The 142,685-nt window shown below is 36.4% G+C and overlaps 12 protein-coding genes and 1 long non-coding RNA gene across 16 annotated transcripts; 7 read left to right on the top strand and 6 right to left on the bottom strand.

Annotated features, from left to right (window-relative positions):
• The first annotated feature begins 11,120 nt into the window (after positions 1–11,120).
• LOC148584448 (uncharacterized) lies at positions 11,121–12,808 on the top strand. Its single transcript, XM_088518454.1, has 4 exons — positions 11,121–11,924; positions 12,189–12,251; positions 12,358–12,432; positions 12,572–12,808. The coding sequence occupies exons 1-4, from the start codon at positions 11,121–11,123 to the stop codon at positions 12,806–12,808; spliced, it is 1,179 nt and encodes a 392-aa protein (XP_088374580.1).
• Positions 12,809–30,541: 17,733 nt separating this feature from the next.
• On the top strand, positions 30,542–35,117 carry MEF9 (mitochondrial editing factor 9). Its single transcript, XM_059596905.2, has 2 exons — positions 30,542–30,822; positions 32,235–35,117. Exon 2 carries the CDS (start codon positions 32,385–32,387, stop codon positions 34,422–34,424), a length of 2,040 nt encoding a protein of 679 aa, XP_059452888.1. The 5' UTR covers positions 30,542–30,822; positions 32,235–32,384; the 3' UTR covers positions 34,425–35,117.
• Positions 35,118–42,810: 7,693 nt separating this feature from the next.
• Positions 42,811–44,692, bottom strand: LOC132185758 (uncharacterized). The gene is made up of 4 exons (XM_059599535.2): positions 44,559–44,692; positions 44,111–44,287; positions 43,921–43,984; positions 42,811–43,458 (listed from the first exon to the last, which is right to left on the bottom strand). The coding sequence occupies exons 2-4, from the start codon at positions 44,254–44,256 to the stop codon at positions 43,165–43,167; spliced, it is 504 nt and encodes a 167-aa protein (XP_059455518.2). The 5' UTR covers positions 44,257–44,287; positions 44,559–44,692; the 3' UTR covers positions 42,811–43,164.
• Positions 44,693–50,455: 5,763 nt separating this feature from the next.
• LOC132184691 (DNA ligase (DUF1666)) lies at positions 50,456–53,583 on the bottom strand. The gene is made up of 6 exons (XM_059598417.2): positions 53,371–53,583; positions 52,879–53,279; positions 52,423–52,767; positions 51,796–52,173; positions 51,353–51,567; positions 50,456–51,251 (listed from the first exon to the last, which is right to left on the bottom strand). Exons 1-6 carry the CDS (start codon positions 53,514–53,516, stop codon positions 51,006–51,008), a joined length of 1,731 nt encoding a protein of 576 aa, XP_059454400.2. The 5' UTR covers positions 53,517–53,583; the 3' UTR covers positions 50,456–51,005.
• A 2,463-nt stretch (positions 53,584–56,046) lies between these two features.
• LOC132175844 (uncharacterized) lies at positions 56,047–60,926 on the top strand. The gene is made up of 6 exons (XM_088517992.1): positions 56,047–56,729; positions 59,432–59,772; positions 59,889–60,002; positions 60,080–60,163; positions 60,350–60,650; positions 60,771–60,926. Exons 1-5 carry the CDS (start codon positions 56,510–56,512, stop codon positions 60,374–60,376), a joined length of 786 nt encoding a protein of 261 aa, XP_088374118.1. The 5' UTR covers positions 56,047–56,509; the 3' UTR covers positions 60,377–60,650; positions 60,771–60,926.
• A 413-nt stretch (positions 60,927–61,339) lies between these two features.
• On the top strand, positions 61,340–66,488 carry LOC132172898 (uncharacterized). Of its 3 annotated transcripts, none has more exons than XR_015912786.1 (3): positions 61,340–61,408; positions 63,161–63,291; positions 66,089–66,488. It is a non-coding gene; the product is annotated as an uncharacterized LOC132172898 (long non-coding RNA). The 3 variants fall into 3 exon arrangements; XR_015912785.1 differs by lacking the exon at positions 61,340–61,408 and adding an exon at positions 61,721–61,795; XR_015912784.1 differs by lacking the exon at positions 61,340–61,408 and having other exon boundaries at positions 62,551–63,291.
• On the top strand, positions 63,498–65,606 carry LOC148584447 (threonine dehydratase biosynthetic, chloroplastic-like). Its single transcript, XM_088518112.1, has 4 exons — positions 63,498–63,503; positions 63,554–63,760; positions 64,085–64,333; positions 65,511–65,606. The coding sequence occupies exons 1-4, from the start codon at positions 63,498–63,500 to the stop codon at positions 65,604–65,606; spliced, it is 558 nt and encodes a 185-aa protein (XP_088374238.1).
• Positions 66,489–68,100: 1,612 nt separating the features above from the next.
• LOC132166072 (26S proteasome non-ATPase regulatory subunit 13 homolog B-like) lies at positions 68,101–69,452 on the bottom strand. Its single transcript, XM_088518648.1, has 3 exons — positions 69,115–69,452; positions 68,888–68,987; positions 68,101–68,597 (listed from the first exon to the last, which is right to left on the bottom strand). The coding sequence occupies exons 1-3, from the start codon at positions 69,330–69,332 to the stop codon at positions 68,412–68,414; spliced, it is 504 nt and encodes a 167-aa protein (XP_088374774.1). The 5' UTR covers positions 69,333–69,452; the 3' UTR covers positions 68,101–68,411.
• A 401-nt stretch (positions 69,453–69,853) lies between these two features.
• Positions 69,854–74,114, bottom strand: LOC132176132 (protein TIC 62, chloroplastic-like). The gene is made up of 8 exons (XM_088518453.1): positions 74,040–74,114; positions 73,898–73,949; positions 73,509–73,590; positions 73,301–73,373; positions 73,103–73,213; positions 71,944–72,096; positions 70,936–71,069; positions 69,854–70,058 (listed from the first exon to the last, which is right to left on the bottom strand). The coding sequence occupies exons 1-8, from the start codon at positions 74,112–74,114 to the stop codon at positions 69,854–69,856; spliced, it is 885 nt and encodes a 294-aa protein (XP_088374579.1).
• A 161-nt stretch (positions 74,115–74,275) lies between these two features.
• Positions 74,276–78,894, bottom strand: LOC132173408 (protein FAR1-RELATED SEQUENCE 6-like). The gene is made up of 10 exons (XM_059584901.2): positions 78,686–78,894; positions 78,544–78,588; positions 78,333–78,395; positions 78,154–78,243; positions 77,753–77,959; positions 77,531–77,579; positions 77,312–77,424; positions 76,922–76,967; positions 74,588–76,761; positions 74,276–74,473 (listed from the first exon to the last, which is right to left on the bottom strand). The coding sequence occupies exons 1-10, from the start codon at positions 78,743–78,745 to the stop codon at positions 74,276–74,278; spliced, it is 3,045 nt and encodes a 1,014-aa protein (XP_059440884.2). The 5' UTR covers positions 78,746–78,894.
• A 34,430-nt stretch (positions 78,895–113,324) lies between these two features.
• NAC058 (NAC domain containing protein 58) lies at positions 113,325–115,947 on the top strand. The gene is made up of 3 exons (XM_059598702.1): positions 113,325–113,487; positions 114,271–114,536; positions 115,156–115,947. The coding sequence occupies exons 1-3, from the start codon at positions 113,334–113,336 to the stop codon at positions 115,708–115,710; spliced, it is 975 nt and encodes a 324-aa protein (XP_059454685.1). The 5' UTR covers positions 113,325–113,333; the 3' UTR covers positions 115,711–115,947.
• A 7,125-nt stretch (positions 115,948–123,072) lies between these two features.
• ESP1 (hydroxyproline-rich glycoprotein family protein) lies at positions 123,073–128,458 on the top strand. The gene is made up of 7 exons (XM_059599746.2): positions 123,073–123,198; positions 123,383–123,460; positions 125,747–125,785; positions 125,865–126,443; positions 126,537–126,629; positions 127,716–127,907; positions 127,999–128,458. The coding sequence occupies exons 1-7, from the start codon at positions 123,106–123,108 to the stop codon at positions 128,122–128,124; spliced, it is 1,200 nt and encodes a 399-aa protein (XP_059455729.1). The 5' UTR covers positions 123,073–123,105; the 3' UTR covers positions 128,125–128,458.
• Positions 128,459–129,900: 1,442 nt separating this feature from the next.
• EMB1865 (CRS1 / YhbY (CRM) domain-containing protein) lies at positions 129,901–137,571 on the bottom strand. 2 transcript variants are annotated; one of them, XM_059597448.2, is made up of 10 exons: positions 136,537–137,571; positions 135,240–135,705; positions 135,008–135,138; positions 134,386–134,913; positions 133,826–133,982; positions 133,457–133,749; positions 133,291–133,350; positions 131,530–131,613; positions 131,104–131,329; positions 129,901–130,381 (listed from the first exon to the last, which is right to left on the bottom strand). In XM_059597448.2, exons 1-9 carry the CDS (start codon positions 137,392–137,394, stop codon positions 131,168–131,170), a joined length of 2,739 nt encoding a protein of 912 aa, XP_059453431.1. In that variant the 5' UTR covers positions 137,395–137,571; the 3' UTR covers positions 129,901–130,381; positions 131,104–131,167. The 2 variants fall into 2 exon arrangements, with proteins under 2 accessions (XP_059453431.1, XP_059453430.1); XM_059597447.2 differs by having other exon boundaries at positions 129,901–130,378; positions 136,537–137,570.
• Between the last annotated feature and the right edge of the window lie 5,114 nt (positions 137,572–142,685).

The following is a 142,685-nucleotide window of genomic DNA, read 5'->3' as shown; positions in this document are numbered from 1 at the left end:
TTCCTCTCCTTCCCAAAACTGATTGTATCTCTTCCTCTTGCGCGTCCTTGGCCGTCGACGCCCCTGCCTGAGTACGTCCTCCTCCTGTCCCACCTCCGTAGGACCTCTTTGGCACCTCCGCCCTCAGCCCAACACCCCAACCTTTCTCTTTCTCCTATGATCTTCTTCCCATTCTCACCGAGCATCCTTCCACATCATGTAAAATTCTACCACAGTAGAAGCAGAATAATGGTAGCTTCTCGTATTTGAATGTCACCCAGTGAGATTTGCCAAGGAGGTTTAGTGCTCTTCCTCGTTCCAAAGGCAACCTCAGATCAATTCTGACCTGGATCCGTAAACACCTTCCCCATCCAACACCATCTTCTGCTATATCCACGTCCTCGACTTCCCCCATCGACTCTTCAATTTTTAAAGCCACCCCTTTGTCATGCACAACAGAGGCATATCATGAACTTGGTCCCAAAAAGGGGAATGGGTGAACTGTATTTGGGATGGCAGAGTATTACCATCGAATTCTTTGAGTATCAAAATCTGTCTGTCAAAAAACCATGGGCAACCTTCCAATATACACCTTTTGTCCCTCCCATCAATGAATTCAAACAGCCAGACATTGTCCTGTACTTCCTTGAAAAACACTAACCCCCCAATTCTCCACAGCCGAGTTAGCATGGTTTTGAAAGCATCTTTGTTGATATTCCTTTCTGTTCCAATTTTTCCCACTAGGCTTCGTTCTCCTATATCCTGTCCTTCAGCAATCTCTTCCTTTGTAATCGATATGCCTTTAGCTTCTCCCCCAACAAGAGATATCTTTCCACGCAGCTCTTTCGAACCTTCCGTCATGTCTACCCTTCCTGCCGCCGCAAACCATCTCACATATAAGGAAAATTATTGAAAGTAATAAATTCTGCGAAAATAATAACGTACATTAAATTTTTGAACTTAATGAAATCACATATAAGGAAAATTATTGAAATATAATTAAATGCTCTTAATTAAACTAATTTAATTACCAGTTCACTCTTAAAAAACTGGTTAGAAAATTATGGCTTAAAAAATAGGTTTAGCCTTTAAAAAAAATGGGTTCATGCCACATGTCACAATTCTAGACTACGCAATTCTAGACTACTTCTAAAGAGTGATTCGTCTATAATATATATATATATATATATATATACATATATATATATATATATATATATATATATATATATAAGATTATTAGTATTATTGTTATTAGGGTTTAGTCCACATACCCTTCAAACTATCATCCAATTGATAATGTCCCCCCAAACTATCAAAACAATATCAATGTCCTCCTCAAGGCTAGTAAAAATATAAAATGTTCCTATATATTTTTCAATAAGATAAAAATACCCCTATCAATTTGAAAAAAAAATTAAAAAAATAATAATTTTTTATTTTCAAAAAGAAAATTTTAATTAAAAAAAGGATTTTTTTTTTAAATTGATTTAATTTTTATTTAAAGAAAAATGGTATTTTTTTTTTTAAGAAATTGAAAAAAAAAAAACTATTTCTTATAAAAATGAATTTTTTATATTTTTAAATTTGGGCACCCCTTGAATTTTATTATTATTATTTTTTAAAATTTTTTTTTTATTATTATCCGTTTTAGGTTTTTTTTTTTTTTTTTTTTAGGGGTAGTTTCTTCATTGGGAGGACATTGACAATATTTTGGTAGTTTAAAGCGAAAAGTTTGGGAAGACATAAATGTCAATTAAGTGGTAGTTTATAGCACCCAAACTTTACAAGAATTGGGGAAAAAGCTGAAATGTTATTCATTTTAACATAACACCGTGGTTCTCTCTAGCATAACCTAGTGGAGGAGGATTTGTTTTTCAAGGCGGTTAGCCTGTGAAAGAATTGTGCAAGAGATTTTGATCTCTCAGGATGGCAGAAGATTTACCATGGGATCAGCTCTCTTTAATGGAAGGAGAAGATGCAGAAGTGAACATCCAAAGAGAGAAATTGTAGGGAGTAGTTTCTTGTGGCCAAGCCTATGTTATTGGCAAATTGTTTGCAGATAGATGGGTGAGCAAAGAGACAATCAAAACGCCTCTCATGAAATGGTGAGAACCTTTGGATAATTTGTCCTTTAAGGTGCTCGGAGAGAATATGTTCATGATTGACTTTACGAACCCTAGAGACAAGGAGCATGATTTAGTGGGGCGACCATGGGTTTTTGAAGATAGCCTTTTTCTTGTTGAGGATTTTGATGGCACTTCGCCGTCGTCAAAATACACCTTCGAGAATGCGGCTTTTTGGGTAAGAATAATAAACCTACCACTGGGCTGCATGGGGCATGACATAGGTCGAAAAATTGGTGGAAGTAGTGGACACAGATGATGAGGAGATTGGGTGGGGCGAATTTCTTTGGGTTAAGATTGCTCTTGACCTGACAAAACCTCTCTCACACAGACGGAAACTGAACATACAGGGTGAACAATTTTGGATCACGTTTCAGTACGAACGTCTTTCAAAATTCTGTTTCTTCTGTGGGGTCATCAGGCATGGAAAAGGGGGGTGTCCATAGAGAAGCATGCTTCATAATCAAGATAAACCCTAGTACGGGCAATGGCTCAAGGCGGCTTCACCAACACGACGAACGGAGAAAAACCATAATAGGTTTGGCGGGAAGCGAGGACCTACTTCACCGAGTAGGGGTGACCAGAAACGGAGGTGGGACTGGGATGGCCAGGCAGGGGTTAATCGCAATACGGCCGGAACTAATGCTGAGGAGAGGATAGGTGGCATTGAGGATCACCAGAGGAGACGAAACCCTAAATCCCGAAATGGACAGAGCAGGAATCCTGGTGGAGATCAGGGAACTGATGAGCATAAAGGAGATTCGAGCGAGTCTAATTCTGGGAAGAGGAGGAATGGAGAGAACGGAAATCATGGGCACAGCCGCACAGTGAATCCCCTTGCAATGAAAAAGGGAGTGATCCTCGGCAGGATAGTTTTGGAAAGTTTTCAAATGAAGATGTTCGGCCAGTTTTTAATCATTCAGAAACGGCATTGGCTTCCCTTGGGGCTGGACTCTACAACTCAAGGAATGGGCCGACTTCAGTGGGCTTGGAGGGTACGAATGGAAGTCTAAATTTCTTATTCACTGGCCCCCTTTTTTCTGATGTGGAAAAAAAGATGCAGGCGAGCAAATAGGCAAGTGGGTCGATACAATCAGGGAAAGAAAGTTACTACATGGAAGCGGAAGGCCCAGGGAGATGTTGGAGCTGATGGCCCACGTAACAAAAGGGACATTCTGGGAGAAGCACATATCTTTGGTCTTGCTACCAAGAGGCAGAAAGTGAGTGGGCAGGCAATAACTCAAAACGGATAGGGAGTGGCGGCAACTGTGTTACAGCCCCACCGACCACAATGAAGATATTGAGCTGGAACTGGCGAGGGCTTGGGAACCCTCGGACAGTTCGGGAGCTTCATCGGTTGGTGAAGCAAAAGAAACCCTTCTTGGTCTTTCTTATGGAGACCAAGTTACATAGGGGTCGTATGGAACCCATTAGGAGAAAAGTTAGAGTTCACTAACATGCTCGCAGTGGATAGTGTGGGAAATAGTGGAGGCTTGGCTTTGCTATGGAGGCATGAAGCTTTGGTGGAAATACAAAATTATAGTCAACAGCATATAAATGGATTGATTAGATGTTCGAAGAGAGAAGAGCCGTGGAAGTTTATCAAGTTAAGTTCTATGGTCCAACCGGATGCCTCTAAACGACACGAAGCCTGGGCCTATTGAAGTATTTAGCTCGCCTCGCTCCTTTTCCGTGGGTATGCATTGGAGACTTCAACGAAATAGCGGTACAATTGGAAAAATGGGTGGTAGGGGACATCCTAGCAACCAAATGCTAGCTTTCAACAAACTTTGGAATTCTATGACTTGTTAGGCTTGGGCTTTAATGGTCCAAAATTTACTTGGACAAATTGTTGGGAAGGTTCCAATTTCACGAAGTGCGCCTGGATATAGGAGTCGCTAATGCAGCATGGCAGGGATTATTCCCGTTTGGTGAAGTCGTAGTGGAGGTGGTGCCATGTTCGGACCATACCCCATTAGTTTTGAAGCTGACGGAAGAGCATGGAGGCAGGCAGGGAGGTGCACGGTGTAAATATGAGGAGAGGTGGAAATTAGATGCGGGCTATCATGATGTTTTTCAGGAACACTAGGCATTGCCTTTTGGTGAGAGGAGCAAATGGGAGATGATTAATGCCAAGCTCAACTATTGTCGGAAAGGCCTAGTGAGGTGGTAGAGAGTTATGAGTGAACCTATGAGGAATTCCATCACCGAACTACAAAAGAGACTTGAAGATCTCCAGAAGAGTGAAGGTGATGAGAATGGGATGGAGATACAAGCTGTTCGAAAGGAGTTACAAAGTTTGCTTGATAAAGAGGATATCCAATGGAGGCAGAGAGCGAAATTTGACTGGCTGAGGGAGGGAAGGACCGTAACACGCGGTTCTTTCACACTTGTGCAAATGCTCGTAGAAAATCAAATCGCATTTCCATTATCACGGATGCAGTTGGTGTTCAATATACATCAATGGAGGAGGTACAAATGGCATTTGTTAATTATTTTTTAGACTTGTTTACCTCTGATGATGTAGGTGATATGGAACCTTGCCTACAAAATTTGGATATCTGGGTGTCGAATGAGATGAATGGTGCTACATTAAAACCATTTGTGATGGAGGAGATTCTGATGGCTTTAACTCAGATGGCTCATTTAAAAGCACCAAGACTTGATGGGTTTCCTGCGGGGTTTTATCAATCAAATTGGAGTACAGTGGGAGACGATATTTGTTAAGCAATTCTTGAAACTCTTAACTCGGGTATATTGCCTTCTTTTTTGAATTAAAAAATATTGCTCTTATTTTTATCTCAAGTCGGTAAGGAAATCCTACTCAAGGCAGAAATTCAGGCTATTCCGTCCTATTGTATGAGCATTTTTCTATTGCCAAAAGGCCTTTGTTTAGATATCAATTCCCATATGCGAAAATTTTGGTGGGGTCATCAAGATAATGAGACCCATATTAATTGGATGAGTTGGGAAAAGATGGGTATGGCCAAAGCTTCGGGTGGGATGGGTTTTTGAGATATCACCTTTGTTAATAAGGCCCTATTGGTGAAACAAAGCTGGCGATTATGGAAGGAACTGGAGAGTCTAGTTGCAAAGATTATGAAAGCGAAATATTATCCAGATGGGTCTATTTTAGATGCCAAGGTGGGTGCTAGGCCTTCGTTTGCGTGGAGGAGCATTCATAGCTCTTGTGAAGTGTTGAAGGAAGGACTACTATGGCGTATTGGGAATGGAGCTACTGTTCGAATATGGAAGGATAGGTGGATTCCTAATTCGTTTACGTTCCGAGTGGTTTCTCCAACAACTATCCTCAATTTGGATGCCACTGTGGGGGAATTAATTGATGAAGATTTGAAGGGGTGGAATGTCCAATTTCTCGACCATATTTTTTCCAAGAAGGACGTCCAGTTGATCCAAGCCATTCCCATTAGCCGCACCAACTAGCCGGATACATTGATTTGGAGAGGCACTGCAAACGAAACTTTTTCCGTCAAGAGTGCTTACCATATGAAATTGGAAACTGTAGCCCAGGAATTAGGTGCGGGCTCCTCTAGTTGGGGGGTCAATGAAGTTTGGTAAAAGCTGTGGGATTTGGAAATACCGAACGTTGAAAAAAAATTTCTTTGGTGAGCTTGTCATGACATCCTTCCAACTCAGGAAAATCTGCTCAAACGGATGGTAATTCAAGATCAGGAGTGTCCAATTTGTGGCTTCTCGGTGAAACGGGTTTCCATATTTTATGGCAATGCCCGACAACTTCGGATGTTTAGGGTATGGGTCCTATAAAATTCCAAAAGAGTTTTTTTTATGACTCTAGTTTCTTGGAGGTAGTAGAAGGGAGGAGATGTAATCAAGAAGAGATGGCTTTATTCACTGGGCTAGCACGACGGATTTGGCTGAGACATAATGATATTTTGCATGGTGGAGTTTTCTCTCACCCGGACATCATACTAAAACAAGCTACAAGGGCTCTGGCAGAATTTATGGAAGCACAGGACGTGAAGAAAGTAAACATGGAAAGCAGCGTAACAAATGGCATGCAAAAGTAGGAGGCTCCAAGCCCGGGATGGTTTAAGGCAAACTGGGATGCCTCTTTGAATAGCAAGGAGGGGCACATGGGAGGTGGCGTGGTGATACGGGATTTCTGTGGGCAAGTGGTAGCAACGAGGTGTTTCTCTCATGGGGGGAACCTTTCAACGACAGCGGCTGAATCAATGGCGGCTTTAGCGGCTATAGACTTGTGCCGGGACCTAGGGTTCACTCATGTTCACCTGGAAGGGGATGCAAAGATTATCATAGATGTTGTGAACCGCGAAGAAGCTAGCTGGAGTCAACTGGGCCATGTTGTGGAAGACATAAAGATGGAACTCCATTTGTTTACTCAATGGAGAATGAGCTTTGTTAAGAGGGAAGGAAACCAGGCTACACATTCTCTTTCTAAGTTTGCTGCCATCAATGGTGTAGATTATGTATAAATTGAATCTCCAGATTGTATTCGCGATACCATTTTGCTAAAGCAATTAGCACTAGCACAATGATTCTAATAAAATATCATCTTTTTCCAAAAAAAAAAAAAAAAAAAGTTGTAGTTTGATTGGGTATGTGGAATTTCCCATTATTATTATGGGAAAATTAACGTTTCCCCCCCCAAAGTTGTCAGGGATTTGCAATTCCGCCTCCAAAGTTTCAATTTTTACAATCCACCCCCTAAAGTTTCAATTTTTTGCAATTCAGGCATTCCGTCAGTCAAAGCCGCTTTGACTGACGGAACAGTGATCACGTGCGACACACGTGATCACTTTATGCAGTTTTGTGCCCAAAATACCCCCATCAAGTAGTTACACCCTGACCCACGCCCAAACCCAGCTGACCCACGCCCCAACCCTGCTGACCCAACCCCTAACCCAACCCAACCCAACCCAGACTTAAACTTAGTTAAAACAACAAATAAATAAAACTGAAAACGTGTGGAAAAACCCGGCACGCACGAGGGAGGGGAGGACGTTGCTGACTCACGAGCGAAAGGGACCTGAGAGAGGTAGAACCCACCTCCGACAGCCACTCGACAATCTACCCGACACCCACTCGAGATCAACCTAAAGTTTGGAGCTTTGCGCATTTGTGTACGACAAGGTAAGTTTTTGCCCTTATTTGATTCGTAAATTTACACCGAAATGTGTAGTATCGTTCTAGGGTTTTTCGTAAATTGGGGTTTTCTTGAGGGGGTTTTTAATTTGGTTATCCCTAACTCTGTGATGTTGATTTATTGTTAACAAATTTTTGTTTTCTATTGTATATTGATTTATTGCAACATTGGGTGAGCATGGTTGTTTGTGTTGGAACAAAAGTGGTCCCCAAAGTGGATAATGTTGTCGTGTGAACAAAAGTGGTCCCCAAAGTGCATAATCTTGTCCTGTGAACAAAAGTGGTCCCCAAAGTGTATAATCTTGTTGGATATAGAATTTTAACTGACTTACCATGAAAGTAGGGTTTTTGGTAAATTGGGGTTTTTGTGAGATGATAAATGAGTTATTAATTTCATAATAATTGGGTAATTTTGTTCATCTTTTTCCCAATAAACCATTAGAGTTTGGCATGGGGTTTGGTGGTTATGGATGAAGGTTGTCTCTTTCCTTTTTCTTTTTATTAATCAAGTGAGATATTTGGAGTTGAAAGTAAAAGGAAATAATAACATGTTTGAAAAAAAATTAAAAAATGGTTTGGTTTGATTACAATGACCCTATGCAAATAATCCCTCATCAATTTCTCTTTCTTCGCACTTCACTCTTAGGACTTTTTATTTCATGGTTTCTTGTTTGTATTAATATCACATGTACTTCTATATCCTTTTCACATGTGCATTTTTAATGGTTCTTATAAGAACAGCAAGCTCAATAATAGTCCACATAGAATGGATAAATTATAAAGGTAGTCATAGATGTTAAATTTCACATTAATTATTTTCTTGTATGTGTGTATGTAGTTGCAGTGACCCACGCAGGAGCATGTGAATGCATCCGCCCATGTTCTTTAAGAGACTATTTATTGGCTTGATTGATTAACATGCCGACATGAAACCTTCCAGCCAACTGTCTAAACTTTTTGGGTGGAATTTATTTTATTACTTTCTCTACAAGTGGTATTAACATACGGCTGGCTTAAAAAATTATATAGACCTTCTTAGTTCTTAACTTCTTTTCTTATGTTCGTAGAATGTGGTGCCTAGTAATACGTCCCCCAATTTAACTTATGCTCTAGAATATGAGTAATTAATATTATACATTTATCTTACTATGCCGACATGGCAGGGCCTAGTAGTCATTATATATGTATATGTATGTCCATAGAAATACTACTTGAAAATTATGTAGTTTGAGGTAATTAAGAGTTTTGAGACCCTCTATTAGAAGAACCATTTAAAAGGAAATAATAACATGTTTGAAAAAAAATTAAAAAATGGTTTGGTTTGTTCAGGTTTAGTTGGAGCTTAGTGTGTTGGTTGATCAAATTGGGGGACGATTAGCATCAACTTAGCATAAATCGGTTTCTAGTGACGGTTTTATTTATGTAGCTTATAGTCTATTGAATAAGACATTTTGTTAATGTTTCCTACATGTATCATGCTGACCACTTGAATTCTCTATAAATAATAAGGTAAAATCTATACCATTTAGGTCTTTTGAGCTAGAGGTTTCAATAAGTGCGATTTAGGGGTATTGGTTAAAATCATTTAATTAGGTAAGTTTCCTCCTTTTTTTTTTCTCTCCTTTTCTTTCTAATGTAATTGACTAAGCTTGACTATTCTATTATGCATGTCTATATTTTTACAGATTTCACTTTAATTAGTAATCAGCTACATAATCAAATCAGATTCCATGCAATGTTGAAAATCGTTTACTCTAACATTCAATGTAGTATTATAACTCATATTATTGATGGGACACTCCAACTTACGTCATGTGCACACAAGACACCACGCTACACAATCCTAACCCTAACAAATATTTGAATTATCACCTGGTTGTATTGCTTCCAAAATATTTGCATGTATTTTTAGGGTTTGAGCTTAGATTTGCATAGCTTCATTCTTAAGCAATAATTATATTTGTAAACTTATTTAAAGCTGCTTCTCATACATTTTATTCATTAATTTTGTAGGATGTCTTTGAATCTAGTGTTTGAGGTTAGGTATGGCGGTAGCTTCCACAGAAGTTGTGGTTGCAATTACGTGGGGGGAGAAGTTACTGTTCATGGTGAAGGGTATGATCCTGACACCTTGTCTTTTTTTGAGCTTGAAGATATTTGTAAAGACTACGGTTACAAGCCAGGGGATCTAATAAGACGTTAATGGGTGGTTTACATTTAATCAGCTCTGATGCCGACATATTGTTCATGGTTGGCTGCCATAAAGGGCAATATATTGTGCATTTGTATGTTGTGTGTTTTGGGGAGGGTCAGGGTGATGTTCAGGATTACGAAGGAGAAGATGATGATGAAGAGGAGGGAAGGGTTGATTACAATGACCCTTGGTGGAAAGGCAAACTCAGTGATGATGAGGATTTATTTGATGTAGATGTTGACATAGGCGATACTGGAACTGGAGCAATCGGAGCAGGAACTAGTGAAGCTGGAACCGTTGGTGATGGTGATGGTGGTTATGACAATGAGGGTGAGGAGGAAGAAATAGGTGATGAAGAAGATGGGAACCATGGTGAGGCCCACGGAACTGATGCTTCTATTAGGTCCGAAAGTGGGCGTAAGAAAAATAAAAAATTTGAAGAAGTAGATGATGATGACACAAACTCTGAAATGGCTAGAAGTGACAGATTGGAGTCACCACCCAGGAGTGATGAGGAAGCTGAAGGGACATCTACAAAAACGCCCGAATTTCAGCGAATGCACCTAGTTAACCCAGAGCTGCATCTCTACATGACTTTCCTAGACAGACAAACATTTAGAGAAGCTGTTAAAGAATACAATCTTTTGAGGGGCAAGGCAATTAGGTTCAAAAAGAATGAAAGAAGAAAGTCTATTTTTGTGTGTAGGGATGACAAGTGTCAGTACCGAGTATATGCAAGGCAGGTTTCTGATGAACAAACATTTCAGATATGATCTATGCAGCCTAAACATGTGTGTGGTAGGCAATACAAGAACTCCATTGTAAACTCAACTTGGATATCGAACATGTTGATTGAGAAGTTCCGAATTCAGCCGAATATGCCCTTGAATGTCATACAACATGAAGTGAAGGAGAAGTGGAAAGTGGAAAGTGGATGTGAGTCCAAGTATGATGTACAGGGCTAGGGCCAAGGCATGTCAAAAAATATACGGGAAGCTTGAAGACCAATATGGTCACCTGTGGGATTATTGTGAGACATTGAGACAAATGAACAGGGGAAGCTGTATGACGATGGAGGTTGACAGGCCAAACCCAAATGTGCTTCCAAAGTTTGGAAGACTGTATTTTTCTCTTGCTGCAATGAAGAAGGGGTTTCTGGATGGTTGTAGGCCTGTCATAGGGGTGGATGGATGCTTCTTGAAAGGGCCATTCAAGGGACAACTATTAGCTGCAGTTGGAAGGGATGGGAATAATAATATGTACCCAATCGCATTTGATGTTGTCAAAGCTGAGACCAAGGACTCTTGGACATGGTTTTTGGAAACCCTAGTGTCCGATCTTGGAGTGCATGAAAGGGGCTGCAGACCAACATTTATTTCAGATAGACAAAAGGTAAGTTATGTTACATTTAATTTTTGCTCATAATTTTCAAATCACACTTAAACAAATTTGTTAAATAATTTTATTATTTTGGTCATTTTTTCATGCATTATGAATTTGTTGTGCAGGGTCTCATGCTAGCTTTAGAGTCTATGCTTCCAACAGCGGATCATCGAATTTGTGTTAAGTATTTGTATGCCAACTTCAGAGACTTGGAGGGCCATAAAGGATTGGCATTGAAAGAGCAGTTGTAGGCTGCAGCAACCGCATACACTGAACATGAGTTTACAACTCATATGGAAGAATTGAAGAAACTTAGTAAGGATGCATATGATTACTTGAACAAGCTTGACCCCAATGGATGGTCTCGGGCTTGGTTTAATGAATTTCCAAGGTGTGAGTTGCTGGTGAACAATATCTGTGAGTGTTTCAACTCATACATCCTCAAGGCTTGTGACAAGCCTATTTTGACAATGTTGGAAATGATAAGAAAAAATTTGTTGAGGAGATATCAGGCTAAGAGGGAAGGGATTGCGAAGTTGACAGGGAGGTTGTGCCCTAGGATTGTGCAAAAATTGGAGCCAATTGGGTTGGACGCAATGGACTGCATTGCAACCTATGCTGGTGATGCAATGTTTGAGGTTTCTGCTCCCAGCAACAAACAGTATGTGGTAGACCTACGTAGAAGACGATGTGGTTGCAGGCAGTGGGAAATCACTGGAATCCCCTGTCCCCATGCATTTACTGCTGTACTCTATGATTGTGGGAATCCGGAGGACTATGTTGATGAATGCTACACAATCGAGACGTACAAGAAGGCATATGCACCAATAATTTACCCAATGCCTAGTGAGGAACAATGGATTAAGACCAGACATGATCATTTGGAACCACCTACAATTAGAGTGGCCCTCGAGAGACCAAATAGGTTAAGAAAGAGGGCTCCTAATGAGAGTAGGGACCCCAAAAATCCTAACCGAATTAGGAAATTTGGAGCAAGGATGAGATGTGCGAAGTGTACTGGTTTGGGTCACAATAAGAGGAGCTGTCCACTTAATCAATCTTCAGGAAGTCAGCTTAATACCCACCCTACAGCAAGTGTAAGTGTTATTCAACCCTATTAAATCGTCCTTAATATATAACCTGGTTTTAACTGGCTTGTTTTAGACTTTATATGACATGCTAATATTTGTTTCCAATTTTTTATGTTGTCACAAAGTGTTGGGTCCAATACTCGAACAACTGGTAAAACCAAGGCACGTGTTGTGGGCAAGGTAGACATTTTTAGGCGCTTGTATTGCCATATTTTTACGGTTTGTAGGCAAATGTAGTCACCTGACAATTGTTACATTTGATGTTAGCAGAAAGCTAAGGCGGTGAAAGGTAGTGGCAGTGGTGGTCCCAGCCAGTCATCAAATGCAGTAAAAGTACTTAGAAATTATGTTGTTTTAGTAGTAGGTTTTCTCATACCCAATGCATTTGCTAATTTTTATTAGTTCATAATTTGTTCTTACTTTCTATGGTCTTGTTTAGAATAAAGAGGACTTGAACAAGAACAATACAGCATCTGGGTCAACCACTAGTCCACAAGCATCCACCATACTCAAGGTACTTAACTATATGATAGCCGTCTTTACTTTGTACATTTATTCACCTAAACCCTAATATGACATATAACATCTTTGCTACCATCTAGTACTTATTTATTTTGTATTATATATATATATTTCCATTTGTTGTTTTGCAGAAGGGTAAGGTGAAAGTTCAGCCTACACATGCTCCATGTGGATTTGTAATCCCCAGACTTGTTGATGAAAGAGAGCACACACCTCCCCCTGGATTTGGAGCTGAAAGAGGAGCAACACCTCCACCTGTTGAAGACCAATATACCGATCTCGCCCCCTTTGAACCTAGGGCAGGAATTACCTTACCTCAGCATGGGGCAGGGTGGAAGGTACAGAAGATGCCCTTGAAATTCCTGTAATGGTCACAGGAGGTCCTGCATCAAGGACTCGTACATCTGATAAGATTAGAGGTATTTTCCGTAGTACACCGACCAGGGCTCCTGTACATATTGACCTCACTGAAGAGGTCCCCGCTGGAACCCAACCTTCACGTACAGGGCCTAGAACTAGAGGTGGTGGAACTGGATGGAAAACTATGGGTGGTGGACCTAGAATGGCTAAAATGGGGAGGGGATTTGCAATTCGAGGTGGTGGAGGTAGAGGTGGTGTAGGCATTGATGTTGCAGGCAGAGGTGGTGCAGGCAGAGGTGGGGTAGGCATAAGTGTTGCAGGCAGAAGTGGTGCAGGCAGAGGTGGTATAGCTGCACCTACTACTGCTGCACCTCCTCATGCTGATGGTACTGTAGCAAAGTCTGATAATATCGCAAAGTTGAAAGGAAAACGCATTGCAACAACAGTAGAAAAGGGTATTGAAATTATGGAAGCCAAGAGGAAACGGCTCAATCCACAATGGAAGCCGTAAAGTCATGGACAATTGATGTAGATGTGTTTTTTGTGGTTTTGATATGTTTCATTTTTTGGTAATGTGTATGGATAACAATATATGTGATTTTCATTTGTAATGTGTATGGATAACAATATATGTGGTTGGTTGTTGGATATATGTATGGATAACAGCATATGTGGTAGGAAGTTGGTAATGTGTTGCAGATAAGTTATGACTTGGTTGGAAGTAGGTCGGAAATATGTGGACATTTTTTGTATGGAAATTGTGAATGTGTTGCTTGGTTACTTGCTGCAGTTTTTTTTTGTTTAATATGTGGAGGTACATACTTTTTACTTGGTTGGAAGTATGATACAAATATTGAGATATTTGCATGGAAATTATTCATGTATTGCAGGCTTACTTACTTGTTGGAGATTGATTTTGGTTTAAGATGTGAACGTACATAGTTTTGACTTGGTTGGAAGTAGATGAAAGAAGAAATGTGGACATTTGTTTTATGGAAATTGTGAATGTGTTGTATGCATGTAATTACTTGTTGTAGATTTATTTTTGTTTAAGATGTGGAAGTACATAGTTTTTACTTGATTGGAAGTAGGTTGGAAATGTGGACATTTTTTATGGAAATTCTGGATGTATTGTAGGCTTAATTATTTATTGAAGATTATTTTATGTTTACAATGTTTTCCTTTTCCGTTTCCATGATTTATAGTGTTATTGGGACTCGTTTTAAGTCATTAGCTTTAGATTTGCGTATTTGAAATGATTATTTGTAAGGTTATGCACAAGGTTGGGATTGGGGTTGGGGTTGGTTGATGATCTATCTCACGCTAAGTCATAACAATCTTGGCTTTGCATTTGGTGGTTTTAAATGATTGTATTATTGAATTTTCATAATATATGCTTGCAAGATCCGTTTGTGTGCTTGTGTGATTATGTTGGCCCATGGACCAGAATATCTTAAAAGACTACAAAATTACTGATTGGTTACCAAATTGTGCACTGATAAACTAAGATAAATTATCGAAGGCTTTTTTTGGTTGCTGTTTTTGTACCTATGCCACAAATCTAAGATGTGGTGAAGTCGATTTGTATCTCATGTCTTTCATAATGAGTATAGATTTTCATAATTCTCAACTCGGTTGTGGAATTAAAGGTTTTCCTTTTCAATAATTTGCAAGTCGGTAGTGGAATTGTCAAGCACGTACATTATAATTTTCTAGTAAATCGTCATTATAACACCCATTTAAATTATAAAGGCCGAGGGGAATTTTTTTAATAAGGTGCTCCACTTGTAATGATAAATGTTATTTTTAAAAGGTAAAAAATAAAACTCAAAATACCCAAGTGACTTTATGGTCAAATGCATGCCATACACGCAATTCATGTATACGTAAAACAGGAAATTACAGTCATAGCAACTAATAAATTCATTAAAAAGTACATTACATTTCAAATAAGCTTCTACAATTACACGGCTCTAAAACGTACGGCATTGTGCTCCACAATTACTTATGTTACAAAATACCACATTGTGCTCCCAAAATAACACAAACATAAAAAAACACATTGTCATCTCAAAATTACATAGACCTCAGTTCAACTTCAAACGGCCAAGCTTGCATTCATACGAACCACTTGAAGTGTATCCAAACAACAAAACGAAAATGACACTTAAACAAATTACCCAGGAACACGCAAGAATTGTTTGGTAATTCTTCTTAACTACATGGAGTTTGATCTCCCTAATCTCTACTTCCTTTTGATACCAGACAATTTCTTTATCCATTTCTACCTTCAAACACAGATTTTCTCTCTCCATTTCTACCTTCACGTTATTGACTTCAACTTGAACCATGTCTTCACACCGCTTTGCTTCTGACAATAATTTTTGGTGCTTTCGCCAGAACCAAGTTCCAACCCTTTTACATTTCGCACACAGCTCAGGATCAACCCATTCAAAGTAATCACAATCTCGGTTGATCTATAAAATAGTAAACAAATATTAATCACCAATCTAAACACATTTATAATGACAAAATATTAATCACCGATCTAAACACATACAATATTACACATACCCATTTTTTTATAGTTAGATATAAAATAGGTAAATGGTGAAGTTTTTTTCACAATCATTTTTTTTTTTTTTCTGTTACACTATCGAATATGATAGTGTAGTTGAAAAACCAAAATCCATAAAATTCGATACCTAAACCCTAAACCCTAAACCATTACACAAGCATCACGCCTAACCATTACACATAAAATTTTAAAATGCATAAACCTTATGGATGCTCTTATATATTGACAATAGAAGTAATGCGCGAGAAGTATGGCATGTTCAAACCCTAAACCCTAAACAAATTATAACAAATAACTAAACCCTAAAATAACCCAACAAAGAACCCACAACCATCACTACTCAACTTAAACACACATAACCAACAACGAAAATTAAAACCATAAACAAGAAATTATCAATACTTACCCTAAACCCTAAAGAACACCCTACAAAAATTACAACCATAAACAAGAAATGGATAAAGAGTTTGAAGAACTTGCCCAAATTTTGGTTTTCAATCATTACACAAGCATCACACCTAAACAAATTATAACAAATAACTAAACCTTAAAATAACCTAACAAAGAACCCACAACCATCACTACTCAACTTAAACACACATAACCAACAACGAAAATTAAAACCATAAACAAGAAATTATCAATACTTACCCTAAACCCTAAAGAACACCCTACAAAAATTACTACCATAAACAAGAATTGGATAAAGAGTTTGAAGAATTTGCCCAAATTTTGGTTTTCAACAATTACACAAGCATCACACCTAAACAAATTATAACTAATAACTAAACCCTAAAATAACCCAACAAATTCAAACAAGAAATTATCAATACTTACCCTAAACCCTAAAGAACCCACTACGAAAATTACAACCATAAACAAGAAATTACGTGTTTGAAGAACTTGCCCAAATTTTCGCAACACTCATCATAAACATAAAACGTGCCTTGTAATTTTTGCAACCCATAAACCTCCTCCCGAAATTGTGCAATGTTTGAGCTGTTTTTACAACCATCGGCCGCTCACAGTAATAAAGCCTCTGTGGTGAAGATGAAGCTCTAGAACTTGAGGTATACTCCATCATTTCTCTCTCTCTTCGCAATAAATCAATATACAATAGAAAACAAAAATTTGTTAACAATAAATCAACATCACAGAGTTAGGGATAACCAAATTAAAAATCCCCTTAAGAAAACCTCAATTTACGAAAAACCCTAGAACAATACTACACATTTCGGTGTAAATTTACGAATCAAATAAGGGCAAAAACTTACCTCGTCATACACAAATGCGCAAAGCTCCAAACTTTGGGTTGATCTCGAATGGGTGTCGGGTAGATTGTCGAGTGGCTGTTGGACGTGGGTTCTACCTTTCTCTAGTCCCTTTCGCTGGTGAGTTAGCAACATCCTCCCCTCCCTCGTGTGTGCTGGGTTTTTCCACACCTTTTCAGTTTTGTTTATTTGTTGTTTTAACTAAGTTTAAGTCTGGGTTGGGTTGGTGGTTGGGTCAACAGGGTTGGGGCGTGGGTCAACTGGGTTTGGGCGTGGGTTAGGGTGTAACCACTTGATGGGGGTATTTTGGGCACAAAACCGCATAAAGTGATCACGTGCGTCGCACGTGATCACTGTTCCGTCAGTCAAAGCGGCTTTGACTGACGGAATGCCTGAATTGCAAAAAATTGAAACTTTAGGAGGGTGGATTACAAAAATTGAAACTTTGGAGGCGGAATTGCAAATCGCTGACAACTTTGGGAGGGTAAACTGTAATTTTCCCTATTATTATTATTATTATTATTTCAAGATCTCAGTATCTCGGGATCTAACAATAATAATAATAATAATAACAACAATAACAACAACAACAACAATAATAATAATATATTTATTGCCAAGAAATATAGTTATTTTCCAAATAAAGATTAAAGCATGGTTGAAAGATAGTTAGGAGAAGGAAGAATAGTTGTGTTGTCAAGCTATTTACCAAGAACTTGTACGTCCATTGTGATTAAGCTCTTTTCATCAAAAAAAATCTTCATACGATAAAGAATTTTTGTACGTCCTTTGTGATTAAGCTCTATTCATCAAAAAATCTTCGTACAATAAAGAATTTTTGTACGTCCTATGTGATTAAGCTTTTTTCATCAAAAAAATCTTCGTACACAGAGTAGTATTTGCTACTTTTAGTATCTACAAAATATTAAAGTAATTAGTAAAAACATAGAGTTAAACATAAGAAACCATTTCTCTACCGCTTTTACCACCATTGTGCTCATCTTTATGCTAGTATTACGCTAACTTCAATTTTTTTTACCTAGCTGTACGTGATCCCAAAATAACAAATGCTCAGTTATATTTCAATTTCAATAACTAATACAAATATTTTTTAAAAATGAATGATCAATTATCCCAAAATAACAAATGCTCAATTATAAAAATGAATTTTTTTAGGGAGACCCTACTATGCGGTCGATCTGCAAACAATGCCTTTTGCAGCATCCAATATTTGACTAACACATCACCTTTTTACACAAGTACACAATAAAACTAAAACACCTAATAAATTCCTCTTCTCTTTAATAAATCAAATGGGTTTCGATTTTTCCTCTTCTTCTTCTCTGAAACACGCTTCTCCTCTTCTTTTTCCATGTTCGTCGATTTTTTCATGTACTGAAAAGGTTGCAGCGCACACGATGGGGTCTTGCCAAACCCATCGTGAACGCCCAGCAGCGTTCTAGGTTGGCTTTTGGCGTTTGGGTTGGCGTTCTGGGCGGTCAGGCGTTTAGCCAAACCCATGCCAGAATGCTGGTCGGTAGCATTCTAGGCGTTCTGGGTTGGGTAGCTGGGCGTTCTGTCAAACCTATGCCGGTTGTCTAGGTTGGGCGATTGGGCATTCCGGGCGGCAGCAGAAACGCCCCCCTCCCTCGCTCCTGTCTCTCTCTCTCACTCCGGCTCAAGCGTCCACAGCCTCCACCTTTCACCGAAAGAGAAACCTGAGTCACCAAGCCACCATCTGGCGCCACACGTTTGCTGGTTTGCCGAGAAGAGCTTGGGTTGGGTTTTTTATAAATCGAAAGAAATAAAAATTTATAATACCCACTAAATTTAATCTCTCAATATCAAATAGAGGCAAGTCCAAGTAATAATCATTCAACAAAATTGAAAAAACAGAGCTCGAGCAGTGGAAAAAAAAAAATAAAAAAATTGCAACAAACTCACCTTGCTAAAAGGAACAAACCAACAAAAAAAATATGCCGAATACGATTGAGCGTTGGGCAGGGGCGGTAGCGATTGGGCGAGGCTTTGAGCAGGGGTGTGTCTTAGTTTGTTAGGGATGAATAAGATAAACAATGGGTATATTAGTGTTTTTATTCCAGTGTTGGAGGTCTCATTCTATTAATTGTATCTAGCTTAGGTGTACATCTTCTATTGGTTGCTGCAATACTTAGCTTTTGCAGGTGGACCGCATAGCAGGTTTTCCCATTTTTTTATATTTTTAAATTTGGGCACCCTTTAAAATTTTTGTTTAATTTTTTTTTTATTTTTTTTTATTTTTTTCAGTTTTAGGTTTTTTCTGGAAGTTTTATTATTATTACTATTATTATTTTTTATTTTACTAAGGGTAGTTTCGTCATTGATGGGACATTGACAATATTTGGTAATTTTGGAGGAACATTGTCGCAATTGAAAGTTTGGGGGACATTGTTAATTAGGTAGTAGTTTGAAGGGTATGTGGACTTTCCCCTTGTTATTATTATTATTATTATTATTATTAGATCTCGAGATCTTAGTATCTCGAGATCTAATAATAATAATAATATATTTATTGCCATGAAATATAGTTATTTTTAAAGTAAAGATTAAAGCATGGTTAAAAGATGGTTAGGAGAAAGAAGAATAGTTGTGATGTCAAGCTGTTTACCTAGAACTTGTATGTCCTTTGTGATTAAGCTCTTTTCATAAAAAAAAATATTTGTGCAATAAAGAATTTTTGTACGTCCTTTGTGATAATTTCAATAACTAATACAAATATTTTTTAATCAATAATAATAATAATAATAATAATAATATTTTTTGGGAAATTCATATTTCATTACAATTAATATATTATAATAACAAAACAATAATTACCTCTAGATAATGAGGTTAAACTGTAGCTTTTTTTTTTTTTTTTTTAAATGAGATTCGAATATATTATTAACCAAAGAACGTGAAGTTCGGCCATAACAATTTCATGAATATATAGTGGAATAAAATCTCTCCACAAATGCTCTCCATTCAAGTCCAGGGCCAACTTACCAACCCTATGTGCCACCTCGTTGCAGATCGTCTTACGTGTTGGACGCACCATGCATTGCAGCTCCAAAGTGCCATCTTCACATCCTCCAGAAGATGTCCAAATTGTGCCCAGCTTCTTTCCTTGCACTGGAGAGCTTGAACCACCATTAGGGAATCCCCTTCCAGTATTAAATCCATTACTCCCAACAGTCGAAAAAGGTGTCCTGCTTCCCAAACCGCCATTGCTTCAGCGATGAGGGGATCAGTTATATGAGGCCTGGTCGAACATCTTGTTGCTATGACCATTCCTTCATGGTTGCGAACGACTATACCCACCCCCATCTGTTTACTCTCAAGGTCAAGAGCCGCATCCCAGTTGCATTTCATCATCTCCGAAGGTGGCCTTCGCAAGACTTCCTTAACTTGGTGGCCAGCCTTCTTAGTCTCAAGTCGTGCACTTTGCTCAGCCTTATTAGCAACTTCCAGTTGGTCTGTACCGTATTGAATCAAAAGTGATGGAGTGCCAAACACCCCTTCAAATACCAACTTATTCCTCCGCAACCAAATTTGCCTAGCACTACATGCTACCAAATTGATTTCTTCCTCGTCTAGCCGTCCCACGAGTTTCTCAAAGATGTTCAAGAAGTCTTCCTCATTGCTGGTGCTTTTTTGTATCTTCATCGGGCAACCAAACCATACATCCTTTGCTATGGGACAGCTCCAATGTGCATGCCCAACAGTTTCCACTTCCGTCCTGCATACAGGACATAGGGGATCCGTTAACACCTTCTGCTTAACCAAATTTTCATTGGTAGTTAAGATGTTACTACATGCCTGCTAGATGAATGTTCTAACCACCCTTGGCCCACCTAGTTTCCAAATTTTCTTCCACACCTGGTGCCTGGATTTTCCTTCAGAACTGCCCCCCTCACCCTGGATCCCAACATCCTTGGCTTGTGTTAAGCACTCTAAACCGTAAAATTGCCATGCTTATTGACTTCCCACATAACCTAGTTTCTTTGTGAATTTGGGCATATGGCCAACCCGCATATAATTTGAGCTTCCTCTGGAAGAAAAATCTCCTCCACCAATGGGATGTTCCACAAATTTGTGTCAAAATCAATCAGCTCACTAACTTTTGCCTTTCCTTCAAGTAGCCGAACTAGTGATTGAATTGCATGAGTTGTCTTCGTTGGTATCCATCGGTCCTTCCAAATAGAAATAGACCGCCCATCTCCAACTCTACACACCAAACCTTCTTGCAATAGTGACTTCGCATTCCAGATGCTCCGCCACGCATAGGACAGTTTTTTCCCTAAGGAGGTCTCCATGAAAGAGTCACCAAAGAGTTAAGATGTTGAAACAACCTTCACCCTTGTTTGGTCAATAGTGCCATGTTAAAACATTCCAAGTCTCGAAATCCCATACCCTCTAACTCCTTAGTTCTTTCCATCTGCTCCCAACTCATCCATGCAATTTTATTCCCGTTCTCCTTGTGTCCCCACCAAAATTTAGACATCATAGAATTTATGTCTCAGCATAAAGTTTTGGGCAGCAGGAAAACACTCATAGTGTACGTCAGAATTGCTTGTACCACGACCTTAAACAGCACCTCATTTCCAGCTTGAGACAAGAACTTCTCTTTCCAGCCATATATTTTTTCCCAGATCCGCTCCTTTATCCCCTCAAAAGATTTAGTGCTATACCTCCCAACAAGCGCTGGCAGCCCTAGATATTTTTCATACCGTTGGGTAGAAGCCACCCCTGCAATCTGAGATAAGACCCCTCGAGCTTCGGTACTAGTGTTACGGCTAAAAAATATGGAAGTCTTCTCTTTGTTAAGTTTTTGACCCGAAGCATTCTCATACCTTTCTAGTACCTGAAGTAAGCATGACAGTTCAGCCTCCTTAGATCTGCAAAATAAAAGACTGTCATCCGCGAAGGAAAGATGATTCAACCGCATACCACCTCGAGTGATAGGCAAACCCATTATACCTCCTTCCCTCTCCACCCTGTTAAGGGCTATACTGAGCCCTTTAGCACATAGTATGAAAAGGTATGGTGATAGAGGGTCTCCTTGCCTCAGGCCACGCGTAGGGGTGATCATCCCATATGCTTGCCCATTAATGAGGACCGAGTATTTGACCGTGCACACACAAGTCATAACTAGATGAACCAATCTATCCGCAAATCCAATCCTCTTCATCACCGATTCCAGAAAATCCCATTCAACCCTATCGCAGGCCTTGCTCATGTCTAATTTTAAAGCCATGTACCCTTCCTTTCCCATCAACCTTGTGTCCATGGTATGCAAGGCCTCAAAAGCAATGAGCACATCATAAGTGATGAGTCTTCCAGGGATAAAAGCACTTTGATTAGAGGATATGATAGCTGCCAAAATCATATTTAGTCTATTTGCCAACACCTTGGCAATGAGCTTGTAGATGACATTACATAGGCTTATTGGGCGATATTCCGTAATACGGGATGGGTTTTTGATCTTAGGTATCAGGGCAATATTGGTTACATTTATTGCTGCATCAGAAACATCATCATTCAAAAATTCAAGAACTGCTTTACAAACATCACTACGTACCGTACTCCAAGATCGTTGATAGAAACAGGCTGAGAAGCCATCCGAACCTAGAGATTTGAGAGGATGCATCTGTACAAGCGCCTTATCTACTTCCACCATCTCGAATATGCTGAACAACCTAGAGTTCATACCTTCCGTCACCCTTGCCTGCATGCCTCCTAAAAACTCCTCCATTCCTTTGGTGTCACTGATTTTGAATAGCTTTTCATAGAAAGAAACAAATGCTAGGCTGATTTCTTCAATCTTTGACCATTCTTGCCCTTCATCGTTAATAATCCATTTGATAGTGTTGACTCTTCTACGGTGGCTAGCCCATGCATGGAAGAATGGTGTGTTTCAATCCCCATTGTTGTACCAACTTTGTTTGGCTCTTTGTTTCCACCTTGTATCTTCATGAACCAACAAAGAATAAATGTCTTCTTGAAGCTTCTTAATGGCCGTATGCTGCTCGAGTCCCTCCAATTTTTGCAGTTCGGCTAGCTCCTTAGTTTTTTCCTTTACTACAGACTCGTTTTTCCCAAATTTGGATTAGCTCCACCACTGGAGCTTGGTCTGGCAGCTTTCTAATTTCCTTCTCACCGTCTTCATAGCTCCACCGCCCACACCTTCCTCTTCCCAAACCCCCTAGATAATCTCCCCACACTCCTTATCAGGTAACCAACTGGCTTCAAGTTTAAACCTCCTCCTTCCGCCTCTTTCCCTTTTCAATTTGTATTAAAAGAGACAAGCAACGGATTGTGGTCCGAAGACCTGGTTGCCAAAACAAAGACACTTGCTGATTTATGCATACCACACCAACCACTATTTCCAACCACTTTGTCCAACCGTTCTTGGGTGAAGCTCCCATCTTGACGTTTGTTAGTCCAAGTAAACCTAGGGCCCGAGAACCCCAGGTAACCCAACAAACAATCCTCAAGAACTGTTCTAAACGAAGCCATCAGCCCCTCTTGCATCCTGTTTGTGCCTAATTTTTTGGATTGGTGCATTATTTCATTAAAATCCTCAACACAAAGCTATGGTATAGGGGAGAAAACCTTTTGGTGTGAAAGAAGGTCCCATGACTCCTTTCGTTTTGCTGGATCAGGGTTGCCATAAAAGCCCGTAAGCTTCCACGATAACGCATCCTCGCGTAACGTCATAATAGCATTTATGTGTCTCCGAGAGTAATTTTGAATTTCAAGTTCCTCCACAACCTTCCACATGAGTTCTAACCCTCTACTTCTTCCCATAGGTTCTACTACAAACAAACCTGCAAAACCAAGCTTAATTCTCAAACTTTCCATTCATTTTTTATTACTGATAGTTTCCACCATAAATAAAAAACTAGGCTGCTTTTCCATCACCAATTGGCAAAGATTACAAATTGTCTGGGGGTTTCCAGGCCCTCGGCAGTTCCAACTTATGAGACTCATTGGGTCTGGCGAGGCTGCGCCGCAGCCTCCACCAATACATTGTTGTCCATTCCCTACTTTCTCAGTCCCCTGCAACTCTTGTTTTTTTTTGTCCCCAAGCTCTCAATTTCCTGCACGCCTGCCTTCCGTTTCTGTGCACCCCCCTCCCCCCATACATTGCTAAACCCCGCCCCTCCCCATATTCCTCCCCGAGCCTTTCGTTTCCACATTCTGACATTTTTTCCTTTTTCCTTTGCCGTCGTATCCTCCTCTCCCTGATCAATCTCCATTATTTCCTGCTCTCCTATATTTTCCACGATCCTTGATGTCATCATCTCCCCACTATTTTCCCCTCCACCTGTGACTACTCTAATCTTTTTTGGGCCTTCCATAATAGTCGTTGTCCCCTTCCCTTTCCCCCTTACTCCAGTGGGACCCTCTGAAGAAGCCTTGACACTTTCCTAGTTCGTACCTTGCTTAGCATACTCACTCCCTGCATGGCACTATCCCGCAATTACGTGTTCCCTCCTCTTTGCTGTGTCCCCGTTTCATGTGGGCATTCTTTCCAAACAAAGTTGTTTTGCCTGCGACTGAATCTCCATCGATCTCAAGGGTTGAGTATTTTCAGCCAGGTCCGTGATTTCCTGAGGGAAAGAATCTACACCTTTACTGCTCCCCTCCTCCTTGTTATGGCTATATTGACAAGGGTTTCCGAAGCTAGCAGAAGATGCCTTGTGTGGACACCCTCGTCGAGTTGGCTCGCCGTCACTATATCGCTCCTTCTCTTAAGTAAAGCCACCGCCCCCATCACCACCAGATTTCCACCATGGATCTTTTGCCCTAAGCCACACACCCCATTTTTTCTCTCCTTCTTCTGCATTCCTCTGTTGGTTAGGCTTCACCGTACACCCTTTTTCCCCATGGAGAACTCTCCCACAGTTGAAACAAAACAACTATAGCTAAACCCTTAGAAACTACAATCTCTAACTCCGGCAAAACAGGCTTCTCATATAAATATGAGTTAGTATGAATAGAAAGACATAATACATTACAATCATTATCTATTATAAACTTACATTTTGAGGGCTTGGTGGTGGTACTACTGTGCCGTAATATTGTAATTGATAGGCTAACGGCTTCAACCTTATGATAAATATTAAATTGTCAAACTATCAGTGTTTAGAAAAAAAAAAAAAAAATCTTTATGTTTGAAAAGTAATTGCTATACTCACTTTTCTTTAACATTGTCCTTGTAAGGCCACACCTTCTCTGAAGCAAAAACAGTAACTGTCAATAACAAACAACCTTGTTAAAAATATTTGTACATTGCTGACTATCGTCTAGTTATACTTAATTAAATTTTACATGTGATTTCTATTATCATAGCTTCTGACATGCATCTCAATACAATCATCTTGATATTTTCCTCATATATTTGTTTTACAAGTCCTGAAATAAGGAAAATCAACGTTAGGATACTCATTCAAAATATTGAAAGAAATATTTCAATTAGATCTCGAGATACTGAGATCTAATTATTATTATTATTATTATAAAGAATATGAATCTAATGATCAACCATCTAAGGTGGTAGTTTAATGAGAATCTTCATACTTGATTAATATACGCACTAGGACATTGGTTCGAATCCAACAATGAGAATCAAACCGAATTGTTAAAACATGACATGTTTCGCTAACACATATAGTCCTAATTGTAGCATCTCACATCTTGTTTTAGGTTGACATGGGACTTTACACTATCCTATTCAACTGGCTAAAAGCCTCGCCTGTTTGGAGTAAGGAGGATAAAAGGAAAGTATGACTAAAAAAGTTTTAATCTCAAAATTCATGTTCTACTAACACTTAATATGAAAATAATTTGCTTGGATTTTGTAGGTAACAAATGGATTGGTCGGCATGAATTACATATATTGCTCTCATAGCGGAATACCTCGACAATTATACAATGCATACGAGAGTAAATTCAAAGGTATGACTTCAAAATTTAGTTATTTTACTTAAATATTTTTGGCATAGGATGAATCATTCATTAACGTAATGTTACAGAAGAGCAAATATAAGTCGAATGAAGTGGTCATCCACTGGTGACACGACATTTACCGCGGATACTACAATGACTCAAAATAGTAGCATGAGCTTTAATGGCATTCATTGGTAGAAATGCATGCTTCCAGTTAATCAGTATTGGGCTGGGCTGGACATCAAAACCATTTGATAACGTCTCAGAAGTCATAGGCGTCTCTTGGTCCCTTAGAAGAACAGTTGAAAATCATAAAGCTGCAAAGAACATCACTATCCAACCGGACAACAATAATTTTGTTGACCAAAATTTTAAGGAGCTAAAGAGAAAAATGACAAAGAAAAATGATAAAAATAAATAAAAATAAAAATCCAAAGACTACCCCATTGAGATGGCCTTAAAGGTGATGGTGGATTCCCTTGAAGCTCATTCTGAGGTTGTGGTGACGTATATTCCTCGGGTTCAGAACACTGCAACAAATTTTTGGCATCGTTGGCAAGAAAATTGTCATGTGAAGTAATGAAATATGGCTTTGCCAAAAATAAGTCTCCTAAATACAAGAAATTCTCAGATGGCCAGTAAAAAGAGGATCTTGACATGGTTAACTTGCTGCAAAAATCTATAATATGGGAAAATAGTATTCCGAGGGTTTTGAAGAAAATGCTCCTAGAATATCTACTTTTGACTATACTCGAAGAAAAAGAAGAAAAAGACTATGAAGTGATTAGGGTGATGTGTGCAACAATTATTCAACCTTAACCAAAATCCATAAAAGATTTAGAAAAGTTGATGAAAAGTATCACTTTTTATTTAAAAATTTTCTTTAAATATTTTTCATGAGTATTTTCTAATGTTGATTTTCCTTCCTTCAAGACTTGTTGAACAACTAGAAATGGGAAATGTAGAGAATATTATTTGGAGATGCAAGTCAAACACAATGATTAAAGAAGAAAGACGAGGAAAAATGCTAAAAAAGAATCCGAAGACAACTCCATTGACAATGCCTTAAAGGTAGTAGTGGATTCACTTGAAGCTCATCGTGGGGTTGAGGTGATGTATATTTCTTGGGTTCATAACACGGCAGCCAATTTTTTGGCATTGTTGACAAGAAAAATGTCATGTGAATTAATGAAATATGACTTTTCCAAAAACAAGCCTTCTGAATACAACACATTCTGGGATGGCGAGCAAAAAGAGGATCCTGACAATGTTTGCTGCAAAACTCCATGATATGGGAAAATAGTATTTCGAGCGTTTTGAAGAAATTGCTCATAAAAGATCTACTTCTGACTACTTTTGAAGTAAAAGAAGAAAAAGACTATAAAGTGATTAGCGAGATGTGTGCGTAAATTATTCAACCGACATCGAAATTCAAAGAAGATTTAGAAAATTTGATGAAATGTAGAACTTTTGTTTGAAATATTTCTTTAAATTTTTAAAATGAGTATTTTCAAATGTTGATTTTCCTTCCTTCAGGACTTGTGGAACAACTAGAAATGGGAAATGTAGAGCAGATTATTTGGAGATACAAGTCAAACACGATGATTAAAGAAGAAAGACGAGGAAAAATGATTAAAAAAAAATTTAAAATTTAAAATTTAAAATTTAAAAAAAAAAATTAAAAATTTAAAAATTTTAAAAAAAGAATCCAAATACAACCCTATTGACAAGGCCTTAAAGGTGATGGTCGATTCACTTGAAGCTCATCTTGAGGTTCTAGTGACCTATATTCCTCGGGTTCATAACACCGCAACCGATTTTTTGGCATTCTTGGCAAGGAAATTGTCATGTGAAGTAATGAAATATGACTTTGCCAAAAACAAGTCTATTACAAGACATTTTGGAATGGCAAGCAAAAATAGGATCCTGACATGATTAACTTGCTGCAAAAATCCTTGATATGGGAAAATAGTATACTAAAGGTTTTTTTTTAAAAAATTGCTCCTAGAAAATCTACTTCTAACTACTCTTGAAGTAAAAGATGTAAAAGACTATGAAGTGATTAGCGTGATGCGTGCAACAATTATTCAACCAGCACCAAAATCGAGAGAAGATTTAGAAAAGTTGATGATCACTTTTTATTTGAAATATTTCTTTAAATATTTTGAAAAATGTCATGTGAAGTGATTAACTTGTTGCAAAAATTCATGATATTGGAAAAATACTATTCTGAGCATTTTGAAGAAATTGCTCCTAAAAGATCTACTTCTGACTACTTTCGAAGTAAAAGAAGAAAAAGACTATGAAGTGATTAGTGTGATGCATGCATAAATTATTCAACAAGCACCAAAATACAAATGAGATTTTGAAAAGTTGATGAAAGGTATTATTTTTTATTTGAAATATTTTTATTGAGTATTTTATAATGTTGATTTTCTTTCCTTCAGGACTTGAGGAACATCTAGAAATGGGAAATGTACAGCAGATTATTTGAAGATGCAAGTCAAACACGATGATTAAAGAAGAAAGACGAGAAAAAAAGGCTAAAAAAGAATCCGAAGAAAACCCCATTGACGCGACCTTAAAGGTGGCGTTGGATTCACATAAAGCTCATCCCGAGGTGGTTGTATTGTATATTCCTCGGGTTTAGAACACCGCAGCCAATTTTTTGGCATTGTTGCCAAGAAAATTTTCATGTGAAGTAATTAAATATGATTTTTCCAAAAACAAGTCTACTGAATACAAGGCATTCTAGGATGGCCAGCAAAAAGAGGATCCTGACATGGTCAACTTGCTGCAAAAATCCTTGATATGGGAAAATAGTATGATGAGGGTGTTCAAGAAATTGCTCTTAGAAGATCTACTTCTTACTACTCTCGAAGTAAAAGAGGCAAAAGACTATGAAGTGATTAGTGTGATACGTGCAACAATTATTCAACTAGCACCAAAATTGAGAGAAGATTTAGAAAATATGATGAAAGCTATCACTTTTTATTTGAAATATTTGTTTAAATATTTTGAAAATGTCATGTGAAGTAGTTAATTTGCTGCAAAAATCCATGATATGGGAAAATTGTATTCCGAGCATTTTAAAGAAATTGCTCATTGAAGATCTACTTCTGACTACTTTCAAAGTAGAATAAGAAAAAGATTATGAAGTGATTAGCGCGATTTGTACATAAATTATTCAACCAGCATCAAATTCCGAAGAAGATTTAGAAAAGTTGATGAAATGTATCATTTTGCAAGTTGAGGGTGGCCCAGCCACCCCCAACTTGCAACCCCCAAGCCAAACGAGGGTGGCTCAGCTACCTCCAAGGTTCTTAGGGGTGGTTCGGCCACCCCCATTTTGCAAGTTGGGGGTGGCCAAACCACCCCCATAGGCCATAGGGTAGCTTTGAGCCACCCCTTAGCTAAAATGGGGGTGTCCGGCCACCCCCAATTTTCAACCCCTTTTTGCTTTGTTTATTTTATTTTTAAATTGAAGTTACAATTTTATATATATATATATTTTCTGCGGCATACATGGCACCAAAAACATAAGTACCAATTATGATATAAGGCCACGTCATCTGGTCTACTGATTTGGCCTCAATATATGGCATTAGGGACAAGTGTCACCATTTTACGCGTGCTGACATGGAGATTCATTAAATATTTGGACAGAACATGGATAGAAGTACCAAGTGAGTATTTTTAATATTCACAAGTACTAGTTGTGACACATTTTGAAACCAGGGGGTTCGTTTAATTTTGACCCTAAGCACATGTACTAAAATTGTATTTAACCTTAATAAATAATCTTGATCTTTCAAGCTCTTTATCTCGCTGGGCTCCACCAAAGCCCACGGGCCCCCTTTAAACCTACTAATCTCAATCTTTCAAGTACTTTAACTCCCTGGGCTAGACACCGAAGGGACATGGTTGGGACTCGCCAAGACCTGGTCGGAGCACCGTCAAGACCTGGCCAAGACACCGTTGCGACTAGGTTGAGACATTGCCGAGACTCGGTCGAGCCTTGCAGGACCCGACCAAGCTACCACTGGGACTCGGTCGGGACATTATCGTATATATGTGTGTGTGATTTTCCGTACACGCCAAACACTAAAAAATGTTTTCAAGAAAATATTTTTTGATGAAAAACATTTTACGTTGAAACAAAGGGAGCTGAAGTAAAAAAAGTAAAATAAAAAATAAAAAGTAGAAAAAAATAGATAATATATAAATTCGAGAAATGATTAAATTCATTCTTTTTCAACTATCTTTTAACTATCTCCATAGTGAATGGATGAATCCACCATTGAATTTGTAGGGTGTTCACATGAGTCCACAATTTAACGGTTGATTTATTGAATTTATAAAAAAAAAAAAAAAAAAAGACGGTTTAAAGATGGTTTAAAGATGATGGTGTAACATGCCTCTATAAATTTTGACGAGAAATAATTGATGTCAATATTTTTCTCATCTCATCTTACAAATCAACTCAGTTAATGGTGAACCTCACAAATCTAATGATTAATCTATTGAATTTGTAGGATGATATGGAAAAATATGAGAAAAATATTGACATGAATCATTTCTCAATTTTGACCATAATATCTGTTTCAAAGAGAAATGTTTTTCTTCATTCTTTTTCCGCTTGATCCTACGTGGCAAAATGTCACGTTCACATTCCTACCTCAAACTACCACTTAATTGATAAAGAAATATTATGGGTCAATAAATTCCCCATATTTGGCCCATATTCCCTTACAATCAACGATTAGATTTATAAACTTATGTAGATTCCACATAAGTCAATAATAGACCTCACAAATCTAATAAAATTGTGAATGTCCGAAGCTATCAAGTTTTAATTGAGTGGTAGTTTCCCTTTTTTGTTTTTCAGAAAAAATTACTTTTGAAATTGAAAACACGCTTTCTATCAGACCTCTCTCTCTCTCTCTCTCTCTCCACCGGCGGTGCTCCTCCACAACCCACGGTTTGGGTCCTCACCGGAAACGCCTCTCTGCTCCTCCACCTGTAACGCCTCCTCTCTTTCATATCTAAACTGGCGGTGCTCCTCCACAACCCACGGTTTGGGTCCTAACCGGAAACTCCTCCTCCACCGGTCACGCCTCTCTCTCATATCTCCACCGGCGGTGCTCCTTCACAACCCACGGTTTGAGTCCTCGTTGAGATACGCGTCTCTCCTCCACCGGTAACGCCTCTCTCTCTCTCTCTCTCTGTGTTTGGATTTATTTAGAATTTGAATAAATAACTACTCAACTAACACTAAGCTTATCTTTTGTTTTTGGTTTTTTTTTTTTTTTTTTTGAACTATCAAAACCAACTTGAGTTAATCTAAAAAGACATTGGCTTTCCAACCATCATATTAGGATGTGATGGTTAAGAATGCAAATATAGAGATACCCATTTGAATTTTATGTTTTATTTCGGTGTAATGGGGCTCATATTGATTTTCTGACCAATTCCAAGCATGCCCATTTGGTTATTTTGATATAAAGTTATGCCCTCTGTTAAGAGGATTGAGTACGGTAGCTTATTCCCTTCCATGTTTATAAGAAGAAACAATGCTGCAAGATGCTCTTATCCAATTATTTTGATTTCAGTTCAAACTAAGGTTGTGTTTGTTTATATTAAATATTTATAGAATGTCACTTTTCTGTTCAGACAGAAAATGGCTTGAATATGTATACACATGGTTGATATGTTCCAAGGAGTGCATGAGTTTGTAATTTTGGATTTGAAAGAAGCATACGAAAGTGAGGAATTCAGAATTGGATATACAGGAAAAGTCTGATTTTCACTTATGATATAGGTTTTTATGTTGACTCAAAATTGGTGTTACATTGTCATACTTATTGAACTTAATTGTCAAAAGTTTTGGTATGTTGAGTTCTTTTTAATTAATATCTTGCAATTTACTTTGTCGAGAAATGAAAGGAACCACTTATTATTAAATTCTACTGTGTCCACCCATGTTAGTTGGACTGATTTTTTTGGGGTACTTGGATATTTTTGTCGAGCTTTACCTTAATTCTATTAGTTTTCCATAGTATGTAAGCTTGAAACACAACACCTTATTGATCACATCAACTAGGCTAATTCCATATACACAAAAGCCAATTGTTGATTTCCATTTATATTGATTTCTTCCTACTGCATGGGAACTTGACTGGAAGAAAAATTCATTTAGAATATTCTTTCGTCCTAAAGCTGATTTTGAACTTTGTATCACAGATTGAATTTGAGTTCCTCTAAGTTCTACGTGTCAGATTGATGGTTTTTTCTTTTTTTGGGTCTTCTGTATCTTTTTTTTTTTTTTTTTTTTTCTTCTTCTATGAATAACTTAACACTTGTTGACGTGACATTGTATTAGAGTGTTTATGACGTGTCAAATGAGACATGTGGCAGATAACAAACTATTAACTTTGACGGTGAAGTAACAGATGTACCTATTTTAAATTTGAGCAAAACATAAGGACTAAATTTAAATGAGATGAAAACCTTGGGGCTAAATATGATTTTTCTCTTAATTTTATTACGTTACTTATTTTATACACTTAATATTTTAGAAGTATTCTTTAATCTTTCACCTTAATTCTTTAGAGCCAAGCAAGCGGCCGAAACTGCAAATAAATCATTGAAACAGCATACCGCTTACGTCTTGTTTGTCATGTGGGTTCAACACTTCTCCTGGGGGTGGGTATGACTATGAGCATCTAGCTGCATCCCCCATCGAAGTTGAACCGTCTTTCAATGACCTACTTTGTGATTGCTTGGAGGAGAATCCGAATGCGCAGCCCATACTTGGCTGTTTATGGACTTAGGAATATGCAGCCCTTTTGTGGTTGGCCAATGTTGACTCGCATATCTAACAATGGGTCTGTTCCATCAATTTCTTTCACCTCAGCTTCGATACCCAAGAGTTCTTTTCGGGGCACAGACTTATATTCATTAAATAAAAAGATCTCCCATTTGATCCGGACTGGTCGGCTTTGTGAAGCGAAAACCGTGTTTGATAATGCAAAGCACCGAAACACTGTTACCTGGAATTCAATGATAAGTGGGTATGTCCAACAAAGAGAGCTGGCCAAGGCACGTAAATTGTTCGATGAGTTGTGTGAAAGAGATATTGTGTCGTGGAACTTGATGATATCAGGTTATATATCGTGTCGTGGAAGTAGGTATATTGAGGAGGGGAGGACCTTGTTTGATAACATGCCGGATAGAGATTGTGTTTCGTGGAACACGATGATCAGTGGGTATGCAAAGATTGGCAAGATGGATGAAGCCTTAGTCCTTTTTAATAGTATGCCTGAGCGGAGTGTCGTTTCTTGGAATGCTATGATTACTGGCTTTTTACATAATGGTAATGTAGAGCGTGCTATTGAGTTTTTTGAACGAATGCCAGAACGGGATGCGGCTTCTCTTAGTGCACTTTTATCGGGTCTTATTCGGAATGGTGAATTGGATAAAGCTTCAAAAGTTCTGACTGAACACGGTAACAAGGATGAAGCCAGAGAAGATTTAGTGCATGCATATAATACTTTGATAGCTGGCTATGGTCAGAGGGGAAGGATTGAAGAAGCTCGACACCTTTTTGATCAGATTCCATTTTGTCCTGATGGAGGTAAGGAGGGAAATGGGAGGTTCGAGAGAAATGTGGTATCATGGAATTCTATGATTACGTGCTATGTGAAAGCGAGAGATATTGCTTCTGCCAGGGAACTTTTTGACCTCATGACAGAAAGAGATACTTTTTCCTGGAATATTATGATCAGTGGCTATGTCCATTGTTCAAATGTGGAAGAGGCCTCAAAACTCTTTAGTAAAATGCCAAATCCTGATACCCTGTCATGGAATACAATGATCTCAGGGTCTATGGAAATCGGTAGTTTAAAACTTGCTAATAATTTCTTTGAGAGGATGCCCCAGAAAAACCTGGTATCGTGGAACTCCATGATAGCAGGGTATGAGAAAAATGAGGACTATAAAGGAGCGGTTAATTTCTTCACTCAGATGCTACTTGAAGGAGAGAAACCTGATAGACACACTTTGTCTTCAGTTCTCAGTGTCTCTACTGGGTTGGTGGATCTTCACCTGGGTATGCAGATTCATCAGTTGGTCTCAAAGACAGTTCTTCCAGATGTGCCCATAAATAACTCTCTCATTACCATGTATTCAAGATGTGGGGAAATAAACCAGGCACGGACCATTTTTGATGAGATGAAACTAAAGAATGATGTGATCTCCTGGAATGCAATGATTGGAGGTTACGCATCTCATGGATTTTCTGAACAGGCACTTGAACTTTTCAAATTGATGAAAAGGCTTAAAGTGCGGCCTACATATATAACATTTATTTCGGTTTTGAATGTGTGTGCTCATGCAGGATTAGTTGAAGAAGGTCGGAAGCAATTCAAATCCATGTGTAGTGAATATGGTATAGATCCACAGGTTGAACACTTTGCTGCCCTTGTGGATGTTGTGTGTCGACATGGGCAGCTTGAGGAGGCCATGGATTTGATCAATAGGATGCCATGCGAACCAGATACGGCTGTGTGGGGTGCATTATTAGGTGCTTGTAGGGTGCATCACAATGTAGAGTTGGCTGAAGTTGCAGCTGAAGCGTTGATGAGACTTGAACCAGAAAGTTCGGCCCCATATGTGTTGCTATATAATTTGTATGTTGATATGGGACAGTGGGACAGTGCAGCAAAATTGAGAACGATGATGGAAAAAAAAAAGATCAGAAAGCAACCGGGGTATAGTTGGGTTGATTCTTCGTGTTTCTGATGATGGTGCTGCACTAATCAATCGCACTGATTCAAGGAATCACTGAGGTTACTTTCCTATATCATGTTTGTTGGTCCCTCTAAATTATGAGCATGTAAAATCGGTCTACAGTTTTCAGTATGCTCGTTTGTATGATGCATGCGGAGATAAAATTTAGGAGAAAAGGTTGAAAAGATCAGCTTGAATGAAATATTTGAGCACTACTCCTCATGTTGGTTGGATTCAAAGGAAAGAAGACTGTCGTGAGAAGTGAAATCAACATTTCTACTGGCATTTTCTGCTTTTGTGAATGTTTACATATAAGCTGGAGCAGATGATTTTGGATGGGGAAAACTCTGTGAATATGAATTATACATGTTGCGCTGCAGATACTTTACAGCTTGGAGGTTTGCCAAACACTTACTTTTTGTTTCACTCATGAGCATCAACAATTGTAAACTCTGGTTAGCCCTAGTCTTTATGGTTCATACTGCCACCCAACTGAGATAACAACTGTCTTAGTGCATGCATTTCAATTATTCATGTATGATTCATGAACAGAACTTTTATAAATAATGCCTACAATACTCATGTAAGTTTTATGTCCCTACACCTAATGATAGAATAGCAAGTCTGAAAGCTATATTAGAGCTATGTAAAAATTCTCACTGTGAATACATCTATAACTATTTGCTTCATCTTCCCCTTTCCTGGAATTCAATTTATGCACTCTCTAACTTATCTATGAGATTTCCCTTGTTTTCAACATTTGAACCTGTCATAGATACCTCTTAGATCCTATTTTCTTGTTCCTTGGCAATTGTTTGGACTTAGCAGGGTTTGTGGTCATGTTTTTTGTTTTTGCAAGAAACAAATGCATCTTCTTTGTGTGGAGACTAAGAATTAAATCTCCCAACATATGGATGCATAGGGAGAGTCTAATGAGTGTTGGTGGAACTTCCTTCATGGAATGGACCAAGTGCCATAATTCCATTGGAGTGTGATGGTTTGAAATTTTTATGACAGGTGGGGCATTTTGTTGCTATCTGCTGCCATTGTTTTGAAATGTTTGGCTCTACCATTGATCGACAATCTCAGCCATGCTTGTTGAATTAGATCATCTTTTCATGACTTAGTACAATCAGTGTAGAATTTCATTAATATTTGAGCTGAAAGATTTTTTATTGTCTTCTAGAGACAATTTTTACAGAGTTAACAAGTTAGGAGTGAATTGGCCATGTTTTGTCACTTGAATATGATGGGAAGGATTACTAGTGACCAATATTAGTGTTGTTGTGAAAATTAATTAATGAAGCTCAAATGACAATATACTTGTTTTATGCAGAACATCCAGTTGGTACTCACCAATTTGTTTTGGGGAAAATATGCTAGGATCCCTGACAATACACTAAAGACCTTAGTTTCTAATTTTGCAAATTTAAGACCTGATTTTGCAAGATTTTAATCTAGGACATCTGTCCATTTTCCCTAAATAAATAACAAAAATTACATGAAAATACAATTATGTCCTTTTTTAAAAAAATAATAATAATAATAATAATAAAACAAAAGGTCACGGCCTCCACACAGTCAAGGTGGTAGTGAGCCATCCCCAATGACCAGGGTGGCCAGCCACCTCTAACCAGGTTGGGTTGCTGTAGTTTTCTTTTTTGGTACTTTAAAAAATTTTAGTAGTAAAGGCATAATTGTACTTTCATGTGATTTTTGTTATTTATTTGAGGGAAAAATGGATGGAGGTCTTAGGGCCTATTTGGGTGTGTTTGAGGGGCTAAAATTGCATTTAACACTCAAAAAGTCCGTTTGAATAAAAAGTATTAATTTGGTAAAAAAAACTTGAAATTGGGTCCTAAATTTACAAAATTGGAAACTAGGGTCTTAAAGTCAATATGGCAAGCACAAGGGGATCTTAGCATACTTTTCCTTTATTTAGGGAAATGCTAGGTGCTCTCCTGACGTCCTAGTCCTAGGCGGAATTTAATTAAAAACAAAAATTAAAGTGGCCCCCCCACCACCGGTTTTTTTGTCAATCGGTTCTCCAATTATTTTCTCAACCGGTTTAATTAAATTCCATAAATAATGCATCGTCATCTTTAATTTTAGGTTAATTCTCTCTCTCTTTCTCTCTCTCCGTCTCTCTCTTGCCGCCGTCACGTCGAGACACCAGAGAATTGCCTTCGTCGCTGTCGAGATCCACCGGAGAACGTTGTCACCGGAACGGAACCTATTCCACTGTTGTCTGGAGGTACAATTATTTTGCCATTTTTTTCTCCGGTGAATTCTTTCTTTCTTTTTTGTTAATCCTATTTTGCACTTCTTTTCTCCGGTGAATTATTTTACCCTTATTTTGTCATGTTTTGTTAATCCCGTTTTTCTGTTGAGGTGCTAAGAAATCACAGGAAAGGGAAATAAATTGACATTTAGAATAGTAAAATAATTAAACGTCGACACGTGTCATGTAATTAATTTTTTATTTTTTTAAAAAAGTTTTAAAAAAATTAAAAACATATATATTTTCAAAAAAAAAAAAAAAAATTTGGCCACCCTCATCTGGCCGGATGGGGGTGGTTTTGGCCATCCCCTTGGCTCCATGGGGGTGGCTCACTAGGGTGGTTTCGGCCACCCCCTTCACACCAACGGCCACCCCCTTGGCACCTTGGGGTGGCCCATGGCCAAAGGGGGTGGCTACGGCCACACCCAATTTTTTTTTTTTCTTTTTTTTTTTTTTTTTTTGAAAAAATATATATTTTTAAATATTTTTAAAAAAATATAAAAATTAATTACATGACATGTGTAGATGTTTAATTGATGCTAACGTGGCATTCTGTTAATTTTTGGACGGAATTTTTACGGAGATATCATTTCCGTCTTTATGAAAACCACAAGTACCTTCTATGATATAAATCAAACCCTAGGAGGGTTTTTAGTATTTAGCCCTACTTTTAATTAGGGGGTAAATGCATATGTAGTTATCAATAATATTTGCATCTATATCCGCATAATGCGATTATTATTCTTAGGTATTCGCATTTTCATCCATATCATGCGAGTTATTGCAATTATTATTATTCCAATTATTTCAAAAGCCCAAGAAAACGTGGATTTGGGTTTGCTATCTAAAACATATCAGAAACGAATCCTCTCCATTTCAAATGGAATGGAGAAGAGCCGTTTAAGCAAAATAGTATAAAATTTAAGACAATATTGTCCTCATTTTTTAAAATTAAGACATCCTTATCCCACCATTTTGCCTAGATGACTCCCTTCCATTTCAAATAAAATGGAGAGGATCCATTTGCAAACATATATATCATACAACATTGGCATTGAAAATATTCAAAAAAATAAATAAATATCCCAATCTTTCATTTACATTTCTTGCATGCACTCGTTGATTTTAAATCAAAACCAACATAAGTGATAATTGGATATAATATCAAAGAAGATGTAGATAAGAGCTTGGATATTGAAGTCTTGAGGATGTTGATTACCAAAGGATATTAATCTCTACGAATTGGGAGGTAGAAAAAGTTTTTTTCAACCCAATCTCTGACACGTGCTAATTTTTTTAATATGTGATAAATATATGTTTTTTATATATATATTATTAATACTATTATTAAAAGCATGTAAAAAGCATATACTATGAAAAAAGTACATCTTCTCACATGTCCGCTTTTAAATATTAAATTGAAAGAATTTTTCAAAATAAACCAATTTGTAAAAGATTTATTTTATATTGTTGATGAAAATAAATTTAGAAATACTAGAGGTCAATACTTTTCTCATATTTAGCCATATTCTCTTTCAATCAACCATTAGATTTGTGGACTTCACATAAGTCAATGGTGGATCCCGCAAATCTAATAGTTGATCTGTTGAATTCATAGGAGAATATGCATCAAATATAAAGAACTTATTGACCCCTAACATTTCTCAAATAAATTAGGTTAAGGTTGTGGACATCTTTTCAACATTGGCACTCTTTGGAGGGGTGCCAAACGAAGAGAGTTCATTAGGCGCTACTAGGTCTAATTCTGTTCCATCACCTTCTTGGTCTGTCTACGCTATATCACAATGACTTCTATCTAAGAATTATTCAAAGTCTTTCTTGGCTTCTGTAAGGGAATTTTGTTTTCTTGGTCATTTTCGACACATGTTGGGTCGGAAGTTGGAAGTGGGTCTTCGGAAACCCGAGAAACTAGAACCGACCCAATCTTAATTTATTAAAAGAAAAACAAAAAGGTCATGAAACGCTGTCGTTATAAACCCCTTAGATATAAGCCTAATTTTTCAGAAATCCTTACACCCTAGTCATTCTATTGTTACGGTTCTTGCCACTTCATACAGCTTTCTCATGTCTCTACTGAGACTCCCACAAGCAATCCTCCAACCCCCTTCTTTATTTTGAAAATTTAATATATTTCATTACTACTGACTAAAATATCTGAAAAATGTTATATTTATCAAATTTTCTCTCAAAAAGTTAGTTTTCAAATAACGTATCACCATCCCATGAGATTTATTATTTTAGAAAATGTGTCACCATCCACCATCTCATGGAATGATAACACATCACTTAAAAACTAATTTTGAGGAGAAAATTTAGTAAGTGTAATATTTCTCAAAAATTTCTAATAACTAATGTGCTATCAACAACATGTATTCCTATTATTGACCCGTGGTGACTATCCACTCCTTTCATTTTAAAAAAAAATTAATTAAAAAAATAGTTTTTTTTTTTTTAGTTTTATATATTTATTTATTTTTATTAAGCGTGACACAAGTTGTCATTTTATTGACGCTAACATGGCACTTAACAGAATCTGTTAAATATTTTAGCGGAATTTGACTCAATGTGCTAATTGTTTTTAGAGCAAACTTTACTTTAAACCCCTGAATTACCATGCGATTTGACAAGCCACTCCTGAACTTCAAAACCTCTCAATTTGAACTCATGAACTTTCAATTGCAGTCAATTTACTTCCTCCATCAATTTTTACCGTTAAAACTCCTAAAAAGACAAAATTACCCTTCAATTTTCTTTTTATTAAAAAGAAAAAAGAAAAAAAATTGAAAAAAGAAAGGGTCACAAGGTGGCCCAACCGTGGGTCACCTTGTGATTTTTTTTAAAAAAAAAAATTTAATTTGAAATTAAGGGTAAATTTAAAATTTTATAAAAAAAAAAAAAACAAGGGGTATAAACGTCATTGTCTCACTTTTAACGTTTAAAATTTGATGGAATGGTTCAAATTGACTGCAATTGAAAGTTCATGGGTTCAAATTGAAAAATTTTGAAGTTCGGGAGGAGGGAGTGGGGCTTGTCAAATCGTGTGGTAATTCAGAAGTATAAAGTGAAGCTACCCTTTTATTTTATTTTTTGTTTTGCATATCATAGGAACCTCTGGGTTCACTTTGATAGGACATAGAGTGATTTGTAATTTAAGCTAATCACATAGATTGATTTTGAATTTATCCCTTTTTTCTTTTCATTTCTTACATGTACCAACTAGGGCATCTCTTAGCTAATATGACAGTGTTCATCATTTTCAAGGGCTTATCCAATGATTGATGGGCAGTGCCACATTAGCTTAGTTGAATGAGGGCATAGTATGTAACATTTCTCAATCTAATTATAATATGTTCCTACCATAAGCATAAGATTATCGAGCAAGACGATATTTCCAAGTAAAGCGAGAATAAATCATTCACAAAACTAATGTAGCCACAATAGAGTCGAAGACAGACTCCAAACATCCGAATGAACCAAGTAAAGAGGACATATTTAAACTAAGCTAAAGAATAAAAATAGATATTCTATTTCAATTTTTTTTTTTTTTTACAGTAATATTTATTTCTTTTATCAATAAAATAATTAACAAGTGTGGCCAAAATCTTATATGATCTTTTGAGAGAGAAATAATAATGTGACATTCTTCCTGTTCAGGCACTTCCCAAGGGACAGTGGAGCAAGTTGGAAGTCAAGAAAACATAGATAGAGAAATATTAGTGCCATGCACTTTTGTTATTCATTCTTCTCTTAATCGATTTTTGACAAGACTTGCATGAATATCATAGTGCTCTGTCCAAACACTACTTACCCGTAACCTTTCCAATTAAGTCTCCCACTAAATCATGGAGCCATTATCCACTATGCCAAGCACCACAACATTATTCAAGTAGAATTTTGTTTTTATTTTGTTTTTCTGTAAATTATTATTACCCGTCTAAGCATATTTTTAGACGGCCAAATTGATAACCGAATATGATCATCTCCACTTTATTTTAGTGTTTTTAAGAGTGACAAAATTGTCATTTTAACTTTTTAAACATTTTTACCCATATAAAAAATATCAACCGACTTCTCTTCATTTTTTTTTTTAATCATTTTCCATTGATATCAGGGCTTCTGCATGTTAAATTATTTGATTAAATAATTAAATTTATTTATTCTTATTATTTTAAGCTTTTTTGAAATAAGAAGTGATTTTTTTTTTTTTTTTGACATATCCACACAAGGGAAGGAGGGAGAGGGGATTCGAACTAGTAACCTCTGCTTTATGAGGCGTGGTCTACTGTCGATTAAGGTACCTCCTGAGGAACATGGTATCAAAGCTAGAAATCTAGAGTTAACTTCGTTAATTCACACTCCATTTAAATTAAATATTTCACGAGTTGAATTTCACTTATTAAAAAATAAAATAAATAGAGTCCACACATGGAGAAGAATATTAAAGTATTGCGATTTTATAAATAAAACATAAAAAAATATATAATAATAATAATAATAAAGTATTGTGATTAAATCTAGACATTGAGCCTTTGAAGGACTGGAAAGCCAAAAAAGCAGAATGGAGAAGAGTTTTGGAAAAGAGAGGGAAGGGTCCAAGTTACTTTATGGGAAGCTAATGCCTAATGGGACATGATTCTTAAATTGTTGCCACGTGGCAGACTTAAATTTCTCTGTACTTAGTTTTGATGTTAATATAAAAAGTGATAAATATATATTATATAATAATAATAATAATAAACGAAAAGAGGATGGATTGTTTTATTTAGTGTGACGCAGGGCTAAAGCGAAAGCGTAGAGGAGGTGGGGCAGCCGGTGGTGTCAGCGCGCCTAACGGAAAGCAAATCCCACGTTGCCACCATTTACAACCACTAACCGAAAACCTTGACGGGAAAATAAATAAAAAATTAAATAATAATTACAAGTTGGCAATTATCGAGACACGACTGACTCATCATCTGAGTCACTTTGTCAGCCTTTGGACCACCACACGCCCAATACAAATCCCATTCACATAAATACATAAACATATGGATAGAAATCTCAGCAAGACAGCAACAATGTTTATTGCTCCAATTGCTACTTAGAGACTTAGAGTTTTAATTGACTTTTCTTTTTTCTTTTTTTTTAATCGAGAGTTTTTATAGACTTTTTTATGAGAGTAATTGCTTGAGTAGCCTAAAATTTATTTGAATAAGTAATTTTTGTAAGATGGAAATTTTTAGCCGAATATGAGTTTATATGATCCACTTGGCCGAGTGAATGAGAGTTAGATTCACTGGAATTTCAGTTTTTGGAATTTCAGATTTAAGCTATCTATTTTTTATTTAAGGGTCATTGTTCTGCCACGTATCCCATTACTAATAAAATAATAAATATTTATTATTTTATTAATAACAATGACAATTGGATAGAAAATTGACCGTCTAAATTCGAAATTCCAGAAACTGAAATTCCCTAAGAATTTCAGTAGATCTTGATCCAAGTGAATGGCCCCGCGGTCCAAAATTTGTTTAGACAAGTAATTCATTTCATATGAGTTTTCTCACTATTGTTGTTCAAATTACTAGCAATTTGAGCAAAAGATTATTAAAAACCCAATTCATGTCCGCATATCTCCCGATGAGTACAGAAAAATATTACATACCACACAAACATTTCGTGGTCGTAGCGGGATCTACTATAAGTAGCCTGTATATCAGCCATGATTAAAAAAATGCACTCAATAGTTATTAGACCATGTCATATCAACTTTATAAGATATTTTATAAAATGATTGTGTAAATGTACCATTACTCTTTAAAAAACCTAAATAAAAATGTCGTATAAACTATTTATAAAATAAAAAATGTGATTTATTGCCGGAGAATGCTAATAATAGCATCTCTTTCCACCAAACAATCTTGAATAAATTACTCATGACATTGAAAAAATAAAAAAGAACAAGAATAAATAACTACCATATGAGGTGCTAATGAGGCCACATCAAAAGTAGCAGGAATTGTTTATTTATTTACAGCTTTAAGGCTGAATTTTCAAACCACGTGCCTTTACTGTACAGAATTAACAATAGGCAGTCCACGCAAGCAAGAAGAAAAATACAAACGAAACTCCGAAGAAGTCTTCCATCCTCATTCCTCCATCCTTACAATTTACAGAGAGGATTAGAGAGAGTGTAACGACAACAGACAAAAATTACAGACTCAATAAGAAACTTCCCACAAGTCTCAAACCCTTTCTCAAGAGAAAAAAAAAAAAAAAACCCTTAAAGCAAGAGAAAAGACTTTTGCTCTTTCTCTAATTTATTTTTCAAAATTAAACATCTCTTCCCATCAACCATAATTTACATTATAAATTATAATTCCTTGAGAATTATAACACAAAATTAATAAGAACAAGAAAACATCCCCCCACCATTACACATCAACCTCCTCTGCTCTTTCAACTCTTTGGTTAAGCCACAGCAGATATGCTACAGTTTCTCCTATCTGTGCCGAGGCAATCGAAGCCCTCGACCCGAACCGTGGCGGGTTTGTGCCCGAAGTTCATTCGGACGCATCCTCGGCCTTTACGGGCGGAGGGCGAGGGAGGTGCAGCCGCCGCCGGAGGCGGAAAGGGGGTGGTGTCATTCTCATTGAAAAACTGGGCATCTTGGATTACAGGGTTAGAAGCCCTGCTTGGTGGAGATCCACAGAAAAATGGTGGCGAAGAAGCTACTTGGTTACAGGATCTCTCCGCAGAATTTCCCTGTTGATGGAAAAAAAACAGGTTCATTTTATTTTACTTGAAAGGTACATGGCAACTGTCACGTGCACAGCTGTATTACTCAAAGCAATCAACTTTGTCGTAAAGGAAGTAAATTAATTTAATTAATCAACTACAAAATTCTTGAATTAAATCGATTTTAGTTCATTAACAGCAAATCTCTGGCTATATATACATGGTAAGCACCAGACCATATCTAACAGATATCCAGGCCAATCTGGACCATCCATTAAAAGAAAAAAAGTACAAAGATAAATAAATCTCAACAATCCATTTATCATCATTTTTCCTTCTTGATTTGGGTCGGGAAATAAATTCAATCCCCATCTTGGGTTTTCAAGAAAAATGAGGAAATTAAAAAAAAAAAAAAAAAAATTCTAAAAAAAACCCACAAATCGAACACAAAAAGGAAATACTAACAGCAATAACTGCACAGAGACGAACCTTAGTGAGAATGATATCCAAAAGCTCTGTTCCTGCTCTTGAATCTCCGGTCTCTCTTTGATGACTGGCGACAAGCAAAAAAAAAAAAAAACAAAATCTTAGGGAAAAAAAAAGAACAAAAAAGGAAAAATTCCCAAGTTCATAACATATTAACAATCCTACAAAAACATTTTTTGGTGGAGAGAGTTACTTGATGGGCCATCTGAAGGAGGAGGGTGGTCTGAAATGGTGATCGTTAAAAGAGGAGGGATCAAAGAGGCCCATATCCAACCGGCGAGGCTTAGGACAAACCACCGAGTAACCCTCCATCCTCATCTCCTCCTTGCAGCCTGCCATGGCGTTTTTCTGCACCAAAATCTTCCAAGATCTGCACACACCCAAAAATTACTTCTTTTCAGACCCATAATTCATACCCGGCAAAAACAGAAAATTCTGTCACCCAAGTTCATTAAAGTTCAAGTTTTTTTTCTCATTCGTCTGCCTTAACTAACATACCTACCGTTCTGGGCTTCTCTTAAAACCAAAAAAAAAAAAATTCTCTTGACCAAAATTTAAAACAGTCCATGAAAACATGTACGGATGTAAAACAAATATGCAGATCTGACCCACAAACAGAGAGAGAGAGAGGGGGAGCTAACCGGAGTTCCTTAACCGCTCCTCCCAGACGAGGAGGAGGATGTCAACGGAGAAGGAATAAGGGTTGGGGGGAGAAACAGAGCAAAGCAGAGATTTTTAGGAAAGAGAGAGTGAAAGAGACAAAGGAAGAGAGTGAATAAAGAGGTCGGCTTGAGTATTCATAGACGGTACGAAAGAGGGAGTGTGGCAACCTAGATGAGATTCGCTATGGTGTTTGTGGGCACATGTTCTTCACTGTGGGATCGGGGTTTTCACCCGTGTGATTGGGTTTCCTCTGGGATTTCGTGCAGAAGGGAATCCTGGGAGATATGGGGAATCTTCGCCTTTATTTTCTGATGGAGGATAAAGGGGTCGGGTCTGGTCCACATGATGCATCCATGTCCCCTTTTTATTGGCAATGTTCTTTTTGAGATCTGAGCCTTTGATTCTCTCTCTCTCTCTCTCTCTCTCTCTCTCTATATATATATATATTGTTTTAGGAAACTATATATACCTCTCTATATAATGTTTTTTTTTTCCCTTATGATTTAATTTTTACAATATCCTTAATCTACCATTTTTTATTTCTTTTTTCCTTTCTTTTTTTAATTTTCTTTTTTTTTTTTGTCTTTTTCTCATTTTTCTAATTTTTTTTTTTAACTGTTGTATAAATTCTTTTACCTTTTTATTTATTATTTTGGACACGAAAGAAGGATATTAAAAGACATTGCAAAAAACTTAAAATATTAAGAAGAATATTTGTAAATAAGGTGATAGTTAGAAATAAATAAATGTGGATTTTTTTCTTTTTCTCTATTTTGATAAATAGGACAAAGAGAGAGAAGAACACTCTTCCTCATCAATTTTGTTTCTGAAAAAGATCATTAGAATATTAACTTTAATAATAAATGGTGTCAAAAAATTTTTTTTTAATAATAAATGCTAGTTTTGAACTTGTAAAATATTTTTAGTAAATTCAATGGTAAGGCTTTTAGTGTAAATAGTATTTTTTATTTTTTATTTTTCAAATTGTTGGCCAATGATTATTATTATTTTTTATTAATCTAGGATTTGTGTATGTGATAATTCAAGTGTTCGGTTTATCCATACGTTAGAACAAGAAAAGTCTATTCTTATGCTTATTTGTAGGGTTGTAATCGGGTCTAGTATTGACCGTTCAAGTTCTGTTCGTTTAATTTTATTCTGACACACGAGATGAGTTCGAGCTTTATCACCAATGACACCAAACTAAATAATTTGTTCAAGCACAACTAATGTATTTTTCGAGTGAACTCAAGCTTGTTCATAAGTTGCTTAATTAACTTATTCATTCTTTATATACAAGTAAATATCATGATTTTCTTTTTTTCTCTTTGTAATCTACACTAAGTATTAGTTAATTAATTATTGTTAAGATTTTATCATTTAAGTTAATTACAAAATTAACTTGAATTTTAAACAATTCAATCTTGACTTTATAAGTATATTTTATAGTATATATATAAATTCATTGCGCGCGTGCACACACACATATAATTATATATACAGATAAATATACCCATGTCCACATAAACATACATATATCTATATTAATACTCACAATAATAATAATTCAAACTATACCAATTATATTAGGAAAATAATTCCTCTTTACTTAAGATGTTGCAATTACGAAATTAAAACAATACTATAAAATAATAAAAATGAAGTTATTCGAGATTATACAAGATTATACAAGTCGAGCCAAGTTTATATGAGTATAGTTCCTTTAATGATCGAGTATAATTTTGTGTTCACGATCGACTCGTTTATTAAACGAACCAAATTCAAGTTGAGCGGGTATCGCATAAGTTGTCAAACAAACTTACTCATTTACTCTACCTATATGTGTGTACAAAGTTTCTCTTAGTTATAAAAAATTCAATAATGAGAATGTTTAGTCTTTTATAGTTAAAATCTTAGTGGTAACACTTTTTTTTTTTTTTTTTTCAAAAGAAAAATGTTTACAAACAATATAAAACACTCAAAATTATTCTCACATTTACGTTACATCTAAATACTATTTCAAATAAAAAACAATCAATTTAGAGACCTAAAGAGAAAACGATTGTTATGTTTGGCTAGAAAGCCTAGGACGACCCATCTATTAAAAGATAACTTAGGTGTGTCCCATTACACTTGTAACTTATTAGAACTAAAATTAAAACATATGATTAATGCGGTAGAGAAACATTTGTAGTTTCAATGGTAGACTAGGGAGAGATTATAAAAATTGAAATAGTAAGAGAAATATTGTAAATAAGGTGGCAGGGAGAATGAGATAAATTAATGTAGTTTTCCTTTATTTTTTCTATATTGATTAATAAGAAAAAAGAAAAAGAAGACACTTCTCGCTATCAATTTCGTTTCTAAAAAACAATCATTAGAACATTAACTTTAATCAAATATAGTGTCAAAGAAAAATTTAATAATAAATGCTAGTTTTGAATTTGTAAGCCATTTTAATAAATTCAATGATAAGGTTTTTAGCATAAATGATCTCTCTTTTTTTTTTTTTTTTTTTTTTTTTGGGTTACAGCATAAATGGGTTTATTGAATTTCAATAAAAAAATTGGGAAAAAGGCGAAATCAGTCCATGTGGTTTACCTGATTTGCAATTAACTCCCCATGGTATCAAAATGAATTCAAAGGTTCGTGATGTATGCCAAAAAGACAATATAGTCTTTATAATTAAATTTTGTTCACTGATTTAACAAATTCTGATAGCGTGAAACGTTAGAGCTAATAAAATTGTAATGCTTATCCGATTTAAGTCAGTGTCATACTAACGGAATCTGTTAAATTAATGGACGAAATTTAACTGTAGGAACTATATTGTTTTTTTAGCATACGTTACGGACCTTCGAGTTCATTTTAATATCACGGTGAGTTAATTGCAAATCAGGTAAATCACAAAGACTAATTTTATATTTTTCCCTAAAAAATTTAATAAAAAAAGAAAAGAAAAAAAGAATACGTATTCTTTTATAATTAAAATCATAGTATTCTTGCATTTATAAACTTTTATATGTATTTTGAAGTATACCCTTTTGTTTTGGGAGAAGAAACCATGCATCCAATGTTGCTATATATATATTTTGATGATGGACTATCTTGATTTTCAATCTCTCTTATTGGCCGTACAATGAGATACTTATGAAAACAAATGAATAAAGTAGAACAACTTCGCAACAAAGCATCCATCATAATATTGCCACCTCCATCCAAAGATTGATGCTTGATGCTGAATTCTGCTTTGATATCTACAGTGCTACTCCTCCCTCACCTGTCCCCCATGATTGTTATTGTTGTCAAATAAGGGTTCGGATAGGATCGAGGGTATTTTGAGGGTCATGTTTATGTCTGCGTTCCTTGCATAAAGGGTTAGAGAAAGGGTTAGTATAGAGTTACAGAGTTTTGTAATCAGGGCATGCTCTCTGTCTGCTTCCTCTATTTTGGTGATTGAACTGCTTTATACAGAAGAAGAAGACTGAGTCAGTTTTTTGGGCCATGAATCGAATACCTATCAAGTTTGCCTGATATACAAAAATGCCAAAAGACGAAATGAAGAATAAGATAAGAAGTTGTTTATTTTCTTCTTGTTGTTTTAGTATGCACATAACCATGGGAAGCACATAGTTTATACCTCAAATAGCCCGATGTCAAGGAGAAGTTTCCAACATATTTGAACAAAAAAAATATATAATATAAATGAATGATTGATTTGTTTGCGTTTTTATTTTTTACCTCTTATTTTGAGAGAACAAGTCAAAGCCCATTGTTTTTGGCAGCACCCGAAGCTTCAAGGATGATTAGTTAAATTGGATGCGTTCCTTTTTCTCCTAAGAGTAAGCATTACAACTGAACCAGTAATCATGCTCAATTTATTGTTAAAATATTGATCAAATGATTAGATTTATATATTTTCATCAGTTTAAGTTTTTGGGATTAACCGTGATTTAACATAATATCATAGTAAATGTCTTAAATTCAAACTCTACTCCGTCATTCACTTCCCCAATTCATTTAAATATTCCACATGTTACAAACTAGCCATGTTATGCCGAACTAAAAATAAGATGCAGCCTTCTCCTAGAACACAAAAAGCACAATATTGATCTTAACAAATTAAGAGAGTGTTTAACAGAAAATATATCGTTTAAAAGTGCGTTTTTAAAAAAATTGCCTTAAACAGATCGTAAGCCAAACTCTTGACAGAAATATATATATATATATATATATATATAGAGAGAGAGAGAGAGAGTATTGATGATGCTTAGCACAAAAGATATGATCCCCCCATTCAAGGTGGAAAAGACAAAGATAGTTGGAGGTGGGAGGGCTCAAGTGGTGTGTAAGCCCACCCAGTCCCTTTCACAATCTCTTCATTGTTGCTGGCTTCGATTCATCCACATGCCACTGCCCAGCAATCAACAGGACTTTGTCATAGTGGTAAAGTGGCAATTTTTCATTAAATTTTTGTAATGTTGAGGTTAATAGGGCTACCTGCCCAACCAGTCTCTTTCACTCCCCCTTGTGCTCCCTAATTACTCCTTTTTTTTTTTCTTTTTTTTTTTTAAATGCTGAATAGGGGCTCTGGGACTTTTATTTATGGCTGACCCAAATTTGTTGGTCAGTGGGCCTTTGAAATGAAATAGGCAGTAGCATTGGATGGATTTGAGAGAGTTGTATCTAGAATGACGGCCAGTTATTGTGTTGTGAAATGACAGACAAATGAGAGAGTTGTATCTAGATTCTACCTTACTGTACTGATACTTCTAAGCAGTCTACAATGAGAAGCAACTAGAACCGGCTAGATTATGTTAATACAATGACTATGCACGTGTTGATCTTATGGTCAGTTTATAAGTGTGAAGAAAAATCTCACCATAACATGTTTAGTTTTCAATTTAAAAACTTTAAAAGACAATTAAAAGTTAGAGTGACACGTTGTTAATGATGACGGCACAACCTCTGATACTTAAGTCAATAAATATATTAAAGTAAGGTGATATGAGATCAAAAGAAATAGATAATACAACGTACTAGTATTTCGTCTCCTACCGGCGTTATATAGGTTAGGTCTTAATTAATTTGGTCGTACGCCTGTATGAGGCGATTGTCGTCGATCAGCCATCGATTTGGCCTTTGATCATGCTAGAGACTGTAATCCACCTTACTTGTGGTGCTGTGGTAGATTTTGCCTTTATCGAAAACTCAACGAATCCTGCCTTTTTGATAGGGGTTGAGGGGTCATTTTCCCTTTTGTAGGCTGCCTGGAGAATAGGTGCCTAAATAGGGATCTTCCCTCCTAGACTTGCGCTCCATACAATATTAGGTTTTGGTGGGCTTGCTAACCCGTTGGGGCCTATGTTTGGGCCGACCTGGTACCGCCTTCAGACATGTGGAGCCTATAGGAGTTGATTGGGCTAAGCCTTAATTGTAACCGTCCCTTATGTTAAAATAATGATTAAATGATTAAATTTACATCTTCCTATCAGTTTAAGCTTTTAGGACAAGTGATAATTTAACATGGTATCAGAGCCAAAGTCCTGTGATTGTTGGGCTGGAAGTTTGAGTCCACATATGCGGAAGAGTGTTAAAGTAATGATTAAGTGATTAAATTTACTTATTCTTATTAGTTTAAACTTTTGGGACAAGTGATAATTTAACACCTTATTCTCTTGAGCTACTTGTGCCTGCCAATAAAAATTTAGAGAAATTATGGACGCCCATTCCAAATTATAACCCTACTCTATACTCCATGAGCCTAATGCTTCGCTTAGTAAGAAACAAATCGTTGCAGCAATACAATTGTACTCAAGAGGAACCAGAGATTGGAATAAAAATTATGAAAAAAAAAAAAAAAACATAAATCAAATATCTAAGATAATAACGTAACATTTTTGGTTAAATCAATAAAGCCCATGCTGTCTGGTTACATCACAAAAGGTTGGATTTACTCCTTTATTTTTCTCCCTTCTCCTTTGTGGGGTCATCTGACTCTACAAAGTCCCTTGAGTGTACCATGTGCTGATGTGCTTGCTACCTTTTTATTCCACAGCAGCAGCCTTGATCATTCTTCTTTTGGTCAGCTCAAATCCCTTATTGAAAACTGTAGTTAAAATGCTAAAGTGAACTAATTAAAGCTACCCTTGTCTATATCTTCATGTTCCTTGCTTTGTCTTTCATCTTTCCCTTTCACTATTGATGAAATCATGTGCATAGCCAACCCATCTAAACTCTCCTTTCATGGATTCCATCTCTCCAAAATCCATGCCACCCACATGTAATTACCGAGATTTGCAGGGCCGCTTTGATTGTTTTTTTTACATTATTTACAAAAGGGTGTCAAGGATATTCATCATCTTGTGCAGTCATGCACATTCATTGTCTAGTCAGGAAGCAACTTAGCAATATAATATGGTGGGTCAGTGTGCTGGGAAGAAAAGTGTTGAGGAATCTCTTTGTAATTTACCTTCCAAAACTTTCACTTTGCTCATCTTCTCTTCACACCAGTGCATTTGTTCTTCACCTATGTCACTCATTCTCATAACCCTAGACACCACTTTCAGGTCTATTAGACCCATCAATATCTCCATCTCTTCATTTGCATTCAATTTTCTTTTTCGCAAGCATTTTCGAACACGCCGAAGATCTTTGAGCTTCATCTTCTTCTGCAGATGCAGTTAGTGTGAATATGTTAATTAATTAGAAGTTTGGACAAAAAAGGTTGTCCTTTTGAGGATTATTGCTCTAAAATCAAATGTAGGCTTACTTTTTTATTAACTTTCTTCATCAGCTGGAGAAGAGTTGGATCAACTGAACCTCTTCTGCCTCTCCTGAAAAATGCTGATATCAGCTGGCATGGTTTTTCCCTGTCAGCCTTGAGAAAATGCATGAAAGTTCGGATTCCTTCTTCCATTATCATCAGAAATTCTGGCGATGAAATTCTTGATCCAAAATCAAACTCCTTCTCATCATCTTCCGAATCTTAAAAACACATTCAAACATTCATCTTCAAAATATGTAATAAAAAGGAATTCCTATCAGTTAAATAAAAACGTGAGTTGCTTCATAATTTTAATGGTTCATAAAATGCACTTTAACATTTAAAATCGTACGTTTTTCTAAACATAACCCATTGTCTACGATTTTAAAAAACAGATTTTTCTGCTTTTGGTTTACAAAGTCGTAATGTCAAACGCACTCTAAAAGTACCTCGGTATTCCGGCACCAGAAGCAATTTTGGTGCCAAAAGCCTCATCCTGGCATAAACCTCAGGTCTTCGGCCTTGCTCATAAGGTTCATTCTCTATATATCGCTGCAAAAGAACCTGGAATTGCTGAAACTCTTGGGCGACATTGGCAGGACAGCCGGGGTCAGGATCACGGCGTGAAGCTCTCTTCTGTTGAAAATTCTTGTAGTTCCAATTGAGAGCTTCCCATGTTAAGCAAATCTGAGCCACATAGGCTGCCTCCAGTTCACGATATGGGTTCTGTCGCCGGACATCTGACGGCCGTTTGTTTGCCGTCGCAAACTTATGAACAAGCCTCTCCGATATTGATCTTGGACACACTTGAATCGACCTAAGTGACTCTGCAATTTGGTTGCTATATGATTACTATAAATTTAACTTAAATTTTCCTAAACATAGCATTAAACAACAAAACAATTAAACCCAACGGGTTGGCTCGAGTGCTTCATGTATTTATTATTTGTAACTCTGTTCTTTTGAGTTCTTGTAACTCTAAACTCTTGAGTTCTGGGAATCTAGTATGGTGAAATTCTGGATACCCGGTTAAAAGTAAAAGAAAAAAAGAAAAAACGGTTTGAAAGGGGAAATACCTGTTTCATGTAGCTTTTGTGCACTGATTCTGTCAAGGAACATCATTTCTTCATCGTATTTCTGAAAGACTGTGTAGGATTCCCACTTGGGGCAACTCCTGCGGGAAGAAGAAGAAAATGGATCCTGATCAGTCCCGGAATCCCTGCAATTAATGGAGCTTCTCCACTCGGATGAGCTCTTGGATGTGGAGCCAACGGTGCAGGAGTCACCAAAGATCTCATCGTCATTTTCTTGAGCTACAAGCTTCTTTTTCTCCAACTTGGCTGGTGCAATAGTAAAGAATTTCTCGTCCTCGAAGAAATTTGTCTCTGCCTTCTTGTCTTCATTGCGAAAGTGATCATCTTCTGCAGCAACATAAGCAACATCATGAGATCATTGAGTGGGAAGTATTGCAAGTACTACTGCAACATGTGAAGAATGTAACAAACTTTGATGCTAGACATGATGCAGTTTACCGTGACAGTTTTTGTCGTTGTCTATAGTTGTTTTTGGCATGGTGGGGCCGCCATGATTTGGAACAGAGCTGAAAGCAGAGTCATCAGAATCTCTTGGAGGGATTTCCTCATCTTCAAACATGTCATCACCTTCGAGTGAGTCATCAACAGAGAGAATTTCAGGGGCATAATCCTCATCTGGGTCTTCATTTATGCTCATGAATTCTTGAGAAAGAGATTGATTCCTCTGAGGGTGGCTGTTTGGTTGAAAAAACAGAGCTTCACTGCCATGAACGATGTCGGCCACCAGATGATCTTGATCAAGGCACTCAACATGAAAACGCCTTTCTTCTTGATCTTCCTGTGCTTCTTCTTCTTCCTCATCATCCGAGAACAAGTTATACTCGTATCCATTTTGTTTTCTGCAACACAAATATACAAAAAACTTAATAAAAAAAAAAGGAAAAAAAAAAAAGGCAAGCAAATGAATACACTGGAAAATGAAAAGAAGACCTGAAAAAGGTTGGATTGCTGCCAAGAAAATGGAAGAGCTTGGCAAGCAAAAGGGTGGAGCAGTAGAAGAAGAGGAAGAGAAGAAGGAAGGAGCTTGAGACATTGCAGAAAAGCCTAACAAGAGCTTCTTCTTTCGAACATGGCATTTTCTTTGTTGCTGCAGCTTCAAAATGAGTTCCCAAGAGGCACCCCTTCACAAAGCAAAGCAGGCTCCTAGAAAAAGGTGCCCTCAGGTTGCTTTCGTGCCATCTCTCCCTTGTAGGTCAAAATGATCCCTTTCTTTCCAATATACAAAATGTCAAATATGTCCTGCAATGTTAACTTTACCTTAATCATCTTCAAATCATTATATATATATATATATATATATATATATATATATATAAGAAGTAGACATTAAACATGGTTTTAGGAGAAAAAGAAGGCATAATTAACGGATGGGTCAGTTAATTTTATATGTGAAATTTAGTTTTAATACATTATGTAATGCATCATACTTTCTTATTTTTAACCATTTTTGTTCCAAAATTCAGTATAATTTGCTGTACTCCTTTTGTGCTTGACTCTATAGATTTTATAGTTAACTTTTGTGGATTATTTGCACTGGTTAAGTTACTCAATCAATTACATTCTTTTTTGGATTATTATCTATGACTCAATTAAGATAGACAGATGATTAGCTCAGAAAAAAACAAAAAAAAACAAAAAAAAATTGTGATAGATTATTAGAAATAAGTCTATGACATTTAACCGATATTCCCAGCTCTAGGCAATACGTCAACCCAATGAGAGTTGGAATTTTATGAGGAAACTTCATATACTCCCAAATCTTTCATTATTTTCGTAATCATACCCTTAAACTTTAAAAAGTGTCAATATCGAGTCGCCATATTTTTAAAGTTTGCAATATCACCCATTCGTTAGGGTTTTTTGTTCAATCCTAACCAAAGACGCTGAAATACCCAAAATGTTTTCAAAATTAAAGAAATTTTATAAATTTTATAGGGGGTTAAGGGGCATTTCACCTGTCAACCGCTTGATTTAACTCTAAATACTAATGGTAGATATGACCTTACAAACTTTTGAAAGATGGCGACCCGATATTGACACTTTTTAAAGTTTAAAAGTATAATTGCAAAAGTAAAAAAAGATTTGAAACTAAGGAAAATTTCTCTTAATTTAATTTGAAATGAGCTGCATTGTGTATGGTTAAACAAACCAGGAGGAATCATCTTTAATACTCTTTGCATGCTTTAAAAGTACAGAAACCTTGTATTAAATGGGAAATTAAAGTATAAAATCCTACTCCACAACAAAGGTCCTATCCCATCCAAAAAGATATAAATAAATAAATAAATGAAAATGAGACTAAAACCAAGTTACAAGCATTGGTAAACATATATGGATTCTTTCTGCTTTACAAAAGAAATATTAAAATAATAATATATCAATAAAAATTTGAAGAGGGATGACATTACATTTACATGGATCAATTTAATATGGGCTTGAGGGTATTCTTTGCCTCCTAATGAAACAAAGAGCCTTTTTAAAAAGTTGAGGGTGAAGTTGTCAATTGGGGCTTCTTTTTTGATATCTTCTTACTTCCTCCTTCTCTTTAACTTTGTCGCTAAGCTTTCTCAGCAGCCTGTGCTCTAAATTGGATTTATCCATTTAATGGCACACATTATCCGCCATTTATTAATCTTAGACCAAAAATTGTTATATACCATATTTTTATTTTACAATTATTGAATAATGTTGATGTGACGATCCAAATCAATGTTTAGATTTTATTTTTTTTAAAACATTAACTCATGTTGTTGTGAGATAATTGCACGTAAAAATATAATTCATAATATTACTCATAGTTAAGGGTGGCAATTCGTGTTCGCATGTTAGGTTTGAGTCGTGTCGAGACATGAGTATAAGACTATAGAGGTCAACTTTAATCGGACCCATTTAATTAAAAGGGTCAAACACTTCAACTCTAATCCTCTAATTTTGTATTGGATTCATGAGTCGTGTTAAAAATTGTCAGCTTTGCTCATAGTAGACTAAATATTTTACATTATCCATTACTCCAACTCATTTGTAGTGAATGCTTACCATATGGGTAAGGGAATTGGACCAGTAACTTGAGCCCGGCCCACTCTCAGGTCCAACCGTTAAAAAAAGTCAATGGGTCTTTGCTGATTAAGAGGATTCTTGTTGTGTAGTCGATTCTTTGAATTTGAAAAAGAAAATAAATAAATAAAGACAAAAAATCTTATTTTTTTGAACTCTTTAGTCCAAGAAGATGTGGCCCCTTCTCTTTCTAGGAAGGATTTGGGAGAAAGTGGCATCCAAGAAAACAATGAAGGAGCCCGTCAAATGTATAAATAATGGTTTTTTTTTTTTTTTTTTTCAAAAAAATTAAAATAATAAAATAATAATAAAAAAAAATCACGGCCGGCGTGCTTCACTGTTGAAGCACGCCGGGCGTGGTCAATATCTTTACCCTAAATAATGATACGGGGTAGGGAGTAATGATCTACGCTACGCGGCGTGCGTGAACAGTAACGCACGCCGCTGACGTGGCACATGCCACGTCGTAGCCTCTGTTTTTTTTTTTTTTTTTTTTTTTTTAAAAAAAAATATCAAAACAGAGGCACGGCTTCGACAGCATTTCCCCCCACCCAAAAAATTTCCCCCCAAACCCATTTTCCCTCCACCTCCACCCAATTTCTCTCTCCACCGGCGCCGGCGCCGGCTCCGGTATCCCACTGAAACCGGCGAAGTCGTCTGCTCTCCCCCACCGTCGACCGAGCCCAGATAGAGAGACACGATCGTCTTCCCCCCACCCCAAAAAATTTCCCCCCACCCTCCACGGCTCCACCCCATTCTCCCTCCACCGAAAACTCTCTCCACCGGCGCCGTGATCTCCTCTCCCCCACCGTCGACCGACCCCTTTCCTTTCTCCATTTTTCCTCCCCAACCCCTTTTCTCCACCGTGCGTCCTCTCCTCTCCTCTCCCCTCCCCACCGTCACCGCCGCCGACGACCACCTCCACTGCCCTCCATCAGCTCCGGCCGGAACCCATTCCCACGAGAGGCAGCTTTTTAGCTCTTCTCCCAAAACCCTAATTTTTCTGAAACCCAAAATGCTCCCCACTCCGACATCTTCATCACTGCCTACGACTACTACCTCCACTACCACAATGGAACCAACAATGGGCTCCACAAACGCCTGGAAGGCCACCGACACAGTTCGTTCTGCAAGCCGCAGCTCGACAGATACGGCCCCGCGTCCACCTGCTGCTACCCCCAGTCGTGGCCAATCCCCTTCGGTCACTCCTCCATCAGTTGCTGCCCCAAATTGTGGTAAGCTGACACTCCGCAAAATTTTTTCACTTTGAACACTAATCCTCATAAATTGTGATTGTAATTGTAATGGGTGGGTTGAGTTTAATGTGCTGGAAATGCAGAATTTACTTTGCTTCTTATGGACCTTGTCTGAAAGTTTGTTTTGTTGATGATATGTTGCAGATTTTTTGTGGTTTGTTTATGGTTTTTAGGATAATATGTTTCCTCTGTAAGGGTGTTGCTGCAGATTTTATATGTGGCTTGTTTGAGGATAGGGTATTTTTCCTCTGTTTTGTTGGTTTTTGTTTGTGATTTTAGGCTATTGTTTAACCCTCTGTAAGGGTTTGGTTTAATTGTTTTGGGCTGTTGGCTAGAGGTTTTCTGCTGTTTGTTGTTTTTTGGACTCCTGAATTTGGCTGTTTTCAGTCTGTTAATCAGGCTTGTATTAGTTGTTGATGTGTTCTTGGTTTGTTCTCCTCTTTCTTAGTTTAGATGTGTGTAGTATATTCTTTGTTTCGTTTTTGCTTGCTAATTTTTTTATACAAGTTTGCAGTGAGGATGACAAAGATGAGGTAGTCTGGAATGTGCAGTGCCATTATGCCCTAGCTAAAATAAAGAATTGCATATTTAGTTTGGGAGATTGTGCATATATAAAGGTAAAAGCACTTTAATACACGGGAGAATCCATTAAACATGGATGTTTGGAATAATGCAATTCCTTTTTAGCTTGGAGTCTCTAAAATAATGTAATTCTATGGACATGGAACTCGAAATGAGTTCTATCAGTCTGTTTCTAAAAGTTGTTCAGTTGCTAAATCAAAAATCTGACCAAAACTGATCAGATTTCAGTCATTTGAGTGATATTTTTTGTGGAAGAGTTGTTTTTAAGACCTCAACAATTCTGAGTTTGCTCAGCTAAATGTATGCTAGGCTTTCTGAAACAACTCTAGTACTGGGGTGGTTATAAACTGTGAGTTATTCCTTTAGGTGATTCAGTTCATATGTGTAGTAATGGGGAGCTTTATCGCCTCCTTAGCTGCATTTAGTTTTTTGTGACAATGGCTTAAAGGTTTGTCTTTATCTGAATTCTTGAATTTTGGGATGGATATCTTCTCTATGTATATTTTGGTTTATTTTCACTCATAGCTGATTTTGAAGAGAATAATTTATTTGACCGGTATGAAATAGTTGCCAGGGTTGTGAATGAGTCTGGCAAATTAGTCTTGAGTTTGATTCTTGTACCTTCGGTCTACCATTTAATAAAGCCCAATTTTTAATTAATCTGTGGAACTTCCAAACAAGTCCTTTTCTCGTGGAAAGTTGTTGTACATGCAAGATATGGAGTATTAAAGGTTTCAAAAGCATTTTTCACTCTATTCTTTGAGATCTTAGACTTTGGAAGAATAATTTTAGTAGGGAGCTAGGTGCGTCCTTCACCCATTTTCATGTGGGCAAGGGCAGACATCCAGATCTTCCACAGTTTGGTGAGCAGAGAGGGCCTCTTTAAAGGCAGCTTCCTTCTCTGCCTTCTATTTCAATAAAAAAAAAAAATAGAGATGCGTAAGTGGCTCTGGACATGCCTTACAGCATGGATTTTTTACCATGTTCCCCTTGATGTGGACACATTTAGGACATTAAGAAATATTTTATCTTTTGGAGTTGCTTTCTTGTTTCCTTGCTTTAAATAGGACTAGCTCAGGCTTGTAATTACCACATTTTGAAGGTACCTATTTGTAGAAATAAATTTTCTCTTTCTTGCAGCTTTTTGTTTTTGGCTCTTGCTTAGCCAAAGAGTAAGGTGGTGTTGCTGCAGATTTTATATGTGGCTTGTTTGAGGATAGGGTATTTTTCCTCTGTTTTGTTGGTTTTTGTTTGTGATTTTAGGCTATTGTTTAACCCTCTGTAAGGGTTTGGTTTAATTGTTTTGGGCTGTTGGCTAGAGGTTTTCTGCTGTTTGTTGTTTTTTGGACTCCTGAATTTGGCTGTTTTCAGTCTGTTAATCAGGCTTGTATTAGTTGTTGATGTGTTCTTGGTTTGTTTGTTAATGAAGTTGCTTATTCAAATTAATTGTATATTTATTGCTAGACTTACTTGAATCTGTTGAAAACTTTGATTTATTTGATGTGGTGCAAGTTACTGGGATGAGAATAAATTTTATATTAGATCTTATTATTGGTCATTGGACGGAGGCCTAGGGGTTTATTTTTCGAAATTGGTTTAAATTTGTAGTGTCATGAAAGTTTTATAGCTATTTTTATAAGTCAATATTGAAATCATGCTAAAACCAACCAAATTACTTTCATGAAAAAAATCCAGAAAGACATTAATCACCCCTCCAATATACTAAACAACGCAGCACATGACATGCATAAGCTATATAACTGGAGAAATCAGCCTAAACCCTTCAAAGCTAGTGACACTACAAAGGACAATCAAGATTGGGTAAATAAAACTTAAACCTAAAATGGCACATGTAACACTTCCATTATTGTCAACCTTTATATAGTGAGAGACAGAAGGTGGGGGTTGTTTTTCTACTTATGTTAAAAGGGCCTTACTGTATGTTTCTATAGAGATAGAAAGTGGAGTTTCCATATGTTTGTTTTATTCATTACTTTCGGGATAACGTGTTTGATAGTAAAGTATTTCTTTGGGACCGTAGGATTTCAATTTTTCTATTCTAAATTCTTAATAATGTCAACATGATGATTATCTTTCAGAGACAATGGGCAACCGTGACTCAGAAAGATTTCACAACTTGGTGGATATGTTTCTTCCAATAGCAGTGGCTGCAGCATTAAGCCATGAGCGTTGCATGGAGGTCATGCATGGTTTGGAGATGTTAATGCTGAAACACAGAGGCTCAAGTTTTGAATCCAGTCAACCTTCCTTTCACTGCAAATGTGCTACATTCTTTACACGTAATGAAGGTAGTGTGGCAACTCAAAGGAAGGTGCGACTATCAAAAAGGAAGGTGCTTATAGCTAAAAGGATTGTGGAACAAGCAAAAAAGAAACAACGGAATAAATTCCTTGCGAAACAGAAGAGAAGAAAAAATCAGGTTTCTCATTATTTTTCTTTCTTTACGTGTGCTTAATTATGCTTATTAAAATTGGTTTTGCATCCACAAAAATTTCATGCATATTGTAACACATTTGGTACTTTATTTAATTGAAGGCCTGTGAATCAATAGAAGAAGAAGGAATGAATACAAGTGAAGTTCCATTGAATTCGACAACTTGTATTCATCACGGTCGGGAAATTGGAACTGAAGATAGTGTAATGGCTCAGGTACACATTAAATTGTAGAAGCTCCATTGCCTTTGATTTATACATTTGTAAGTGTAAAAACTATTAAATGCTTGTAGGGTTCACAAGAAATCACAAAGCTTATTGCAGCTGGGACGGAGAAGTTGGCATTAGCACCTGATGGTGGTGGCACTTTTGATTGTGTAATGTTTTGCTTATAAGAACCTAGATTTTTTGTGTCTCTCTCCTAGTCTCAATATATATATATTTTTTTGTCCATTGTGAAAAGAAATTATTTACTTGCTTGTCTCCCATATTTTTTTTTAAAGCCTTTTATAATTTAGGCAAGTTTGTTTAATTTGCTAACTTATAAATTTGTTTTGCTGCAGGCTACAAGTTTCAACCTCTTCAACTAGGCGATTGAACATGCTGTTTTGTTTCTTTTTGAAAGCACTACTCTTTTTTGTTCAACTAGTGCTTTTAGTAGATGATACTACCTTTTGAGTATGTAGTTGTCTAATGGTAGTGTACAGTTTTTGTAGTATCAATTAGTTGGAATGGTGTATAGTTTTTGTAAGTATGGAATAGTTGGAATGGTGTATGGTTTTTGTAAGTACTGAACTTGTGGAATGATTTTTGTATGGTTTTATTAAGCGTTGAAAAGATGGACGCCACTTTCGACTACAAGAGGTACCTATCTATTTACCGTTCCTACCATGTATTTCCAAATCAATTATTGCAGTTATTTAGCATGTTTTGTTCTTTTTCATTTTTATATTGTTAAGGGTTAAGTGTTTTAAATTCTTGTAGGGATCTCATGAATGATGGAACATGTTGGAAGGTCTTGGAGCTTGGGGGCAGTGTTGTTGAAAGGGTGATGAATGAAGATTGATGGGTTTTTGCAGTTTTGGGGTTTGAATTTGATTTTAGCAGGATGTCATTGTGGCTGACCCATCGTCAAAAGTTGTTCTTTACTTTCTTTTGGTGACGTTAAAAAAAGGACTAGGTAATAAATATTGCTAACAGTCTTGGCCAATGGGATTTGCTTCGACTGTTTCATTTCTGTGTAGTAGAAGTGATTTGTCATCTTAAACAACAAAAGGAAAAAATAGCTTCTTTCTATGGATTTGTTGTTGTGCAACGTCTTTGAACTTAAATTAGTTAGGCTGTGAAAATCTAAAGGAAGTTTTTTGACCAAAAGATTGATAGTGGATATGTATGAGAATTTAGTTTTTATTTTTTATTTTTTATAATTAACTAAAGGTCAGATGCGAAGTTAAAAGTCTTGGGCTCTGAATGCTAAATAGTTCTTTGCAGATAGCTATAATCATTCACTGTCACATTCTAACTTTTTTTAGTTTTTGTTATTTTTTCTCTTTATGCTAGGGAAATCATTGGCTTCTCCTCTCTTGACCTTTGGTTCTGCAACACCCTTCTGCTTTTCCGCTGTGAGTACCAAACTACCAATTCATACATACCTTTGTTGAATAGGTGAAATTGAAATGAATTCAACTATGACCTCTTTAGCCTATATAAGAAGCTGATCTTACTTCAAAATGTAATCAATTTAGTAGATTGGAATCATTGCCATGTGTCATATATGTGCATGAGGAACAAAAGCTTTCAATCATATGTAATTTGGTTTGGACATTGAGTGACCTATGCCAAAATGTGCATGGCTTTAAGCTTTGGTTAGTCTTGGCTAGCCCTTCTCTTCCCTATCATTATCTTCTTTTCCATGTTGTTTCCGGTTGGCTTTGTAGCAGTTTTCGCTGCGAATTCACAAATTAGCAGCCCAATTTCCGTGCCCTCTCAATGCAAGATAGTCTCCATTAGTGAGTCTTCTAAAAATGTACTTTTTTTTTTTTGTGTGGTTTTGGTGCTTTGAATGCTTAGAAAATGCATGTTAGCAAAAGAAAATGTAATTTGTGCCTGATTTGACTTACATCTGGTTTGATGGGATGTAATTATGAACCATTTAATTTCCCTTAATTTTCTCGCGAACCAAACATAGGTTTTGCTGGTAGTGCTGAACAGCTGAAGGCCCATATGTGAAAATATTACTTTTAATAGTGTGCTGAATTATGAGAACTATTAAACTATGTTTTTGACAATGTCAGCAAAAGTTGAAACATCGGTGAACTTGTCAGATAATGAGAAATAGGGAAAGAGTTCAATTACATGTTTTTGAAACAAAGTATGATACAGTTGCACTGCTGTTACAGTGATATAAAGTTCTGTCGTGGTTTTGTTGAACCCATTTCTGATGACTGAGAGGAGGTTCTCCACCATATATCATACTGTGTTAAGTTGGGTTTTTGGGAAGGTTAACACAAGCCGTCTATTTGGAATTAGCTATGGAAACTATGTCAAATTGTTAATCTTGAAAAACAACTATAGTTGTAGGACGTTTGTTGTTCTTTGTTGTGGTTTCTTATGCAACTCTTAAAGTTTCAGTACACTTTTGATGTGGTGGTCATCTGCTGTCTTACGAAGTAAAGTGTAGCAGATGAACTTTATGTCTGTTGTATGTTTCCTGTTATTTTTTTTATTCTCTTTAAACCATTCTTGTGTTTGCGACTACCTCATTCTTTCTTCTTGATGATTGATGCACTTGCTCCATTTTCTCAAACCGCTGATGCTTTGCAACTAATTTTATTGGACATTTCACATGTCATGGCTTATCTTAAACTGATTTTTCAGCATGTAGATCTAAGATGAGACCTTAAGGATTGGACATGGGAACTGTGATACTTCACATTTGAACTTTTTGATCTATACAGCACTACTTTTTAATTCCATTGTCTCCATCCCGTAGATCTAAGATTAGATCTTAGGATTGGATGTGGAAACTGTGACACTATACATATGAACTTTTTGATATTTGCAGCACTAATTTTGATTAATGAGAGATAAGTGATTTTTCACCTTCTTGAAGAGGATCAAAGATAATATTGAAAAACAGAATTTCAGTTAATGCATTTAAATTTACCATAATCAATCTGTTCTGAAAATATGAACTCTGATTAGGTAAACACATGCGATATAGTTTATGACCATTTTGTTTCATTTTATTGTTTTGAGAATGTCATTACTTGTTACACTTTTGCTCTGTGTAAGTTTCATTTGATCAAGTATTTCATCTCATTTCAAAATTCTAAGCATCATGTGAGCTGTAATAAAGTATAATTTGCTTGAAGGTGTGGATCTTAGGTCCGCTAAGGCCTGTGAACTTGGACTGTTCAATTATAAAGCCAAGCATGTGTTTTACCCCCTTGAGAGAAGTAAGTTTTGGTGCCGTTATGACTACTATTGGGCTTCAATATTCAAGGTAATAGTAATGCATCCCCAAAGTGCCTTTTTTCTGTAATATTCTTCTTTTTAAGCATCATTTTACCAAGTAGGCACTGAAAGTAGCAACTATGAATTCATGTTCATAGTATTACGATTTACTTGAACTGGTTCTATATTCTATGTTTTGGACATTTTAGCTGAGTAAGGAATCATGGTTTCTTCACTTTCTTGTGAGTTTTCGAAATGGGTGTGAGCTAAAATGAGGAACTTTATGTTAGTTTTTGTGCTATTTGATACAGGTAAAGATTATTGGGGTGGAGCCCTCTGATGCAAATGCAATGGCATTATCTTTACATCACGGTCAACGAGTGATATTATACCAGGTTGGAGGTTTTGCAGATGGTGTTGCTGTCAAAGAAGTTGGTGAAGAACCTTTCCGCATATGCAAGGAATTGGTAGATGGTGTAGTCCTTGTAAGCCGTGACGCTTTATGTGCCTCAATAAAGGTGAGGCTACTTTCTTGTTTTAGATTGTGTACAAGCTTCTTTGTTTCTAAATAATGGTTATGCATTGAAGTTTGTAACCGTGTAAGATAGTGTGGTAGATGAAACTCTGTGTTCTACATTTTAATAGAGAGCTTAAACCCTCAAAAAGATACATGGCAGTTCAACTCTTAGGATTTGCTTTTCTGATTTCTTTGTTCTCTTTTCTGTTTCGTCTTAGGCGTTCTCTTGTATATTCCCTTTGTACTAGGGTTGCGCCCCTCTGCTCTTTTTGATATACAATATTACTTATAAAAAAAGGATTTGTAATCTTATTGCATGTTACAGGACATGTTTGAGGAGAAAAGGAGCATTTTAGAACCAGCAGGTGCTCTTTCCCTTGCTGGAGCTGAAGCATACTGCAAATATTATGGCCTCAAGGGGGAAAATGTTGTAGCTATAACTAGTGGAGCGAACATGAATTTCGATAAACTGAGAGTGGTGACTGAACTAGCTAATGTTGGTCGGCAACAGGAGGCTGTGCTTGCAACGGTTTTGCCTGAGGAGCCTGGTAGCTTCAAACGATTTTGTGAACTGGTATGTCAATATAGCCTTAAATCAAGTTTTCTTGCAGAATAGCTTTCTTCTCCACGACATGTTATGAATACTAGCCTATGGTGCAGTTTTCTTTTTTTTTTTAAAAAAAAATTATAATGTAAAAGCTCTATTGGAAAGCTATTGGAAATCATTTAACTAAATCAAAACAACCAAAGAATGCCCTTCAAATTCTTCAATTCAAATACTTATACATAGCTTCTATTAGAGTAAACAGCATTTACCCACAACCTAGAAGAATCTCAATCTCCTTCCTCTCGATCTCTTCAATGCAATGCTCCATTGTACTCTGTTTTTGTAAATTACTTTTCATCTATAATATGCCTCATGTGCTAATATAGTATAGGCCTTTCCTAGAGTTCCTAACTACTTAGCAAAAATCACATATAATTATTACATCACTTTATTTTCATAAAATCAACATTCAGATAGATCATCAGCAAAGGAAGTGTCGTAATTACCGCAAAAAGGGATAGAAAAATCCAGAAACTCCCTTTTGATTGATGAGACGTGGAATACATAAGGATATAAAAAATTACCCAAAAAAGGATTTCGAAAGTGGTCTTTGATTCTTAATTCATTTTTATGATAGAAAAATGGATGACCGAAATTACCAAGGGGAAGATCAATGTGAACTTGCATCATTTCCTCACATTTGATTGGAAACCAAATGAAGGATAATGAGACCCAAAAAAAAAAAGAAAGGTGACTAAAGAATGTGTGTACTGTAATTATGAAGATTTTCAAGTTTATGTTGTTACTTATCAAGAAATTTTTTTTGGAGGAGACTTGTCAAATAAAAGAAAGTGTAGCTTGAATGATTATCAGTGTGTCGACTTTGTTCTCAGCCTTGAAGGCTGGTTACAGGGCTCAAGCATTTCATACTCTCTTGTATCAGAATTTCCTTAGAACTTGTAATATACTTGAGTCAATTCAGACTACTAAATTCCTTTTAATCTAAGCTCACAAAAGACTTTCAGTACAGTTGGATCACCAAAATTATTCCATCTCAAATAGTCACAATCAATCAGAACACCAGATTATCAATAGTATGAGCAAACAAAACCAAAAGCTTACAAACAAACTAACCAAAAAGCAGAAACGCAGCTATGGAAGAATGTGGACTGGTTCTGTGAGTGCTTCCCTGTATCAACTTCAGTTCATGAAGCTCCAAAGATGCATAGCAGCTGTCACAACACCAGCAGACATCAACACTCTTGGCCACAGTAGCTTAAAAACAAGAGCAGGGACATAAAACATAGTTTCAGCCAACACGCCACATTCTCCCCCAGAGTCCATGTCACGATAGAAGGATCCATTCCCTGGCCAGTCATGGTCATGGCTACCAATGTAGGGAGAAATCACCATTTGGCACATGAGACAAAGTAGTAGACAAATATATGCTCCAACATTAAGTAAATTATGATAAACCTTGCAATCATGTAATGCATGCACGGTTGACACAATTGACTCACATAGTCTAGAGTGGGAGCTTGTTTCTGGGTATGAGCTAGAGTGAGGAATTATGAATGATGAATATGTGAAATTTTTATTTGTGAAAGTCAGGCATGCAAGGATTCATGGTTTTTTCACTTTCTTGTGAGTTTTCGAAATGGGTGTGAGCTAAAATGAGGAACTTTATGTTAGTTTTTGTGCTATTTGATATTGGGGATGTGTGATTGGCTTCAGATTGAGTGCTGCTGCTGAGTTTTATTTTTTATTTTTTGTCCTATGCAGGTTGATGTGCAGCATGTGCTTATGTGTTGATTGTTGTGGGGCTTTACTCAGTGCTATGGGGAAAGCACAAAGAGAGCATGGAGAATAAAGAAGAGAAGATATCGAATGCTATAAAGGGTGCTCAAGTATGCAGTTTCAGGAATCAAAGATATTTGTAGAATGAGTTTTCTTTGTAGATTCTGGATAATGGTCCATGGAATTACAACTTCTTTAGTATGAAGTATGGGGTGAAGCTGGGTACAACAATACTAGTGTTGATAAAATGATGTTAAGAATTGAGCCTTTTCATATAGCTTTCGGAGCAAAAAAATTTAGAAATTCGACCATTCCATAAATTTGTGTAGTGTATACATTTTGAACCTTCCCTCACTTCTAATCGATTTGTTGCATATTGCTTTTATGTGATGGGATTTTTGATGGCTTGCATGAATGCCTGAGGCATTAAGTCCATTGATTTAGTGAGATTGACAGACCAATCTTTTACTTCATTACAACTTGTAGGACATAAGGATTGAGCTTTTTCTTGTCCTCTTAAAAGGATGGCATTATAATTAAGGAGAATGTGCAGGCTATTTTGTCAATTCTATCTTTCATAACAAAACAAAACAATTACAATAAATACTCCAGTATAAACTGGATCACAAGTACTCCAATCTAAAACTATACTTTTGAAGAACACCAACAGAAGTCATTAAATAGCATCTTCTACACAACCCAAAATTGCCTTTTATCTTTATCATGACTTCATCCACATATATGATCTTTTCATGCAGCTGCAGCAAGGTCTTTGGGCATGCTCTATGAAATTTCATAGTATCAAAGAAAGTAGTGGGTGATTTACCATCACTCCCACTGGTAAATCACCATGATCCACTTCTTCAAATTTTTCTGTTTTATTCCTTTTGCAGTTCTTCCATATTGTTTCTTTGACCCATTTGATTGTTCTCTCTGTTTTCTTGAAGTATTCTCACCCTGAACATTAATTAGTGTGTATTACACTTTATCAGCTTATGGGGTTTAGCGCTTTTTCTTTTTCAATTTGAAATTGAGTGATCCATTGCAAATTTTGATTGATCATCTATAATTTGTAATGTGAATTACTGACTTGCTGAATTTTCCATGGTCAGAACCCTTTTGATTGCAGAGAGCTTTTATAATTGTTCAATTGATCGGAGGAAAACATAACAAAGATTTTGGAACTTCAGAATTTTTTAAAAAAATTAAAAATTAGAACGCAGAAATTATGTATAGAAGTAATAGAAGCAGTGCATGTAAGTATATGCAATTATCTTTTTGTTATCGATATCTTGAAGAAATTTCTAAGTTTTGCATATAATTTGGATCATCCATTATATTCCTTTCGTTGACTTAATCTTTTATGTGGTTTATGCAAATGCTAATACACGTATCTTAAAAGAGTAAGATGGAATTCAATATTTTTTTGGCTTTTTTTTCACAGTGAATGGTGTAGGGGTACTTCTTGTCAATGATTGATTTACTCATAAACAGTTTGAGATCATATGCATATAAACTAGACAGATTTGTGCTTTAAATTTCAAAGTCTGAATGAATGAAATTTTCATTAACCAACAAAAAAACAACACACTCTTGCAAATCAGCTAGAACTCCAGGAAACAAGAAGCCTCCTGATAACTCAGCTATACAACACCTTACAGACTCAAAAAACAGACTCTTACAACCAAAATGGCCTTTACCATATAACTACTTGCACAAAACAGCAGTATCTATAAAGCAACTATATCAATTACACTCTTAAAAAAAAAAAAAAAAAAAAAAATCCACCAGCAAAAGAAATCTATACAACCAAAGATTCTCAACAACACCAGCAGACCTTCAACTTCTGCAGAAGTTGTGACCAGCAGTCTACTCCTTTCAAAACACAACCGAAAACACTATTCAAACAATTTATTAAGCACACCCACTACTTTCTTTCTTTCTTTATTTTTTTTTAAAAAATGAATAAAGGGAATCTGAACAAGAAGACCTTCACCTGGTTCAAACATAGCAATATATAAAAGAAGAATAAAATGATAATCACGAAAGGAAATGCACTCTAACAACAATAAGAGAATCACATCTGATTGTGTGTAAGAAAAATTTCAAATACATAGTCTAATAAACCACTCAAAAGCGTAAAACAACCGTTTTTCATTAGTCTCTAGGGATGCCACTATGGAATCGATGACTTCATGAAGCACAAGAGGCTGCTCCTTTCAGGAAGAGGATTCAACAAAAATAGGCAATAAGAAAGGAAGCATACAGCTGGCCATACTGCCCATGCGACTTAAAAGACGAGTCTCTTTTAATTTTGTTTTTTTTTTTTGGGTCGCCTTTCCAATTTTTTTCCATTTTCTATTAATGAATTGTCACAATTGTCCAGACGATCGCGCAAGGATGTGATCTGTGGAATCCCCAATACTCTTGGCTGCATCCAGGATACATGCATTGTTCCCTCAACTTGATCAATTAGGCCCTCAATCAGATGAACCTGCAATAAAATTCTCTCAGTGGTTTGTATTCAATCAAAAGTTGTTCCACAAAAATTATGTAGTTGGTGAGGGAACAAAGTTTTCTTCTTTGATGCAAATGGTGTGAATAAGTTTTTTTGCAATCCCTAGATAATTTAATGAGAAACATATAATGTTAAAAGTGATTAAACAAAAGAACTGATGTTGCAAGAAACATGCCAAGTAGGAAAGTCGCAAAGGTAGTAAACATTCACAAAGCATTTAAAGATCAATTACTCTTCATTAATATTTCAAGGGCATGGGGACTTACAGAAAGGCTCTTCATAAGAAGATGCTCCACCTCCTCGATAGAAAGTTTTGTGCGCTCTACAATGATACTCAAAGGTATAGTTCGATCATCAGATGACCGACTGCAAGGAAACATGTAGTAGTTAATCAATTATGCCAATTGTATCGGAAAAGACTTTCCTCTGGCACAAATCAAAGGTAGAACCCAAAAAAGAAAGAAAGAAAAAAAAAAAAGCACAAATGCTAAACCTGAAAATAATTTCCATCAAGCAAATAATTTCCAGCTTTTTCTCATTCTCAACTAATGCTGGTTGAGCCCTCAGAGCAGCATTGTGCACATGACATAGTTCCTGATAACGAACTAAATCACCAGAGTTGAATGCCTGAAGAATATAGTAGAGCCACTCAACCTTTGTCCCTAGAAGACTCTTAATCTGCAAAAAGTAAAAGATGTCACCACCCATCATAGGAGGCTGCTAAAAAGAAGCATCTAAAAATTTAGTAAGAGAAAAGACTCAGTATCGAAAAGCGAATTCATGTCACATCAAGAAACTCTTTCAAATGATCCAATACTCCAGAAAAATTACAGATCCACCAGGAACATAAAAAAACATAAACTCTAGAGCAATGCGTGATGTGTAAGCCATTAAAATCCAAATCCAATTTCCATCCTTTTTGTCTTTTGGGCTGGTCTTGGATACCCATTGCTTTAACTTTATTCGTCTTTGTTTATGGTAATTCTATTTTGGGGTCATTTGGTTGCTGAGAAAATTTGGAGGAAAGAAATAAGAACTTGGATTCTCATAATGGTTTTTGGTTTGAAAGTGGGTATTGTAATATGCCAAGTCCTATCGTCATTTTTCCATGCTGAACACTAATATCCTGGATTTAGAGTTTATTTGTGCTTCTTTGGAAAAGATTCCCCTCTAGATAACCTTCATGAAAACATGTCTAACAAAAAGAAACAAAGATGAATCCCAGGAAAGACTCACATAGTAAAAGGTGAAAGTGGTCTTGGCTTCGGTCCAGTATGGAGCTGATTACCCCCTGGTTTATCTGCTTTTGGAGATTGAGCTATGTTGTTCACTGACAACGTAGCCATGTTGAATCCACCATCCGCATCAGATGTTGGGAGGAGTGACGTGGTAGGTGCATTAGGAGATGGGGATGTAGGGGGCTTAAAGTCATCATATCTGAAAACAAAGTGTGCGCATTTTGTGTGGGAATCATTAAAAAAGAAGAAAAAAAAATTAATTGTGAAAAAAATAAACACTAAAAGGTCATAACAAAGCAAAGAGAGCAAGGCTGTTCAGAATGGCTGATAAGAAAATAAAACAGCATTTATATTCTTGACACAAACTTAATCAGTTCGACAGCTTGTCATGTTGACTCTGACTTCAACCTTTAGGCAGATGGGAATAATGTAGCAGAACACCTTATTTGAAGGGTGAAAATAGATGAGAACCACATGAGAACCACTGAGGAGTAAACCACCATAACACCTATGTTGTTTTGAAGGGTGAAAATAGGTATCTTCATAATCATGAATTACTGAGGGTCATCACAACCACTAGATTCGTCTATATGCTGCATACAGAAGCCTTTTGAAAATTACAGAAGCAGTTACTAATTTGCTTACAGGAGGGATTTGTTTCGTCTTTGTTTTCATTTTTTTAATTGATTCTTGTTGGTAGGCTGCAATCCTGTAGCATACTTTTTTTGCCAAACTTAACGTAGCCTTTACTATTTAGATTGAACATAGAAAAAGAGTTGTACTACCAAATTTTATACTTCATTCTTAAAAGTGGAGATTATAATAGCAGATCTACTTTATGGTAAAAGCAATCTCCATAGAAGTAGTTGATACTACTTCTACTGGTGTTGATGCACGGTAAGGAGTTCCTTTGGAACCACTTGATGGTGGAGATGGAGAGCTAGGTGGCTTTAAATCCTCATAACTAGCAAAATCAAATCAGCTCATAAAGAAACTGTCCAATATCTATGATTCAACAGAAAAGTATCAGAAATGGCTTATGCAACATATAATCGGCAGGATGAATATCTGCTTACACAAAATAAGGAGAGAGAGGTTGCCTCGCCATCGCTTTTGCACTGGAAGGCTCCTTCTCAATGGTAGGGCTTGCTTCCTTGGATTTGACAGTCTTAGATGGTGCTAAATCAGGCCTAGCTGCAGCACCTGGATCCTGATAACACCAAAAGGAAGTAATTTTTTTTTGGCTCCTAAAGTAGTTGGCAATATTTCGTGAGCTATCCAATGAGATAGGAAAATCAATTGATTGATCTTTCATAATTGAAGTCATGATAAGGTACCAATGATTCACCCTACCTCCTAGCTATTAAATTACCATTTATCCTAAAATCTTAAGCAAATAAGAAATGGTTAATTTAATCATTTAATTAATATTCTAACACTCCTCAAGTGTGGGCTCAAATTCTACATTAACAAGTAAAGTCCAACACATTGAATATTTATTTGAAATGAGAGGTGAATTATAAAGACATGGTTTGAACCAATGATCTCTCCTCTGATATTATGTTAAATCACCACTTATTTTAAGCTTAAGCTAGCCATAGGTCATAATTAAGAGCAGGACCTCTGACCAACCCCATCCATTAAGATTTCTATACCACCATCTTAGCATGGCTTTAGCCCCATGTAAAGGATTTATCATCTCCTGACAGGATATGGAGGAGAGGCTACAAGAGAGGAGCCATTTCTGCTCCAGGATATTCAATATGCTCTCCTTTTCAAACAGTTTGAAAACAAGAGTTGCAGAAAGTCTAGACCATTAGAAGACAAGAGTTCGATAATGAGAAAGTTGAAAGCTCAATAACAATCAGAACAAAATCAATTAAGGAACATAGAGATCAGGTTTAGGCTCCAGTGTAAATGAATTTTATTATTTTAGGTAAGTAAACAGCTGTAGATAGAGCTAAATGATGAAACACATTCCGCTTAGATTACCCCTAGTAGTCAAATTTTCAAATTTTTGCTTCAGTAGCTTAAGCCACTCATTTCAAGCATGTTTGATGTCCATGGAATACAAGTCAAAGTACCTTTCGAGAGTAAATGTCAGCACGTTGAGATGGTATCTTTGCAAGAAGTTCCTCCATGGGAGTCAATGGTGCAGATGTCTCTGCAATTACCTCCACTACTTTACAGTATGAAAGGCTGCAGTTTTTGGCCATGACTGCCATGAGCTCTGCTACCTGCATCAATTGAAGTTGCTTCTGTTGTTGATGGGATTATGACAAGTTTCTTTCACCAAATATAGATATGGATGTCTACAATTAGTTTTGCAGATAGAAATGCAAGTAAAAGATGACAAGACACCATTCAGAGAGATAAATCACTGCAGTGAATGAATCGCAGGTAGTAAGAATGCACATCCAGCATAGTTACAATTTGCATCTAAGCATAAACGGATAAGCACTATGTGAGAAAAAATCACAAATTCACACTTACAATAAGTTCTTTTGGTTTGGAAATGAAGTTAAGTACATAAAAATTAGATGTCTCTTTAGCATTTGATCTTTCAGTTTCACTATTTTGTCAATATAATTGAAAAGTTTTCTTCCTTCTGGGTACAACATGCAATATAAGCTGAGTAAAGTTTTTCAACTTTAAGAAAGCAATCAACATATAAAACATTCCCTAGCAACACAAATCAAATTTGGAAAAGAAAAAACGAAACCTATGATCCAAAGCATCATTTCCAATTCTCTCTTTAATTCCTTAGCAAGTATACTTGGGAAAGGAAAAAAACAAAGGGGGAATCTTTGAGAAAAAAAAAAAGAACAAAATCACAAAGAATATGGACTTTCAATTATATCCCAATCAGCCAAGTAAACTAAACATAATTTACTATCTATTGATAAATTATTCCATATTTTTCCATATCTATTTACATTTGACCTTAATTGCCGATAAGATGACTGGTCACACGTTATGATTCTACTGAAATTATAAAATGTTTCAACCTTGAAACTGAGAGCATGCAGCAACTTAGCTATCACCTTTACAGCTTTTATTGAGTGGCAGGACAACATTCAGAAAGCTTTAAATCATTTTCCAGTCACATAAACAGGGCCTTGTTGAATACTGAATGAATTGAATGATACAATACATAATCGGTCAAAAAGAAAACATTTTTAGGAGTTGTGCTCATGGCTGAAATATTATTGCCAACTTGGGGAAAATGTACAGGAAGAATACCTGAAGGTTTGACACCTGGCCACCAAATAAAGTATCTTCCTGTGAGAGGGCAATATTATGGGTTTCCTTGTAAGCATCAGTGGGCCGTTCCATGCCTCCAGGTCTCACTATCTGAAAAAAGACTGTTAAATGAGAACCAGACACCACAAATCCCCATATTTGTCAAACTTATCTGCAGTTAATACTATTAACACTCACAGTGTAGGGAAGTCCACTGGCTAGCAGTGCTTCTTCTGCCTTCCTTTTCCAAATCAGAACCCCCCAAAACAAACTATAGAAGCAGAAGAGAAGGACAATCAATAAAAGAAAACTAATGAAGAAGTATACATAGAGTACTTGTCTTTTGTTGAAAACTGAACTATAAGCAACATACTGCAAATTGTGAGGAGGAAACTTCTAGACTTACTTTAGAATAGCAGCAGGAAAGCCAACCTTGTTTGTTCCCAATGAGGTAAGCAAAATGAAGTGTTTAACTTTCGCAGCAGTTGCTGCACAGCAATAGAAGTAATAAAATAAGCATTTCCAAGCTTAAAGTAAATGTAATTGGTTGACTTAATCAAGTTCTGTCCTCAAAAGGAAAAATCAACTGCATTTTCCTTCCCATCTTCCCAAATAATAGATTTCAGGCATACAAAGGAGAAAATAAAGCTATTTTTTGGCCTGCTTGAGTTCAGAAACCCTTCCATGTCAAGTACAAGGCAAGTCGGAGCATGATGATTCATGAGAAGGGGAATAAATATACAAAGTTCAGAAAACTTAAAACTATGGGTTCAAGGTTATTTAACCCATAATTACAAAGTGAGAGAATTATGCAGATGTTGGCCCTTGTGTCAATTATTTGGAATACCTGATGTAAGCAGAAATCCACAAGCGGAAACCAAAATTCATACTGTAGACCATTCCACATGTTCAGCGCTTACAAAAACCATGCACCCACCATTCCACACTTGCAAAAACTATACACCACCATCAGCCAAAAAACATCACTGCTTCCAAAAAATTCTTGTAACATGTACTAAAGCATTAGCTGAACAAAAAAGAGCAATGCTTTCAAAAAAACAAAACATCATGCTCAATCGCCTATTCAAATAGATTGAAACCCGTATCCTGCAGCAAATCAACTTAGTAAGTTAGCAAAACAAAAAAACCGTTATAAGTTATTAAAGAATAAAATTAAAATAGAAAAGAAAAAGGAAAAAGGAGAATGACAATGAACAATGTAAGTTGACAATAGCAGGGAGCTTCAAGTGTGTTTACCTTAATAAAAGCAGTTTCCTGCGTTCCAATTATGCGATCATATTGAGTGTCAGTTATTGAAGCCAATGGAGCTTCATTTGTGTTAAATTCCCTTTCTTGAATTTCTTGGCAAGCCTTCAATTTAAAAAAGATACCAAATGTGTTACGATATGCTTGAAATGTTTGTATGCGATCACGCGTTTAGTAAGAATAAGTGAAACACTCATAAAAGGAAGAAAAATAAGCAACCTGATTTTTTCTCCCCTTCTGGTTGGCATTGTTGTGACTCTGATGTTTCTTTTTTGTTTTTGTCACGACTTTTTCAACTGTAGACACCATTCTTTTGAATGGTGGCTTGCCTTTACATTTAACCGCTATAGGACTAAGAACCTTGGTACTTTTCACTACTACACCATCAATGCCTTCATTACTTTTGGAAGATGCGCATGGAATATCATGGGAGGGTGGACTGGGTTCATACCTTGAGCACTTGTATTTCGCTAGCAACATGTCTATACAATGCATGGCATCCATGTAATAGTCCTCACTGGTTGATGTAAGCGTTGCTAATTCACTACATTTTTTCAACAAGCAATCATATCTTTGGGCATCAGGGTTGCAACTGAAGACATTATAACTACTCTCAATAAGAGTATATGCGCGCTTCAAATCCTTTCTCCATCGGTCAAGAAAATATTTTGTGGGCAAAGATTTCACTTTCTTTAATGTCAGTACAGCAAGGGCATGCCTACACAAGATTCCTCTACATTCAAACAACCCACAAGTGCATTTAACTTCACATTCATCTCCATTAAAGTAAACACAAAAATTCCGCTCTTTTGTGTAATCATCAACTGTTACCTCATCAGATACTTCGTAGGTAGAAATTGCACCTTCACTTTTAATAAGAGAGCAATTGCAATACATCAAGCAACTAAACTCCTGACGAACTTCTTTGAACTTTGCATTGGTATAAAGTTCTTGAAATTTCTTCTCAATAGAAAAATGAGATACACAGGGAATGGTGGCATTAAAAGAATTGAAATCAGCTACTTTCTCATTCTCAACCTTTCTCCTCAAAGCATTGTCAAATTGGTCAACAAATTCCTTCAGCGTGCTTCTGGAGTTCACATAATTATCAAAAAATGCATTCATACTTTCACTTCTTTGTGTAGTTTGCATTCCGGCCCAAAATGTATCTTTTAAATACGCTGGTATCCAATGAGCCCGCTCACTATATAACCAACACAACCATGCATTATCCCGAAGATTATACTTTTCCAGTACACCTTGCCAACTGTTATCAAATTCAACACAAGTTTGAGAGTCGTAGATTGCACTTTGTATGGCACTCTTCAAGCCACACTTGTATTGAGCATGTGATCCTAGCTTCTCTGGGAATTTTTTCATAATGTGCCATAAACAAAATCTATGTCGGGCTCTAGGAAAAACTTTTGCAATTGCACTTTTCATAGCCTTATCCTGATCTGTTATTATTGCAACTGGAGCTTGGCCGTTCATGCATTTCAACCATGTTTCAAACAACCAAACAAATGTGGTCGTATCCTCGCTTGATAGTAATCCGGCCCCTAAAAGTATTGACTGACCATGATGATTCACTCCCACGAAAGGAGCAAATGGCATTTTGTATATATTGGTCAAATACGTCGTGTCAAATGTAACCACATCCCCAAAATACTTATATGCAGCCCTGCTTCGTGCATCAGCCCAGAACACATTCCTTAGCCTAGAGTCGTCGTCCAAATCCATAACAGCGTAGAAGCCATCATTCATTTCTCGCATTCTAGTAAAGTAGTCGTAAAGTACTCCAGCACCTCCTTTGCTAAGCCGAAGATGTCTTGCCTTGTTAATAAAATTTCGACAATCTCTCTCCATGAATGACAGATTCTCATACCCTCCACCTTCAACAACAAGAGAGTTAAAGTTCTTACTCACACCTATCCCAGCTATATCATTTAATTCGAGCCTTCTTTTCACATTATCATCCATCCTCCTATAGCATCGAAAAAATCTTGTTTTACTAGGGCTTAAAGAATGATTGTGGTTCACATTAACAGTAGTCAAACACCATGCTCCATCCCTGAACGATGCATTGATCTTGGCCTTACACCCAGTTTTCGTTGTCGGATTAGGCTTGTGAATATTAATTGCATCAGTTTGCTTCTTGCCATAACGAGCACATGTGAGGGTGACGTACTTATGACTCCCGTCTGGATTATTTTTACCTCCTTTAGATGTCACCCCAAACCCCGATTGCTGAGCATACCGCCTATAATATAGTATTAGTTCTTTTTCAGAACTAAACTTCATTCCTACCTCCGGTTCTGCTTCTTTCTTATTGGATTGCACATCATTGTCATCCTTGTCTACCAACTCTAAATCACAGACAACTTCATTTTCATCTAGATGACAAAAAAAAAAAAATACAGTTACCCAATCAACATATCGGAACAAGATTGGAATCACAACATTTACTAAATGACAATCAACAACTAATGAATAAAATTTACTATAAGAAAGAAACTCAATGATATTAATAAAAGAGTGTAAAGACTAACTAACCAATTTGAGGGGCAACTTCAAGGAATGGCTCGTCGTCATTTGGAATCTATGTAAGCAGAGAATTGTTAGGTTCATAACAACCCCATTGCCAACTTTTAACATGTAATATATTCTCTCCTTTAAAAGCAGAGAAATACTACACTTACCAAAAGTTTCCCCTAAAATTGGTTTCCAAGTGATATGTCACCATCCCATAAGATGGTCAAACATTTCCCAAAATAATAGATCTTATGAAATGTTAAAACATCATTTGGGAAAGGAATTTTATGGAGAAATTTTAGTAAGTGTAGCATTTTCATTAGAAGCAACATATAAATACTTTACATTGAGAATAGGGATGTGAAACGATTATTAAATTGGGAGGGTGGGGGGAACCTCTAACATTAATACCTGCATCAATTGCTCAGGCATTACAGATTCAGATCCCATCACAAGTGGTAATGAGGCAGGAGGCACTAAAGCTTCACCAATGGCCCCAACAGTGTGACTTTGTGTATTGGCTCCTGCGGAAGTTATAGTGAGTACAAAATCATCACAACCAAGAGAGGATGAAAATATAGATGGTCACACATAAGCAGGAATCATTTAGGTTGAAACTGAAAAATATACCATCTGCAACCATATGGTGAAACCTTCTTTTCTTACTTCCATAAGAATCCTACATTGATTGGCACGTTTTCATAAGACAACAAATAAAGAACAACATATCAACAGAGCAATGTAAAGTTAATGCTATAAATAAATATTTCAATCATTACGGCGTATGCATACGTAAAACACCAAACTGATCAATTGAGAAACCAAACCCTATTGATGCATGATATAATGTACCTGTTTCTCATTATTCTTTTCAATTGCATCTAATGTACCCTCATTATCACTATCAACACTATTAGCAAGAGGGGAAGACAAACAATGTGAAGCACTGTCATTGCATGCGCTTCCAGGAGTTCCCATGGATTTTTTAGTGCAAACTCGATCATTTCCATAGGGGCCCTTCCCTTCCAACTCTATATTGACATGTAGTGGGTTTGGAGTCTACAGAAGATATAGGAAAAAACTTAGATGACAAATTCATAAACTTTACAATATTTATACGCAGCAGCGATGTGCTTAATCGTGTCACACGTGCAGCACGTGTTTGCATTGTACTATATATAAGTGACTAGGATTACCATGGTCATATTGCAGCACGTGTTTGCATTGTAATATATATAAGTGACTAGGATTACCGTGGTCATATTAGGATGAGTATAAAATCCCCATGGAGGCAATAAACCAGGGTATGGAACTGGCATCCCATATGGTGGGATCAACAGATGCTGAAACATCACCAAGAAAGAAAATAAGAACCTTATATCCTATACATAATGTATGCATCTACATGATCCAAAGCATAGCTATAATTCACCTGGCTTCTTGATAGATAGGGGTTGGGAGTTGTAGAAGCAACTGTTGAGGCAAAAAATGGGGCCTGCGTAGCTCCAAGATAATAATAAGCATAATCAAGAAACACTGGGTATCCGAAATTAATCCATATAAATAATGAAAAAAATTCATAGTCATAATGATTTTTTTGGTTCTTTAAAAAAAACTAAACTAAACATATTCTTATCACGAACCTGCAAGGAGCTCGACCAATCAAAATAATGCGTTGTTGGTATTTCCTGAAAAAGTAAATGACAATACTTTAAAACACCTGAAAATAATAATAATAAAATGTAAAAGAATATAATTAGGGTGTTAAGAAAAAGACAAGGATACCTGAGCTGAAGAAGATGGTTTGGAAGGATTAGGAGGCTTGCTCTCTTCCCCTATCCCCATCAAGTTGTTTCAAAAAAAGAAACCTTCAACTTATGCCTTTTATGAGAAGATCACTTATATCCGCAATAATATCTATATATAATCGTCTTAGTTGATAGAGTAACCAAAGAAGGTACACTAGAAAAATCTAATACAACACCTTGTTTGGCCAACCTGCAAACAAATTTGCATCCATAAATGTCAAACGAATAAAACATTAAAACACTTTATTTCCTTACTGGGGGGTAAGGAAATAAATTCAAGGGGCTGCCTCCAATTTTGATCAAAAGTAAACAATTATGATGGAATGTACATGACGCACCACATTTCTATTGAATCATGTATCATATTTAGAAGTGTTTCATGCTTCAGTAAGCATTAACAATACACAAACGTTCAAAATTTTCTACCATCTTTTTTGTTTTTGTTTGTGTATTCTTTAATGATTTTGAGCATCCAAAGCAAGCTACAATGATTATAACTCAGATTTACAAATAGCACAAAATCATTGTCTATTTCCCAGCCTAGGAAAAAATGGTTACATTTGCATTACTCTCTCAATGCATGTTCATTAACAATTTCTCAATATGGGATAAAAATGGGCACATAGGCTTGCTCCCTCACTCACTCCTACCCCACGATTAGGCATTAATCTAAAACACTTTGGAAACACCTAATATGATTGCTCCATGATTGTAAAGATGATGCCACTGAAAGTTAGACCAATCATTGATCTTCGCATGCAATATCTAAGCATATATTTGAACTAAGGTAATATAAAAAATAAAAAAGGAAGAAAAAGAAAAAAGAAAAAATCTTCCTTTTTCTTTTCTTTTTTTTTTCTTTCAAAATATCTTTTTTTGATAAATAAGTTGAATTGCAAAATTCGGTCATTGGTGAATGCCCTCACCTAACAGTTAACGAAAAAAATCAGTTTGTTTTTTTTGACCAATATAAACCATCCATACCACCGCAATACCGCTAAAACCATGAAGTGAATCATCTCTAACTGTCATACCTTGGACAAAATTCCAGGATTTGTAGCCCCTCCAATGTAGTTCAAAAGCAAAACCCTTCCAACTGGTGCTCGATTGGGGAAAAGTGATGAGCTATATATAGTTCCTGCAACACCAAAGAAAATCCACATGCTGAATTTGGCAGGAAATTTTCAAAGCATCCTTAACAGAATATTAGTTCTTACAATCAAACTTTTGACTGTTACGACGAATTTCAAATTGCAGAAACTTTAAAAACCTACACAAATATTTTGATTTTCGATAAAGTCACTGAACAAGCCTTTTCTTTTCCTTCAATTTCTCAACAACCAAACAAGAAATGCAATAAAGACCAGTCACCATGAGACATCAATTTGTAATAACCCAACCCAAGCATCTCTACAAAACCTCGTATCTTCAACAACCCATGAGCCCATTACGAAATGAGCTTAGACCATTGCAAGTCCTCCCTTGACCATCCGAACTACTTAAAATTTGCAATAAATAAGTAGAGAGTACAAGGTATCTAAACATTGAGACAGTGCTAAATCATCGGACCCAAAAACTTAAGCTAGTAGGTAGATGTGCCCAATTAGCATCCAAACCCACAACTAATCCCACACCAACCGGTGTAGAACTCTCTAAACATTCTCCATGTGATTCTTGGAAAGGATGACAAAAAGAAACCAAATATGCTAGAACTGATAATAGAGTGACCTTTTGCAATTTCTCTTTTTGAAGCAATTATAAACAAGCTTGATTCAAAGCACAAAAACAAGAAAAACAAGCCCAAAAACACAAAATCAGCATTAACAATATTACACCAGAAAATTCTACATGTATGCACAAAACCTACAGCAAGTTGAATAATGCACCAATAATCTTAAATAAATTAAATTAAATTAAAAATTACAACAAGTTGAATAGCCCCTGAAGAGAAATATAAGAGAAAACTAAAGGAATTGAGAGTGAAAGTGCTTAAAAATTTGTTTGAAATCTCAGCACCCAGAAATAATTTCCACTCAAATCAGCTTTTCAATTCCTAAAGACCCAAAAAGATGATAATATTACTTCACGCTCACCATTTCTCTTCCCCCATTTTCCAGAACAAGCTCAAAGAGAGAGGACGAGAAATCAAACTCACCAAAACAAGCGCAACAAGAGAAAATCGGAGAAATTAAATAAGTATTATCCACATTAAAAGAAAAAAGGCAAAGCAATAGACTGGTCACCAGCTTATAGTCAAAACACCATAGACAACCAACAAAACTACAAGAAAAGCTCAACAATCAAAGAAACTTCACAAAGTTAAACAACAAGCGGAGTTCCAAAAGAAATCATCACTAACCTTATGCAAAACAACGTCGAAAGGACCTTGATCGGACAGAGGCCTCTTTAAATCAATGGGTACAAAAAATATCCCCTTATTCCTGCAGCACAAATAACATTTTATTGGTCAGAAAACAGTCGTGAATTTCAGTCATCAAATGGATAAAAGCTCCCTTCCTCCAAAACGTACCCAACAAAGAAATTTAAATATAGTAGCTTCTACCTAGCTAAAAGAGATCACACATAATTAAGCAAACGGGACAAACCATTTCAGATCAGATAGCCATCAAAGTGTTTCCACTAACAAAAATGCCGGTGACGTTGGGGAGAGGAGAGGACGCACGGTGGAGAAAAGGGGTTGGGGAGGAAAAATGGAGAAAGGAAAGGGGTCGGTCGACGGTGGGGGAGAGGAGATCACGGCGCCGGTTTCAGTGGGATCACGGAGCCGGCGCCGGTGGAGAGAGTTTTCGGTGGAGGGAGAATGGGGTGGAGCCGTGGAGGGTGGGGGGAAGACGATCGTGTCTCTCTCTCTGGGCTCGGTCGACGGTGGGGGAGAGCAGACGACTTCGCCGGTTTCAGTGGGATACCGGAGCCGGCGCCGGCGCCGGTGGAGAGAGAAATTGGGTGGAGGTGGAGGGAAAATGGGTTTGGGGGGAAATGCTGTGCGACGTGTTTTGTTTTGATTTTTTTTTAAAAAAAAACCAGAGGCTACGACGTGGCATGTGCCACGTCAGCGGCGTGCGTTACTGTTCACGCACGCCGCGTAGCGTAGATCATTACTCCGGGGTAGGAGGGGTGGAGGCTGCAGCCAAGATTTTGGTTAGGGGGTTAAAGCTTTTTTTTTTTTTTTTTTTTTTTGTAACGAATGAAAAAAGAAGAAGTAAAGTTGAAAAAAATTTGATTAAAATAATTAAAGAATATTACTTAACGAACTAAATAAATACTTCAAAAAAATTTAATTATTATTTTGAACATATAAATATAACTTATAATTTATTTTCATAAACAATTAAATATAAAATAATGATAAAAAACAGTTACAATTTATTTGAGTTTACCACCGAAGTTTCAAATTGTATAAATAGATGGTATCTGATTTATGGGTAAACACTAGTTTAGTGCATCCATCACATTCTACTAGGCCAAATTAACTAACTTCCATGTGTCATAATATAAACATGCCACGTGTCCTAAAAATAAAAAAAAACTAAAAAAATATTAAAAAAAAAAACTAAGGGAAAAATATAAAAAAGCCCCCCAAACTACCAGCCGTTTTCGATTTAGCCCCCTAATGTTCCAAAAGTGATAAAGTAGCCCCCTAAACTACCAAACTATTGCATTTTGGCCACTCCGTTAGTCAAAACCGTCAGTTTGGACGGAAACTGCAAAACGACGTCGTTTGTTACAGGTAAGTTACTACAATGCCCTTTTGGGAAAAATATAAAAAAGCCCCCCAAACTACTAGCCGTTTTCATTTTAGCCCCCTAATATTCAGAAAGTGATAAAGTAGCCCCCAAACTACCAAACAATTGCAATTTAGCCACTCCGTTATTCATTACCGTCAAATATGATGAAAAATTTAAAACTACATCGTTTTGGCAATGGTAAGTTACCAAAATGCCATTTTTTGGAAAAAAAAAAAAAATATCATATTAAAACAAGCAAGCAAAACGGCGCCGTTTTGCTTGAAATTAGGGTTTCCTTACACTTACCAAAATGATGCCACTTTGGTAAGTGTTAGGAATTAAAAGAAAAAACCCTAGACCCCACGCAGGTGACCCACGAAAAAACCCCCAACCCCAGTTTATCTTTCTCCCCAAAACCGCCGGCCACCACGTCGTCTATCTCCGACAGCCTGTAAATCTTACCCATAACTCAATCTTTTTATTGTATTTCATGGTATAGCTGTCGGATCGGTGTTGTTTATCTACGAACGTGATTTTTTTGTTTGATTTCTACAATGGGTAAGATTTTTCGGTGGCGCTTCGTAGCTAGTGGATGGTGTGGCCGGCGGTGATGGATGGTGGTGGCAGGGGCAGTCGTTTTGAGAGAAAGAGAGAGAGGGGCGTTGCGTTTTTTTCACTTGAGGGAGAAGGTTGCCGGAGATAGAACGATGTGGTGGTCGGCGGTTTGGGGGAGAGAGATAAACTGGGGTTGGGGGTTTTTTCTGCGTGGTGTCTAAGGTTTTTTTTTTATTATTCCTAACACTTATCAAAACGGCGCCGTTTTGGTAAGTGTAAGGAAACCTTAATTTCAAGCAAAACGGCGCCATTTAGCGTGCTTGTTTTAATATGATTTTTTTTTTCTAAAAGGGTATTTTAGTAACTTACCATTGTCAAAACGACGTAATTTTGAATTTTCCATCATATTTGACAGTAATGACTAACGGAGTAGCCAAATTGCAACTGTTTCGTAGTTAAGGGGCTACTTTATCACTTTCTGAACATTAGGGGGCTAAAATGAAAACGGCTGGTAGTTTGGGGGGCTTTTTTATATTTTTCTCAAAAGGGCATTGTAGTAACTTACCCGTAACAAACGACGTCGTTTTGCAGTTTCCGTCCAAACTGACGGTTTTGACTAACGGAGTGGCCAAAATGCAATAATTTGGTAGTTTGGGGGGCTACTTTATCACTTTTGGAACATTAGGGGGCTAAATCGAAAACGGCTGGTAGTTTGTGGGGCTTTTTTATATTTTTCCCAAAAACTAAACTCTAAAAAATATTAACCTCCGTCATTTTGGCTATTGGGAGTGGCTCAACACCCTTAGGGCCGGAATGGAGTGGCCGAACCACCCCTAATAGCCAAAAAAGGGTGGCTGAAACCACTTCCAAAAAGCCACCCCAGAGGCCATGGAAATGGTTTTGGCTACCCCATGTGGTCGGTCTAGGAGTGGTTTGACCACCCCATAACCTTTGGGGGATGGCTAGACTACCCCCAAAGCCTTTGGGCCTACCCCCTTTTTGGCCGTTGGGGGTGGCCGCCAAAATGGGGTGGTGAGGCTACCTCTTTTAAAAAATATTTTTTAATTATTATTTTTTTAGGACACGTGACACGTTTATATTACAACATGCATGTGACAATCTATTAATTTGGGCTAACAGAATGTGACGAAGGTACTAAACTAGTTTTTACCCATAACTCAGGCACCATATGGACGCAATTTGAAACAAAAATAAAAAAAGTGAAAACTTAGGTACTACAAAGATAATTAACCTTTTTTTATATATTCCTATAATACGCTTATTCTTTTAAAAACTAAAATAAAAATTTAATAAAATAAAAGACTAAACTAAACTATTTTTTCAACAAAAAGAAAAAAAAAATCGGGCGAATAAATACAAAAAAAGAAGAAGTTCTTTTGGAATAAATAAAAAATTAGTTACTGTAGTTGGTATAAAAAATATGGATAAATACAAAATCGAATCTTGTGGATGGCTTAAATTACAAATCATTCCATGTCGTATGAAAGTTAAATCAGAGGTTCTTCGGATAAGTAGAAAAAAAAAAAAGAAAAAAAAAAAAAGAGGTTCTTGGTATATGAAAAAAAAAAAAAAAAAAAAAACTAATTTAGTCCTTGAAGTCAAATTCTGTTAAAAAATTTGATGAATTTTGTTAAATGTCACATCAACAAAAATGGCATCACATGTCATTCTTAATAAAAAAAATTATAAATATTTAAACTAAAAAAACTAAAAATGTTTTTTTTTTAAAAAAAAAAAAAGAAAAAAAGAAAAAAGGAAAGGGGTGGCTCCACCCCCAAAGGTGCCGGGGGGGTAGCTCTACACGCACCCCCCCTCCCCCCCGACCATGTCTGGGGTGGCTCATGGGCCAGCACAAAGGTGGGGGTGGCCAAAAGATTTGGTGTGGGATGGCCAGCAGGCCACCCCTAGCTAATGGGGGTAGACGAGCGCCACCCTTGGCCACCCTAGCTGTGGCCGGCAAGTCACTCAGAGGTGGTCGGGCGTGGCGCTCGGCCACCCCTATTGGCTAGGGGTTGCGAGCCACCCTATATCGGATCTAGGGTGGCCCACGAGTCACCCGCCACCCTCTGCCTCCTCTAGGGGTGGCTCGCAGGCCACCCCTTTCATTTTTTTAAAATTACTTTTTAGTTTTTAAAAGAATAAGGGTAGTATAGAAATAGAAAAAATGTAGCATTTTTGACACACTTTGGTAATTTTTTTTTTTGACATGTTACATAAGGTAAGGGGGAGGGGGGATTCAAACTAATGAACTCTGCTTTATTACGCGTGGTCCACAGCCGATTGAGCTATTCCATGGGAACAAAATAAGAATAACACACTTTGGTAATTAGATGAGCTACTTTAGCACATTTTAAACATTGGGCTCTTTTAAAAACAGTTGCTAGTGAGGGCTCTTTTTTTATATTTTTCCGTTTAAATAAATTATTTGTTTTGAAAATTATAGAAGAGAAATTTTGGAAAGAAGGCTCACATCATACAATGTAACCGGTTAGATTTGATTTAGTTATTGAGCCATTGACTCATTGTTTCAAGGGAAAATTACAATTTACCCCCCAAAGTTGACAACGTTTTTCAATTCGAACACCAAAGTTTCAATTTTTGCAATCCACCCCCCAAAGTTCCAAATTTTTGTAATTTGACCAATTGTATCCAAAACTTCCCATATTGCCCCTACTTTTTATTTTTTTATTTTTTATAAAAAATTTAAAAAAAATTCAAGGTGGCCGTAGCCACCCCTTTGCCCATCTGGCCATTTTTGCATCTCCAATTTTTTTTTTCATAAAAAATAAAATAAAATTAAAAAAAATCAGGGGCAATATGGGAATTTTGGGATAATATTGGTCGAATTGAAAAAAAATTGAAACTTTGTGGGGGTGGATTGCAAAAATTGAAACTTTGATATTCGAATTGAAAAATGTTATTAACTTTAGGGGGTAAACTGTAATTTTTCCTTGTTTCTAACTGTAAAATTGTAAAATTTTTACAGATATAGACTACTAACCTTATAAGATTCACAAGGCGATCTCATCTATCAGAATCGGAAAAGCTTTAGCCAGTATGTTAGTTGCCATCAGGTGTCACTTTTGTAATATTTTACTAGTGTTGGGTGTAATATGTAAATAATTTTGATAGTATATATAAAGTATAAAAATATCAAGTTGTCACTAAATTGATATTGTGAAAAAGAAATAAAAAGATATAAAGATAAATGAAAATGTAGGGCTTTGATATCCACCACTAATCATATTTAGATAATATAACAATATGCCAATGATCCAATCATATTATGAATACCTAATGTTTGCCAACTTAAGGGTATGAGTGTCTACTCCTTAAGCTATTGATCTCCCTAAGCAACGAATTATGTATGAGTGTCTACTCTAATTCTTTTATTTCTTAAAGGATTTAGCATGGATGTCTACTAAGTTGATCTTTAAGAAAGTATAAAATTGTGGAAATCGACAAACACATAAGGCATAGGGCATGGATGTCTACTCCTGGTTCCCCATGTTGATTAACCCAAGAACTCGGCGTGGATTTCTTTTGTTACTCTTATTAAACCCAGGACTCAGTTATCCAAATTGATTTAATTAACTAGTCATACCACATGCATATGTTGATCAGACAAACACATATGAGGAATTCAATAAAACAAGAATTAATCAAGTTAAGCATCACAATATGATTATCACAAATGTGCCAATATTGAAATATTAAATAAACATAATTAGAGCTTCAATCTAGCCTTCCTAAAGAGTTAGTTACTCATAATTAAAATAAAATTAAAAAAAAAATAGAAAGAAAGAACCGAAAACTGCTCTTAGAAGTAGCCTCCAAATTTCTCCCCCAAAGTTGTGTCTATTGATGGATGATTATTCTAAAGGTTTAGAGGTCTTATTTATAGGCTTAGAAATAATCTAGAAAACCTATAAACCCTAGTAAAATTGAAGGGTTTAGTCCTAGTGCAACTAGGATTAGAAAAACCCTAATATGGAAAGCAAAGGAAGTCTGGTCACAACTTCTGGAATTCTCTAGTGCATGGGTGCGCTCGATCGCAGCCCTGTGTGCGCTCGATTGCACCTCTACGATCGATCGTATGTCTTCTGTGCTCGATCGCAATGCGATCGAGTCTTCTCTTGTGTGCACGAGTGCACGCCTTGCTCTTCACGTCTGGACTTCTCTGGAAGTGCACTCGATCGCAGGTCCCCTATGATCGATCGCACTACCAGAATGCTTTTGCTTGCTTTAAATTTTCTAGTTTTTTCCCAATTTTGTCCTTTAAGCCTGATACTTCCAGAAATACTTTCTTTTCTTCCAAAAACCTAGAAAACAAAGAAAATACAAAAAGAAAGTAAAATAGTACAAACTAACAAAAACTAAGGAATTAACAAATATAAGTTAAGGGCAAAAATATGAATATTTTGGCACTTATAATATGATGTTTTATTTCAAGACGTATCAATATGGATATGAGACGGGAGATGTAACAATTGGTGCACACTGTGTTTCAAGAAGATAAAGCAAAGGAAATATGTGGTATAGCAGTATGTCCATAGACTTGTAGTGACAAGCTAGTCTAGTCGGGTGCAACAAATGGAGCTTTTACTGTGCATAGTGGATGTCACATGGCAAAAGAATGAAGAATGAATGATGAAGGGAGCTGTTCCAATCCACAGGTGATGGAATTATTATGGAAGGATATCTGGAAGGTCAAGGGATTAAGGGTGGTCAAGACTTTTCTATGGTAGGCTTGCAACGATATTTTACCAACCAAAGAGAGTTTATTTAAGCGATATATTAATTTGGATCCTCTTTGTCCCATTTGTAGTATGGAAACTGAAATACTAGGACATATTCTGTGGAGTTGTCCATCGGCAAAGGATGTGTGGTTGGAATGTGATCCTCAGATTCAAAAGAGCACAAGTGATGTTGCTGAGTTGATTCACATTTTTTGAGATGTTACTGTCAAGACTTGATGTGGATCATATGCAATTTGTTGCAACGATAGATCGGCAAATTTGGTTGAGGAGGAATGTTTTTATTTTTGGTCGTGATTTTCTGGATATAACTTCCCTGATTCGACGAGCGACGGAACATGTTGATGCTTGTAATAAGGCTACACAGAGGAGTGTTGTATCTGACGTGATCCCAAGGCCGTCTCTTGTAATTGTATGGCAGAAACCTTATATGGGTGGCTAAAAATTAATTGGGACGCATCCCTGGATTTGCACCAAAACAGAATAGGAATTGGAGTAATAGTTCGAAATCATAAAGGAATGCCTATAGTGATGTTCTGTGCAGTGATGTCTGAACTGACTATGGCTTTTGAGATGTGAAAAGTTGTGGAACTTGCAGCTCAACTGGGTCTTCGAAGTTTCATTTTGGAGTGAGACGCTTTGATCATTGTTCGAGCTTTGATGAAGGAGGATGATTGCTGGAGTTTGTATGGAAAAATTGTGAATGTTGCAAGGGCCAAGTTCAAATATTTTCATGAGTGGGAGGTAAAGCATGTGAGCAAAGTAGCCAATGGAGCTGCTCATCGCTTAGCTAAAATGGCATTGGGGTTGAACGAGGATAGATTGTAGAGGGAAAACTTTCCTTTACGTATGTAAGAGCTGTAATCGCTTTGTTTGTTTGTATTCGCATTTCTTTGAATGAATATAACTGAAAATCACTTAACAGGGAAAATATCACAGTTTATGCAGAATTAATAGATATTTAAATATAAGTACAATCACCAAAATATGAAAAATCACACACAAGAATTTTGGTGACGAAGAGGAAACTTTTTAGGAAACGATCTAAAAGTAAAACCTCTCCGGGGCAGCCAAACCCAGGAAAGCACTATCAAATGATTATCCAGAGATTACAGACACTAGGAATACTTACAACCTGAAGCAAGCCCTTGACTCTGTAAGATTGAAAAGCCTCCAACTCGTCTCCTCGCTCACAATCTCCTTCAACGTGATTCTCCTTTACTAGATCCTTCCGATAGACTTCTCAATAAAGCTCAATGAAACTAACAATAATCCTCTAAAAGGAATAATTAGGCTCATACATATTTTCTCTCTAACCACAACTTCTCACGAAACCTAGGGTAGAATTTCGTACATCTCTCTCTGTAAAGATGTATATACACCCATGACAAAAACCTAGACCTGACACACTTAAAATCACATTTTGGAGCGTAAAACTTACGGGGTTTCTAGAACTGTTGTCCGGACAAGGCATGCAGAAGGTGAAAATCAACAATTATCAGCAATCTGGAATTTCCATCTGTCCTTGATCAATAGCTTTGATTGATGAGTGTTTGTGTTTTGATTGAGCTGAAACTTTACAGGGACGTTCATGACACATGAATTTACATTATGAATGGTTAAGATTTGATTATGAGCATTCTATATTAGTGTTTGAGCTCGTGGTCAATAGCTTTTGCATTTTGGAACTAAATTAAGCAAACACAAGAACTAACAATAACCAATTCAAAATAAATAAATAAATAATCATCTAATAAGACTAATATTTCTTTAGTGTTTAAAAATTCAAAAGAACAACATCTCAACCAAAAATTTAACAAACAAAATAGAAACATATTCAATTCTCAACCCAAACCCAAATTCAAATTGGTGTTAGCTACAAATAAACTTTCTAGAAAAATATACATAAAGGTAATCAATTCACAGCCGCAGAAAATTTGTACATAAAAATAAAAAAAGGTACATCAAAGCAACGGAACTTTTGATTATTACAGTTAATATTAGAATCTTCTATTAGCCCGCTAAAAATCCATCCAATATATTATCTTAAATTTGAAAGTTGAGATTTTTATTAAAGAAAAAACATATCGTGAGAATACAAATTGAAAAAAAAAAAAACAAAAAACAAAAAAAATTGCAACAAAGCCAGAAAGTATGAGTATTGTTAATTCATATTAACAATAAGAAGCATAAAAGTCAAACAAAAACACACTATATTTTTATCAAAGAAAAATCATATACAGAGAATACAAAGTGGAGGAAAGAAAAAAAAAACATATGAACTCGCAAATAAGTAAATACCCAATCACAAAGTTTTACAGAGAAACACACTAACTTGAAGAATAATAGCAGAAACAAAACTGAGAGAAAGACAAACGTAAAGGAAAGAAAGAGAGAGAGACGTGGAGAGGGAGAGAAAGAGAGAGAGAGAATTGGTATTTAAAATATTCTGTACCCTAACATTTTTTTTTTTTTTTTGAGAAACCTAAACGTATTAATATACATATTTAATGAAATCTCAATCTCGTATAGCTAGGGTGGGAGAGAGAGAGAGAGAGACGGACGTGCTTTGATTTAGAGTGAGAGAGAGAAACGTGAGTTAATAAAGAGAGAGATTAGAAGGTATTAAAACAATTAATTCATTAAAAAAAATCGTGTGTGTTGATAAATATAGAGATCATAAGGCATTAAGACACTTAATTCATTACCAAAAATTCATTATTAAAAACTGGTTTTGAAAAACCGATTCAATCTTTGGGTTCACTCTTCGAAGGGTTCAATTATTAAAATTATGAGTAAAAAAACTGATTTATTATTTAAAAAGTGGGTTCACGCCACATGTTGCAATTCTAGGCAATTTTAGGAGGGGTTTCGACTATTATATATATATATATATATATATTAACACACTAACTAGTAGAGCATCTCCAAAAGAGTAGCCAATAATATGACTATTATTAGCCATTTTTTATCTCATAGAATACCAAAAATAGATTTTTTTTTCTTTTTATTTTATTATTATTTTTTTTTTTCAAGTATAGTTATATACTATCCTTGTACTATAGTTAATTAGTTATACATAGTTTACTACACTTATAACTTGCTCACATTATACATATAATGTAGTTTTTATTATCTAATTATATATTATAACATATTATTAATTTACTACCTATAGACTATAGTTATATCCTATATTGTATAATATGTCTTATATAGTTACATATTATATATTAATACTATAGATAAATATATAGAGGTTGTTCAAAAATTCACGTTTGAACTTTGTTCAGATCATAATTAAAGAATTTAATAGTGTAGCTCGAGCTCAAGCTCGACCTCGCCCGAGATTCCAACAAGCCGAGCTTGAACACACATTTCATAACTCGTCTCAAACTTGAGGTCGCTCGAATATGCATCTTCATAAACGAATCAGTCTAGAAATCCTAAAGTGCGGCTCGATTATAGCCCTACCCATACCTTATTACAATATTAATCTTCTGATTGGCTCTACATACGTACTAAGTTTCTCATTGTTATATATATAAAGAATAAGAAAGTGTAAATTACCCATTAAACTAAGCTCTAAACCCATTTAAAGAAATCTTAAAAATAACGCAATTACCTAAACATTTAAAGAATTAGGGATAAATGCAAAATTGGTCTTACCTCCATCAGTTTGAAGTTGTTTTATTTTCTAAAATAAAAGGTTTCAATTAGGCATTTAAAGATACAAAGGTGGTAAACACATTTGATTTAGCTTTAAGAGGAAACATCCATGAATATCTTGAAAAATCATCAATAAAAACAACAAAAATTTTGTATCAATTTATAGAAGTGGTGGGTGAAATCCACACATCACTACAAATAAGCTCCAAAGGAGCAATGGTTACACGGCTTGAAGTAGGGATAGCTAATTGTCTACTTATTGCTAGTTGACACGAGACACATAGTGAGGGATTGCACTTTATTCTAGAAAGAAGAAGTTGCCGGTTTTTCAAAAAATGCTGCAAAATAAGAGAGTGTGGATGACCTAGTCTCCTATGCCAAACCGAATGAGATGTTTTGACTTTATTCAATACCATAAGAGCTCTTGCCTTATTCTTGAGGAATTGTTGCAGCTGCACAGAGGCACCCTTCACTGGCCCCCTGTAGGAGGATCTCCCCAGTTGTGCTATCCTTAACAAGAAAGTAAGAGTGAGTTCATTTAAACGAACAATTGTTATCTTTGCAAAATTTGTTTATAGAGAGAAGGTTGCCTTAGGCATCTGGACAATGCATATTATTTTTCAAGTGAATAATAGAATTAGAAAAAGGGGAAGAGAAAGATCTTATGTCCCAATAGTAACCATGTCATCTCCCTTGTAAGGCTGTTGTGGTGTCAATTTGTCAAGTTTCCCTGTGATGTGATGGTTAGTTGCACTATTAGCCAATCAGTCTCCTTCATGAAGTGTATTGGTTTGAGACACCATGGCTACAAGCTCAGTTGGTTATTTCATGTTTTCTTTTCAAGTTTATGTTGGAGAGTGAGAGACGCTTGCCGAGGCGTGCATACCACGTGCCCGGCAGTATTCCGCCTCCTCGCCACGCCTTTCACCCATATTGATGCAATTTGGGATTTTTGTTTTATTTTTGTTGTTTGGTTTTTTAATGGCTTTCTCATGTATTTTCGCAGCTTCGTTTGTATTATGCTGCTTTTGTGTTGTGTGGGTTACTGTCTCCCATTTGTCAATTTCCCATACCACTTAACAAGAATAAAAAAAGAAAAGAAAAGGAAAAGGTCAAGTACAAATTGCATGTACACCACTCAGCCATTTTAGCAAATACAAAGACCAAGTCTTTTACCCCAAAAATAGCCATTGAAATACATATATATAGACCAAGAAGGTGAAGGGGATTCTCCTATGCATATCATATCAACTTGGGAGGAAGAAGATGAAGCCATGGTTCTTGTGCATGGTTCTTATAAGCATGGCAGTGTTGGTAGATGTGTTAGGGGCTACAAATATCAACCCTGGGGTGCTTGACCCATGCAAGGTACCTGGAGCAAAAGACCCAGGTTGTCCAACTAACAACCAGCATTCTGGTGGAGTAGCTAACCAATATACGCGTGGTTGCTCAGGGAATAATCGTTGTCGCGGCAACCCTCGCCATCCTTAAATAAAAAAAGGAGGTTATCATGAATTAATTTAGAAACAAATAATATCGAGGTGCATTAATAACCATATATTATGTGTTGTTATGCTTTTATATGGAATGGAACGATTTTTTTGAGGTTCTTTTTTTTTTTTTCATGTTTATCTTGTAACTCTACTGCATTACTGATATGTCAGTTCCAATAAACTTTTGATTTCTTGATTTTTTTAATAAGGATTGATCCTAGTTGGGATGGATGACATGACTATAAAAGAACATCCAACTAAAAATTAATGGTTAATTTTTACTAGCAAGTTATACAAGTTGTATAATATCCTCATCCACGACAAAAACAAAAATAAGAACAAATCAAACGTGATAACTTCATCCACAAGACCGACTCGTTAAGCCCAACCAATTCTTCTATTCTTTTTAGAAATGCTAAATATGATACATTCATCTCACCTTCATTCTAGATGTGGCAATGCTCATCAACTCTTGTATCAACCAATTTTTTTTTTTTTTTTTAATATATAACAAGGATTGATCGACGCATTAAGGACTATCATGTCAGCATTATGAGATATTTGTAAAATAAAAAATAATTTCTAGCATTACTTTAAATATATAGATATATCTTCATTTTTTTTATCAAAAAATAATGTCATATACCACATTTTTATCTCACTATCCCAGCATGTTAATGTGGCAGTTTTAAAAAACTCTTGATTTTTTTTTTTTTTAAAGAGTTAATTTTCAATGTCAACTTATATAAGTCGTATAATATCCTTACCGGGGATATTCAAAACATGATGAAGACAATAACAAAAACAAATCAAACAACATGTTGCAGCAAGATTTAATGAATGTATGTTCAACACTTCTCTCTATCAAGATGTACTCAGCTCTGCCGCTCACGCCCCCACACGTGCCACTCTACCACCTTCCTCAATCTCTCTGATTAATATAGCCAGCCTTCGTGCCCTGGTTCGATGATAACGCGCCACTACACGTCGGCGAGTGAGAGATACTTGCCGGTGCGTGCATAACACGTGCCAAGCAGTATTCATCCTCCTTGCCGCGCCTTCCACCTGTGCTGCTGCAGTTTTGTTTTATTTTTGTTGTTTGGTTTTTTAATGGATTTCTTATGTATTTTGCCAGCTTTGTTTTTATGAGGTTGCTTTTGTGTTGTGTGGGTTACTATCTCCCATTTGTTTTATGGATTTATCCTTTAGCGGAGACTTCTGTAACCGGATTTGTGTTGGTGCCTCTCTTTTCTACAATCCTCGACTCGGACTCTAACCGTACTTCTACCGCTTCAGTCTCCTTCTAGTGCTTGATGTTGTTTCCAAGTGGGAGTTCATGATGTTGGGGGAAATTCTCACCTAACGAGTTCTACTAAAAGGGCTATATCTAGAGTTTGAAACCTTAGAAAGCTAACTAAAAGATCTACAATGTCATGTTTCCGAGAGTTTGCTAATTACTATGTTTACTAGATCAAAAGAACCTCCGTTCGCAAGCCATCGGAATGGGCCTCTTCCGGAAATTTCCTATAGTAATTTCGAGGCTCCCGTTCGCTAGCCGTTCGAAGGCCGTCCAAACGCTTATGTTTCACTTTCAACATTTACTTAGTTTTTTGATTTGCTTTAAGACCGTCCGAACGGGGATTTATCCTATCCGAACGGCCAACGTAGAAGTCTTAACCGACTTAAATTACTTTTACTTCTAGGGTTAGGATTTGGGGGCTATAAATACATGTTTATAGCCTCCAGAAATAGAACTTTTGATTATATGCGAGTTTTTATCAATAATAAGTCTCAGAGTTGCGTTTCTTCATTATTTTCCTTCAAAACCTAGATAGGATCTAGCGTTTTGAGAAGATTTCTTAGATCCTTAATAGACTCAAGATCTAGAAATATTTATCCCTTCTTTCTTGTTGTGTATCTTTGCAGCCCACGACATCCACGCTGCATCAGTTGGTATCAGAGCAAAACTTACTTTCCATGAATGGGGAGGGGCAACCACTGTGCAGACATGAACAAAGTGTACGTGCGCACAGAGGCAGCATGTAAGGATTAATTGGCGATTCATTTGTGGCACATGGAGGAGAGAATTGGTGGTACAGCCGTGTAGATGAGGGAGCAAATGCGCACCCAGTACGGGGTCCATACTGATCATTTTACCGATATGGGTGGTTCAAATTGTCGTCGTCGTCGAGGGCGTACATTCGGCCAGGGAGTAGAACTCTCGGACAAAAGCTCTAAACGGGGTCTTATGTTCCTAAGGTGTGGTACATCTCATTCTAGGCTCCTAGTAAACGTGTGAGGTACAGATCATGCAACTCGAAGCAATTAAAGGTGGGTTTAAATCTCTTTGAAACGTTCTTGGTTTTTGCAAGGAAATAGGTGCAAGAACTTGTCAAAGTATCTTTCGAACTTGTATGAACACAAAATTAGAAGTATAGCTCATATGTTAGAGGTTTGGACTAGAAGTTACCTTAGAAGATAGCAAAGCGCCAAGATTCCCTCCTCTCTCCAAGTCACCCTTCACCCTAGGATTAGGGTTTTCTAGGGTTGGGGAAGGCTGAAGGTTGAAGGGTAGGGTTTATATAGGGGCTTGGGGCGTGCCTTGTTCTGAAATGGTGGAGATTGGGTTAAAATTGATTTTCAGAGTGTCAGCGAGCATTTGGATACTATTGGTTGAGTGTTTGGGTACTATTACACGATGGATAAAAGGGTTCAGACGTACGTTTAGGTTATTACCCAATGGCTCAAAGACTGGTCAACGAGCACTCGTGGTGGTCCCTAGGGTACGCTTGCACTATAGGTCTGGTGCATACGCTCGGGTGGTCCCCTAGCATACGTTTAGTCAGTAAGGGGTGCTTTTGGGTTTTGCTTTAAAAATGTGGTGTATAATATTTCTCCTAAATTATTCTCCTTTTACGCTTTTTTTTTTTTTTATAAAAAAGCAGCCTACCATAGTTTAAATAACGACTTTTCTATTGCAAGCATGAATCAACTCAGTAAAAGTAGTATATAGCCTTCAGGACAATTCATCATAATGGTAAACGTAAGTATCTAACACCAAACTACCCCAAACTCTATTCTCTTTACTTCCACTATAAAATTTTACAATAACCATAAATTGCATACTTCTTGTTTTTTTTTTGTTTTTTTTTCTTTTTGTTCATTTAAAGTAAATTGGGTAAGAATGTCCCCTGAATTGGTAAGAGGATATGCTCCGTATATTTTAGGTCTAGGTTTCACTCCCTTTAGTGACTTATTACTTCGGTGATGGACTATATAAATGCTATTTGTTTACCCAGACTTAGGGCCGTAAATAAATTAGTAAGTTCGATAACTGTAGCACCCTATATTTTTAAAACTCTTATTTAAAGAGATTACCTTTATTATAAGGTTATTTTGATATTCATATTAGGTAATGATATTAATTCTTGAGGAATTTATGAGTTTATATGAATATTATAAGTATAAATATTTGTTTGAGATTATTACAACATAAAACTTGATTTTTTTTTTTGGTGAGAGATTATATTCTGATAGTTTTATAAGGCTTGATGAGGTCAGATTATGATACTATTACACCAAAGCATTAAATAGCAAGTTAAATGACTGCTCTTAACCGTAGTCTAGAGGTAAGTAAATCCTTTACCATTCGAAATTTATTTCATGTCATGCTATTTATACGATTTGTATCAAATTGTAAATAATTAATTAATTTACATATTATGAGGTTATTTTCGATGCATGAAATGTTTCTAATGAACTTTTGAAATGAAAAGTTATTGATGTCTGAGATTTATTTACAAAGTTCCTATTTATGAAAATGATTTCTAAATACAATAAGTTGATATTTGGAAAATTTTCGAATTTGAGAAATTAAATTTTGAAGAAGTAACGATTATAAGAGACAAGAATAATGATAAACTCTCCTACATGTTGCCCTAAGATGTATCAAGAGAATTACAATAAATGAGATAAAAAGTTCACAAATGAGGACACATGTATGGAGGAGAGTATTTTTTGACCCAAGAGAAATAAAAAAGAACAGAGTTCGGTATCGGTACTCGGATGCAGAAACAACCACTGAAGGAGGCTCTGCCAAAATGTTATATTCCATTAGCAGTCTGGTAATTGCATCCAGAGTTAAATTAGCGGACGGGCAGGTATGTGGCTACAGTCATTGCCACGGTCAGTAGAGGCCGCGCAACCCAAGTACATCAGGGTAAATGTGTATGTGGGCCCTATTATGAGATAATGACTATAAAAAATTAATTTTGATGATTTATGATGTTTAATTTCAAGACGTATCAATATGGATATGAGATGGGAGATGTAGCAGCTCGAGCAAACTGTGTTTCATGAAGATAAAGTGAAGGAAATATGTGGTATAACAATGTGTCCACAGACTTGTAGTGACAAGATAGTCTAGTCGGATGCAACAAATGGAGCTTTTACTGTGCGTAGTGCATATCACATGGCAAAAGAACGAAGAATGAATGATGAAGGGAGCTGTTCCAATCTGCAGGTGATGGAATTATCAAATTGGAAGCCTCCCTTGAATGAAAGCTCATACCGCCTTTCATATGGGCACGTCCGATGATGGCCCTTGCCTTACGAGCCTCACCTACCAAGACAAATTGAAGCCTTATAAAAAAGCCATACAACTCTTCATCGAAGGCACGCATTATCTTCGTCTCTTACACTTGCATTTTTTTTTCTACTCACTCATTATCAAACTCATTTTAACCTAAACATTAGAGCTCTCTTGTGCTAGCATGCCACCGGCCGGCGTGATCTCCCCTGTAGCTTTTTATTTTTTGCAGGTGATCCGTCACCAAATCGGCCATTCAAAAATCTACTTCAACAGCTATCACTACAAAAATTTGTCAAAATAGAGACTTGTAGAAAGTGACATTTTGCAACTGTTCTTAAAGATAGTGACTATAATAAAAATTGGAGACGTTTGAACAGTGAAAATGTCACTACAAGGCGACATTTTTGCTCACACATCACATCGCCTTCCCAAGGGTGACGTGAGAATAGTGCATGTCACCCAGCCACCCCTCGTTGGGGGTGGGGGGTGGCCCTTGGCGCGAAAGGGCACCCCCGGCTTCATGAGTGGCCCGCGAGGCACCCCGCAGCCACCTCTGGGGTGGCTTGCTGGCCACCCTCAGGGACATCTAGGGTGGCCCACAAGCCACCCCCTCCCCTAGGGCTAGATGCCAGTTTGGCAACAAACTGGCAGCCACCTAGCTTTTTTTTATTTTTTATTTTTAAATTATTTTTATGTGTGCTGAAATAGGAGAAATTTTGAAGTTTTTGGGTATGATTGGTTGTTATAAACGCAAACTTTGAGTGCCAATATTTTCAAAATTAGAGACGTTTGAATCGCAAAATATTGTTAACACGTCTTTATTCATGCCAAAAGGCAACATATGAATAGCGACACATGAACAGTATGTTACTATTCATGTGTTGCCTTTCACACTTGAATAGCAATGCCTTCATAGTAATACTATTCAAACATCACTATTTTATGAATAATGACGTTTGAACAGTAAAACGCAGCATTTTAGTTACATTTCAAAAAAAAAAAGAAAAAAAAAAGTCACTATTCCAAACATCACTAGCTGAGGTTTTTTTTTTTTTTTTTTTGGTAGTGTATACTAAAAGAAATAATACAATTATCTTTAGGTCTCTCTCTTTGAAAGTTTAAACTAGTTTAGCATATAATATAAAACCTATATATTGGAACAAACTTTATTGATCTAATGAGTATAAACCTAGATGTATAGAATCTGATAATAAATCATAGAGATAAAAGGAAAGAAGTGAAAGACATAGAGGTCATAGTGACCACTATGACCTCTATGTCTTTAAATGTAGAGGACAAGTAGATTTCATGAAATCTACTTCAACCTACGACTTACGTCCATATGTTAAAACCATTTTGGCTACATCTTTTCTTTGATATTTGATTTGAATACAAGGCTATATTTATTATAAAGTGTTACACGTAATTTGAATAATTTCAAATACAAATAAATCCCTTAAATTTGGGTTATCAAATCCCATAATTCAAGAAATACAAATTAACATCTATGATTTTTTTCGAAGGTGATGGTGGAATCTCACTTGATATGTTTGAGTAGTACTGTCTCTCCTGATCTACAACTACGTCACTGTCACTCATTATATGTATATATAGTCATGGCCATCAATAAAAGAAGAAAGGGATGGTTATGTAATTTGTCAACATATAATGGAATATAATAATCAATAAAAAGCAGAGAGAGAAGCCCCTTTGCTGGAGCAAGTACATGTGCTTCTAGAAGCCAGGAAGGTACAGGAAGCATATATAGATAGATGTGGTACATTAAAATTCTTGTTAGGATTGAAATTGATGAGAGCTCTGAAGACAAAGAAGACGAATATTGAAAGAAGAAGTTGCTGGTTTTTCAATATATGCTGCAAAATAAGAGAGTGTAGATGACCTAGTCTCCTATGCCAAACTGAATGAGATGTTTTGACTTTATTCAGTGCCATAAGAGCAATTGCCTTATTCTTGAGGAATTGTTGCAGCTGCACAGAGGCGCCCTTCACTGGCCCCCTGTAGGAGGATCTCCCCTGTTGTGCTATCCTTAACAAGAAAGTAAGAGTGAGTTCAGTTAAACGAGCAATTGTTATCTTTGCAAAATTTGTTTATAGAGAGAAGGTTGCCTGAGGCATCTGGACAGTGCATATTATTTTTCAAGTGAATAATAGAATTAGAAAAAGGGGAAGAGAAAGATCTTATGTCCCAACAGTAACCATGACATCTCCCTTGTAAGGTTGTTGTGGTGTCAATTTGTCAAGTTTTGTTGTGATGTGATGGTTAGTTGCACTATTAGCCAATCAGTCTCCTTCATGAAGTGTATCGGTTTAAGACACCAAGGCTACAAGCTCAGTTGGTTATCTCATGTTTTCTTTTCAAGTTTATGTTGGAGAGTGAGAGACGCTTTCCGAGGCGTGCATACCATGTGCCCGGCAGTATTCCGCCTCCTCGGCATGCCTTTCACCCATGTTGCTGCAATTTGGGTTTTTTGTTTTAGTTTTGTTGTTTGGTTTTTTAATGGCTTTCTCATGTATTTTTGCAGCTTCGTTTGTATTATGCTGCTTTTGTGTTGTGTGGGTTACTGTCTCCCATTTGTCAATTTCCCATACCACTTAACAATAATAAAAAAAGAAAAGAAAAAGAAAAGGTCAAGTACAAATTGCATGTACACCACTCAGCCATTTTAGCAAATACAAAGACCAAGTCTTTTACCCCAAAAATAGCCATCGAAATACATATATATATATAGACCAGGAAGGTGGAAGGGATTCTCCTATGCATATCATATCAACTTGGGAGGAAGAAGATGAAGCCATGGTTCTTGTGCATGGTTCTTATAAGCATGGCAGTGTTGGTAGATGTGTTGGGGGCTACAAATATCAACCCTGGGGTGCTTGACCCATGCAAGGTACCTGGAGCAAAGGACCCAGGTTGTCCAACTAACAACCAACAATCTGGTGGAGTAGCTAACCAATATACACGTGGTTGCTCAGGGAATACTCGTTGTCGCGGCAACCCTCGCCATCCTTAAATCAAAACAAGAGGTTATCATGAATTAATTTAGAAACAAATAATATCGAGGTGCATTAATAACCATATATTATGTGTTGTTATGCTTTTATATGGAATGGAACGATTTTTTTAAGTTTTTTTTTTTCATGTTTATCTTGTAACTCTACTGCATTATTGATATGTCAGTTCCAATAAACTTTTGATTTCTTTATTTTTTAGTAAGGATTGATCCTAGTTGGGATGGATGACATGACTGTTAAAGAACATCCAACTAAAAATTAATGGTTAATTTTTACTAGCAAGTTATACAAGTTGTATAATATCCTCATCCACGACAAAAACAAAAATAAGAACAAATCAAACGTTATAACTTCATCCACAATGCCGACTCGTTAAGCCCAACCAATTCTTCTATTCTTTTTAGAAATGCTAAATATGATACCTTCATCTCACCTTCATTCTAGATGTGGCAATGCTCATCAACTCTTGTATCAATCATTATTTTTTTTTAATATGTAACAACGATTGATCGACGCATTAGGGACTATCATGTCAGCATTATGAGATATTTGTAAAAGAAAAAACAATTTCTAGCATTACTTTAAATATATAGAGATATCTTCATTTTTTTTTTTTTATCAAAAAGTAATGTCATATACCACATTTTTATCTCACTATCCCAGAATGTTAATGTGGCAGTTTAAACAATATCTTGATTTTTTTTTTTTTTAATTTTTTAAAAGAGTTAATTTTCATTGTCAACTTATACAAGTTGTGTAATATCCTTACCGGGGATATTCAAAACACGATGAAGACAATAACAAAAACAAATCAAACAACATGTCGCAGCAAGATTAAATGAATGTATGTTGACCACTTCTCTCTTTATCAAGATGTACTCAACTCTGCCGCTCCCGTCCTCACACGTGCCACTCTGCCACCTTCCTCACTCTCTCCGATTCCTATAGCCAGCCTTCGTGCCCTGGTCCGATGACAATGCGCCACTACGCGTCGGCGAGTGAGAGATACTTGCCGATGCGTGCATACCACGTGCCAAGCAGTATTCATCCTCCTCGCCGCGCCTTCCACCCGTGCTGCTGCAGTTTTGTTTTATTTTTGTTGTTTGGTTTTTTAATGGATTTCTTATGTATTTTCCCAGCTTTGTTTTTATGATGCTGCTTTTGTGTTGTGTGGGTTACTATCTCCCAATTGTTTTATGGATTTATCCTTTAGCGGAGACTTCTGTAACCGGATTTGTGTTGGTGCCTTTCTTTTCTACAATCCTCGACTCGGACTCTAACGGTGCTTCTACCGCTTCAGCCTCCTTCCAGTGGTTGATGTTGTTTCCAAGAGAAATTCTCACCTAACGAGTTCTACTAAAAGGGCTAAATCTAGAGTTTCAAACCTTAGAAAGCTAACTAAAAGATCTACAATGTCATGTTTTCGAGAGTTTGCTAATTACTATGTTTACTAGATCAACAGAACCTCCGTTCGCAAGCCATCGGAATGGGCCTCTTCCGGAAATTTCCCATAGTAATTTCTAGGCTCCTGTTCGCTAGCCGTTCGAAGGCCGTCCGAACGCTTATGTTTCACTTTCAACATTTACTTAGTTTTTTTATTTGCTTTAGGACCGTCCGAACGGGGATTTATCCTATCCGAACGGCCAGCGTAGAAGTCTTAACCGACTTAAATTCCTTTTACTTCTAGGGTTAGGATTTGGGGGCTATAAATACATGTTTATGGCCTCCAGAAACAGAGCTTTTGATTATATGCGAGTTTTTATCAATAATAAGTCTCAGAGTTGAGTTTCTTCACTATTTTCCTTCAAAACCTAGATAGGATCTAGCGTTTTGAGAAGATTTCTTAGATCCTTAATAGACTCGAGATTTAAAAATATTTATCCCTTCTTTCTTGTTGTGTATCTTTGCAGCCCACGACATCCACGTTGCATCAGTTGGTATCAGAGCCCAAGTTACTTTCCATGAATGGGGAGGGGCAACCGTTGTGCAGACATGAACAAAGTATACGTGCGCACAGAGGCAGCACGAAAGGATCAATTGACGATTCATTTGTGGCACATGGAGGAGAGATTTGGTGGTACAGCCATGTAAAAGAGGGAGCGGATGCGCACCCAGTACGGGGTCCTTATTGATCATTTTACCGATATGGATGGTTTGAATCATTGTCGTCGTTGAGGGCGTACATTCGGCCAGGAAGTAGAACTCTCGGCCAGAAGCTCTAAACGGGGTCTTATGTTCCTAAGGTGTGGTACATCTCATTCTAGGCTCCTAGTAAACACATGTTAGGTACACATCATGCAACTCGAAGCAATTAAAGGCGGGTTTAAATCTCTTTGAAACGTTCTTGGTTTTTGCAAGGAAATAGGTGCAAGAACTTGTCAAAGTATCTTTCGAACTTGTATGAACACAAAATAAGAAGTATAGCTCAAATGTTAGAGGTTTGGACTAGAAGTTACCTTAGAAGATAGCAAAGCGCCAAGATTCCCTCCTCTCTCTAAGTCACCCTTCACACTAGGATTAGGGTTTTTTAAGGTTGGGGAAGGCTGAAGGTCGGAGTGTAGGGTTTATATCGAGGCTTAGAGCGTGCCTTGTTCTGAAATGGTGGAGATTGGGTTAAAATTGATTTTCAGAGTGTCAACGAGCATTTGGATACTATTGGGCCAGTGTTTTGGTACTATTACATGATGGATAAAAGGGTTCAGGTGTACGTTTAGGTTATTTCCCAATGGCTCAAAGACTGGTCAACGAGCGCTCGGGGTGGTCCCTAGGGTACGCTTGCACTATAGGTCTGGTGCATACGGTCGGGGTGGTCCCCTAGCATACATTTAGTCAGTAAGGGGTGGTTTTGGGTTTTACTTTAAGAATGTGGTGTATAATATTTCTCCTAAATTATTCTCCTTTTACGCTTTTTTTTTTAAAAAAAAAAAAAAAAAAAAAAAGCAGCCTACCATAGTTTAAATAACGACTTTTCTATTGTAAGCATGAATCAACTCAATAAAAGTAATATATAGCCTTCAGGACAATTCATCATAATGGTAAACGTAAGTGTCTAACACCAAACTACCCCAAACTCTATTCTCTTTACTTGCACTATAAAATTTTACAACAACCATAAATTGCATACTTCGTGTTCTTTTTTTCTTTTTCTTTTTTTTTTCTTCTTTTAAATTAAATTGGGTAAGAATGTCCCCTGAATTGGTAAGAGGATATGCTCCGTATATTTTAGGTCCAGGTTTCACTCCCTTTAGTGACTTATTACTTCGGTGATAGACTATATAAATGCTATTTGTTAACCCAGACTTAGGGCCGTAAATAAACTAGTATGTTCGATAACTGTAGCACCCTATATTTTTAAAACTCTTATTTAAAGAGATTACCTTTATTATAAGGTTATTTTGATATTCATATTAGGTAATGATATTAATTCTTGAGGAATTTATGAGTTTATATGAATATTATAAGTATAAATATTTGTTTGAGATTATTACAACATAAACCCAGATTTTTTTTTTTTTTTTTTTGTGAGAGATTATATTCGGATAGTTTTATAAGGCTTGATGAGGTCAGATTATGATAATATTACACCAAAGCATTAATTAGCAAGTTAAATGACTGCTCTTAACTGCAGTCTAGAGGTAAGTAAATCCTTTACCATTCAAATTTATTTCATGTCATGCTATTGATACACTTTGCATCAAATTGTAAATAATTAATTTATTTACATATTATGAGGTACTTATTTTCAATGCATGAAATGTTTCTAATGAACTTTTGAAATGAAAAGTTATTGATGTCTGAGATTCATTTAGAAAGTTCCTATTTATCAAAATGATTTTTAAATACAATAAGTTGATATTTGGAAAATTTTCCAATTTGAGAAATTAAATTTTCAAGAAGTAACGATTATAAGAGACAAGAATAATGATAAACTCTCCTACATGTTGCCCTAAGATGTATCAAGAGAATTACAATAAATGAGATAAAAAGTTCAAAAATGAGGACACATGTATGGAGGAGAGTATTTTTTGACCCAAGAGAAATCAGAAAGAACAGAGTTTGGTATCGGTACTCGGATGGAGAAACAACCACTGAAGGAGGCTCTGCCAGAATGTTATATTCCATTAGCAGTCTGGTAATTGCATCCAGAGTTAAGTTGGTGGACGGGCAGGTATGTGGCTACAGTCATTGCCACGGTCAGTAGGGGCCGCGCAACCCTAGTACATCAGGGTAAATGTGTACATGAGCCCTATTATGAGATAATGACTATAAAAATTTAATTTTGATGATTTATGATGTTTTATTTCAAGACGTATCAATATGGATATGAGACAGGAGATGTAGCAGCTCGTGCAAACTGTGTTTCATGAAGATAAAGTGAAGGAAATATGTGGTACAACAATGTGTCCACAGACTTGTAGTGACAAGATAGTCTAGTCGGGTGCAACAAATGGAGCTTTTACTGTGCGTAGTGCATATCACATGGCAAAAGAACGAAGAATGAATGATGAAGGGAGCTGTTCCAATCCGCAGGTGATGGAATTATCAAATTGGAAGCCTCCCTTGAATGAAAGCTCATACCGCCTTTCATATGGGCACGTCCAATGATGGCCCTTGCCTTACGAGCCTCACCTACCAAGACAAATTGAAGCCTTATAAAAAAGCCATACAACTCTTCATCGAAGGCACGCATTATCTTCGTCTCTTACACTTGCATTTTTTTTTTCTACTCACTCATTATCAAACTCATTTTAACCTAAACATTAGAGCTCTCTTGTGCGAGCATGCCACCGGCGGGCGTGATCTCCCCTATAGCTTTTTATTTTTTGCAGGTGATCCATCACCAAATCAGCCATTCAAAAATCTACTTCAACAGCTATCACTACAAAAATTTGTCAAAATAGAGACTTGTAGAAAGTGACATTTTAAGCCCAAAAAAGTCACTATTGAATTAGTGACGTTCGATTAGTGACATTTTGCAACGGTTCTTAAAGATAGTGACTATAATAAAAATTGGAGACGTTTGAACAGTGAAAATGTCACTACAAGGCGACATTTTTGCTCACACATCACATCGCCTTCCCAAGGGTGACGTGAGAATAGTGCATGTCACCCAGCCACCCCTCGTTGTGGGTGGGGGGTGGCCCTTGGCGCGAAAGGGCACCCCCGGCTTCATGAGTGGCCCGCGAGGCACCCCGCAGCCACCTCTGGGGTGGCTTGCTGGCCACCCTCAGGGACATCTAGGGTGGCCCACAAGCCACCCCCTCCCCTAGGGCTAGATGCCAGTTTGGCAACAAACTGGCAGCCACCTAGCTTTTTTTTTATTTTTTATTTTCAAATTATTTTTATGTGTGTGGCTGAAATAGGAGAAATTTTGAAGTTTTTGGGTATGATTGGTTGTTATAAACGCAAACTTTGAGTGCCAATATTTTCAAAATTAGAGACGTTTGAATCGCAAAATATTGTTAACACGTCTTTATTCATGCCAAAAGGCAACATATGAATAGCGACACATGAACAGCATGTTACTATTCATGTGTTGAATTTCACACTTGAATAGCGATGCCTTAATAGTAATACTATTCAAACATCACTATTTTATGAATAATGACGTTTGAACAGTAAAACGCAGCATTTTAGTTACATTTCAAAAAAAAAAAAAGTCACTATTCCAAACATCACTAGCTGAGGGTTTTTTTTTTTTTTTTTGGTAGTGTATACTAAAAGAAATAATACAATTATCTATAGCTCTCTCTATTTGAAAGTTTAAACTAGTTTAGCATATAATATAAAACCTATATATTGGAACAAACTTTATTGATCTAATCAGTATAAACCTAGATGTATAGAATCTGATAATAAATCATGGAGATAAAGGAAAGAAGTGAAAGACATAGAGGTCATAGTGACCACTATGACCTCTATGTCTTTAAATGTAGAGGACAAGTAGATTTCATGAAATCTACTTCAACCTACGACTTACGTCCATATGTTAAAACCATTTTGGCTACATCTTTTCTTGAATATTTGATTTGAATACAAGGCTATATTTATTATAAAGTGTTACACGTGATTTGAATAATTTCAAATACAAATAAATACCTTAAATTTGGGTTATCAAATCCCATAATTCATGAAATACAAATTAACATCTATGGTTTTTTTCGAAGGTGATGGTGGAATCTCACTTGATATGTTTGAGTAGTACTGTCTTTCCTGATCTACAACTACGTCACTGTTACTCATTATATGTATATATAGTCATGGCCATCAATAAAAGAAGAAAGGGATGGTTATGTAATTTGTCAACATATAATGGAATATAATAATCAATAAAAAGCAGAGAGAGAAGCCCCTTTGCTGGAGCAAGTACATGTGCTTCTAGAAGCCAGGAAGGTGCAGGAAGCATATATAGATAGATGTGCTACATTAAAATTCTTGTTAGGATTGAAATTGATGAGAGCTCTGAAGACAAAGGAGACGAATATTGAAAGAAGAAGTTGCTGGTTTTTCAATATATGCTGCAAAATAAGAGAGTGTGGATGACCTAGTATCCTATGCCAAACCGAATGAGATGTTTTGACTTTATTCAGTGCCATAAGAGCTCTTGCCTTATTCTTGAGGAATTGTTGCAGCTGCACAGAGGCACGCTTCACTGGCCCCCTGTAGGAGGATCTCCCTTGTTGTGCTATCCTTAACAAGAAAGTAAGAGTGAGTTCAGTTAAACGAGCAATTGTTATCTTTGCAAAATTTGTTTATAGAGAGAAGGTTGCCTGAGGCATCTGGACAGTGCATATTATTTTTCAAGTGAATAATAGAATTAGAAAAAGGGGAAGCGAAAGATCTTAGGTCCCAAGAGTAACCATGTCATCTCCCTTGTAAGGTTGTTGTGGTGTCAATTTGTCAAGTTTTGCTGTGATGTGATGGTTAGTTGCACTATTAGCCAATCAGTCTCCTTTATGAAGTGTATCGGTTTAAGACACCAAGGCTACAAGCTCAGTTGGTTATCTCATGTTTTCTTTTGAAGTTTATGTTGGAGAGTGAGAGACGCTTGCCGAGGCGTGCATACCAGTTGCCCGGCAGTATTCCGCCTCCTCGCCACGCCTTTCGCCCATGTTGCTGCAATTTGGGTTTTTTGTTTTATTTTTGTTGTTTGGTTTTTTAATGGCATTCTCTTGTATTTTTGCAGCTTCGTTTGTATTATGCTGCTTTTGTGTTGTGTGGGTTACTGTCTCCCATTTGTCAATTTCCCATACCACTTAACAACAATAAAAAAAGAAAAGAGAAAGAAAAGGTCAAGTACAAATTGCATGTACACCACTCAGCGATTTTAGCAAATACAAAGACCAAGTCTTCTACCCCAAAAATAGCCATTGAAATACATATATATAGACCAGGAAGGTGGAAGGGATTCTCCTATGCATATCATATCAACTTGGGAGGAAGAAGATGAAGCTATGGTTCTTGTGCATGGTTCTTATAAGCATGGCAGTGTTGGCAGATGTGTTGGGGGCTACAAATATCAACCCTGGGGTGCTTGACCCATGCAAGGTACCTGGAGCAAAGGACCCAGGTTGTCCAACTAACAACCAGCAATCTGGTGGAGTAGCTAACCAATATACACGTGGTTGCTCAGGGAATAATCGTTGTCGCGGCAACCCTCGCCATCCTTAAATCCAAAAAAGAGGTTATCATGAATTAATTTAGAAACAAATAATATCGAGGTGCATTAATAACCATATATTATGTGTTGTTATGCTTTTATATGGAATGGAACGATTTTTTTGAGTTTTTTTTTTTTTTTTTTTTTCATGTTTATCTTGTAACTCTACTGCATTATTGATATGTCAGTTCCAATAAACTTTTGATTTCTTTATTTTTTAATAAGGATTGATCCTAGTTGGGATGGATGACATGACTGTTAAAGAACATCCAACTAAAAATTAATGGTTAATTTTTACTAGCAAGTTATACAAGTTGTATAATATCCTCATCCACGACAAAAACAAAAATAAGAACAAATCAAACGTTATAACTTCATCCACAATGCCGACTCGTTAAGCCCAACCAATTCTTCTATTCTTTTTAGAAATGCTAAATATGATACCTTCATCTCACCTTCATGCTACATGTGGTAATGCTCATCAACTCTTGTATCAATCATTTTTTTTTTTTTAATATGTAACAAGGATTGATCAACGCATTAGGGACTATCATGTCAGCATTATGAGATATTTGTAAAAGAAAAAATAATTTCTAGCATTACTTTAAATATATAGATATATCTTCATTTTTTTTTTTTATCAAAAAGTAATGTCATATACCACATTTTTATCTCACTATCCCAGAATGTTAATGTGGCAATTTAAACAATATCTTGATTTTTTTTTTTTTAATTTTTTAAAAGAGTTAATTTTCATTGTCAACTTATACAAGTTGTGTAATATCCTTACTGGGGATATTCAAAACACGATGAAGGCAATAACAAAAACAAATCAAACAACATGTCGCAGCAAGATTAAATGAATGTATGTTGACCACTTCTCTCTCTATCAAGATGTACTCAACTCTGCCGCTCCCGTCCTCACACGTGCCACTCTGCCACCTTCCTCAATCTCTCCGATTCCTATAGCCAGCCTTCGTGCCCTGGTCCGATGGTAATGCGCCACTACGCGTCGGCGAGTGAGAAATACTTGCCGGTGCGTGCATATCACGTGCCAAGCAGTATTCATCCTCCTCGCCGCGCCTTCCACCCGTGCTGCTGCAGTTTTGTTTTATTTTTGTTGTTTGGTTTTTTAATGGATTTCTTATGTATTTTCCCAGCTTTGTTTTTATGATGTTGCTTTTGTGTTGTGTGGGTTACTATCTCCCAATTGTTTTATGGATTTATCCTTTAGCGGAGACTTCTGTAACCGGATTTGTGTTGGTGCCTTTCTTTTCTACAATCCTCGACTCGGACTCTAACGGTGCTTCTACCGCTTCAGCCTCCTTCCAGTGGTTGATGTTGTTTCCAAGAGAAATTCTCACCTAACGAGTTCTACTAAAAGGGCTAAATCTAGAGTTTCAAACCTTAGAAAGCTAACTAAAAGATCTACAATGTCATGTTTTCGAGAGTTTGCTAATTACTATGTTTACTAGATCAACAGAACCTCCATTCGCAAGCCATCGGAATGGGCCTCTTCCGGAAATTTCCCATAGTGACATTTTGCAACTGTACTTAAAGATAGTGACTATAATAAAAATTGGAGACGTTTGAACAGTGAAAATGTCACTACAAGGCGGCATTTTTGCTCACACATCACATCGCCATCCCAAAGGTGATGTGAGAATAGTGCATGTCACCCAGCCACCCCTCGTTGGGGGTGGGGGGTTGCCCTTGGCCCGAAAGGGCAACCCCGGCTTCACGAGTGGCCCACGAGGCACCCCGCAGCCACCTCTGGGGTGCTTGCTGGCCACCCTCAGGGACATCTATGGTGGCCAGCAAGCCACCCCCTCCCCAGGGCTGGATGCCGGTTTGGCAGCAAACGGGCAGGCACCTAGCTTTTTTTTATTTTTGATTTTTAAATTATTTTTATGTGTGTGGCTGAAATAGGAGAAATTTTGAAGTTTTTGGGTATGATTGGTTGTTATAGACACAAACTTTGAGTGCCAATATTTTCAAAATTAGAGACGTTTGAATAGCAAAATATTGTTAACACGTCTTTATTCATTCTGAAAGGCAACGTATGAATAGCGACACATGAACAGTATGTTAATATTCATGTGTTGCCTTTCACACTTGAAGCGATGCCTTAATAGTAATACTATTCAAACATCACTATTTTATGAATAATGACGTTTGAACAGTAAAACGCAGCATTTTAGTTACATTTCAAAAAAAAAATTTTTAAAAAAAAAAAAAAAGTCACTATTCCAAACATCACTAGCTGAGGGTTTTTTTTTTTTTTTTTTTTTTGTAGTGTATGCTAAAAGAAATAATACAATTATCTTTAGCTCTCTCTCTTTAAAAGTTTAAACTAGTTTAGCATATAATATAAAACCTATATATTAGAACAAACTTTATTGATCTAATTAGTATAAACCTAGATGTATATAATCTGATAATAAATCATAGAGATAAATGGAAAGAAGTGAAAGACATAGAGGTCATAATGATCACTATGACCTCTATGTCTTTAAATGTAGAGGACAAGTAGATTTCATGAAATCTACTTCAACCTATGACTTACGTTCATATGTTAAAACCATTTTGGCTACATCTTTTCTTTAATATTTGATTTGAATACAAGGCTATATTTATTATAAAGTGTTACACGTGATTTGAATAATTTCAAATACAAATAAATCTCTTAAATTAGAGTTATCAAATCCCATAATTCATGAAATACAATTTAACATCTATGGTTTTTTTCAAAGGTGATGGTGGAATCTCACTTCATATGTTCGAGTAGTACTGTCCTTCCTAATCTACAACTACGTCACTGTCACTCATTATATGTATATATAGTCATGGCCATCAATAAAAGAAGAAAGGGATGGTTATGTAATTTGTCAACATATAATAGAATATAATAATCAATAAAAAGCAAAGAGAGAAGCCCCTCTGCTGGAGCAAGTACATGTGCTTCTAGAAGCCAGGAAGGTGCAGGAAGCATATATAGATAGATGTGGTACATTAAAATTCTTGTTAGGATTGAAATTGATGAGAGCTCTGAAGACAAAGGAGACGAATATTGAAGAAAAGATAGCCAAAAGAAATGGATGGTTAAACCACGATACACAGTCGTGTGGGTTGGTGACCATTTGAACCACTCCTAGTAAATACTTGTAAACTTTGAAAAAAGATTTCTAAGTACAGCCAGGACGGCTCCTAAGAGTGTCAATTATTAAATAATCAATGCCTTTTTTAACATATTTTCATATATTTTTTTCATATTTAGTCATCATTTTAAATAAGCACATGGGTGTTCATTAATTATATATAATATGCCTTCAATCATCACCACCAAAGGAAATTACCAAGATGTTGTATCTTGAAAGAAGCTTAGCAACAAACTTTGCTTACAACGACCCTTAATTTTAATATATTAATTATCTATTTGCATTCAATTTATATATTAGTTAACTATATACAAAAAAAAAAAAAAAAAAAAAAAAAAAAAAAAAAGTGTCACATTGAGAGTGTAACAATCAAGGGAATGCTTCTAGAGAAGCCACTTTAATACCATTTATAATGGTCTGGAAATGCGCTAGGTACATTTGTTCCATCACTTCATCAAAACAAATCAATTTTGGGCTACTTTACCTAGGCGTTACCATGGTAACACCTGCCTGTTAGAAATTACAGGCGCTTTCTAAAGACCAATTGAGTCATAGCCTAACCCAACCTCACCGGGACATCAGTGGTTCACTGGGCGACCAACATAGTAATCAGGTTTGTGTAAGTGATTCTTCATTGCAAAGTGTCGAACCCTATGTACCTAAATTCACGGGAATTTCCTTGAGAATACTAATCCACTGCATGACTTATAGTCTATTTGGAATTGCGGTTTCAATAAGTACAATTTTAAAATTTTAGTTTTTTAAAATTGCGTTTTTGAAATCGCAACTTTTTAAACTCTTAAAGGCATTTGGTAAAACATGTTAAAAAATATTTTTTTATCATATATTTGTTATACGAAATCGTGATTTTAGTTTAGAACATGTTTGAGAATGCGTTTGCAGGACCTCAAAAGTGTGTTTAACACCCTAAAAGCTCGTTTGAAAAAAAGAACCCCCTTTAGTAAAAAAAATTCAAAGCGTCTTTGAAGGTCAAAAAGCCTAAAAATGGCCAAAACTTACTTTTGGTAAAAGCTTAAAAATGAAGTTTTTGCCAAAAACCTTTTTTTACTTAAAAACTCTATTTCTTAAACACAATCCCAAATAAACTCTTAAATTCACACATTTTCAAATAAGCACCTCCTAGCCTACTAATAGAAATCGTATTTTTTTTTTTTCTATTTTAAATTAAGTTCTTTTTAAATCGCAATACCAAATGCCTTACATTTGTGATATCTTTTAAAAACGCAAATTATTTTTGCGAAATCGCAATCTCAAAACACCATTACTAAATACCTTTATAAACCACACAAATCATATTCTATATAGACCACAAATTTTCTCAATGTGGGACCGAGATGTTACGTAATCAGAAAAAGTTGACGGTGTCAATATATAACATAGGTTGAGTGGGATAGTATATATAATAAGCTTCATTTCATGTTCCCATTGGAGGAGGGTGAGATTATCCGATGGTTTGGTGGGTAGGAATGGGTGAAGGTGGTTGGAGAGAGGATCGCAGAAAGAGAGAATTCATACCCGAAATCTGGTGTGACAAGAGACTCAACCCCTCATGTGCAGATTATTGACACAACTTTCACACCCACTTCTTTGAATTGTCCTTCAGTCAGCGCCACATAGGTTTGGTAATTCAGTAATAATCCCAAAACCCTACTTACAATTAAGGAAATTCCCCCTAACATCCCCATGCAGAAAAATGGCACTTTCGTAATTTTTCTTTGTCTAAGAAAAAACCCTCCACCCCCATCTTTGTCAAAGTGTTAGCTGTAAATTAAATACAAAAATAATAATAAAATAAAGAAGACCTCGTATGGCAGCTTCTCCTTCAAGTGTTTGAGTTATACAACACCATTAATACCTCCTCTTGGTTATCCTATCAAGCTTACTTTTTAACTTTTAAGCTCCATTAATTATCATCAAGATCCATGGAGGAAAGTCTCCCTCCTGGCTTCAGATTCCATCCCACTGACGAAGAACTCATTACATATTATCTAACTCGCAAGGTTTCTGATGTTGGTTTCCAATCCAAAGCCATGGCTGTTGTTGATCTCAATAAGTGTGAACCTTGGGACCTCCCAGGTAGTTTCAGTGTCTTCATTTGACTTGTTTCTTTTCTTTGTCTTCATTTCCATCTCTTTTTTGATCATATTAATGTTGTTTTCATTCACAATATTGGATTCATGTTCATGTGTTTATCATCAGTCTTTCTGTCATATGTAGAATTCTCGTATATTTTGATCATCCTTATCCTTTTCGCTATCTGGGTCATTGGATTTTCAGAAAAATAGTTTTGCCAAAATGATAAATGAAGAAAAAAATAAAGAAAAGGAGGTTCTTTTCCCTTCTCTTAATCATGACAATTTTTTTTTAATTACCGAAATGATTTCTTCATGATAAATTTTGATGTATATACGTAGACAAGATGGAACAAACAAAATCCATATATATATATATATATATATATAATCTGCATATTTTTTCTAAGCCATATTGACAGTGTTGACATTTTAATTATTATTATTTTTTAATTTTTTTTGGATGAATGAGATTTTTTATAGAAACACAAAGAAAACAAATGTCCCTCCAGCAAGAAAAAGCTGGACCTCAACTGCTACAACCAATTAACAAGAAAACGTACAACAAGAAGAAGCCAGAACAAATTAAAACTCAATCTTCTGAATTACGCTTCTAGCTCTAATGATATCTTAATATGAATTAATGAATTCTTTCAGGAAGTACTAATTATCAATGTTTCTGGTATATATAATTTCTATAAAAATGATTTGTAATTAATTTTATGGATTGAAGGAAGAAATAATAATTGCTGATGTTAAATAAATAAATAATTTTTGTGGTGTATAGGCAAGGCTTCCATGGGAGAAAAAGAATGGTATTTTTTCAGCTTGAGAGACAGAAAATACCCGACAGGACTTCGGACCAATCGAGCCACGGAAGCAGGGTATTGGAAAACCACAGGGAAAGACAAGGAAATATTTCGCGCTGGAGTCCTTGTTGGGATGAAGAAAACCCTTGTATTTTACAAGGGAAGAGCTCCCAGGGGTGAGAAAAGCAACTGGGTTATGCATGAATACAGGCTAGAAAGCAATCATCCTTTCAAATCCACCAAGGTAACTATTAAACTGTCAATTGTTTCTAAAACTTTTAATTTTTATATTCTATGACATTGTCTATCATGTGTGGGATCAAACTTCTCATATTTAATAAAAAAATTCTAATATGTAAGAGGTGAATGACAAAAACAAAACTTAAACTCAAAACCCTAAGTCATTTAATTCCTTAAACAGATAGAAAATTATGAATTTAATATATCATTTAATTTATATTTGTAATAGTAATCAAATGCACAACACTTGGTGTCGTCCTTGTCCTATTACATGTTCGTGTGGTTTGTTTTGCCATAATTATGCACAAAAAACGAAATTAAATATAAAAGCGGAATAAATAGAGAGATTAGAGACAAAGATTAATTTGGTAGTTCAATGTTGGATGCCTACATCCAATAGTAGGGATGAGCCCGAAAGGGCAATACAACTTGCTCTTATTTCTTAATAGTTTTACAATACAAAAAACTCTTAATATATATATATATATATATATAAATAGAATTTGGATATATAAAGCTAGAGATAAATATAACAATCAAATCAATCTAGCTTATAAGAAATATATGGAACCAAATCTTATATTCTAACCATTGTTGAGGGATTTTGGGGTGTTATTTTGCAGGAGGAATGGGTTGTCTGCAGGATCTTCCAAAAGAGCGCAGTGAAAAAACCACAACAGGCACCATCCTCGCAGCTATCTCTTGATGAGTCTCCATGCGACACAAACTCAATAGCAAACGAGTTCGGAGACATCGAGTTACCAAATTTAAACACCATTAATGCAAATTCATCCACCGCCTTCTGCAATATTAATATATCACCACAAAGTTACAATAATATTATTAGTGATAACAACAACAACAACAACAACAAAGCAAACATGATCAACTTGAACAACAACATGAACAATTGGGGAGCTCCATCGCTCGCATGGCCTGCTAATTTGCTAAGCTCTGGTCTTTCAATGAATTCCTTGCTTCTCAAGGCATTGCAGCTGAGAAGTTATCAGCAACCAAGAGAAGCTATAGAATACAGCTCGTACAATATGCCTGCACAAGGGTTTTCTCATAATTTTGGAAATGATCATTTAACAGCATCTTCCTCTAAAGTATTAGAATCTGCACAACAGCAGCAGCAGCAGCCGGAGCAACCATTTAATATGGACTCCATTTGGTGAAGCAGCAGCAGCCTAAAGTATGAGAAACTAACTCTTACATTAATGTTGTCACAAGATATAATTATTATTATGTGCAACAAATGTTCATGATGCAGTTGGATCTAGTTAATTAGATGTTCGTGGCTCTGTCTATGTTCAATTAAGTTGGTGTAGTTTGATGTCAATTGTAGGGGAAACTTCTGAGTCCTTTGTTGTTATGTTCCACTTAGAACCCTCCTGTCTATACTTCTTATTGTTCATGAATAATCTCACAAAGGGAAACCCTTGTTGGGTGCATTATTCCATGGTTTCAGATGCCCCTCTCTCTCTCTCTCTTTCTCTCTCTCTCTCTCTCTCTCTCATATGGATTCAAATTGAGATGGCTCATTTCATTATATTTAAAGGTGTTGATGACGTTACTGATAAATATGTTGGCACATCTTTCATTCATGTCAAGAATTAAACTCACTGCCTCCTAATGCCTATTTCTATTATCGTCCTCTATTTACATCATAATGAAAGGAAAGTTGCAAGTTACAATTTTTGGGATTCAGCCACTCATTAATTTATTCTTATTCTATGAAGATCATGCGGCATGGGATCATATGTATTTTTGGTTTGTGATAGTAAAATGGATCAATTTGGAACCTTAGATTTGTCTTAAACTTGAATTTTGATCTGATAAACTTTCAAAACAACAAGAACAAGAAGAAGATGAAATGAAAATATATATATGATATCATATTTTTTGTTGAAATTTTGGATTAGTCTCACCAAATATCAAAAACCTTAATAAAATCTAAATGTTAACAGTTAAGCCATTTTTTTAATGAAAATTCAAGGCAAACTCACTTGTCATTGTTGAAATTTTACAACAATATACATAATAGTATAATACAAGTATGGATAATACAGTTGTATGCAATCTCATAAGCACGCATGTTCAATTTTATCCTCATTAGATATCATTTAATTAGTATCTGTTTAGTATTGAACCAATTAATTAATATTAAAAATTATTTGTCCCCCCACACTAAAATTCCTGGTTCCGCAATGATTACAAGCTGACTTGAGATTTAAGCAATAATCACTTCTTAATAAAAACTAAGGATGTAAGATTTAGACATCAAATATATTTTCTAGATATATTTGATTACATTTAAAACTAATATTTATACCAAAGTATTCTTAGTCATCTAATAAATTCATTGGGCGTCACACACACACACACATATGGACAAAGTTTTCCTCCAAACATTTTATTAAAAACTCATGTGCACCTCACATGTTATTAAAAAAATAGACACATCATTTTCGAAAAAAAAAAAAAAAAAAAAAAAAAAAAGACACGTCACTTTTATAAATTAGGTTGAAGGAAATTCCTCCAACCCAGTTTGGAGGAAAAATTTGTCATATATATATATATTAATGATGTAGCATATATCTATGCATGCTTATAACTTGAATATACTCAAATATAAGTTAAAGCATCACTTACTTATTCCTTATTAGAAGCATGCTCAGTTGGAAATTGAGGAATTTCATTCCAACCATTTTGTGGTATAGGTGACCCCCAATTACCTCATTCATCCATGTTACCAGGTAGAATGCCTAAAGGGTTAGGTTGCAAATTAGGACGGTCATCCAAGACCATAAATTGTATAGTTAGTTCAGGAAGTATATCCCGGTCAACTGACCGAACTACCTACTGAACTCACGTCCTCAATGACTTCCTTGCCTTTTGAGTCCATATGTATCAAAGTATCTAGAAAATGGTTATATCATGTATCGATATATATTACTCCTATATATGTGTATACATATATATACCGTACTATTTAGCATAACCACACAAATACAACAAGTATTTGAGGAAAAATATTGTGAAGGATTTTTTTTAATACCTTCAAACAGATGTGGGTATCAGTTTCTCATCTCTTGCTCCAGCTCCCATGAAGCTTCTTCTATGTCATCTTTTTCCTTAGCTGTTCCGGCCCTTTGTGATCCATAATTTGAATCGGCACTTTTTTGTATGATAAGTTCTCTTGAATCCATAGAGGTTTAAGCTGATAACATGCGAAGGATCATGCATGTACTTTCATAGTGTAGATACATGGAACACATCATGTACTCCAGCTAACTCTGGTGGTAATGCAACTCTATATGCTACCAGTCCAACTACCTCTTTCACTTCAAAAGGACCTACATACCTCGGGCTCAGTTTACCCTTCTTACCAAACCGAATTACACATTTCATTGGTGAAACCTTAAGAAATACTTGGTCACCAACTTCAAACTCCAACTTGTGTCGATGTTGGTCAGCATAGTTCTTCTGTCGACTTTGAGCCATTAACATTCTTTTTCGAATGAGTGTAATCTTGTCCTTGGTGTCTTGCTCTATCTCAAGTCCCAATAATTGCTTTTCGCCAACTTCATCCCAATATAATGCTGATCTACATTTGCATCTGTATAATATTGCTTCATACGGTGCCATCCCAATAGTTGCTTGAAAACTATTGTTATAGGCAAACTCAATTACAGGTTAGAATCGAATCCACTTACCTTTAAAATCAAGTATGCATAATCTTAGCATATCTTCAAGGATTCGAATGATCCTTTCTGATTGACCATCCGTTTGCGATGGTATGGTGTACTAAAATTCAATTTTGTTCCCATTGCCTCTTGCAATCTTCCCCAAAATTTCGAAGTAAATCGAGGATCTCAGTCGGATACTATCGAAACAGGCACACCATGCAACCTAATGATCTTCTGAATGTACAATTCTGCCATCTTTTGCATAGAGTCATTAATTTTGTAGGGACCAAAATGAGCGCTCTTCGTAAGTCTATCAACTACTACCCACATAGTGTCTTGTCCACTGGGTACCCTTGGTAAACCTACCAAAAAATCCATCGCTATTTGATCCCACTTCCATTTCGGAATGCTAAGTGGTTGTAGTGGTCCTGCCGCTCGTTGATGTTCAGCTTTTACTTGCTAACATGTTGGTCATTGTGCGATGTAATTTGTGATATCTTGCTTCATACCGGACCACCAATAAATCTTCTTCAGGTCTTGGTACATCTTAATACTTCCTTAGTGTACCGTATACTGAGTTTTATGTGCTTCTTCCAATATTTATGTTCCTAGCTTATCATCCTTTGGCAACACCACTCTGGAATCATTTGTTTATAAAAGACTACCTAAGGCAAAGTTGAAACCAGGAGCTTCTCCTTGACTAACTTTTTCTATAAGCTTTTTTAATTTTGGATCTTTTTCTTGAGCTACCTTGATCCAATCTATTTGCGTTGGTTGAATAATGAGTGTTGCAAGGCTCATCCCTCTAGTTGTTGACCTTGAGTCAAATTGAATCATTCCAAATTGCTGAGCAAGCTAATCCAAAAACGGCACAGAGTCTGATGCTTCATTCCATGATTTCCTACTTAATGCATCTACAACAACATTTGCCTTACATGGATGATAAATGATACAATAATCATAATCAATTATTAACTCATTCCACCTTCTTTGCCTCATATTCAAATCTTTATGAATGAAGCTATATTTAAGATTTTTGTGATCAGTATATACCTCACACTTTGATCCATAAAGATAGTGCCTCCATATCTTTAAGGCAAAAACTACTGCTGCTAATTCTAAATCATGAGTAGTGTAGTTCTTCTCGTAATTCCTTAACTATCTTGAGGCATAAGCTATCACTTTACCTTATTGCATAAGCACGCACCTCAATCCTTTATGAGAAGCGTCACTAAAAATCACAAATCCTTCTTTATCCGAAGAAGAATGAGAACTGGTGCAGTCACCAATCTCTTCTTTAGTTATTGAAAGCTTGCCTCACACTCATCACTTCAGACATAACTAGTGCTCTTCTTTGTCAATGAAGTCAGAGGTCTTGAGAGTGCGGAGAATCCTTCTACAAATCTCCGATAATAGCCAGCAAGTCCTAAGAAACTTCAAATTTCATAGACATTTGTTGGCCTCTCCCATTTGACCACAACTTCTATCTTACTTGGATCTACTTCAATCCCATCTCCTGAGATTACATGTCACAAAATTGAGACCTTATTCAACCAAAACTTATTAAGCCATACAAGACAATGAGACAAAGCAAGAAAAGGAAACAAAGCAACGGCTAGTATAATCACTTGTATAAATAAACCATCAATAAAAAAAAATGAATCAAGGGAAAAATGTAGTCCCTAATATTTCTCATTGTTTCTTCCTCTCTCACTCCTTATCTTCTCAATAATTAGTAACTTCCATATGGTATCAGAGCCTGCTGGCTCACGACCTTTTTACACATCCTAGTTTTTTTTTTTTTTTTTTCTCTTCATTTGGTTGCAGCATATCCCGTAAGGGCAGTGCTTTTAATCATTTTTTTTTATTTTTTTTTAGCATTTCAACAAATAGCACCCACCAACACAAATAACCTCTTCTTTTAGGCATTTCCTCAAACACCACAGCCACAACCAATGGTCTCTCAGTCTTCATGTGTTCCTACTGAGCAATCTTCTCCAAGTCTTCTTCATTCTGTTCCTTTTCCACCCGTCATAGTGGTTCCTATTTTCGGTTAGATCTGGACAAATAATTCCAGAATCTATCTACACCTTCATTGCAGACTAATAATAATAATAATAATTTCAGAAACAAGCTTGCAAGGCTCATATCTTCCAAACTATGAAAGATCCATAACCAAACCCCGCCACATGCGCCTCCACGCACCCCTTTGTATTTACTACACGCCTCACACACCACCGCATGCCACCACATGCCGACAATGTCATCAGTTCAGAGACAGATTACCAGATCGCAGATCGGGGGCTGTCGATCTTCACAAACTCGTCAAAATCAGCTCATTCCGTCCATTGACGCGCCCTCACATTCCATGCCATCTCCTGCTGTTCTCGGTCAACCGTTGCTCAGCCGCTACGTTCGGAACCAACAGACGTCGTCCCTCCGTTAGCCAGCATTAGCCCATCGCAGTAGCGTGCAGAGGTAACATTTTTGTTCTTAAGAGAAAGAGAGCAGTTTGAATTAGCTTATGAATTTATTAGTCTGTGAGAGAAACGAAACGAGAGAAAAGAAAAGATAAAGAAGAAAAAGGGCATTGCAGCATGAAAGAAAAAGAAAAAGAAAAAGGAATAAAGAAGTGCTGTCATGGGAGAAGGAAGAAAGAAGAGAAAAGAAGGAAAAAAAAAAAAAAAAGTGCTGTCGTGGAAAAAAAAATTTTAAAAAAAAAACACCATATATCTGGCCATTTTTCACCTTTGTTACTTGGCCGTGAATCTTGATTGTCCTTGATATTTGCAGCGAAAGTCCCTTGCGAGATCTAAATTATGAGCTATCAGCTAAAATTGCAGGAGCCTGAATATATTTGAAGCCCAATGTCCAAATTACGGGCATTGAGTTTTCTGCTCCCAGGGCTGAAGAATATGAGCTACCTATGCATTGAGTTGAGTTTGTCTGAAATAGATCTGTTGTTACAACTGAAAATTAGTCATGAGTTAGCGGATATTGATGTCATAGATAGGCCTTGAATATCAGATTGTTATGTATGTATCTATAACTTGTAACATCGTAGCTTCGGCTATGATTTTTTAAGAGCTTTTGCTCTGTGATGCAAGAGCTTTATACTCGTGATCATTCATCAATTAATGAGACTAGAATGATTTTCCCTTTTAAAAAAATAAAACAGTTTCATTTATTATTTCTTATTGAATTTTTGGTGTCAAAAACGGTGTGACTTTGTTTTCTCTAACTCGCTAACTATTACCATTAATCATTTATTATACTATAACTTATTATTGTTCTGATACCATTGACCATTCATCACTCAATTGTCACACTAATTAATCTCATTTATATTATTTTATCACTTAAAGCATCCAATAATATTATTAGAGTATAATCCTCATAAAATCAGGGCTTATAATTTAATAACCTCTAACCAATATTTATTATAATAATATTCATAGGGGTGCTCAAATGGCTATAACCGGCGGTTATTGGCTATAACCGCAACCGCCTTGAGGGTTATTGATTTTTAATAACTGCAATCGCAACAGCCTAGGTGGTTAGTGGTTATTCAATCCAATAACCGGCGGTTTTATAACCGCTTTTTTTATATGAGCTTTTGGGCTTTTTAAGTATTTTGAACCTTAAATTGACCTATTTTTTGGGCTTATTTTATGGGATTGGACTATTTTATGGACTTGTTTTAAGGGTTTAAGGCCAAAAATGTTCCAAAAAAGATGAAAAAAAAAAAAAAAACCATGTTTTTTGGGCCAACCAATGTTTTTGAATAAGGCTTAGCCCAAAACATCACATACCACATTATATATTTCACATACATAGTCATAAATAGCCCAAATCCATTAATCCAAATACAAATGAAAAAATTAATATATTTTATTAATATAAAATATTTAATATATATATTTATACTACTATATATAAATGAAGGCGGTTAGCAGTTATAATCATCTTGCCCTACCCACTAAAACCGCTAACCTCATTCGCTCTAGGTGGTTAGTGGTTTTTAATAACCGCTTACTAAAGTGGTTAGCGTTTAATGGTTAGTGGTTAGCGGGGTGGTTATAACCGCATTGTTTGAGCAGTCCTAGATATTCATATAATTTTATAAATTTCTAAAAAATTAATATTATGTCTAATATGGATATTTTATAACCTTATCATCACATAAATATCTCAATGATAAGTAATTAAAATTTGGGTGCTTCATATGTATTCTGACACATAACATGGAAACATGATCGTCCAAGAAGTATATTCTAAAAGTCATTATCTTAGACATTAAGTAAAGGAGACATTAAAATGAAGTTTGAATTTACACGTGAGGAAGAGTGTTCTTATCAGCTTAAGCTTTTGGATAAATGATAATTTAATATTGTTTGGCTATATAATGAAAGATTCATATAAATAAAAAAAAATGAAAAATCATAATAGCTAAGGAGAGAGTTTGAAAATTTTAGGAAATGTGACTTGCATCAATTGAGTTGAAATTCTTTTTGAGAGTAAAATATTTTATGTTATCTTATGATAAAGTAACGAGTAGTGCTACTATTTACACTCATTTTAACGTGACATGTTTTAAGTAGCTTTTTATATTAATTACTTAACAAAATAAATTAACGTAAAAGAACCAAATTTGAATTTGTCAAAAAAAAAAAAAAAAAAACCCCAAATTTGAAGAGTATTTAATGCTAAAGATTAAAACAAGTAAATTAATCTAAGGTCCATATGGCTCGGCCGAAACCAGAACATCTCATGAAACTCAGCCCAGGCCCAATATAAAACTCAAATAAAACCCCTGCTCCCCCAACCAGAACGGTCTGTCTGTCTCTCTCTCTCTCTCTCTCTCTCTCTCTCACTCGGACAATGGCGGGAAAGCAAGTCGCCGGCGACGGCTTATCGGCGAACCTCGCCGGAATGTCGAAGAACCAGCTCTACGACATAATGTCTCAGATGAAGGTCAGCCATTCCCTTTATAGATATATCTCTCTCTGATTTTCTCGAACTGAATTTTCTTTTCTCGTCCCTCCTTTTCCCTCGCTTACTTTCGAAACTTTCTTTTCCTCCAAACACTACCTAGTATCTATACAAGTGGGATTAGTGTAATGTGTTTGTTTTTGTGTTGTCGCTTCTCTTATTACAGACTCTGATCGAACAGAACCAGCAGCAAGCGAGGCAGATCCTCATCCAGAACCCGCTCTTGACCAAAGCCCTTTTTCATGTACTAATTTTTAGGGTTTTAAAAATGTGTTACTATTTATTTATTTTCTTCGAACTGCTGTAAAATTCGGTGTTTTCTTCATTGATTATATGCTTCTTGCAATTAGGGTTTTAGTGTGTCTTATTGTTTCTTTTTGGTTTGACGAGTCGAATTTATTTAAATAGAGACTAGAAAGTTGAATAGTTTTGTAGAAATGTGTGAGATATTTCGTTGCCTTTGAGCAAATTTTGGGAAGTTAATTCTCTTGAACAATTATATATATTTTCTGTTTTGCATAATGTAGGCAGTGCTTGAGTAGAAGTTGAAAACTTTCTTTTGAAAGACAAATTGTGTTTTTTTCCAAATTAAATATAGAGAATAATTGCATTGATATTCTTGTCCTAGAACCATCTAATTTTGTAAAAAAAAAGAAGAATATCAATTGGTGGTTTTGTCTTAGTATAAGAAATGATCCTAAAATGGTGATTCTGAGAAAAGACTACCATACCAAAATACCACTTGAAAACTTCATTATTTAACCAGCTTCGTAGCCAAGTGGTACCTCTCTACTTTGAACAGTGGAGGTCTTTGGTTCCACCAACATGAGGGAAGGGATCGGGAAGGGGGAGGGCTGCCCCGATTCTGGCCATTTGATTTATAGGAAAAGAAGAGGTCCATATTTTTTAGATTAGTTATAATATATTGTTACTGTTGCATTCCTTAGATGTCTTCTAACATATTCTTACTGATGTGCAATACATATATTTTAAGTGTCATAGGCTATGTTGCTTTCTTGGCCTACATTTGCTTCCTTTTGTTCCACCTAACACTTTTATATTGTCGCGAACTATGGGTGATGGCTGTTTTATCTCTTAGACAGTTAGGCAGTGTCCAAGTATGTGTCAATTTCAAAAATGGTTTGCCTTGTACTGATCAGTCCTTGGACTTCTAATTTAAAGAAATCGATAATGAATATTTTGAAAAAGGAAAAAAAAAAAAATAGTGAATAGTATATTAGGAAAAATAGATAAATAAATGAATGTGTTTGTGTGTGTGAATATCAAGAGCATGCGAACATTAGCAAATAACAAGTGTCAAAAAAAAAAAAAAAAAACTCCAGTGACAATTTGTTAAGACTGTTTCTGCCAACTTATTTGTATTTTCTTTTTCCCTGCCCTTGTAATACCAACTTATCCAAACTTATTGATCAGACTTGATGTTTCTTATAGACTTTAAGAAATTGAACTTGTTAATTTATATATGTTGGATTTGTAAAATTTTCCTTTACTGATAAGTAAAAACTTGATTTTGAATGTGAATAAAAAGACAGTAAAGCTGTAGCCAAGTGGCGTTTAGGTGCATAGATGTATGCCCATGGTAAATATAACTTAGGTGTATCACCAAAGTGTGGTTTTGACAACAGTTTGGGTGCCCTAGCTGGTCTTTTGTTGTTGTGCGTGTTACATAGGATATGAAGTGTTTGATTGAGGTCTCCCTGTAGCTCAATATTGAAAGAAGAAGAAAGAAAAAGGAAAGTTTTAGAGTCTAACCAAAGTTTTCTAGGAGTCCCAGCTGGGGAGATTTCGAAGTTCCACTGGTAAAACAGAAATAACATGCTGAAAACCTCAATAACCAAAGTTATTTAGTTCTATTTACAGGACTTGCTGATTTTAGATACTCACGGAGAAAATGGGCTTGCTTATAATAAGTAAGATGAAACTGATGCATAATTGGAAAGAACTTCCTCCAAGCTTTCATCTAGCAAGACAAAGCTTCCTCCAAGCTTTTATATAAACTTTTTGATGAAAAAGTAGTGATAAAGAATTTAAGGGTTTATGTTTGTATGACCATCTTGCAGACCTCTAATTTTGCCTTTCTTTTGCAATTGCTGAGCATTATGTCAATAACTGATTGGTAACAGACAGTATAAATTGCATTTATGTTTATTTAAGGGATTCTCTTCAGTCTGTGATCATTTCGTATCTCTGAAATTTTGGTCTGTCATAGTTCTGTTAGCGTTGAGATTAACAATTTGGTTTTGTAATCTTGAGATACTTTTAATGTCTGCAAATGATGCAAGGCAACTCTAGCATTATTTATCTAAGAATCATCTTAATTTTAGTTAGAATTTTGTTTAAAGTCTAATGGTCCATGGAAATCAATTTTATTTTTCTTGATGTATGACCCATGCAAGTTAATGGTGATCTATGCTTTAGTCAGTTATGTAATTCATTTAGCTTTTTGTGAGGAATTATAGCATATTATCTTCAACTGCTTCTTTGACTGTTGAGTATGTTATTTCACCAGGCACAAATTATGCTTGGAATGGTTCAGCCCCCTCAAGCGGTATGCTAAGTTTCAGTTTGGAATGCCTCTGTGAATTTTAGTGCATTTATGTAAATGCTAAGTTTCAGTTTGTGTTTAGATTCCAACCATCCAGCCACCAGTATCGCCACATCCTCAACAAGCAGCACAGCCAATTCAACCATCAAATATGCAGGCTGCTAACTCGTCGTCAAGTCAAGTGGGTATGCAGGACCAAACAGGTGCATCTCAGAATCCTCCTACAAGAAAGCAACACCAGAACCAAGCTGTGATGCCTGTCTCATCTGCTGCCGTTCCTGCACTAAATATTCAGTCTCAGCCCATGTCTTCACATCCCCCGCAGATGCCACAACCACCTAAGGGACATGTGAATCCCCAAATCCCCTCTCTGTCCCTTCCACAATCATCACAACTTCCAAATGTCCCTTCAATGCCTATGTATTCTTCTTCACAACCACCTCCACTTCAGCAGCCACAGATGCCACCTGCTTCCACTCAGTTGCAACAGCCACTGCAGACGACTGGAATTCCTCATATGCCACTGCAACCACCATTGCCGCCACAACCTAGACTACCTTCAGTTCCAGCTTACCATCATCAGTATCCCCCACAGCTGGGGCCGAATATGGGTTTCCAACATCCTGGTGCTTCTCAGCATCTTTCACAGCCCATTTTTCATGTAAGCTGAAGATTATATTGTTCACAAGTTATTACTGATTGTTTTACATATTAGCTTGTTTACAATTATTTTCTATATCAATAAATTGTTCAGCCAGGTAGCAAACCTCCTGGTAGCATTGGGCCTTCATTTCCGCAGGGGCAGCCACCCATGCCAAATCAGCCACTACCTCAGTCACTGTATCAGGTATGTATGTGCTTTTAGTCATTGGATCCCAACATTGTCGTACCACACGTTCTTACAGGAATGGTTAGTCTTGATTAGCACATGTATCTATTGTTTTCATTAGGCTTTCTGATGGACATAACAACTCTACTTGGCTTGTCTGATTGAAGCATACCTTAGTCAGCCTGTTAGGGCCTGGCTTGTGCTGCTATCAGAGTTGATGTCCCTTACCATCTAGATCTAAGTGCTCATTATTAGGTGTAGGGATATTTTTTAGTTGGTGATGTCACTGTTACAAAAAAACTTGGATAGCTAGTAAACTTTTTATGTCAAAGTAGAAATATGTAGGTTCCTTTGTTTCATCAAATATTTATGCAACTTTGTGAATGGGAGGTGTTGGCTGCGAGATTATTCAGAGTAGAAATAACCATTGTGATTGATGTTTTCTTGTTTGGTCAACTAGCAATTATTTTCGTCTAATTTTTAAAGATGGGAGATTGAGGAAGAGTTTTGCATACTCATCATTGAGCTTGAACAAGCTGCGGTTCTCACTTAAATAGTTTATCACAAACATACATCAATGAAAAGATGGTAACCTACCATCAGGTATCGTCCATACTGATACATCAACTGTACAAATAGTCAGCCTAATCAGATGTTGTTCAGTTATGTTCTTTCCTTGCTGTTTACCTTGAAAAACTTTTTTTTTTTTTTTTTTTTTTCTTTTTTTATTTGTAAGACTTGAACAACTTTTTGGTTTTACCAAACCATGGCATATTTTCGTATAACTAAGATGAAGGTCTTAAAGCTTGGATAAATCATTGACATTGATGAACTTCAACATAATCAACTGTTATAAAAGAAAATTGGCAAATATGGCTTCGTAGTTTTTTCGGTGTTCTAATTTTTGCATAACCTAATGCCTACTTTTGCTAACCATCAATATAGGGAATTGCCATTATTTAAGCATTGAATAGCAGATGCAACATGCTTGCACTTAGAATTCTTAAACTTCATCTTAAGTTATGCAACAAATGGGTCCTTGTGATATGGTTTCTACAATTTGGGCAAGATTTTGCTAACATTATCCACCTTTTTTCTCCTCAGGCGGCAGGTCAACATATGGGGACAGAGTTCAGCAATCAAGGTGGAAGTTCTATGCAAGTGGATAGAGGATCTCCCTGGATGTCTGGTCCACCCGAGAATTCTACAGTAACACAGCATTCGGGTCTTCCAGGACCTCCACCAATAGTCCCTAGCCAGATGGGTCCTGGCAATCAGCTGCCTCGCTCCCAACCGGTAATTTATCTGCAACTCTTTAAATTTCGTATCAACTAGATCATTTGTTAATAGCTTGAGATCAACTCTGATTCTTGTGCTGATCACGCAGTTGACACCGGAGATGGAGAAGGCGCTACTTCAACAAGTCATGAGCCTCACTCCAGAACAGATTAATCTCCTGCCTCCAGAGCAAAGGAATCAAGTGCTTCAACTACAGCAGATACTGCGACAATGAAACGGTGACGAAATTTGATTTTATTGGAAGGGAAGCAGGGCAGCATCAAGAATTCAATGTCATTTTGTCATCTGACTATCAATTGGCTGCAGTGAAGAAATTATACAGAAGTTGATACAAAATCCTTTCCACAACTAAGTTAGAGTTCATTATTGTGCAATATGTTTCTTTAGCTTATGCTATATATCTGCGCCTTTGCATTTAGGAGTTTTTGTTATTTGGCATTGCATTGCTTTGCATCTTTTATAGTGTCCGCTTGTTTTGTGGCTCAACTATATCGTATATCGTAGATGGTTCTAGTTCACAGCAAATATGTGAACGTGGTTCTTATTAAGTCTCTCTCTCTCCAATATATTGATTTTTCTGGTGAATCTAAGGATCATGATGTAAGGCCTGATGGCTTTGGGAGTAGGCGTGGGCCCGGGTACGGAGTGGTATTCTCCTATTGTAATTATGGAGTAATTTTATCTCTCTTCCATCCTCTAAAAGTTCATGTGACTTGATCTTTTACGGTACTTGGTGCATGAAAATGGGTGTTTGGCACATCAGCTTTTTAGAAGATGAAATGGGAATAAAAGGATGGAGTATAAAATTAGATAGAATGACTTCTTTTGAGCTACATTCTACTTTGAACGTTGGTCAGGCAAGTACACAGCATGAGGGATGATGCTGGACTGGACACAGACCGGTTATGAAATCGATTTCCAATGAGTTGCACATGATTAAGCCCTGCCACGTCAATTAACATAGCACTCACAAACAAACTAGTTTGTGAAGGAACCTAACGCATAAAATTTTAAAAAATTACAATAAATCCTCTCCATTAGGATTTTCTGTAAAATCCTAATGGAAGAAGAAAAATGATATATATATATAATAATAATAATAATAATAATAATAATAATAAAATGATCCACGGATATGTTGTGACCCACTTTGCATTGACAAAGGATATTGCCTTGTAAATTTTGTTATTTCTAGCCATCCAAATGATATTGTAGCAAAAAATTGGAAAAGGTGTATGAATTCAACTGCAATGTTCAGGGTTTTGAAGGTCTGATGATGATTTTTATCCAATCGAGAACGTTTAGATCAAAACAGCTTAGGGTATCCAAAGGTCAAGGAGACATCCGCCTAGCTACTCTTAACAAAATAACATGCGAGTAAGATGCGTTCATAAGTTTCAATGCATGAAATAAACTGAGGTCTATTCTATTAAAGTGATTTGAAATAATGTGAAGGTGATGTATCAAGAAGGGCACCACCGCCATGAGAGACGATTGCGTCGGCTATTGAGAACCATACAGCAAAATCAATCGTAAAAGCCAATTGAAAAGGTAACAATCCATCCAAGGGTAATGAGTATAATAAATAAATGTAAAAAGTAGCATTAATTGCCTCTTATTACATTATAAATCATGTATCCAATTCTACATACAAGTATAATAAAATTATGAGTGCCTTCATAAGTCGCACCGAAAGAATTCCCTCACTAATATTCTTCCAATTCTGTCAAATCCCCTTCAAAATTTTATGCAAAGATATTGAATGAAGTCAATAGTTCAAGTTACAATACTTATCACATCACAGAATAATCGAGAGAAAAATGCTACGTTTTCTTTCAAGTGCTTACTTCCTTGTATGACAGTAAAAATCACCATTGATATACCATATAACTCATCAAAAATTCAATGGTCATTTTTACTATCACATCAGCAAATGAGCACTTAGAGCTCATGTGAAAGTACATGCAGCATTTCTCATAAGCGAGAGAGAGAACAACCCTGCGGTTGTGACGACTACAACCGAAATAGTTGTCATTTTGCACTTTATTACCACCAGAATACATAAACTAGATGTAATTGTCAGAATGCTTTGTATTACAAAGGCACTATACATTGACAACTTTGAAGTTGTGAAGCAATTCGGGCTAAAAAAATTAAGCTTGTCCGATGAATGGCAGACTCACAATAAACAGACCTGGTAAAATCTGCTAACCAAGCTTTCACCAGAGCTAAAACCAGCAACATAAAAAATGATCTTACAAGACCAGTTTGCTGTTGTAGAGGATGGGGTATTGCACGTGGCATACTGCATGAATAAAACCTTTCCCTTTGGAGCAACTCGCTAGGTCAAAACTTCATTAAGAATGAAATGTTAATGAGTTCGAGGACTTTCACCTTCATCCATGCATATGAGAACTAAGGAAGAAAAATCATCCATGCTCTGGTCCAGGCCATCCATGCCAAATCACCTGCTGGGGAAGATCAGAAGCGTTTATTCAACAATAAGCAATGCTTGCCACGGCCAACAAGGTAGTCAGATTATTCATACAAAAAGATCAGAGGTCAGAAATACAAGCACAACAATGATTTACTGGACATGTTAAGTACCAAAATTGCACCCAAACTGGATCACATCAACTGGTAGTGACTTTTTTATCTGCACATTAAATATAGAACAAACATAGCCTAGAAGACGTCCCTCTGTTCTTAAGTGGAGAAGTAAATATACACCCTCGACGCTATTGATGAAAATTCCAAAATTTAAAATTCAAAAGTAATCCAAATTATTTTTCTGGATATGGATCACAGAGTGATCATATGGATCAGAAAAGAAAATTGCAATTATTTCATACATGGCCTAGGAGATTTCTTTTTTTTTTTTTTTTTTGATAAGTAAAAGGATGTTTTATTAAAAGCGTAAGGCGCCTTTACGTACACTGGAAGTATACAAGTGGAAACGCCTAACTAGAAAAAGAAAAGAGAAAGTCGAAGCTCACCCACAAAAGAACCCCAACAAACCCACCCAAAAACCCTCGAAAACAAATACCCAAAGAAGCCCAAAGCCCTCAAAACCCACACGAATCGGTACATCACAAGCTATGAATACACCAAAAAGAAGTAAACATACCCCAGATACTAGCAACAAGAAATTAAAAATTCAATAGAAACCTGGAAAGTGATCAGTAATGATTACCTGACTTGGACAAACGCAACGACAGGACTGCCAACCAAATCACTTCCTCGAAAGATTGAATATGTCAGTCATTCTTGGTCAAAGGATGATGGTCAATTCCAATGCTTGATATATTATTATCTTCATCCTCTTCCCAATCAGAGTCTTCATCATCGGCCTCTTCCCAATCAGTGTCTTCATCATCATCTTCACCATCAGAATTCATGCATGAAGCCTCATCCTCACTCTGCAGAAGAGAAGAAGTAATTGTTCTCAGAATATATATTTTTCACTTGTTATGAGAAATGAGATCATAAACAATCCTACAGGGCAAGCTGCAGATTCCAACCCCAGACCCATCTCACCTATGAGAGACTTTTTCACTATTGTAACCAGACAAGACTATCAATCAATTAAAAGTAGGTAGTGCAGAGAAAAATATCTCACTTGGGTGATCTCTGAGACGTTATCAATCTGCTTAGAATCTTCTGGGCTCCAGGCATTCTCATCCTCTGCATCTTGAGAAACACCCTGTGGATAATCAACAAAAAGTTCAGTTGCCCTAATTCTTGATGAAACTTTCATGAACAAATAAAAAAAAAAGAAAGAAATTTGTTTTTTTTTTTTAAAAAAAAAAAAAAAAAAAAAAAAAAAGAAAAGAAAAGAAAAAAAGAGAGAGAAACAGATAAGAATGATGTTAAAAATGAATAGAGTAAAAATATTTAATATTTAAACTCCTAGAATCAACATATATCAAATCCCAGAAGAATCAAAGTTTACCAAAGCTACTTAACATTTTTCTTTGATATGTAGAGTCAAAGGCATTGCTACTAATTTCTCTAGTAATATACCTAACAGTTCTCACTTGGCTTGTTGGCATGGTTTATTTATGACAAAAGCTAAGTGAAAGGTCGCAAAGGGTGATATCAGGCCAAGGAGAGAAATAAATGCCTAAACAGTGCATAATTTTGCAACATTGATGGCATAGGCAAAGGAGAGATTTGAAAACCAACACACCAACATAGTGAACACAAAAAATAATTTAAGCATATAATTGCAATAATTGCAACCATGCAAAATATTCACAGAAGGGTTAAGAAACATATGCTCTGTTAACATTAGGGAATCACAAAACCCCCCCTTTATAGCACGGTGGAGGGTGAGGTCGTGAGTTCAAGTCTCACCGAGTGTGTAACTCACAAATAATAATAAAAAATAAAAAAAATAAAAAACATTAGGAAATCACATAGCCTCCTTCAAGATGAAAGCTTATTATTTATGTTTTAGAAAGCTCAACCAAATTCTTTTCGGAGTATGTTTGGGATTGTGTTCAGAAATAGAGTTTTTAAAGTAAAAAATATATTTTTAGAAAAATATTCATTTTTAAGCTTTTTCCAAAAGTGCGTTTTAGCCCTTTTAAAACTAAAAAAATCAAAGAAGATAGCTTCATTTTTGAAAAATTTAACAAACAAATTAGCTTTTTGTTTGACACAACTTTTTAGTTACTAAAAGTACTTTTTAAGCTCCCTAACGCAATTACAAACAAACTCTTAAATATTAATCCCACATGGTTCGCACAACTATCAATCCTGCATATTGTCGGACCCAAGAATAGAGGCCAATGGACCTTCATTTACTCAAAAACCTTTTTTGTTATAAGTCCTTTGACCTCAAGGGAGGGGAGAGAGGAGATTCAAACTAGTGACCTCTGCTTCATAAAAGGTGGTTCACAGCTGATTGAGCTACCCCTTGGATATAAAGAGATTTTAAAAAGTTAAAGGGAAAACTTTTCAACAGTTTAGATCAGTTAACCCTTATATCTATTTTGGATAAGTCAGTTAACCCTTATATATACTTTAAAAAGATTTCAAACTATCATCAAATAATTATTTTGGCGGTCTATGAAAATTAGTCATTTACAAAATGAATCAAGCACAAAGAAGTCTTATAATTTGACTTAACTTGAATTACTCATGTAAATAACAGACATAAATATGATATATATTCCTACACACACAGCAAATCAGATCTTACTTCAGCAAAATCATACAGGCAGGAAGGAGAAACCATATTAGTGGGAGTCGAGATATGCAAAACCAAGGTTTCACAAATTTAATGAATAGACGGAAAGAATTAAGTGACAGAAACAAGAGTATAAGTTTTTATATACAGAAGTGGGGTGGGGGGGGAGAATAAAACTATACTTACAAGTTCTTTTTTCATTTGCTCTATGTTTTTCTCCAATTCAGATATGTGCTGACTAAGAGCCTGCACAGTAATTTGACATGAATGCAACATTAAGGACATATCCAGAATTGGAAATAGCAAAATACTGTGCATTTTCATAACAAAATGGAGACATAAATGATGGAACCTCATGACGTTGCATGGCCACTGAACGCTTTAGTGCCTTTGCCTTTGTTAACAAGTTTCTTGGCCTTATGCTAATAGGCCGTCGATAATTCTTTCCACGATAATAAATAAGAGCATAGCCTTTAGGGACTCTTTCTATTGCCACTAGTATTCCACCACTCTCATATTGCAATAACCTTGCTGTGTCTTCGACAAAAGCAAGGGTCTTTTGTTTAGAAATTAGTTTCACAAGTTCTCTATGCTTCCAATGCAAATGCATATTCTCAATGACGCCATCAAAAACACCACGAATGCCTGATCCATACAATTCAGACCATAAGTGTTTGAGCTCAGAATATGAAATTCACTAAATAAAATGAGAAACACCCACCAACAGGCAAGTAGGCCTTCATTCTTAAACCAACCCTGCGAAACATAACCCGTTCCTCATCAGTGATTGTTTCCTGGTCAGGATCAGGACCAGCAGGAAGCATTGATGCTTCAATTTTAGATAAGAGTCTTTCTGCTCTAAGCTTTTTGGCTTGGGCCTGTCAATGCAACAAAGAACCAAAATTAAACAAAAATTAAAGAAAAACAAAAACATGGCAAATGACACTTTAATCCTTGAGCTATTAATCAAATTGTGACACAAAATTTAAACTTAGAAGATCTTTATTTGGGAAAATAGACTACACTAATTAAATATTCTTTCTCAAGGGACCAGAGGAATATTTCCAAAATGTGAAGTGGAATGAGAAAGGGACCAGAGGAATATTTCTCCAATTGCAAGCAAACTAAAATTAAGCGCACATTCTACACATAGCCTATTTCTGTTTTCGATATTTGGTTCCTTTAGGAAAGCAACTGGATTTATTAGGCTCAAGATAATGCAAATACTTTTCACGCATTTAATTTTCAGATACACACACCCCCACACAGAGAACAACTTACAACTACTAATTTATGTTCAATTCGTTTCACAAGCCTAGCACTCTTAGCTTTGGAAGCTTCTTCAATCATCTTCTCACGTTCTCCAGCAGATATATCTCTTCCCCAACGGGCTTGAGCCTCATAAAACTCAGCCAAAGTGCCAGCAAGTGCCTGCCCTTCATCTTCACCTGCTTGAGTTACATCCAGTGCTCCATGCTGCACTTTGTTTTCCACTTCTTCACCTGTTTGAGCTACATCCACTGCTCCACACTGCACTTTCTCTTCCACATCTTGACTCTGTTTTGTCAATTCTTGTCTTTCAGCCAAAGCAGTGGCTACACTTGTTGGAAGTACCTGTCTTTCATCTTCACCTGATTGAGCTGCATCCACCACTCTGCACCGCACTTCCTCTTCTACATCTTGGATCCGTTTAGCCAATTCCTGTCTTTCAGTCAAAGCGGTAGCTACACTTGGTGGGAGAAAGTCCTTCCCACGGTATATGACAATGTAATATTTGTTTCTAAGCAGTAATACCCCTCCAGTTAAATTCTGCACGATAGGTGCAACTTAAAATTAGTCTGCTTAGTTGTTATTAGGAAAATACATCATTAATGTCCTGAACAAGATAAGCACAGAAACACACCTTTATCTCCTCAGCCATCAGTTTGTTATTTGTATTCTGGATACCTCGTTTAACAGCAATCTTCGCCACTACGCTTTTCTCCCAAAGTTTAATAATAGCAGATGCCAACCCCTGATGGTTTCTATTTCTCCCTTCATAAGGGATTCAGAAAAAAAAAATAAATAAATAAATAATTAGTGTCATAAATAGACATATAAACATAAATAAAAGTACCCATAGAAGGTGAAAATACCAAGCGCAAAATGACAGGGAAGTGATTTAGCAAGTTTCCTAAGATTAGTCATCTCTGCATTGGTCAGTCGTGATCGCATTCCAGTAGGAAGAAGCCTGAAAGGTGTTTTATAACCAGGAATCTTTTGAGGAAGTAAATCCGCATCAACAGGAAGTACTCCTGTACCCCACCATTCAACAAAACGAGGACCTAAACCATCTAGTAGACTGTTGTACTCAGCTTCTGCCTCTGTCATGCTCACAGGACGGTATGGATTTCTCAAAGCTGGCTCACTCTTTTCCAGACTTGGAGTTGCACCACTGTCACTTGTTGTTGTGGAACTGTCAGCAGAAGAAACATCTGGAACAAAAAGAGCATCACCTTCCCTAACATCAGGCTGGTGTCTAGAAGGCCCTTTGTAATTACTCCCCCGGTACACCACCATGACACTCCCTGACTTCCATATAACTAACCCTCCTGTTCGTCGCTGGCCATCACTACAAGCAGTCAGTTTACATAGTCCCCAATTTTTTTCAATTATATGACTTTCACATATAATAAGAAAATGAAATAACAGCATATACCAGACAGCTACCAGATTTCAATTTATGAGATGACCGCTAGTAGAAGAACTAATAGCATCAATGTAAGACCTCAAAATCCCAAGAGACAAGTCAAGGTACCAAAGGATGTGAGATATTCAAATTTCTGAAACAGATAGATAGAGAGTATTACTATCTCTCAAAGAGATGCTTCTTCCCTCTACAGCGCTTTTTGATTCACAATGAGAAAATTCGCGTAACTGTTATATCCAAAGTTGTCAACAATCCTACAACATACTAACAACTTATTAAATGTTCCCCAGATTCTTATTTCATCATCTAGACCTACATTTTTGAAAACTTGGTGTCACCATGATGTGCCTTGGGCAACAAGGATGCATAATGAAAGTAGGATCTTTCTCAAGGGTACCTCTAAGGCATAATTCTTGAAATCCCAACCATAATCTTTAGTTAAACATTCCAAATTTTGCCACCTTAACGTTCACCATCTCAGCAAGAACCTTGATTTTTCCTTTATTGTGTTTCTTTTATAGTTATGTTAAACAACAATCAGGTATCTATAATGATACACTAGATTTTCTTAGGTAACTTCACGCAGAGGTTTTAAATTCCTAATCATAAATTGACATGATTTGATTAACAACTATATCTATTTTTTTCTTCATAAATGAAGATTAATCAGAATGTCAAACTAATTTATCACACAATTCAGTCCAGTTCAGAAGCAGAAGCCGAGAAACCAAGCAATGACCAACCTCGACGATCTCGTGCGCTGTCTTCATATCGTGCGCGAGCACCTCGTGAAACTTGAGCCTCACCAGCTCCTCCTTCCTCCACTTGAAATGGATTTTCTCCAACACCTCCTTTGTGAGCCCGGCCTTGGGCACGCTGATCCTCTCTCTCACCACCATCCCCATCCCCCTCAACCTCCTCAGCTCCTCGTCCTCGATCGTCAACTCCGCCAACGTCGGCGCCTTCGCTACCACTTTCCTCTCCCTCCTCGGCCTCCCACTCTCTTCAACCTTCTCTTCCTCCCTCTCCCACGGCAAAACGTCGTCGCTTCCACCGCTCTCGTCCTCCACCAACATCAAATCCGGCCGAACCCACTCTCTCTGCAACAAATCCCCCAGCTTCTCCTCCCCAGTCACCGGCATTGCATCGTCACCATCTATCCCATCCGGTTGTTCGTCCTCCTCGCCGTCCGCTCCTAACCCTAGGTGCCGCAAACGGAGCACGATTCTCTCGATTGCGTTCTGTCCTTTGTCTCTATCCAAGTACCGAGTCGCCGCTCGGTCACCGTCGTCCTTTTTGTGGTGGGTGACTTTGCGTGGTTCGACGGGAGGGCTGGGAGAGGGCCACTTGTTGAGCCAGGGGGCGGAGTTGGCCCTGGGCTTGGCGGCCGGGGAGGGCTTGGGGTTTGCGTCGCCGCCGTGCTCAGTGGTGGAGGTGGTGGAGGAGCTTCGGAGAGAGGAGAAGGGCTTGAGAATGTGAAATGACAGATTTGGGGCCGAGGAGAAGAGGAGGTTCACAGAGTGAGTGTGGGAGTGGGAGGAGGTGAGTGGGAGTGAGCTCCTCAGTGGCAGTTCCGATAGTTTCGCCGTCGCGAAGGCCATTTCTGGTTTTCTTCGGTGAATTAAGCTTAGTGGCGTCTTGGCTCTTGATTCATTGTTTGGATGCCTGGAAAGTTGGGAGATATGAGATGTTAGAGAGGTTGGAGAGGAAGGACTCTGGAGTGGAATTCTCTGTCGGGAGGGAGAGATGAAGATAAGATAATTGTGGGAAAATTGGGATATTTTCTTTAAGTTTTGCTCTTTTTCTTTTTTTTTTTTTCCTTCTTTTTTGCTTTTTCTTTTTTTATTCTTTGCTTATATACAGAAAACTAAGTCCAGAAACTACATTTTTATTTGATAGCTGTCCTCAATTTTTTTTCTTTTTTTCTTTTTTTTTAATATGTCGTATCAAAGAAGGAAAATGAGAAACAAATATTTAAACTAGTAACATCCGTTTTATAAAACGCATCTTTAGCCTATTAAACTACTTTTTGAAGATATATTAGTGGCAACTTCAACCATTTTTTATTCAAAGCTATTTACTATAAAAATAATTATATCTGTCACTCTCATTATCCATTCCCAAAAACTATGTGGCATGGCCAAGTAATACTGCTATATGGATACATCACCACATCCTCTCTCATCCTCAAAGCATATGTGACATGGTCCCTCGTAGCATTTTATGTATAAATATATTATTTTGTTAGTTAAGAGGTCCACGCCACACAGGCTTTAGGGAATGGGGAATGGGGTGACGAATAAAATTACTAAGCGTAGTTTTTCAAACCAAAAAACCAATCTCCATGTACCAATTGCTATGAAGGACTACCACACATAGACGGTGGGGGATAGGAGCAATATATGACATTACTCTTACTACATAACTATAATTAACCAATCAAATGTTCAAAAGTTAGAGGCCTCTTGCCAGCATCATGAACAGAAATCTAAGCACCCATATAGGTCATCTCCATCAATCTCCTTTGATGACATTTGAAAAATCACTACAATTTTACAGATAGTTGTGTGAGTCCACCGCTCAGCAAGCAAAAGTTTTATGACCTAAATGTGTGCAATGTGAAGCCCCTTTTTTCTTTTGAAATTTCTCATACTAGTGCTTTACAAAACAATTATCACAATGCATGGTTTTCACAAAATGTTTGCTTATAAAATCTCATAACCGTTTTACAATTAATACATAATAATATAATCAAACTAATTTTCCCTTGCATTTTCTTTACTATATATATTATGTTACACCCCATAATATGAAGTGAGTAAAATAGTTTACAACATGCTTGTAATGTAAAATATCATTTCAAATACTAATAGATAAATTGTGATGCTTCGTTTGCTAATGCTTTTGAAAATGAGAATGCTAAGTGCTCTCTTAGTGTTCTTCCAGTCTTAAGTGAATATTATTTTATTAAAAAAAAAAACTAGCCCTTATTTCTCTCATCTGATTTTTAGAAAATAATATTTACCTAAAACTAAGAGAATACCTAATTTTCAAAATAATTCTATTTCAAATTTCTAAGTAAAGAATAAGTTTACAATGTGATAAAAATTGGTTTTGTACTTAGAGAACAACAACTTTTGGTGTAAATCAAAAATGATTGCCAATGATTGGTATTAATCATTGGAAGATCTAACTTCCACTGGATTCACAAATAGGGGTTGACCCAACTAAATTAATATTTAATAAATTATTTTTTTAAAAAAAAAATGGTAACTTTCGTAGAACCTTCAAGCCTCCCACTGCACGCTACAGTACCTGAAACTGATTCCACTTCCGCTTTTATTTTTATGCAAGTTGGGCTTTCACCAACTGTGTTTTTCACCTATTGGTGCAGGGTCAAAAAAAGGGTAGACATCTTAAATCCATATAATAGCATTAATTGAAATAAGATAAATTATGGAAAAAAAAAAACTGATCTTGGTCTTGGTGCCTCTCACTACACGTATGGACTAACAACAAATACCCTTACGCTTACTTTTGTCGTTAATGGGCTAACATTGTGGAAATAGATGATATATGCATAATGCAAAAAATAGGCAACCATCTTCAATAGGTTTAAACAAACAATAGTTCGCCCCAGCTACATAGTACCGAACGATGCATTATTGTTATCCTACTAACAAGTGATCAATTACTATAAACAAAATTATCCTTCTTCCAGGTTTAACAACAAACTATAAACAACCGGTTACCATTAATGCAATGCCACCAAGATGTGCTTCAAGCAAATAAGAGCACTAGTAGTAGGAGTACTCCTAGGCAACATAAACAGCAGACGACCAAACCAACACAACATCGCATAGCATTATTGAGCCACAGGTTGCCCAATGCACCGCTACTACCATGTACACCCACTTCTAAGACATCAGCCGATGGTGTTGATATATTTTCCAACAACTCATCGTCCCAATGTGCTCGCCCTTGCTAGGACGAGCACGGTGACAAATTTTGTAGTAGCTCATCTTCCCAATGGAAACTACCTGGATGATTCTGTAGTAACACCAATCGATCATGGATAGAATATCAATGTATTAAAAGGTAAATGCATATTAATAGTTGAAGTACCTCGTTCAAATCAGCTAGTGTTGTCTCAATGTGAAGAGTGACTATTATGTTTAGGGCCACAAAAAATAATGACAACACATACGACTTTTAACATGTTTGCTATACCTATCCCACTAGTTCAAAGATTACAACTATATGTGAACATCTAATTGTGCATAATTGTCAATGCAGAGTTACAAACAAGACGCAAAAATAACCAACGAATTATTGATACAAATTTCAATTCAAAAGCCAATGATAATTTTTCCTTCAATGTAAGTCAAACGATCCAGTCGTGTATTACTGTATAGGTTAAGGAAAAACATTGCATACCTTGTATAGGGAACACTTGTAAAAGCGCCTCATGTAGTTCCTGTCGATTCTAGAAACAAGTAGTTTCATCAGTCCAGCACCACATGTACATTGCATCTCAAGCTCCATAACTATTCTTAACATATAGATAAAGCCAACCAAAATGGAATACATGTAAAATATAAGTCCAACAACCGACATAGTCATACGTATAAATTATCAAAATGGCATAGATATAAATATGAGACCACAACCGACATAATTATACGTAGCAAGTACCAAATTGACATAGAGAAATAAAAGGAGTCCACAACCGACGTAATTATACATACCAAGTACCAAAACGACAAACATAAAAGTCCACAACTGACATGCCCATACATAGCATGTTCGCAGCACACTTTGCTCACACACATTTTCAAGCACAAGCAAATGTGCTATAATGTCGAGCCATACACAAAAGGCATTGTCCCATGACACATCATATAGCATAAAATAATAAAAAGTACTGTCGGTAGGCTATCAAAACAAGAATATCACCATAGTTGCATTGCAATACCCAACCCATGTCAGTTCGGCGGGTGGATATTATTCCACATCAACTGCGTAATTTGGGCCCTAATGTTTGCCATGATCAAAGCAGCTTTTTCAAAGAAGTCATAGTGGTTGAGGTAATCAGCACCATTGCCAAGATTCACAGGAGGGGCATGTTCAAAGAACATATCATTGCGGTCAACCTGGCGGATGAAGTTGTGCAGTGTGCAACATGCATTGACTACAAGAGGCTGGCGACACATTTTGTACTTGGGCATGTCATTTAGCACATGGAAACACCTTTTCAGCATTCCAAAGTAGCATTCAATTACCATACAAAGCAACGAATGACGATAATTGAAAAATTCTTTGAACCCTCAAGGGTCACCACAATTTCAAAAATCATGCAAATGATATCTTTCTCTACGATAGGGGGGGAGGTATCCTTTTGCGCATGAGAACCCAAAGTCAACTAAGTAATAGTGACTTGCAAGTAGACATGCCCTTGTGTGAGTAGATATTAGACAACCTTATTTATAAATATTGACATATGGTTGTGGAGAGAAGACACTCACATTCTGGCGGTGTAGGAAATTCATTCTCAGGTCTAGTTATGGCATCTTAGAAGACCCCTGAGTTATTGGCTAGTTTGGTTGTCCCCTCCCACCCGCTATAAACGAACGTGAACATCATGTCGAAGTCACAAGCACACACTACATTTTGGGACACGATTGCCTTTCGCCCTCGAAATGCGTTTTTTTTTCTGGCCGGAACCCAAGCTTGAATATGGCTACCATCAATGTCCCCCTACACAGTCCTAACATGCAAAATATTGGGAAACAATTGAATGGTTAGGTAGGTCCCAAATAAATTCAAATACCCACGGACTACCGAAAATATATACATACCTCAAACCAGGAAAAATATTTTGGATTGCCCTGTATTTATGGGTGCACTCCGTCAAGCTGCCTAGGCCTTATAAAAGTCTTTCCCAAGTTGCATAATGCCCTAATAACACGCTTGAAATGGCATGAAATTGTCTCAGTGGAGTGCTGGAACCGGTCCGCCGCAACCTACATCCTTTGACGATGGCCAACTCTATTAGGCACAAGATGGCCAGTGATTCTTCCATACTCAGTGACCGAGTATCTTTCAGGTAGTTTGCACTCAAAATAGCCACTAACGAGATAAAAGTGTCTCTCTGCATGCGGAACAGCTCATAGCAAATATTCAGGTGACCAACCAACACTTCTTGTACAAATGTAGCGCCTTGAAGTGCCGAAGTGCGCTGGGGTATCCTCTCAACTTCGGCTGCTTCATCATAAGTGTCCTCAATTTCAAGCAGAAACAAGAACATCTCTATGAACCAATCATTGTCATCCACTACATTATGCTCAGCACCGTGGAAAACGAAGTTAGGAGTATATGGATCCATCCTATATAGACAATTGTAAACAAGAAAGATCAAACGACGCACAACAAAGTCATTTTATTTGTGTGTTTGATTCATAGAGATTTTTAAATATACACCCCAATTGACACGGGGGAAATAAAACACTTAATTATGTCAATAATGCCTATTAGAAAACACGGACTTTGACATAAATATTTTAACTTCTTTACATTGACTCCATAATTTTTAAAGATCCTATAGTGTCATATATCAATTTCTATAGATGGTAATGACATACACCTAATAAATTATTAATATTAGTATGTGCAGCATAACGCTAACACTATGACAAAATTCATTAACTATTATATGGCAACTTGTAAAGTGAAGGGATATAGAGAAACACTATGCACAGACCTCTATCAAAGTCCGTTTGTTGGCAACTCACCATGTAAGGGGTTTACTAGTGATCAAATTATCTAGCAACAAAGGAGTTTTTGCTCCAACCTTTGACTGTCTATGCTTCTTTAACATTATAAGTAAAAAATA

Source organism: Corylus avellana, chromosome 7 (assembly GCF_965113065.1).
Source record: "Corylus avellana chromosome 7, dhCorAvel1.hap1.2, whole genome shotgun sequence".
In the NCBI taxonomy this organism is placed as follows: Eukaryota; Viridiplantae; Streptophyta; class Magnoliopsida; order Fagales; family Betulaceae; genus Corylus; species Corylus avellana.
The sequence above is the reverse complement of the archived record's forward strand: the minus strand, read 5'-3'. Positions and strand labels throughout refer to the sequence as shown.

Excerpts from the sequence above, each read along its gene's own strand:
- LOC148584448 (XM_088518454.1), top strand. The coding sequence starts at position 11,121 with ATGGAAGAATTGAAGAAACTTAGTAAGGATGCATATGATTACTTGAAC. Across the intron at positions 11,925-12,188 it reads ATACCCACCCTACAGCAAGT|AAAGCTAAGGCGGTGAAAGG; the intron begins GTAAGTGTTATT and ends TGATGTTAGCAG. Across the intron at positions 12,433-12,571 it reads AAGCATCCACCATACTCAAG|AAGGGTAAGGTGAAAGTTCA; the intron begins GTACTTAACTAT and ends GTTGTTTTGCAG.
- MEF9 (XM_059596905.2), top strand. The coding sequence starts at position 32,385 with ATGACCTACTTTGTGATTGCTTGGAGGAGAATCCGAATGCGCAGCCCA.
- LOC132185758 (XM_059599535.2), bottom strand. The coding sequence starts at position 44,256 with ATGGCAGGCTGCAAGGAGGAGATGAGGATGGAGGGTTACTCGGTGGTT. Across the intron at positions 43,985-44,110 it reads TCCTTCAGATGGCCCATCAA|TCATCAAAGAGAGACCGGAG; the intron begins GTAACTCTCTCC and ends GCTTGTCGCCAG. Across the intron at positions 43,459-43,920 it reads TGGATATCATTCTCACTAAG|GGAAATTCTGCGGAGAGATC; the intron begins GTTCGTCTCTGT and ends TTCCATCAACAG.
- LOC132184691 (XM_059598417.2), bottom strand. The coding sequence starts at position 53,516 with ATGCCATGTTCGAAAGAAGAAGCTCTTGTTAGGCTTTTCTGCAATGTC. Across the intron at positions 53,280-53,370 it reads AGCAATCCAACCTTTTTCAG|AAAACAAAATGGATACGAGT; the intron begins GTCTTCTTTTCA and ends TTTGTGTTGCAG. Across the intron at positions 52,768-52,878 it reads CAACGACAAAAACTGTCACG|AAGATGATCACTTTCGCAAT; the intron begins GTAAACTGCATC and ends ATGTTGCTGCAG.
- LOC132175844 (XM_088517992.1), top strand. The coding sequence starts at position 56,510 with ATGCTCCCCACTCCGACATCTTCATCACTGCCTACGACTACTACCTCC. Across the intron at positions 60,003-60,079 it reads AAGATAGTGTAATGGCTCAG|GGTTCACAAGAAATCACAAA; the intron begins GTACACATTAAA and ends AAATGCTTGTAG. Across the intron at positions 60,164-60,349 it reads GTGGTGGCACTTTTGATTGT|GCTACAAGTTTCAACCTCTT; the intron begins GTAATGTTTTGC and ends GTTTTGCTGCAG.
- LOC148584447 (XM_088518112.1), top strand. Across the intron at positions 63,761-64,084 it reads CTTTATGTGCCTCAATAAAG|GACATGTTTGAGGAGAAAAG; the intron begins GTGAGGCTACTT and ends TGCATGTTACAG. Across the intron at positions 64,334-65,510 it reads TCAAACGATTTTGTGAACTG|TTCATGAAGCTCCAAAGATG; the intron begins GTATGTCAATAT and ends TATCAACTTCAG.
- LOC132166072 (XM_088518648.1), bottom strand. The coding sequence starts at position 69,332 with ATGATGGGTGGTGACATCTTTTACTTTTTGCAGATTAAGAGTCTTCTA. Across the intron at positions 68,988-69,114 it reads TTGATGGAAATTATTTTCAG|TCGGTCATCTGATGATCGAA; the intron begins GTTTAGCATTTG and ends GTTTCCTTGCAG. Across the intron at positions 68,598-68,887 it reads TTCTTATGAAGAGCCTTTCT|GTTCATCTGATTGAGGGCCT; the intron begins GTAAGTCCCCAT and ends ATTTTATTGCAG.
- LOC132176132 (XM_088518453.1), bottom strand. The coding sequence starts at position 74,114 with ATGTTACAAGAATTTTTTGGAAGCAGTGATGTTTTTTGGCTGATGGTG. Across the intron at positions 73,591-73,897 it reads CTGCATAATTCTCTCACTTT|CAACTGCTGCGAAAGTTAAA; the intron begins GTAATTATGGGT and ends ATTGCTGTGCAG. Across the intron at positions 73,374-73,508 it reads TTTCCTGCTGCTATTCTAAA|TTTGTTTTGGGGGGTTCTGA; the intron begins GTAAGTCTAGAA and ends CTGCTTCTATAG.
- LOC132173408 (XM_059584901.2), bottom strand. The coding sequence starts at position 78,745 with ATGGGGATAGGGGAAGAGAGCAAGCCTCCTAATCCTTCCAAACCATCT. Across the intron at positions 76,762-76,921 it reads TGAAGTTGCCCCTCAAATTG|ATGAAAATGAAGTTGTCTGT; the intron begins GTTAGTTAGTCT and ends TTTGTCATCTAG. Across the intron at positions 74,474-74,587 it reads AGAAGGGGAGAAAAAATCAG|GCTTGCCAAGAAATTCAAGA; the intron begins GTTGCTTATTTT and ends TTTAAATTGAAG.
- NAC058 (XM_059598702.1), top strand. The coding sequence starts at position 113,334 with ATGGAGGAAAGTCTCCCTCCTGGCTTCAGATTCCATCCCACTGACGAA. Across the intron at positions 113,488-114,270 it reads TGAACCTTGGGACCTCCCAG|GCAAGGCTTCCATGGGAGAA; the intron begins GTAGTTTCAGTG and ends TGTGGTGTATAG. Across the intron at positions 114,537-115,155 it reads ATCCTTTCAAATCCACCAAG|GAGGAATGGGTTGTCTGCAG; the intron begins GTAACTATTAAA and ends GTTATTTTGCAG.
- ESP1 (XM_059599746.2), top strand. The coding sequence starts at position 123,106 with ATGGCGGGAAAGCAAGTCGCCGGCGACGGCTTATCGGCGAACCTCGCC. Across the intron at positions 123,199-123,382 it reads ACATAATGTCTCAGATGAAG|ACTCTGATCGAACAGAACCA; the intron begins GTCAGCCATTCC and ends CTCTTATTACAG. Across the intron at positions 123,461-125,746 it reads TGACCAAAGCCCTTTTTCAT|GCACAAATTATGCTTGGAAT; the intron begins GTACTAATTTTT and ends TTATTTCACCAG.
- EMB1865 (XM_059597448.2), bottom strand. The coding sequence starts at position 137,394 with ATGGCCTTCGCGACGGCGAAACTATCGGAACTGCCACTGAGGAGCTCA. Across the intron at positions 135,706-136,536 it reads CAGCGCACGAGATCGTCGAG|CGACGAACAGGAGGGTTAGT; the intron begins GTTGGTCATTGC and ends AGTGATGGCCAG. Across the intron at positions 133,351-133,456 it reads TGGCCATGCAACGTCATGAG|GCTCTTAGTCAGCACATATC; the intron begins GTTCCATCATTT and ends ATTACTGTGCAG.